The sequence below is a fragment of the Rhopalosiphum padi genome, chromosome 3 (assembly GCF_020882245.1).
Source record: "Rhopalosiphum padi isolate XX-2018 chromosome 3, ASM2088224v1, whole genome shotgun sequence".
NCBI classification, from domain to species: domain Eukaryota; kingdom Metazoa; phylum Arthropoda; class Insecta; order Hemiptera; family Aphididae; genus Rhopalosiphum; species Rhopalosiphum padi.
Window position 1 is genome coordinate 64,411,913 of NC_083599.1, and position 121,896 is coordinate 64,533,808.

The window sequence follows — 121,896 nt, forward strand, 5'->3', positions numbered from 1 at the left end:
TTATATAAACTATACATTAAGTATTTAAGTATAATTGTATGGATAGCTTATTAAAAGATTTTCGTTCGTAATGAAATTTTAGGATGTGAAAATAAATTAATGAATTTATTTCGCACTAATATAAATCAGTAAGTTTTCAAATGTCAATATGAATTTTATTGTTTTAGGTTTAAAACGATATCGAAAGCCTTACATAATTTTGTATTTTTTATTCATTAATTTATTTGTAGTGTTTAAATACTTTCAGGTGAAAAGAAATCCCTAAAAAGTTTCTCGTCGTTTCTCAATCGATTGGATATACGACACAAGAAACTCATCGCAATAGAAAGCAAAAAATGAACGCAATATCGATACGACTTTACAAAACGTCAAAGCATAATATTATATATTAAAACTTACGAACATAGTGGCTCCTAAATAAAAATGTGTTGGTTATATAATGTTTTTAAACAATGTTAAGGAAAACGTACACGAATTCGTTTAATTTCATAAAATTGGTAATATTATATGCAGTAAAAAGTAAAGGTAAGAATTACACCAATAATTGCAGGGTATAGCATTAAAAGGGAGAAAGGGGGAAGCTGCTCTGGTGTACCACATCATTGAGTGAATCACTAAATTTTATAATAATATGTATATATATATATATTACATCTGAATTCAGTGATTAATTGTATAATGTATGATAAAAAAAATCCTAGTCAAGACAGTCTTGTCAGCCTATATACTAAGTTTATTTTATGATATATTTACATAATTTATTTTACCATATTAGTAATTGATTATACGATAATTTGAATAATTTTTGGTAGAAAACAATACGTATGAAAATCTCATTAGTGTGTGTATAAAGCTATAAAATATAATAGGTAATTAACGTTAACTTTCGTGTAATATGTATTGTGTATCATTGTTATCAAAACATTACGAATAGTTAATTATTATATTAAATATTATTAATTATTTTATAACGTTATATCTTTAGGCTTTATTATACTTAATTAAATTTATTGGTGTAAAACTTTATTTTTTTTGTATACTAGCTACTGTAAGTTTTAACTGGTTTCAAAGGAATTTTATTATACAATGAGATAATGATGTACATAAAAAAAGTTTCACCATCAAAGAAAGTGATTGTTCCGTGTTCGTAAGCTATGTTCATTTTGAATGGTTTAATTATTACTATTAGACAGTTATTTAAATATATACTCAGTACCTAATACAAGATGTCAGACTGTCACACTACTATACAAGAATCATTTACATTATTGAATTTAAATTTAATAATAATAATAATAATAACATATGTTTATCATTAATATAAAAATATAAAAAGTCTTTTTATTCTTTGTTTATCTAATATATCGTCCAAAATGTAAATTGTCTATAAAAGAAATTGTGTAATATTTTTATATTTTTAGGTAAACTATTAATACGAAATCTTATACTAAATTTCCAATAATTAACTATTAACATTTTATTCATTTTAAATGTCAAATTTTCGTGATTTTGACAAATTTTGTCAAAGTTTGAACTTAAAATACTTATTCAACAAAATTGTGCTTTTTGCTTTTGTATCTTTTATATTCTTCATAGTAACAAATTCTTATGAAGAATCTTGAATTACATTTTCAAGCTTTTTGACTGAGCAAAAAAATTGTAATCAATATTTATTGAAAACAAAAAAATCAAAATTTGAAATGTCTATGAACCATCTGTCAAAATATTTTTAAAATAAAAAAATGTTTGTTTATAAATTGTTATCTTACGTATAAATATTGAATTGATCACTTTATTAGTCACTCATAAAAAATATTTGTGGAATTACGCTCATTTTTTTAAACTCCAACAATGAAAACTTACATACATTACAAACCTATAGCATTAAATTTCCAAACCCTTTATACATAAATTTCAAAAATGTTATGAAGTATGTATTAAATGATTTGAACATTTTTAAATCGTTTATTGGTGATTTCTGGGTAAAATATTTTCAGTAAATAACTTATTTTCTTATTACATATTGCCATATTGGCCGGTAGTAACAAATCGATTTTTCATTTATCTGTTCTAATTAATTTATCAATTTACATTGTTCACAGGTGTATTCTCTAAATCTCCCAGATTTTGTTTTTAATTAATTGAAAATCTGCTTTACATTCCGAATTAATAATATATTTACAATACTAGTATACTACGATATGTATACAAAAAAATACCAAATGAATCGTACTATATCCGTCTCCAGTAATCCATAATTTCCATTTTCAGTAACATATCAAATTTATTTGTTCTCTTCATTTTTCACAAAATTTTTCCATAAGAGAATAAGAATATTCATTTGTATTTTATTTTATGTAAATCTACTGAACATTACAGGTTTTAGATTTGAACAAAATGTCTTAAAAAATTATAAATAAATTAAGAACCTGTTATTTGCTTGTCAGTTGTCCCTTAGAAAGTTAGAACATAACTGTCAGTATAGTTGTTAGACAGTGAAAATTATTTTGATGAATGACATTCACCACTTCACCTCGATTACTTCTACTCAAATATAAACAATAAAAAATAAATGTAAGTTCACAATAACTATTATTTTATATATTTCACATAAAATTAAATATTAAGTATATAAATATATTAGAATATGATAAAAAAATATACGACCAAAAAAACCTTGAAAATGCAATACAAGGTTTTACATAAATTGTTTATATGTCAATCAAAAAATATCTAAAATACCTAGTCACATTTTTCATAAGCGTTTGCGATGTTAAAATTTTGTGAAAATGTACAAATTATTTTTTAGTTAAAAATTCATAAAAATTGTTCATTATGTAACTATAAGATTTTAACATTTTATTTACCTACCTACACAATAAAAAAATTTACCAAAAATTCATATTATTTATTTATAAGCGTTTTAAGTAAAAAAAAAACTATTATTCTTCAAATGTAATAGGTATATTTTTATAGTTCAGAAACGAATAATCATACAGGATACTTAAGGTTCTTTAATTTTGTACCAAATTTGTATTTTATCATTATTAAAAGATTATTAAAACTATTTTAAAATATTAAAAATTTATTTTTACAAGCATTTGATGTTCAGATTTTGACAAAACTCGTCAACATAATTTTCAAATTATTTTATAGTAGTTAACATTTATGAAATGTTGAATTTTTACAACTAGGACTTGTAAATGTAATAGAAAATTATTTATAAATAGTTTATATTGAAACCAAAAATTACAATTAGTGACGGCAAAAATTGGTCTTGGTCTTACGGTCTTGCAAGACTTGCTACAAGACCAAGACTAAGATTAGGTATGCAAATCCAAGACCAAAACAATACAGACGTTGCAAAAATCTTGCATTCCTCCCTTCCATCGAAAAATGCATTAGTGTATGTAGAGTTAATTAAATAATTTATAATGAAAATAAGAAGAAATGATCTAGGTTGTTATTTATTAAAGGTGATTGGTAATTCGAGGAAGTGGTGAATTATTGAAAAAAAAAAAGATTAGAAATAATTGGAATTAATATTACAAAATAATATAGATATTTCATACTGATTAGAAACTACTGGAAAATTATTTTATTTTCCCAAAATCGATATTAGACGACGAAAGTTGTTGTCTTGCCAATAGGATAATAATTCATGTCCATCATAATACACCTCTACTTTGAATCTAAATACCAATAATTACTGGAAGTCATTACTGTAGGTATAATTTTGATAATAAGAACGTTTTTATTTACGCTCGTTTATGTGATATTGCCATATTAGATATTGTGTACCTAAACTAGTGTATATACAGACAGACAGTTTACCCCATTTGGTAACACATTTTAATTATTGCAAGTACATAATATTTTTAATTACTGATATTGTATAATATTGAAAAAAAAATAAGTTTACATTAAAATGCCTAATAAAAAACTTTTTGTAAAAATAAAACGTTACACGATTTATAAACATTATTTTGGTCAATGATATTAGAATTATTGATGTTTTTATTAAACGTAATAGCAACTTACAAACTTAATTTTGTTGGTAAATCGATTCACACAAATATAGTATAGTATAATATAGAAAAGTAAAATTAAATAAATTATAAAAATATAGTTTAAAAAGTACAAATTTTTAAAATGAGTAAAATTAAAATTAAATGTTTGACTTGTTTTATATTTATGTTTAAATTATTAAAATAATATTATATTATGTATTGTCGTATTGACTTGTAAAGTTTTATTTTAGAGGTCGTAGCAAAAAACCTCTACACAGCTATTATAGCCCTATAACAAGTACTTCTTTATTTATTTTTTTTTTATATAAATTCTATGAAAATAACAAGTCATGCACTCTGTCTTGGTCTTAGTCTTGTTTTGATCATCACTTCACTAAAATTTACATATCTATTACAGTGACCAATTAGACAACTACTTTATAGCAAAGCGATATTCGCTTGCAACATACATTTTATATACTATTTTACTTTATTAAATATAAATTTTTAGTAGTATTTTAATAATGATTAATGAACTAATAAATACTAAATAATATTTTTCTATCGATATTTTTATAATTTTCAAATTATTTTATAAAATTTTATTCTTTAAACTCATCATTGTAATCGTCATGAAAATATTTTTCATTAAAGTACATATAGATATATTATGTCTTCTTTACATCTGTTGTTATTGAATTCCAAAATTTACATCCTCACAACAACACGTGTAAATATTAATATTCAAATTAAGATTTAACTAGTAAAAATTAATCACTGGAAGTTATCTGGTAATATTATCATATCATGAACATGGGAAAATCATTATTACATAATATTATGTATGGTGTACACATTTTTTTATTAGTTGTACAAAATTGTATAAAATGAAGTACATATAGTACTGAACGATGTTGGAATTTAAATTCATAAATGGCAGTAATAGACTTATGTCTTCTTTTATACCACTAACATTTTTTCCACAGTTAAGACTTAACTTGTCTTCATTTTCATTGTGTCAAATTATAATAATAAATTGTCAATTGTCAAAATTTTACACTTGTGAACATAATAGGTATCACTGAGTTATTGATTGGTGTAAAAATGTAAAATGTTAAATGTGTGTGTGCTTACTAAAATCGGTTCATTTCTTGAAACGCGTAAGTGAAGCTAGTGAAGGTAAAAGTTTAAGGATAAAAGTATAGATGTATCGTGACTCTTATAGCCTTATACGATTGGAAAATCCTCCTTTATTATTAGTTATTACTACAACCGAAATACACAACAATAATACGGCATAATGTTCTTTGCTGTGAAAATATCATATATATTAACTAAGTAAAACACACACACACACACATACTCGTATTATACAACACGGAAAAAAATATTACACGACGCTCGATGTAATGAACGTGACAGCGTACTGACAATTGTGTTGTTGGATTAATATACTATAATAGGAATAGCACAATAATGCTTTATTCATTAGACACTATAAGTCTGTAAGTCTATAAACAGTAAGTATCGGGTAGATATTGCTTGTAAACTAAAAATATATAATGCTACAACAGAATCAATATTAAAAATGATTATTTTATGTAAATAAACTTACATAATAATTACAAAGCAATCTGCAGACGATAAGAATATAATATTTTGATATAGGTTTTCTTCCGGTACCTATCGTGAATTCGTGATGGGCACAGCGCCGCGCCACAGCCAACACTTTGATGTCCCTTCAGGTACATTAGATTTATACTGGTAATTCCATAATATTTTTTTCATATTCTGATTTGAATGTATACCTATATATATATTTTTATCGCGTTAAATATTAAAACCAAAAATATAACAATTTTTGTCTTTTTTTTTTGAAAAGGCATTTGTGTACACACCTCCAATACGTAAAATGCATTACCTACTTCTTAGCTATATAAATATTATATACTATACTTCTACACGAAACCTGTTAAAAAAACACCAGTGATACTTCCTCGTAGATCTATTTGCAAGTAATTGTTTTCATGTGTAATATATGAAATAACATGTTGGATTTTCATACCAAAATAATATGAAGTGTAGGAATACGGTAAAAGCCAGAACATTAATGATATATTGTAATGTCGAAGGTTTTTAGTTGTTACCACTATTTTTTTTATCAACGTTTTGATACAATCATTGATCGACTCATGTTTTATTCGTATCATCACATTTAATGAGACGTCGACGTCCTTCGACCACCATAATAATACTGCCTACTGGTTACACATCACTAATATTATTATCGAAGTACGAATATAATTTTGCGCTGAGTTTGCGTTCAAAAAATATTACAATATATTAATTTAATCCGTATTAAATATTGTCCGTATTGTTTGCATTTATCAAAATGGATACTTCCATGCATAGGAAATACTTATACGAAAAATATAATTCATTAGATATTACATAGATTAAATATATCAAAGGCCAAAGAGCACCAAACATGAATATGTTTACGAGCCGGTCGATATGGATAAATACAACGATACTGTGGTCTGCGAGCCAAAATGTTGTTCATAAATGCATAAAAATAATAATATAATTGAATAATAATAATTAATAAGTAAATTTTGAATTTATAAAATAATAAGATGCGAGCCGCAACTGACGAGAACCACAAGATGTCCACCCCTGAAATACTATAGATAGGCTACACTAATCATTTACCGCTTATAGTTTATATTATTATAACCTTTGAAATAACAGATAATAATATAACTGTATGAGATCAATATGTAGTATGTACCTATAATAAGGCTTATATTATTTTAAATCCATTTCCTACATAACCTAGAAAGGAGAATAAGGAATTCAAATATGTTTTTAAAATTAAAATCGGACTTTTGGTACTGGGTGAATTTTTCTTTCGCTTTTTGGGATTTTCATGCAAAAACTTGTTTATCGCAAAATTTAGTGACGTCTGACTGCGCGTATGTACGTTACTGATTTCCAAGATACTTGGCCGTAGTTCATCTTTAATTACATAATATAGCGTTGGGGAACACACGCACGCTAATGATCAGTCACAACACACACATAGTTACACATAACTCACGATGGCAATCGAATATTGCCTAAATACGACCCCTTAAAAATGGTTAGCTTTCAACAGCCTTAATAATATATTACATACTACAACTACACAATGCGTCGCCGGTTGCTAACGATTAACGCGCGCTCGTCTGCATGGGACCCTGGTAGCTACGATACACAAATTGACTGATGGTCATGTCAAATGTGGTTAGTGTTGCACGAATATTATAAAAAAATTTAAATTAAAATTCTAAAAATATCAAACAAAATTTAAAAATCGGATGTTTAACAGGGCTCGTAAGTTCTAAAAATGCATAAATTAGCATGCATTCATGCTCTAAACATTGGCAAAATATGCACTAAGAAGTTCGGAAATATGTATTTATTTATGTATTCGCTAACATTTTTAAAATATGCACTATGTAAAAAAAATCATAGGCAAATTTTCAAATAATCAATAGATAATTTTAAAAGTATTTTATTCCTTTTAATTTTTAAACACTTTAAAATAGTCAAAATTAATAAAATAAGAAACAAAAAAAGAACCAAAATATTTAAATAAATAAATATAATATTTTTTATAATACGCGCTAATAACTTACTAAAAAAACTACTATATGAACAAATATATGCACCCAAAATATGCAAAAACATGCATTATTAAACTTTATATAATTATTACTATATTGTTATGAAATGGATTTGTATCTCAGTTAGCAAGTTTTCCTGTGTAACAAAAAATGCATGTAAATGCCTGAACTCACGAGCCCTGGTTAGTGCCAGTGGTTATAAAAATATGAGTGCTGTAAATATGAGTGACTTGTTTGTTAGTGTGTGACGTTGCCCGAAGTACATAATTTCAACAAAATTTAAAAATCTGATTTTTAATATTTGATAAAGAGTAAAGACTTAAGACGTTCATCATTACTAGGGCCGTGAATGTAATGCCCTATAAAACCCTAAAAAATGCCCTGAAAAAAAATAATTTAATGTCTTAAAAATTCTAATTAATGCACTAAAAAATGCAAGTAAATTGTTTTTATTTTTGATAAATTTATTATAAATCTTAAATAATATTTGATTAAAATAATTTATCTATATAGGCTATATATTTTCAACAAAATTTAAAAATCGGATGTTTAATATTTGATAAAGCGTAAAGATGATAAAGAAAACTTAAGACGTTCATCATTAATATTAAAAAAATAGAAAAACACTTTTTGTTATAATATTAACTTATTAAAAAAATATATTAACTTGGTAACATTTAAAGTTTATATAACAGTATATTCTGTATCTGTATCAATATTTTATTATTTTCTATTCAAATAGGTACTTGATGAAATAAGTAAAGAAAATTGAAAACAAGTAAATTTGTTAATAATTATTTATAGATTCAGTGGGCAGTGGCGTAACCATGGGATGACAAGGCACGGCAATGCCCGGGTAGGCAAGTGGGTATTGCTCTGCTGTATAGTGTATAGTAGAGATGGAGAGTAAATCACTTTAATCGATGTGTTAAATTTGAATGCAATGATGGGTATATCATTGTATACGAAAAACGATTCTGAACGGTGACGATTAAATTTGTCAGTCTAGGATAATTAGTAGGATAATATATTATATTATTACCTATATATTTAAATTGTAATATATCGTTCTTTTACGTGATTTCGTAAAAAATTAAATTTTATACGCTCACAAAATGTTTTCTATATTGATGCTGTAGTTCTTTTTTACAGTTATTTGAAGGAAAACTTATGGCAAACCTTGTATTGGGTTTTTTAACCTTATAGGTATAAATCACAAACATTTTATGAATTTTTAACTTCAAAATTCCTTGCTAATTTTTGTGATTTTGACATATTTCGTAAACATTTGAACTTTAAATGCTTATAAACAAAAATTGTGAAAACGATTTTTGATTTTTTTTTTCTACGATAAGTACAACTTATCATAAACCTTGTATTAAATTTTAAAGATTTTTGGTTTTTTTATCAGCATTTCAAGAAAAAAAATTTAGAAAAATCAAAAATTTCAATTGTCTGCAATAGTTTTAAAATAGTCAAAATATTTTGAAAATTTAATCGTAAATAGATAACGCTAATATAAAAATTTGGTGAAAATTTTTTAAGTATTTACAATGATTTGTTTTTGAGTTACGATTTCGATTTTGTCAAAAACTGATTATGCGTAAAAATTTCCGTTTTTCTGTTACTATTTTAAGGATTTTCCTGACACTTTTGAAAACTACTGGACATTTTTTATTTTTGACCCCCTCAAAATACAAATTAGATTCATTTTCCTTTCCAAAAAGAGGCTGAATTAAAAAATCAAAGCATTATTTCTACTCCAAAACGTGATGACAGACACAAAAATAAAAAATAAACTAAAAAAAACATACATCATTGTAAAATCAATACATTCCTCACTCTGTTCAAAATCTAAAATGATATACAAACATTTGAATTTTATTTTAAAATTCACGAGACAGGTACTGTTAAAAGAAAGTGCAAAACAGCCAAAACATACCTATCATATAATTAAAAACAGATAAATGGACTAATGGACACCAAAGAACTGATAAAAACATTTTCTGAGATGGAAGCTAGAAAAAAAACTTTGAAGTTTGAATAGCTACTTTGTAGTTTTGTACATATAACGTAAATAAACTATAATTATAATAAGTAATGACAGTTTTTTCTTAATTTTAGTAATATAAATATGTGGGGGCGTGGGGGCCAACATTTGATGCTGCCCCGAGAACCCAAATTTATAGTTACGCCACTGTATAGATTATAAGTAATATATAAAATGTTTTGTTGAAACAAACATATTTTTACTAAGTATGAAAATGATGTTATTTAATCTAATTAATCTATGCTATTAAGTCATAACATAGGTGCATATAGTACATTTTCCCCTTACGTTTGATGAATGAAAAAATAAGTTCGTAGCTTCAATATGGCTGCTCGCTGCTGATTTACTTGACTTGATCAAATGAGTAAAAAACAAAACGGTATTCCGTATACCTATACTAATATACTATAAAGCGTAAATATTGTATTGTGTTGTAAAAAATTCTGGTGCATATAAATATCTGTGATTTTTTTTTATCTTCGGGCATTTTTACCACTATTCAACTTCCATCAGTACGCCAAATAGAGTGGACCAAATTAAATTTATTATGAAAACAAATTTTAATTCTTAATAAAATCGTCTTTGTACCGTTCATTACTTTTTTCAATATTAAAATCATGATCACATATTCATATTTATCTGCACGTAAGAAAAAAAGTTATTTATTACAATAGTCTATTTTGCTTTAATTTATTGACGGGTAACGCCAGGTAATACAACTAGTAAAAATATAGTGATGAATGATGATAATAAAATAATAAATTACTTTTAGTAGCTAGTCACTAGTGAACAGTGGACTGTGATGAAGTTTAATTGGTAAAATATGGTTGGATCATAAGTTTTGAACTAATATAAAAAATACGGATAATATGAATTATGATTTATAAAATTTATACATTCTGAAGTCGATAAAAAAAACATTAGAAATAAATTTAATTATAATTTAACTACAATTAAATTATATACAATTTCCTAAATATAATTTGAATAATATTATTGTATAATACCAATTCATTCCGCTGTTTTATCTGAGACTTAAATTATAACATACATATTATAATAAATACGGTCAAAAGCCTGAAGATAAAAATACAAATGATAAACTTTCCCTATAAATTAGTATAAAATATCATACTCGGTAGTTACGACACTTTTAGACACTTTTACGACACTTTTTTTTGTATTGATTTTACATTGATACTGTGTACGACTTTTAATTTTATGGGTGGTTTTAGCTAGAAAATGTTGTTTAGTTTGTACCTACTTAAAAGAGCTCAAAATTATTAAAAAGTCCTATTATTTTTTTTTTATAATTAAAAAAAAATACTTAGTCAAGGAAAACGAGAATTTTTACACAAACCACTTAATATATTTACAAAATAAATAATAAATATAAATATGTAATAGTATTTATTAATTATTGATGTATCTATTTTATACATTTTTTTTCAAACTCCCCCGTCTTATTATGAAATCTTGTGCACGGGCCTGATGTACAACAGAGCAATATACACTTGCCAATACCTTTTTTTTGGTTTAAAAATGTTGGGTACGTAGGTTTAGTTTTATATACGTTCTGAATGTCGAATGGTGACGGTAAATAGGTCAAACCATACCCACACATTTATTAGCATTGCCGATTTCATAGCACTTTCACTACAAACATTAGGTACCCCATATACATATTTAACTGCAAGGATTAGATAATTAGTATACATGTTTATTATTTCCTATTAAATTTGTGCACTTGTATTATATTTAGGGTTGAATATGACACAGAGTCGAGATGGGATTTATTAGATTAACATACAAAGCTTGATAAATGTATAACAGTGAGTTATCCATTTATCATGTTAATATGTTATTATACTATAACCCTATGAATATTAAATTACGAAAATAATTAAATTTAGTCAAAAGACTAAAAGGTTTTACTATGTATCAATTGCATCTCTAATCTAACACAATATTTATATCATATATATTATTTATATATTTAGGTATTTGTTACAAAAAAAAAATGAAATACAAGTTATCGCAAGTATTTTTAAGGAGTATAATATAGGCAATTTTAATAATAATTTAAAAAATTTAAAATTTAAATGTTCTTATACAAATACTATTTCAATATCACGCGAGCACACAAATCGCGTATAAAGTGTGCCTAAAAGTCATATATTACCTTATAATTATTTCTGTGAGGCCGTGACATCAATTTATTTAAATGATTTTTTTTTACAATTAATTAATTTTAAGATAATAATTTTCTTAATATATACTACGCTGGCATCCTCTTAATTAGCCACAGAGTTGATTAGATTGACACGAAACACACCGTATAATAGATACTTACTTGATACTTGAATGTTTTCAATCGATGCCTACAATAATTCATGCAATATTTAATCCAATGTTAAGGGGCCGCCATACTAACATTTATTTTCTCTGTCTATCTCGTACATAATATAGGAACAATATATCCGTATTTCCACGATTACGACTCTCTGGTTCAGTTTAGGGCAAAAGCATCAATTATATATTTTATATAAAGAAAAATATTTCCTGTGTATTGACCGGATTGAATTTTAATATTTTCATTTTTGAATAATGTATTAATGGTTAAAAATAATCAAAATTAATATAAATTAAAACAGGCTTATATTTATAAAAATATTAAAAACTATCCAGGAAATGCACAGGAAATATTCTTCTTTATATATAATGTAATATAATATAATAGGTGTCTTTGCCCTAAACTGAATCGGAGAGTCGTATCGTGGAAATACGTAATATCTTTGTTCCTATATTATGCGTGATATAGACACAGCCACAGAGAAAACAAATATTTATTCGACGGCCCCTTACCCTCTTAACTTAAAAAATAACAATTAGCGCTCACGCGTAAATTCAAAAATAATTTATCCTGGCCATGATAAGTCTTGCTGGTATTATCTTGTCGAAATTGTACGTTTATATTAGTTATACTTATATATATATTGTAGTGCATGGCTTCCTCCTCTTCAGCATAAATTGGATTGTAATTTTGTTTAAACGATCAAAACCATAATTATTGTCAGTATTATAATTAGATTTGTATGCACTAGTACTTACCTACTAAATGGTATTATAACGTATAATGCGTTGCGTTAATGAAATATTAGAATATTATTATCTTTGTCGTAATTCATAGGTGGGTACTATAAGCTATAAGCTTATTTTTATAAGCATTTGAGTGTAGGCATCTATTTACTAAAACAAGGCATAAATAAACAACACAACTAATTATCTATTTAATTTTAACAGCATTGAGTATTTTTGTAATTATAATATTATATTATTATTTATTATATATTACGCGTGAATTATGTTATTATTACATCCATAAATTGTACTGTTATTTTTACTTGGTTATTATTCTACTGTTTTTTTGATACTTGTCTTTTAAGTTATTATTATAACACATGTTTATAATTATTTGTGTTGGATCAGCTTATTTGGATTAACCATAAATAAATGACACATACAATATAACAAAAAAAAAACAATTGTAATTATTGTTGTAAGTATATAACACAAAAAAAAGGTTATAAATAATAATATAAAATAAAGTATAAATAAGGGAAAATTAATACTTTTTAATAGACAATTTGATATCACTTAATTTGTTTGTAAGTGATACTTTGTTCCAAATGTTTGGCCATACTCCTTTTGTTTCGTTTAATTTTTGTTTTTGATAATATTGAGTGGTTTTGAGCCTTTGAGGATGTAGTTAGATTTATTTTTATAAGGAATGTCTAGATAAAATTATTGTATTTGTAACTGAGTCTGTTTTTTTGTTTTCGGATTTCCTACTATTGGATATGATTTATTTTTCCTAATATTAGTAAATAGTAATATTAATAAATAGGTAACAAAAATATAAATTATTGAAACATTTTACGAAATTATTTATCACTTTCAGTTTATTTGACTGAGACAAAAATATATTATATTCACTCTTCTATTTGGACTAATGCTGAACTCGGATTATATTATAAAAAAAAATGTGCCCACAAAAAGTTCAAACTTTTTGCTTCTTGTGCCAATTATTTAAAATTCTTGAATCTTAGAAAAAAATGAAAACGTTTGATTACCAATTACTATAATATGGCATATGCTATGTTAAACATATTTCTAATTTTGAAAATGGTATTCAAACAATTAACAAATCAAACCTATATTACTATATCGTATAATATGTTGAATGAAGAAGTATCTTAATAAATAATTAGATCTTTTGTAACACCATTGCACCAGTACACAAGTCAGGGGATAAACATAATGTCACTAATTATAGACCGATTCCCAAATTGCTATATATTCCACAAATGTTTGAAGCTCTTGTTACTAAAAAGCTGTCTTTAATTATGCCCCTCCCCCTCTTCATATAATCATATTATGTAAAAACTAACATGGTTTCAGACCAAAAATGACAATTTCGACTAATACTTTACTTTAACAGATTCTTTCGGGCTTTTGGTCCAAAATAAAAGTGTTTAATTGGATACTGTTTATAGTTTATACTGACTTTCAAAAAGCACAACATTCTTTTAGATAAAGATTAGATTTTTGTATCCACGGTCAAGTATTTATAATTAGTTAAAATGTAAAATCTTACTTAACATAATATGTTTTTAATTCTATAAGTTTTAAGGTATTTTTCTTGAATAAATGTTTAAAAAACATGTTTTAAACATTTATTCTTTATAAGATAGTTTATATTTTATTCATTTATGCAATAAATTAAGTTAATATGTCAATTTTGGTTGGAGATATATAGTTATATACTGTAATATGCTTTTTTGTATCAAATATTGTATAATTTTTTGAATCAAAAACATAATAAATGTTAAGTTATTAGTAATATTTGAAAAATTAAGAGAACTAAAAAAATTAGGTAGGTATTGTTAAATGTAATCTAGTTGCCAAAAATGCTTCCTACATTGTGTTTTTTATCTCTAAAAAACAATGTATTAATTATAAATTGCTGTTTTTTTTTTGTTATTATTTCTGGATAATTGGTCTTTAATTTAGAGTTTTTACAGTTTTGAATTGGGACCTTGTTATAGAACATAATTTTTTTTTAAACTAAATTGTAATAAATAAGGGATGTTCATTTATAACTTTAGAAACTAAATAACTGAATTTAATTACCATATTTAAGTCAATCATTGATCGTGATTACATAATCTTAAAAAAAAAAACATGTAGCTAACAGTAAATTAAATATTTATATTATATTATTATTTATGAATACAACTATCAATAATTCACAAATATACAAATAAAAATACAAGAGTAAGCTATAATACATTTATTTCATGTAACAACAATTTAAAATATAAAATTGTTGCTGCATATTAAAAACATTTTAAATTTTTAGTGCAATTTTCCAATGTTTGTCAATTTTGATAATTTGTGTTTAAAATCATATTTTCTAGGTATAGTTTAATATGAAATTGTATGCGGAAAAAGAAGTAAACAGATAATATAGTTACCTACCTGAATTTGTTTTTCAGCTAATTTTAATAGTATTGCTTTGAAGGTTCAAATTCAATTCAACTTCATCTATTTATTTATTAATTTCTTATCAAATTAAATATTAAATTTAATATACCTAATAAGTAGCAAATAATAATTAATATATATAACATTATTAATTATGTTATATTATAATTCAATACAAAGCAATTAAGTCTGAGGTTTAATAGATAAGTAAGTATTTGAATCGTACAACAATTTAAAGAAAATATTTGTAGGATGATTTATTTAGATATTACTGGAGGTAAACCTGTATGGCTATATTATGAAAGTGTAACACGATTAAATAAGTTTGAATCATAATGAATAATGAGAGTTAAGAGTATAAATTTATATTTGATTTAAAATATTTGTAATTACCAATGAGTTAATGAGTTAGATTAGAATAATTAAATAATAATTAAATCAATTTAATGAAAGTGAAAAAAGATGTATGATAATAAAATATATTGCCATATTGGTATAGTTTTACTTTAATAGGTACCATTTTTTTGGAATTTTATGCAGTTTTTACATTGAAACCAATAGTTCAATCAGAACTTGGTGATTGGACTTAGTTTAAAAGTTATAGCGATTCAAATTTTGTGGATTTTAAGCATCATCTTTAATCATCTATTTATGTCACTCCACAGTCCACACTTGATCGTTACTCGTTTCTAATTCTAATGTTTCTATACAATTTTCTCATTATCGAGTTAGAGAGATTACATTATCAGCAGTACCCAGTGAGTTATTATATCAGCAGCTGTTGCGGAGGTGAATGTGAAGTACCGTGATAAGCATTATCGTAATATTTTTCGTTACTGTCTTACTGAACAACACGTTGGGATATAGTTCAAAAATCATTCAATTCAGTCAAGATAGAAATTGTTTTAGCGTTCACTTACGTGGTTAAGGAACATTACAGATACTTGGTGGGTCATATATCATGTAAGTAATTCTAAACTGCGTTTGTTGGTTTGACAGTATCTCCGTCTTAACTATTTGTGTCATTTTTAATAATTGATTCCGTGTTTTAAGGTATAAGATTAACTTTACCGTCGACATGGGTGTCCAGAAAAAGTCGCATTTGTGCATAAATACAGGGAATTTATATGCTATAAGTAATTGCAATGCAGCACGTACGCCACGTTTGTATGGAGAGTTCAATCACATATTTGTGAGTATAATATAGTAAATATTTTGTTATTCGAATGACAATTGTGGGTTGTACCGTTGATTTTATAATATATACAAATAAAATAGGATAAGAAAACCTTATGTTTACTCATCTTGAATGCAATCGAACTCCTCGACATCCAACGGCTGAATGCAATTAGCTACTATTAACGATAGAATGGCTTATCTGTATATTATTAAATCAATGGTTATACTGACCCACTATTTCTAATTAATAGTAATATTTTGTCTCTTGTAAGAAGTCTTTTATAATATTTTCTCATAACAGGGAGACAACGAAAAAAAAACTCAATATGTGTGACCACACCATACATAAGGTATGTTTTCCATACCTTATGTAGACAACGGTAGACACATTGTTGGTTATGAGTTCAATTCAAAGGTGTAAAATCTGGATTATTGTTAATGACAAGAATTTTAGTACCTACGTGTATTCAACAATGTACGTTGTCTGATTTACGATTCTGAACGTAAGTGTAATATTATTAAAGTGATATATTGTAACATAATATTTATATTAATAGATTAAATTTACTCCAATATTATAGCTAACAACATAAAAAGTGTTTTACTAAACGCACATTTTCTACGATGTAAGTTAGTAAGAAGGAACAACACAGCTGGTATGACGTCTTCTTAGGGGTGATATTCAGTGTTTGAAAGAAAACTATGGACAGTTCCAGGGTAATTAATTTAGTAAAATAATATACTTTGCAATACAGGCTATCATCTCACAATATCTAAATCTCCAAAAAGAATATGTAAAAAATATAAAAATTATACAAAAGCTATTTTACAATATTAATTTTACTTTCTTATATCTTTTTGATTGATTAGTATGTACTCTTTATTGTGGTGATCAAATGAATTAACTTTTACCACAAACTGAAAAAGCTATAGTTGAAGCTGCTTTGTTAATGAGTGTTAGTAAAAAATGTATTTATTGTTAAGAAGACGTAGTACCGCATGTGTTGTCTCCGTCTTACACACGTGCGACATAGCAAATTTTCGTTCACTGGTTTCAATATTGTGCTATTATTTTTGTTATTAGAAAGAACTGACCTATTATAAAATGTAAAGGTAAGATTATTATCCAGGGCCCCATGTAGCCTTTTATTGATATTGTTATTTTTAAGTAAGTTATGATCTTTTTGAAACTGAACATTTTAAAATGATCATAACTTAATTAAAAATAACAATATCAATAAAAGGCTACATGAGACCCAGGATAATAATCTTACCTTTAAATTTTATAATAGGTCAATACACTCCAATATCAAAAATAATAGCTCAATATTGAAACTAGTAAACAAAAATTTGCTATCTCGTACGTGTGTAAGACGGAGACAACACAAGCGGGTACTAAGTCCTCTTAATTTATTTATGTCATTATTAATTCATATATTTTTTTTTTTATTGTAGAACGAAATCCAATCTAGTCATACCAAGAATTGGGGGCCTTATCATTGCTACCCAAGACTATCACATGAACATTTTTATTAACACATAAAAATTAATTTCAGAGCGATTCTAGTATAGTTTGATTGGTTAATTTATATCTGGTGATATCTGGTGACCAATATTGATTAAGATTACTGCATCCTGCTTTTAAAAAGGTTTATTACATATTTTATTCATTCAATATTAAAATAATAATTATTTATAAACTGTGTATTTTATAGCCTCAACTATTTTGGTCTGGAAAACATATGAATTATAACTATGAGATCAAGTCAAATTTCCAATGATGGCAAATTTGTGGCGTAAATGAAAATTGTATATATACTCATTATGAAATTGCTTTATGGATTCTCACAAGTCAAACAAATATAATTGAAAATGTGTAGATTTATTATTTTTTTTATTTATAGATGTTTGCTTAAGACATTTTAAGTTGTTGGCTATGGACAAGTAATGATTAAGTTTAGATGGTCAATCAAATATATTTTATGTGGTGTTGGCCAATTCTGGGTTCTAATGTTGCAAAGTAATGTAGCGAAAACACATTTTATATCCTACTTTTTAACATTATGATAATTTTAAATTACTATTAATAATAATACGCCTAACTATGATTTACTCCAATCTAGATATAAATTAGTTTAAAATAGAATAGGAATTATATAGGTAATTATTTGTTTTACTGTTAATCATTTTATTATTTTTCTAAATAATTATTTAATTAATAAACATATTATATCTAATTTGTAAAACAAAAATGCAATATGTAAAAATAATTTCTACTTAAGAAATGTAAAAGAATTGACTGTATCAACTTGATTGCAATATAAACAAAACATAAGAGTTGAATATTTTAAAACAATTACATTCAACATTTTGTTAGTAAAGCTTGTTAATTAAAGGATCATTTAAAAATAGTATGTAAATCATGGCATTATAAATCATCACACTGTAATGAGTTAAAAATATAGTACAGTAAAACCTCGATAAGACAGAATCGCTTGGGACTATGCAATTTTTCCGTGTTAACAGGGTTTCCGTTTTACCGAAGTTTCATCTTATCGAAGTTTCGTCTTATCGAGGTTTTACTGTATAATGTTCTAATTTAATATTAGTATATAAAAATTAATATATAGTATTTAGATTGATATTCTTAGCTCATTACTTTATATACATATTTATTAACGTGTAAACTTAATTCGGGGTGTGAATAAGAGAGTTTTCATGTAAAAAATGTGTATTTATGACTATACGTAGAGTATATGTTAAATATAGATATATTACTTTAACTCTAGCAAATCTTGTTGTTTAAACTGATCCTCTTGAGTTTTGAATGTATTAGGAATTGATGAAATACAAAAGTGAATTATGAACAATATTTTAATTTAACAAACTAAATATGATACACGGACAGTGACAGGATATTGACCGGGTGTGCGACTGAGCTGCTAGTCCCCTGAATGGCGAAGCGACTGAGCGACTTATTTCATAAATTTTGTGCTTTTATAAAAAGAGTTGTGGGATGCTGCCTATGCTATTAATCAGGGCATAAATTGCCTCATCTTACAAAGCATTTATGTATATAACATTTGATAATATATTATTTTTTCAATTTATTTACTTTATACTAAATGTTAAAATTAATATAAGAAAATGTTAAATTAAATTATATATAATTTGTACACTTAAATTGCTAAATGTTAAAATAAATTAAATATATATTTTATATATTATATATCATTACAACACTAAAAAATTTGTCCATAATTACTTTTAGCAAACACTCCAAAAGCTTAATACTTTGTTAAAATCTATTTTTCTTCTAAAAATTTTGTATACTATGTATGATTAGAACTTAGGACGTTCACTGGTCAGGCTAATGCTGTTGTAAAAACTGGATAAATGTAATGGTAGTTTGTTGAGGAAAAGTTGATAAATTTCAAATTTCTGATAGTTAATCATTAGTTATTACCAAGGCTGTGAATTTAATGCACTTGAAAACTATTAAAATATGCATGCATATATGCAGTAAAAACTGACAAAATATGCTTAAAAAATTATTAAAATTTAACTTTTATTCTTATTTTTTTATTAATTTTAGTTTAAATATTAGTAATATTACAAATTGGTTTGCTTGCATGAGTATATGACTTATTGGGCTTGACTAGTCTTGATCTTTGTCGTATACAAAATCGATAAAAAATATATGCTTAGAATAGAATTTATTTCTACTTAAAATTATATATTTTATACCTTTAAAGCATAAGTATAAGTATTGTACAATCAACAATTTTTGTCATCCGTTATGTACTTGTTGATATCAGTAAATTAATTTAATCTCAACTTCAAGAGTACAATAGTCAATAATACACATTAAATACCCGATTAAAAATAAGAATAGTACAAAAAAAAGCATTTATACAAAAATATCATTAGAACATGCATTTAACACAAATTTTGGCCGAATCCATTTTACTATACGGTGTAGCGAAGTAAACATACAAATGCATTAAAATCACAGCCTTGGTTATTACACATTATAAGTATAATTGATTATTAATCTTTCGGAGATTGATGTGTTCATTATAATATCACTGTGATGTTTATCATATAATTTGAATTTGGAGATCATAGCTTTTTATCACAAATATATATAATGAAATATACAACTTTGTTCATATAATTTTCCGAATTTAACTAATTCTTTTATTCTGTTCAATACTTTTTTAGTAGCGATTATCTGAATCCAATTAGTAAATTTATAGTTATTTATAATAGAATCACATTTAAAAGACTTCTAACTTTCCTTTTTATAACTTTTTCATGGTAACACTTCCTTATATTTCATATTAATAATCCTTTTTTCTATTATTTAATCATAGATTAATCATAACTATTTCATTGTTGTTGTTTTATTTTTCAATTTTTTTCTTATTTTATTCTATTTTGTCTAAATAAGACAATTTTGCTATCTTACTTGTCATCATAAAGATAAGAATTTGATTTATTTTACTTGGCTAATTTTGGTTTTTATTATAATCAGTACTTGTAATACAGATTATTATATCATCAAACCTTAATGTAACAATTATTCTTATTAGACAAGTATTTTTTTAAGTTTATTTTGATAGTCATATAGTCCACAATTAAATAGATTATATAATTTTAAAAACAATATTATATTTTTAAGTGAATTTGTCCTGGTTGATTTCATCCAAATCAAATAATTTTTGATGCTGAGAAGAATATACATACTACATGGTCTGATATTACATAAAATATAGAATAAATATAACTTTGATACATGCTTATTTTTTATATTGTAACAATTATATAAACAAACCTATATAAAGGAATGTGAAAGTCTTGAGTTGTTACATATTACATTATTATTACAAGAGTATGTAATCTTAATAATAATAGAAGGAGATGCATTGTACAATACTATACAATTTATTATACTTTATACTACATACCTAGTCACAATAATGACGTACTAACATGAAAAAGGACACAAATCCTGATGTGGTGTTTCTATCTCACAAACTTATAGCAAATATTATGTTCTCAATAATTCATTTTATTCTTATATTTAAAATTAGAATAAATTAATTTTTTTTAAATTTAAAGCTATTATTGTATCTATGGCATCTTAGACTTAGAGGCTTTTATTAATATTTGAATTTTGATGCAAGTTATGATTATTTTAAAATTGAATGTTAAATTTGATTCATTATTAGTTTCTAAGACGAAAACAACACATGCTGGTGTGACGTTCTTTTAATTAGATAACCTAGCTGTCTACAATTCTGGTTTACACATTTTATGTATAGCACAATAAAATATTCAATTTTACGTATTATGAGAGCGATCTGTTTTTATAATCAGTTTTTAATTAACTATTATAGTACATATTTTTTTAACTCTACGAATCAAAGTAATTTAAGTAAACATTTAAAATGGTGAGTTGCATTAACCAATTTATTTTATTTTTGCATGGTGGTTATGAATTTTTTCTTTTTTACGGATAGTGGTTAGTGATAAATACCACTTCAAGTGTTTAGTAAATATACTAACATTTTGTGTTATAGATAATTGTATTTGCCTAACTATTTACTTTTTTTTGTCGTAGCATACAATACTGATTCTTATGTTTATCATCACCATTGTATAAATTAAAAATGCAATTTTTGTATTAAATATTGTTGGGATCACAGAACACATAACAAGTATGGTAAAAATAACTTCAACCTTTATATATTTAAAACTCTTTCCTGAGTCTTTTTTGGAACACATTTAATTTCAAACTAATCTATAGGCAACTCAAACAGGCATATTGTATGCACTATTACATCAAATGAATTCAACATTTTTTTTTTTAACTAATTTATTTTATATCTTTAAGAAAGCTTCCTAGCTACAACAACTATTGGTTGAATGCCACCGATTTCCACGATGATTTTATTTCTAAAATAATGCCAAAGAATAGATTTGAATAAATTCTTTCACATTTACATTCCAATGATAACTCTCTCAAACCAAAAAGAGGAGAAACAGACTATGATAAATTGTATAAAATTAGGCCACTTTTAAATAGTTTGAGTAAAACATTTAAAAAAAATCATATCATATCAACCATATTAGAAATTAGCTTTAGATGAAAGTATAGTAAGTTAAGGGTTTAAGTGAGGGATGACTCAAAGGGAGCTCTAATGGTGGTTAAAAAGCATCCCCTTTAACAAATTATTCGTAAGGTATGCCGTAACGCTTCAATTATATTCAAACATTAGTGACTATGACTCAGAATTCCGTTAAGATTAAATCTTATTAGTTTTTATTATTTATAAATTTGTGTTATTTAATGTTAAATTAAACATTTATCAAAGAAAATACAATTTATGTTCCTATTTAAATATTTATGATTTTTTTTTTTTTTAATAGCTCTTTATTAAATAATGTAAAGTGTGAATGTATCATTTTTTAAGTTCGCTAACTCCCTATATGTAGAATTTGAAATTTTTCTGTTACAGTTTTTGTCTGATTTATTTCTTTAGTTTTTTTAAAAGACAACCAATATTTACAACTTTATATTATGAGAAAAAATATTCATTATTCTTAAAAAAGTAGTATTATTTGTGGTTTAAATTTTTCATGAAATAAATTATAAATATGAATATTATTTAGAGATAAAAGTGGGATGAGTATATTACACAATCACTGTTTATATATTACACATTACACATAATACATTAAATGATACATAGAACGTTTAAAACTTTATGGAGACAAGTCCCTCCTAGAATTCTTTTCCACTTTAAGCCCAGAGTAAAGTCAAATTTAAAAGTAGATCATCCAAGGAACAGTATATGAAAAATAAACCAATAAAACGTGGTTATAAAGTTTGGATGTTTTTCAATCAAGCAGGTTATAACCTGAATTTTTAAATTTATACTAAAACTGTAGTAACAATGTAGTGGATACAGATCTTGGAACTAAAGAAATTATGAATTTAATGAATGAATTTGATAGTAAAAATAGTATAATATACATGGATAATTATTTTAGTATTTATAATTTATATGAAATCACTATAACAAAATAAAATGTATGCGACGGGTACATTAAGTTCTAAAATGAAAAAAATTACCAAAACCATCGGATGATAGAAAAATTGATGAAATATGACTGATTGGAATATTGGTAGTACAAATATCTGCAATATCACAATGTGTAAATGAAAATATGAAAGAAGTGTTTATTTCCTTTTCATCGCCTTAAGAACCTATTTCAGTAAAAATAAAATAAAAAGAAGGAACAATTATTAACATACCATATTTTAATAGTTGCTATACACAACTGCTATATAGTATATCTATATTATTACCATGAGCTATATATTAATATTTTCAAAATATTGAATTTATTAATATGTAAATGTTATATAATTGTATTGAAACGTTTAGAAAATAATAATTAACTCTGTTAATATTACATTACTGAATAATGTATTTAAATCCAAATTGTTAGTAATACTTATCGTTCTATTCAGAAGCGTAGCCAGGATTTTTTTATAGGGGGGGGGGGGCTAAATACTTTTAACTTGAGTTATTGAAAATCAATAACGACAAAATAAAAATATTAACATATTAACGTTGTATTTACTATTTTAAATAATTAAAATTTGTAAGACAATTTCCATATTTAAATTTAAATATTTCAAAACAATATAAAAAATACTGCCGATGGGGGGCTATATCCCCTTTAGCCCCCCCCCTGGAAACGCCACTGATTCTATTAATATTTATTTGTTAGTATTTCTCGTTGGAAATAGATTTTGTAATATGTATACTAGTATACAAGCTACTAGCTAGTAGTTATTAGTAAACCGGTCTTAAGATTCATGATTATTAATCAAAGTTCCAGATTTTTGATTTTGTAACAGTGGTCTGTGTGGCTGTGTTCATCATTGAACAGAATACTGAATAATGATTAATAACTAATTAAAATGTATTCTATGACAGCTGGTAATTATTAGTATTGCTTATATAACTTCTTGTAAACGGAATGCGTAGACGTGCAGTACTGTATCCCGATTACTAACTGTAAAATTAGTTTCTAATTATGAATTTAAATTTAATATTTTTAATTTATAATTGTTTGTGCGCTCTTAAAAAAGTAAATAATAAATTTATTAAATTATTTAAATGTTGGTACATCCTACTTTTATATTTATCCTTTTATGTAATTTATTTTGTTGAATTAATAAACAGATTGTGTGTTGAGTTGCCTATCGATCAAAACACAGGTGCTCGCATACAGTTTATAATAATTACAAATTTATATTTATTATGTATAATTTTTTGTATGCTCTTAAGATAAAGCCATCGTAATATTTGTTATCTCTCTCTAACCCACGCAGATTATAGAAAATTGTACGTTCTTAATAACATTGTAACCATATTAATTTCTCAAATTAGAATGCAATGACCTTTTATAAAATTTAAAGTTACGAACATTATCTGGGGCATCTCATAAGCGTTTTATTATATTTTAATTTTAAAGCGAGTTATGAGTTTCTTAAAATGTATAAATAATTTACAGTTTTAAAATACTCATAACTTGTTTTAAAATTAAAATATAATAAAACGCTTATGAGATACCCTAGATAATGTTTTAAACTTTAAATTTTATAAAAGGTCATTGCTTTCAAATTTGAGAAATTAATATGTTTATAGTCATTATTGTGAAAGTAAGATTTGCCATGTTATGCGTGGGTTAGAGAGAGATAACAAATATTACGATGACATCCTCTTAATTAAATAAGTAAATAATAACTTGATTAAATTATTTAAATGTTGGTACATCCTACCTTTATATTTTATCCATTTATGTAATTTATTTTTTTGAATTAATAAACAGATTGTGTGTTGAGTTGCCTATCGACCAAAACCTGCTCGCATACAGCTATACAGGCGTTGCTTGAAGGCTTGAACCCACTCGGTGGTGCGTGTATAACATTTAAAAAAAATGTAGATTTTCCGTCGGACGCAATTGCATGTACGTGGTTTTGAACACAGGCTGTAACTAACAGAATTTTAAAACACAGGCAGTAACGTAGTTACACGATATTCCTTGAAATGCGTGGCAGGTTTTTTACGTTATATTTATTAAAATAAATTACCATTGGTGATGATGACATTGTTCGTGTAATATATTTGTGTATAGCGATATTACTGATATTAGAATTATAGAATATAAATGGATATTTTTCCAACTACGCCACAATAATTTCGATGATAATATCCAACTAACGAATTCGAAGATTTTCTGCAGTTTTTCTCATACGCTTCGATAATCCGCCTATCTGGCGTTGACGGTAACTAATATTATTATTAATTATTACCATCTGATGACCGTTGTGGTTGTACTATGTTGTATGTTGTATGTACTATAACGCTTATTGTTACAAAACTTTCAAATAAAATTAAATAATAATAAAATTGGTATATCGTTTAAAATTAATAGTATTATTAACAGTTATTCAGCATAATTAATAACTAATAGTTCATAATTGCTTGCGAATAAACACAAAAAATAAGTTTATCTCCTAAAAATCATTAAGTACTGCATATTTTATTTCTCTAAACGACATGGTACATTTTATGGTTGTAAAAATGCAATTTCATTATAAAATATTGCTGAAAATAACTCATTTCTTATTTATTCACAATATCTATTTACCAACTATTTTTAAAATGACCCATAATATTATAGTAGGTTAACCTAAGGGCTATTAAGTGTCAATAAACAATTCAAATGGCGTTGTATTCATTAAAGCACATACACAATTAATAGCTTATTATTATATATAAGATATAACCTTTTAAAAACTCTATAATTCATTTAAACATAATACTAATATATATGAATGTACACGAATGTACACTGATATATATCAGTATATATCGGTATATACCGTTCACTCCTGCAGTCTTAACCGTGAAGTGTTCAATTTTTATACCAATATCGCCGTATTAAACCCAAATCAACGGCCGCTAACCGGTTTAGTTAAAACGTGACTACGGCACCTGTATTATAGACGGCTATTCAGGGAATTTGTAAACATACGTACAATATATTCGTATTTATGATGCGCTCACATTAGTGATGGCGTAAATACGGGGGTGCACGACGGTGCACTTACATCCCCTGGCAATATATAGCAGGTGCGACTGCATCCCCTCACGATATATAGCAGGTGCAAAGATATTCGTTTGCACCTGCTGAAATAAACTGAACTCGAAATTCGATAAAAATATAATTCTAAATTATTGTCTGATAAAAATGAACTGAACAAATTATAAGAATATAAAATACATCACGTTATGTAATAATTATGTTATTAATCAATTATAGCCGTAGCTAATATTATAGATAATTGTAAGTAAATAATTTATAATAGGTATAAATAATATGTTCGTGTTGCCAACATTTTGTTTAACAATTTCTACGAATACTGCGTCGTGAGAAAGAAGTTTTTCGTGTTTACGGCGTTTAAAAACATATCTGCAGATAACAATGGGTTCAAGAACGTCTCAGTACTTTATCTTTGTTACAAATTGAGAAAAATCAACTCATTTATGTAAAACGAGTTATTGACGAGTTCAATAGCAGTGTGTCAGTTTTTGGGCGCTGCTTAGCTTTAGCATACCTAATTAATATTTTTTTTAAATAAGATGTTGTGCATTAACTGTAATAAACTAATTTAAGGCAAACAGTATTAAGTTATTTTATATTAATGTGATGTTATGTTACAAAAAATGTTAATACCAAAACGGGTAAAAATTTAAAAGACATAGATTTTACAATTTTACAAAGTTTGAAGCACGAATAGTAAACGTAGATGCACCTTATGTCCATATTCTTCGATTTAACGATGTGCGTCGTAATTCCTTTTGAAATAATATTTTGAATCCCGAATTAAAAAAAAATATATATAACCATAGAAATCGACAACAGCGAAATGTCATTAATCATTGTGGGGGTGTGACCAATGTGTAAGAACGTGTTCGGCGGATGCCCTGCAGAGTTATAAAATCCATTGTAATAGGTATAGGGACAACTTTATTTTTGTGTGAATCGCATTCAGAGATGGGTCGAATGATATCCGCTGTTGTGGATTAGTTCCACGTTATTTTAGACATTTTTCTTGATGGCCATATACCGTACCTTCAATGAAATAATAATAAGGCACGTAGTGTAGTGTGTTTTCGACAATAGACACGTATTATATAATTTATAATATCATCCCAAAAAACATTTTCGAAAATAAAAATCATTTATTGTATAAAACCAATAAATCATTCGCCCCGGGAAAAAAATTGAGAATGTGTGAAAATGAACATTCCTGTAGCTGCTCTCAGTTCACAATTTAAAAAGATCGAAATCCTGTTTTATGTATACGTATTACTATAACAATAACAATATTTCCACAAAAAAAAAATAATATATTTGCAAAATAATTCTTTACAATTCTGAAATGTTGAAGCAGAAACCCTCAGGTTTTTATATTAATTGTATTTACTTTAGAGAAAATAATCGGCAACACGTTACTCGTAAGTTTTATTCGTTGGTTGGTTGGTTGTTTCGAAACTCAACGATCTTTATTATATACCAACACATTATAATAACAAATTATAACCGTAGGTGAGTTTTTGTATCGATTTTTTAAATCGCATACCGTACAAAAACATACAAACTTACGAAATGACAACGCAATTATTATACTGTGTGTGACAATTGTATGCAGTTGTCTGGCAAACGGCCACACTGTACGGTCTTTTGTTTAAACTGCATAATGCGGATACTATGTACGGTTGGGTAAAAATGTTCATTTCAGAACGCGAACACTATTTGTACTATTATATACATAAAGTATAAATTGTAAATAAAAGTTACATACCTAAGTATATACAGTATAATATCAATTATTAAAATTTAAAATTTAAATAAAATGTCAATATTACAAACGTCAAAAAATATAGTATATTAACAAATCAAAATAATCAGTTTTTTAATTTATTACTACTATATTATCAAAAGTTATGTTAAAAAGTAAATTAAAAATGTGTACAATATAAATATAAATAAATAATAATATTTAAAAAACCGCTAAAAACTACATGTTATGTTTATGTATAATATAACCAATTTAAGGAAATTGTTATTTGATTCCTCTTTTTGATGCTAGTTACATACGGTGTTTGTCGTTAGCGCGTCATTAGTACCTCAGGTAAGAAATTTGGTTGGTCGTTTGTACATCGTGCGTTTTAACAATACTGAGGTATTACCTACCTACTAGTGACATAACTGGATAATATACCGATGACATTATATAGGTGACGATAATATTATAATCCATAACTTATGATTAAGCACAGTTCTTAATTTTAAGTTTTTTTCTTTAGTCTTTTTCAATTCTAAATTTTTTTTGATATCTATTCGAATATTTTATATTATTTTATTATAAAGATTTTTTTTAATGAATATTTTTGTTCATAATTTTGTATAATGTTATTAGAAATAAATACAATAACAACATATACGACAAATAACAAATTTTTTTATAATTTTTTTAATAATAATTATTATTTTAAATTTTAATAATAAGTTGGCAACGTCGCATCCAATTTCACGCGCAATCGTACGCTTTTGAATAGTCAAAAGCATGTTCTTTGTTATTCCGGCACCGCGCGCAATCGTATGCCCAAAAAGGTAAAACGCGCGCAATCGTACTCCACCGGTAGATTTATACAAAATTTTCAAACATATTTAGATAATGATTATATTTTTATAATTTTGTATTTTTTATAAATGTAAATAATGAGCATTAAGCATTGACACGCAATTTCTAGTGAATCTAGTCATGATTGGATGATTAAATAATAGGGGGTTGTACACATTCAAAAATATTGATAAATTTAATAGTTTATTAATGTCACAAGCATTGGATTATTTGGATTTGTGTACATGTTTTGTATATTATAAGCTGTGTATAATATGTTATGTAACTATAAAATAGTTTTCATTTCAGAGTTTAAATGCCAAAATGCATTCGACTTCAACACGACTGTTAAATAAACTTTACCGTAAAAATATAGAATAAATGTTTATTCATAGATACAGTAAATGTTGTAATAAAATGATTGAATACAATGGTATTATATTATATTAAATATTTTATTATTTTCTGTCCAAATTATAGTTCATCGACGTGTGTGTCGTGTAGAATAGATGTTCGCTTTATTATTTTATGTGGCTGATAATAACGCATTAGGTAGTATAGATCATACTTGTTCAAACTGCGCAATAGACGGACAGGACATAAACATTTTATATATATGGGCACCCACTGGCGTCGAAAAGATTAACGATAAAAGGTATATTGGCGCCGAAAAGATTATGTTTAAGACTCGTATAATTACAGTACCTATCTACAACAAAACATCTTCAGCGCGGCAAGACGACGCCGGTCTGGTGCCACACAGGTATGGGGCGCATCCGACCATCCATACGCCATTTGTATTTATTTACACCTGCATGGACGTTTCAATGAAACATAAACACAATACACGAAAAAATATTATGAGAATTTCGGTATTTCTTATTTTTTTTTATTTTAAGTTAGTGATTTATATACGAACTGAACCCGACTTATTGTATAATTTATATTATAAAATCGAATTCTATATAATTTCTATATATTTTCTTATTTACTAAAGTGTATTGTTGCTGAGCGGATTTTTATAGTTGCTATATATATTCAGTTCATTCATCTTCATCGATATTAACAATATAATAATGATTTACGATTATATAAATAATGTTTTAGCATATTGATAGGTATTTTTTTTTATTATACCTATTGGAGCAGTAAAAATTCTTCGATTTTAATATATTTTCTGGTAGAAAAGTGAAACTGTAATAAAGTTGTTGTAAAGAAATTAAAAAATACTTTTATTGAAAAAGTTTAGAACATTTAATTCACCCTTATTCTCAATTTAATTGTACACTTTTTGTACCTATACAATATATTTGTGTTCTATAGGTGCCGAATAAAATTATACGGTGATACGTTAGAGTAGAAATTAAATAATATACATTTGAAAAATATATAATTTCATTTCAGCAGTAGAAGGGAAATATAGGTGGAACCTTCCATTCTTATAAGGTCTCTCAGTAAACCTGATTTTAGATCTAACCAATCCCTGCCACTTCATCTTCTCAACCTATAACCATTATACAACCAGGCAGTGGCGAACCTAGGGGGGTGGACCCCGGGTCCGGACCCCCCCATTGGCTTATGCCATAGTATAATAATATTAAAACTGATCTTCATCAACTTGTACATTTTTATCAAAATGATATCGAATGCTATGATAAAGTAGTAATAGAAATTAATTTATGGCATAGGTTTTTAAGAGAAAATAATATTAAACCCACGAGTGCATTAGATGCACTATCAAAATGTAATCCTGATTTTTATAAAAATGTATATACCTTATTGCACATCCTCGTTGTTCTACCTGTTACATCGTTTGAAGCGGAATGAACATTCTCATCACTCAAGAGAATTAAAAATTATTTAAGGAACACTACTTCTGAAAATAGGTTGAATGATTTGGCTAATCTTAATATTCACCGAGAAGTCCTAGCAACAGTGGAAGAAGTTATAAATATATTATCTGATGAAAACCGGCGCTTAGATTTTACACTATAGATAATAATAATAAATAATGACTACCATAATTAAATTAGCATAATAATAATAATTAATTGAAATACTTTCGTTGTAAATATAAATTTAAAAATGTAAATAATATGTGTATTAAATAATATAATTGTATTTATCAAGCAATGAAATATATTTATAATGTATATAGTATATACTCAGGAAGAGAACAGAAAAACAATATATGTATAATAAATAAAAAAATTTCCTGGACCCCCCCCCTTGAATAAATCCTGGTTGCGCCACTGCAACCAGATAGGCATCGCCGGCTGTACCATACCTCAAACGATTACAATTCAGTATAGCTTCAGTCTTAGTAACAGGCATTGACTCTTCTGTCTCTTCTACCAACTAAACCGTGCCATCGTCATCCTTTATGGAAAACCTTCTCTGCACAAGTATGTTATATTTATCAGCATATTACTTAATGTTAAGTTATTTTATCGGTCGATTATTATTTTTATAATTGTTTTAATAAAATATTTATTTATTTCTTGTACCTACATTACACACGTGTTGTGTCTATATGATATAAATTTGCTTTTATTCGAGATTTGTTTACAGTCAATTTAATTTTAAAACAATCAATAGTAGAATAGATATATTATTTTTACACTCAAAACTTGGCAATAAAAAAATTCTTATAATTTATCAATTATTCTTTATTTACAAATGAATGCATTAACAAATTAGAGCAAAACGCCAAAACGTATAAATTTTTTTTTTTTTTACATAATGAATTAATTCATTTTAATTAAACCTACCTATTTATAATCCATATAATGTTTTGTATGTTTCAGTTAAAAATGAAGTTATATAATAGCATTTTAACTTTACTCGGAGTGTGTTTAAGTGTAGTTCTAGGCGCACCATCCTTATGGGACAATGCATATATGAATAAGTTGGACCAATTTTGTGGCTCACGTTTATCGAACGAGCTTGCCATTTTATGCAGTGGTAAATACAACGATGCCAAAGGTTAATATAATTTCTCTATAATCTAATTACAAATTATATTGATATGAAGTATAGAGTAACTAGAATTTTAAAGTTGTATTTAATATAGGTTTATTTGATTTAATTACTTTATAATAAACTGTAATTTAAAGAATTATAATGCATGTATTAGATACCTGGCAATCCATTAGTCAAATGCATTTAAAATATATTATATCATTCAGATAGGTTTATCAAATAATTATATTTATCGTGACTAATGATTTACGTGCATTTTTAGGTCCAAAAAAGCTAAAAAGGGGAATTGTCGACGAATGTTGTAGAACACCATGTTCTCGAAACTTTATGAAAATAAATTATTGTGCTCCTGATGTGTAAGTACCGAATTGCTAATTAAGCTTAACATTTTAGTGATCGTGTGATTAATGATAATCATTAGATATCTTTAATTTAGAACTTTAATCAACTACTCAATAAAATTAACATATAGTTGAAATTATCATAACTTTTGAAAGAAATTTGTTTAAAAAAAAAATTATTATCTATTTTTTAAAATTTTAAGTTGATAATAATAATTGGTACAATAATTCATGGATAATAATGTACTTATTTTAAATGACCAAATTAGTAGGGTTTTTTTAGTAGGTTATTTTATAATAATAGGTACCTACAGTTCAATCATAACTAGGTGTATAATGAAAAATTCCTAGATAACATTGTACTACTTTTCAAATCATCGATATGATTTTTTTAGCAATTTATTAACGTACCTATTTTATAAATTACAGACCGACAATTACTGATTCACCAATAATAAGTAGTCAATTATTCAGAGTTGATTATTTGCGTTACTATTATCAACTAGGTAAGTAAGAATCTACTAAATACATCATTGGTAGAACATAAGGGTGTTACTGTGTTAGAGTGCATTATTTAAATCCCGTAGATAATTTTTTGTTGAAAACGATAGATGTTATTCTAATTCTTATACAATATATATTAACGGTTTAAAGGTTTTTTTTTTTAATAATAAAAATAATAGTATTTTGTAAATCTCTGAGACGACAACCTTTTAATTATTAGTTATTGTAAACAATACATTTTAATATAAGCTTCTAATTTTTGACTCAAGTATTATTAAGAATTAAATATTAAGTATAAATAACTTAAAAAATAATAAATAAGAATATATAACTTGGATTTAACTTCTAACTCGCGGAATTGAAATATTTAAATTATTGCTTTAGTGGTGCCAACTACATATTATAGTGGTGGGATTTATGTAATTTATCACCCAATTAAAATTTAAGGTGTGATAGTATTGATGTCATCTAACTTTTTCATACTCAGTCGATTGAAATAAATTGACCAATAATTTTCGAAAATCTTTATTAATCATCCTTTTTAACTATAACAATGAATACACTTAAATCTTCACTCAAATTCGCGAAGAAAAAGATTTTTTATAATTTTTATCGTTATTACAGTTATCCATGTGTTGGACCCGAAAGCGGAGGATGGAGATCAATATATTGACGATAAAAACGCTGACAATGAATACATTTACGATTAATAACTTTAAATAACATACAAATATTTTTTATTTTATCGGTATAATATTTTTTTTATCAATATTATGTATTAGCAGTACCAATAGTTTAGTATATTTTTATTTTTAATAAATTAATTTTGTATCATTTTTATCAATAATAAAACAAACTATAATTAATATTTCGATGTAATTTAATAGTTTAAGCTTTGAACTAGTGATTACCTAATACAAGCATTATTTAAACATTTTAAGAAAAAGTTTTATTATTTCTTTTTTTCAATTGGTAACATTACTGATATTCACTACAACCATGATTGTGGGTTATCTCAATACAGAAGAATCAAAGAGTGTCTCTAAAAAGATTTTTTTTTATACTTCTACTTATAAATTATTATGAAATATTATTATTTAATATAATAATATACATTTTTAAGTTGGACTTAAAATTGTTACAATCATATAATGTTTACAAGTATAATTTCTTCAGCAAGAAAAAAGTCACATCACAAGTATTGGTGAGTTGTATGCATATCAATGGTATTTATTTTCTTATAAATTTAATAATGTTCACAATATTACCTATAAAATAGTGATTGATGTTTTATATCATGAAAGCATTAATACAACCGTATAAAAGTAAAGTATGAATATATTAAAATGATTTTGTTCCCATCTATAACACAATTACTTTATGTTTCATTCACTAGAACTCAACTTAACAAGAGTTAATAATACATTTATTCCATGTAACAAAAGTTTCAAAACAAAATTGTTGCTGCATATTAAAAACATTTAAAATTTGTAGTGCTATTTTCTAATGTTTGTCCAATTTTAATAATTTGAGTTTAAAATCATATATGCTAGGTATATGTTTTTTATAAATTAAAGTTTAATATGAAATGTTTGGTGGAAAAATAAGTAAACAGATAACACAATTAACTGAATTTGTTTTTCAGCTTATTTTTAATAGTATTGCTTTGAAGGTTCAAATTCAATTAAACTGCATCTATTTATTTGTTATTTTTTTAACAATTTCAATTTTAAATTTAATATACCTAATAAGAAGAAAATAATAATTAATATAAATAACATTACTATGTTATATTATAATTTATTTTAGAGCAATTAAGTCTGAGATTTGATAGATAGGTAATCATACAACAACAATTTAAAGAAAATATTTGTACTAAATTAAACATAGGACGATCATTAAAAAGGATGATTTATTTAGATATTATTTAAGGTTAAGGTAAACCTGTGTGACTTTTGTTATTATCAAAGTGTAACATGATTATTGATTAAACATATTTGAATCACAATGAACAGTGAGAATTAAAAGTAAAAATTCATATTGGTTATTAGGTATCATTTATTTATATTTTATAGGTAAATTGGATTATATTATAAACGATTAATCAAATTAATTTAATAAAAATGAAAAAAGTTGTATGATAATAAAATATATTGGTATAGTCTTACTTTACTGGACACCATTTTTTTTTTTTTGGAATTTTTATTTCAGATTTTAAGCAGTTTTTACATTGAAACCAATAAATAAAACAGAATTTGGCTATCGGACATAGTTTAAAAGTTATAAATTTATAACGATTCAAAGTTTGTGGATTTCAATGATTTCGTCTTTGCAGTTTTGCACTGCGCACCGCAGCAAAATATAATATTATACATATCCACCTAATCTACGTAATCGCGCTTCGTGCCACTACTCACTCAATGTGATCATCGAATTATTAAGAAAGATAACCATAACCAGTGTATTTTGGCGGTACCTACTCGGTAATTGTGTATTTTTATATCTCATCTATTTATACATACACACGTCTATAGGTACTAATATAATATATATATTATTATAATATTATATACCAATCTGCGACTGTGAGTGTGTAGTAAATACTACGATAATCATTATCAAATATATTATTCGTTGTACTACCGTTCGACAAGCGCTCGTAAGTCGTAACACGTCGGTACTTGGATTACTGAGATCTGGACTTGACAAAAGAATTGTAAAAAAGTTCAAAAATCTTTCAATTCGGTTTGGACAGACAGTTTTTTTAGCATTCACGTGTAACGTGTGTGTGGTTAAGCAACAATACAGATACATTGGTGGGTCGCGCGAATCGTGTGAGTAATTTCAAACTGTATGACGTGTTGGTTTAACAGTATCTTCGACTTGACGATTTGTGCCTTTTTTAATTATCGATTCCGTGTTTTAAGGTAAGAGATCAACTTTACCGTCGACATATCCAGAAAAATTCGCATTTGTGTCCAAACACCACAGTGTTTAATCACAAATTGGTGGGTTTACAGTTCATATTTGATATTTGAATAACAATTATTGTGAGATTCTTAATAAATAGTAATATTTTTTCCCTATAAAAAGTTTCTTGTATTTTCTTATAGGTAACATTGAGAAATTTTCGAATTTATGAGATCTTTAATTTTCAAGAAATACCGCGTTTATTTTTTTCATTTCTTACACATTGTTGAATATGAATTTAAAGGTAAAAACTAGGATTTTTGTTTGAACCTCCATATATTGAACCATCTATATTGTCTGATATATAATCTGGAACGGAAGTGTGCATAAGCGGAAATTTGGTGAAATTACGGGGAGGGCTAAGCAATGTATCCTCATTACACCTATATAATGCTAAGACCTGAACTTTAAACTTCTACCTACCCCCCCCCCCCCATTTCCGCCTATAAAAGGGTGATATTATTAAAGTGAAAAATTGTAATATAATATTTATACTTAAAACTGACACTTATGTAAATCTTATTTAATGTTTAGAAATGTAAACAATTTAATATTTAAGTTTATTTGAATTTTATTTGTCAATTATATATTTATATGGTTGTAAAACATAAACAGCCTGGAAAAAACCACATTAATTGTACAAGGACTGAGGATACTTGCAGTAACATTGTGCCCCATTTGTAAATAGTAATTTATCTTGTGTTTCACTATTTAGTTATTGTGAATTATAAAGAAAAAAATATTATAATTATTAATAATTTACACAATATCGATTATATCATATTTTTATACAAAAAAAAAAAATTGTTAAGGGTAATGTTCAGTATTCGAAAAATAAACTATAGACAGTTCCTGGGTAATTTATCTCTTTATTATGGTGATCAAATGAATTTACTTTTGCCCCAAACTGAAAAAGCTATAGTTGAAGCTGCTTTGTTAATGATTGTTAGTAAAAAATGTATTTATATTATTGTTAGTTTATTTATGTCGTTATTAATTCATATATTTTTTTATTGTAAAACAAATTCAAGTCTAGTCACACCAAGAATTGGAGACATTCTCATTGCTACTATCCAAGACTTTCACATGACAATTTTTATTAACACATAAAAAATAATTTCAAATAGATTCTAGTATAATTTTATTAGTTAATATATATTTGGTGATGATATTATGGTTGATTTTATTCATGTATATTTCAATGTAATTGCTAATTATCTATGCTGAGAGAAATGTGCTATATGGTCTGATATTTCATAAAATATAGAATATAATATAACTTTGATATACTTTCGATATAACTTTTAATTTTGATACAAGTCATGATCATTTTAATATTAAATGTAAAAGTTGCTTTATTATAAGTTTCTAAGACAATAAATTTTGGTGTGGCATTCTCTGAGTGCATATCTTATACCTAACTCCATGAATCACTTTGGTTCAAGTTAAAATTTAAAATGAATCATGTGTTAATATATAATATTATCTTTGTTATATTGGGCACCTAATCATTAAATAATTAGATAAATATATATATATATATATATATACCTACACAAAATTGGTTATTAAAAAAAAAGTTACACACAATAGATACATAAAAATACCTATACCTACAAATTTATCTAATCATTATTATATTCTTAAAATTATTTATTAAATAAACCTATTTAACTAAATGTTTGAATAAAAAAATTATATTATATTATTATTATATTTAATTTAATTTATTATATATAAAAAAATACCAAGAATAATGAAAATAAATACAATACATAGATCAGTGTATTGAAAAACGCAGCAATCTAGTATTATAGATTAGACATATCGGACAACAGTTAACAATAATAATATTTTGAAATTGATCATAAATATAAAGTAATTATGTATAATCTAATCATTGATACTTCTAATATTATAAATACATTTTATACAGACCTTCTAAAGTTGCTTGATATCATTTTTTTTATGATTGGATATTTGCTTATACTAGCCTTATTTTAATTAAATACATTAAAAATTTAAAATATTTAAATTTTTAAATTTTACACAAACTAATAAATATGAAATAATATATGAAACATTTTTGGTTTTAAAATAACATATTTAAATATTTTGGACTCCAATTTTGCAGGTATGTAGTCATTGTGTCAACTACAGAATATCTGTATAAACTAAAAAATAATAATTGAAAATATAAATAAACAATATTTTTTTTTATATGTTCAAGTACTACAGAATTCAAAAAAGAAGTGCTTCATAGGCTATTTTTCATAGGCACATTCTTAAAATTTGAATTAAAGAGTACTATTAATAATCAAAGGGAAATTGTCCAAAGATTGGAAATCGTAGAAGGTAGACTTGAAAACATTCCATCCACTTAATAATAACATTAATGATGGTCAATCATCTTTAATTGATAAAGATTTCAATATTCCTCTTGACGACATAATTGATCTTGAAATATTTGAAGACAAAATTTCTAGCAATAAAGAATTCCGTACTAAATTGGTAATTATATATATATTAAATAATAATTGTTGGGTATTGTGGTTTTATATATTATATAATTCTTTTTATAAAAATTAAAATCTATAGAAATTATAATAAAAATAATGAAATAATATATTTTATTCTGTTTACTTTTATAGATAATATTTATGCTTAACGTTTATTGTTATAATGTTTTTAAACTAATTTTGATTTATAGTGATAAAATAATACACCCAAATATCATAAATATATTTTTGCTATCCATAATTATTATGAACTTAATATATAATTGTAAATATTTTCTAGGTGCTGTCAAAGAGCAAAATAAATTTAAACATTCATCTCAAAATGGAATGGAGGATATCATTAAATATGTTCTTGCTCAAGCCCCATTTAATTTAAAAAGAATTTTGGACAAGAATTTCTCTACTTAATTTATTATACGTCAATATAATTTTCACAAGCCTTAATAACATATTGTATTATTATTATTATTATATAATTTTTTTAAATTTATAATATATAATCCATGTAATTTTCACAAGCAGTAATGACATTTAAAATTTGTTTATATTATTACATTATATAATTTTATTTTAATAATATTAAATATAATGTATTTAATTATATAATATATCATTTAATATTCATAATAATATAGTTAATTAATATAGTATATATTATTAAAAATTATTTTATTACTTGATGTTTGTAGTAAATAATTGTAATTTTAAAATAAAGAGTATAATGCAGTAACATGCGCTGTAATTCACGAATTACATTATAAAGATGAAATATGTTTACAAATTAATTGTATCATTGTTGATAACTTACAAAAAATAATGAAAACACAGAAGTGATAGAAAAACTAAGTTTCAACAATAATACAATATGTTAGAAACAATTATTGTATATTTGTTTAATTAGTTATGTTTATGTATACATCATACACTATATTGTTTTACTGAATTTAGTAATTAAATTATAATTTACTGGTAATAAAAACAAGCAACAATCATAACTACTGAAATTTAATTTTAAAAACCTTTTATTAAACATAATAAATATTCTATTGAATATGTTTTTAAATTCCGTGGAGTTCCTGCAATGTCATAATATCTAATTCTTAAAATTAACCAATCATAGTTACTTTATAGTTTCCATTTTCTATAGAGTTGTAACAAGCTTATATTCATTACTTAATAGATCAAATGTTTTATTAAATTATTTATTTATTTTTTTTTTTTGAACTAGTAGTAATATTAAAGTTTACCAAAATTTTGTAAAAAAGTTAGTAAGTAGATAATAAAATGAATAGATAGTAAATTATAATCTGTTCATTCAATCAATGATTTTTTTAGGTTTATTTTTAAATGTGTGACCCACATATTATTTACTATTATCATTAAGTATTTATTTCATTTACAGATAGCTGCTAGTTATTTATAGCTGTGTAATTTGAATAGTTTCTTTAGCATCTATAAAATTATTTTATAAGTATTTTAAAAAGTTGATTACATTTCTAATCTACAAATATACATACTAGTCAAAACTAATAACTATAATTACTTATAACTCACTATAGGTATAAGTATACCATAAGTTAAGGTCCATAAGCAACACTTAAATTGTTATTACCTATAATAGAATTTGTTTTATAATGTTAATATTGGCACTTACAATGCTACATGTACAATACATGTAATCATACATGTTTTTTTATTACAAACAGTCGATTGATTATAAAAATCCGACCAAGAAATAACGTTTTCCATTTTTAGCCTCTTTCGCAAAACCCGATCTTAGCAGTCATCTCCTATCTCTATACTACTTACCTACCAAATGTGTGGTGTATAAGTAGATTAAAATTTACGATCATCTTCATTTGATTCTTCGCATCAGTAATATTATTAGAAATATATTATTACAGTAATACTATTTGTCAGAGTAAGCCTAATTTTCTATTATTTTACTCAGATTTAATATTATACCGAAAATGCTGACTTAACGCTATATTTATGATTTGTCTTGAATACTTATTCTTGCTATATAGCAATAGCATAAACTAGGTACCTATAATATTAACTAGGTATATAAACTTAGTACCTATATAAATACTATATGTCTATATATAATTTTACGGCATAGATACTGTAGACTCTACAGTAGGTACGTAATGTAATAGGTAGTGATCAATATTATAGAAAACTCAAGTCTAAAAGTTGTCACTTAAAATTCTAAAAAGCTTTGGAAAAATTGTTCATGAAAAAATAGATAATGTCGAAATCATAGAATGCTTTGAATTTTATTACACATCACTCGGTCGAATATTGCTTATATGACGCTAAAAGCAGCCGCATAGCATATAATGCCTTCTGGTGGAAATAGTTGTTGTTCATAAAACTTTTTGTCCTGTAGAAATCGACTATTGGGATTTGGCATTTTATGAGCATATAATTTTTTCCTTAAACAAGGCTCAGGTTGGTCTTTCAATAGATCGGCGTAAACAGTTGGCGGTAAAACAAGTTGCAAAGGTTTTACGTTTTTTGGGGGCATAGACGTGAATGGTTCTACCAATCCTAACGTTCCACTCAGTGTGGACACCAGGTACCTGATGTAGTGCACACGTTCCAATATACCTTCGTCGTCGTTCATCCCGTCTAGTTTTCTTATCCACGTTAACACCTTTTGGCGATCTCTACTGTCTGAAAAAAATACAATACTACACTAAATGTCTACGCAATTAAATGATAATGAAATAAACTCAATAGCATCCATAAAAAAATCAAGAAGGATGGAGAGATGAAAGGTATCACCCAAGATTTTCACCTGGATACGATATGCGACGTTGTTATATATCATACGATTTAAAGTTAATTTTTATAATTTAATAACTGAAATCAAACTTCATGAAAGACTTACTGATACTCCTAGAATGACATAATAATATTTCGAATCTATAAATTATTATGAATTGGGTGGAACTGAACTTAGATCCACTAAATATATATATATATTATTATTATATGTTCATGTGAAATATATAAAATCTTCAAAATAGTCTCAAGTAAAGACAATGTTGTGGATTTGTAGAGCACTATGAAGTATAGGTACTAAGTACCTAATCAAATATTTTAAACATTTAATAATATAAATTATCTGTAAGAAGCGTTTACCTTTGTAATCTAATTCATTATGGCTTCAACTGGTAGTTATTATTACTCACTAGTAACTATTAATGATTAAAAATACTGTATTGTCAATATATTAAAGTATTTTAAAACATATTAATATTAATAACTTTAAAAGTGTTAATATAAATGTAAGTTATAATTTTAAATGTTTATAGGTTGCTTTACATTTTTAATATCAATTAAATTTACACGTAAAACTGAAAACAAAATGTGGCTATCCTACAAATATATATGTATACTCATTTTTTCATAATTAACTTTGAAATTATCAATTACATCTGCAACGAAATCCTGAGCATGCATATGGTAATTATTATTATTATTAATGGAAAAAATAATTTTTAATTTACCTATTAAGTACATCAAAGTTTTGGCCGTTTCTCGATCATAACAATATAGTTCATTGTTATTTTTCAACGGACATTCATCGGGTACTTCATCTTCACCAAGATATTTTATCACTGACGACGCATTTTCAAAATCATTGTTGGACAAATTAGCTGGTGTATTATTAATTGATTGTGCTCCTGACACTCTAGGATCGTTCTCATTGATTGTTGCTGTTCAGATTTTATTTTAATTTTATTTTCTGTATTTATTGTTGATATGTTTACTTTACCTGGAATTGGGTCTTCATTATTTTTGGACTCAAAAGTTTTTTTTTCGACATCGTTCAATTGAGGAGTTGCCATATTCAGTTAGTGTTTTTAAAATAACTATTTTTAAGATTTGAAATAATTTAGTCACTTTCGAATGTTTACATTGTAAACAACAAAATAATTTGTTTCAGCTTTTTAGCATAACATTCTGGCTAAAATCCAAATTGTTCACATATGATTAACAGTAATTATCTTATTGCAGAAATGTATTAAAATTAACTCTTCTATCGAAAAGCCATGAAGAAATGTGACTGAATAAAATGTAATAATCTACACGTTATAAAACACTTTTTAATCCACAAGCTTATTACACTGTTAAAGTGTTTAGTACACTTTATCACGCATATTTATTATGGTTATTTAATAAAATATTATTAAGTAACGGTAGATGATAGATTGTACACCAATACACCATATATGTGAAAATAAATACTAATAGTAATCAAAATATTTGATTTTTAATGAATTAGCACAAATTTTTTAAACAGCAATAATTTATTATTATAATATCTAGTACTTACCTCAAACTTGTCAACTCCTACAGGTACAGTATAATCGTGTCTGTTAATTTTTAACTTTTTTCTCGCAGGGATTTTGTATGCAATCGGTATGCAAATAATGTTTAATAAGATATTAACATGTGTTTGATTTTATGATTAGATTCAATTTTATGTATATTTATAAATATCTATTTATTAAAGTTTTTATACGAGTACATTTATTTCAGTTCTTACATTATACATTTACCATAATAATGCATTAATTTAAAATTTAAATCATAGTGTACCTCGTATCTTTCCTCGTAATCTTTTATTATTATTTTTTCAATCATTTCTATAAGCTACTATGGAGATACGGCAGGTTTTGAAAATCTCATGGGAGGCTCACTATTTTCTATAACCACACGTACAGTTTTACCTGAATCTTAACATATATTTCCTATTTTTATTTTTTTTCTTAAATTGTTGGTTAAACAATAAAATTACTAAAATATAGTTATTTGTTGCTTTGAATATTATAGCATTTGAAGATTAAAAATCTCTAGATAAAAAAATGCCAGTTTATTTTTGAAAATTATGTTTTATATAGAAAATGTACTTTTCCACACTTTGGAATTGTTAATGAACTCGTTCGCAACAATTTCTAAATTTATTTCTTCATACGATGAACTTGAAAAATGGCAATATTGAATTATTCAACCGTATTTGATTTATTGTACCTACACCAGTTATGTACCTATAGAAAATATATAGTATGTCAAAAGGTTCACACGCCGTTAAAGTGTATCGATATCAAACCCTTATAATATTATAATAACGTTCATGTACTGACTTACCGTCAATCATACACCAGTTAACCAAGCACCTGATTGATTATCAAAATCTACACTTTTTCTCTACTATCAATATCAGAAAAAACGTTTATCTTTCTCATTTAATTTGTTATAAATAAAATAAGTTTTTTTAGAATGTATATATTATGCCAAAAAAAAAAAATGATTTTTTTTTATAACATGAGAACCATGGGAGCCCTCTGACCTGGGTTCAGTCTTATCAAGATTATGATGCTCAAGCTGCAGCCCCAGAGCCCTCTACTACCATGAAACAATTTTCGATGGCTTACTCGTACAGACGCTTTTGAGTAATCAAGAAAAAAATCATTTAAATAAGAGTGAAAAAAGATGCCCGCATCCGTAAGTTTAGTATCATATCTATGCATGTAGTAATGGTATACACTCCCAACTTCCGGTTTTAAATAATTATTATTAAAAAATAAATCGAGCTTGTTACATTCAACCCGTTTAGCGATTTTCTCAAGTATTTCAAACGAATAAGTTATTAAAAAATTATTTTATATTTGTTGACCATCGTTGGTTTATTTTTCATGTAGATAGTTTTTATAATTAATTGTCTGGAATTTTATTGTCCAAATGGGCATTATGAGCCGTGCTTCTTTTTATTCTTCTCTGTGAAGATCCTGAGATGTTTGTACATATACTATTGGTACAGACGGTACAGTGGCGTATAAAGGAATTAATTTTTTTTGGAAGGGAGGATGATAGTATAGTACTATAGTAGTGTATACTATATTATATTCAATTGTATCGATAAAGCGTCAAACTAGGTATCATAAGAATTTAATGAAATATAGATATTTTATGAAAATGTTCTTGTATCACTTTCAAGAAATATTTATTTTTTGTGAATAATATAAAATTAAAATATCTACATAATTCTAATTTAAACTTCGTCGAAGTCATATTATTATTCAAGTAGTCAAGTAATCAATTCAAAATACTATTTTATAATATTTATCATAATATGTATGTATATTTATTGTATAAATTAATAATTTCTTTAACCATTAATCATTATAATATAATATATTATACATTATACCATATTTATATCAATAGGTATATTGTATTTTAGTATAAAATATATTTTGGCCATAAATACATTTTTATAGCGTCCAATATCATTGAAGTTGGATTACGCACAAATTTGAGTTAAAATATATTTTTTTTGTACGTTTCAATTGGTGCGACTTGGTATAAAAATAATAATAAACAGTTAAAACGTAAATATTAATAATAGTTTGTTTTATATTTACTATTAATTGCTATTACTACATTTGTGAATGCGATTATAAGATTAATAATAGTTATAATAATTATAATATTGATAAAATTGTTAGTATTTTTTTTTTTTTTTGCTAATTTTAATTTATATTGATCTAATAAAAAATAAAATAAAATAAATGTGTATACATAAATGGCTAAACTATAATGATTTTAAATATAAAGAGAGTGTAAACTATACGAGGTAAAAATTGGTTTCATAAGTGCATGCTACATACAATTTAACAAGATACAATGTTGTCACTACTCGTTCACAGGATGATTTATAGATGAAGTAGGTACTAATTAAACAGTATCTACTATCTGGGTATGGCGGGACTGTTGCGTATCGTAATTGAACGCAAAGTATCGTTGAAGTTCTTAGTAAGTGAAGTCAAACTGTATAGGTGTACCTATATTTGTTATACAATTAAAAATATTTTAAAACAAGAACAATTGTTGTATTATGATTGAGCTACCATCAACGGTCCATGCATTAAAAGTATAAACTATGTTTCATTATTTGTTGTATAATTTTGGGATATTCCTGTTTAAAATACCAACCTCCTCCTAAGCCTAAAGTAGTAACTAGTAAAGGATCACTATGTATTCCTTTGCCATAATTTGTACTAATGGCTATGGAAACAATGTACGTAGTATAAGGCTTAAGATTCGTTAATAATGTAAAACCTCCTTCTTTTTGTGCCGCTTCTCTGCTCATTGTTTTGGACAGCATAGATCCTAAAACATAAAATAGATTCATATTAATTATAAATTACAATAAGTGGGTATAAAAAATTCATATTAAATGAAACAACTTGATTGGTAGGTGCCTAAATAAATACCTAATGCATAAAAAAAAATCACATATTAATATATTATTATCAATTAACTCACTATGGCAACTATTATATAATTATCACGTGTTTACACTTATTATGAATACTAATATCGTACATTGGTCGATATTTTACAATAAAGTTTGTTTTGATTGTAAAATGAACACGCATTAAAATATTTCATTCATTATTGCACCCAAATTTCGGTATTAGTGTTTGTATTTCTCCTTTTATTCGTATGAACGTTTTATATACAAAAAACGAGTATTTCATCGAAAGCAACTTCAATTTTAACATAGGTAATGTCCAATTTCAACTTTAAGTAAATTTCATTGTCAACCCCAAATCAACCTCAATAAATATTATTGTGTGGTTTTTATTTGATTATATTTTAGTATATTATATAAGCGTTGATGGATTTGTTTTGAACAGTTCTGCTAAAATTTTAATGTCAATTTTACGCTCGTATTTCGTTTTTTTGTAATGGTTACAAGCTTACAAACATACTGGTATTTCATTTTTTATTTGCATTTGAATAATAAACAATAATAAGCTATTTATTCAGTTATTATGTATAAGTTGGTTAAGTAACTCTACTTTTTATATTTAGTATAAGCCGACTTCACCTTGCAAAATGCTTGGTGTTTTAATTTTTTTTTTTAATTTAATTTTACTGGACAGGTGACCACATTGGTGTATTCCTATTTCCGTATTTTAAGTGTCATAGCGTAATCATAATATTATGTGTATAATTTCACTTAAGAAATTACTCATACGAGTACGTACGTATACAATCATTAGAATAGATCATCTATGTACTAAGACAATAAGCACAATAAGTTAATTAATGTAATATTTCCCATCCAATCTTTTCAGTGATAGAAAATTAAATTATCTTAATCTAATTATTATATTGTTATGCTTACATTAAATAATTAATACGAATTCTTACCATTGCAGATGTTACTGGTTATGGAAACAACGGCACAATAAAATATTTGATATTCGCCAACCAAACCGATTCTGTCAGTGCAGTCAATATTCCACTTCAAACCAATAAACGTCGAGCCGATTACATTAACCCAAACGTTTTCAACTTTTCTAGCAGCTACACAACCATAAACGAATAGATAGGTACAAAATGAACATCAATAAACTATAAAATTTATTACAAACTACAAAAATAATAAATCTTCTTACTTATATTATTTTGTATTGTGCACGATTCCCACACCATTCCACTACTATTAAAATTGTTTTGAGGATTGGATTCATTACTTAATAAACGTCGGCTGTTAGCACTTATTGCAAATTGGTAGTGATTTTTAGCATTATAATTCAATATAGTGACATTGTAACGAAATTCTGAACCAGGGACGTGCGTCCAGTTCACGTAACCCTGTAAAATACATAATTCGCAAAGGTCATGTATCTCATACGTGCAATTCATAAACATGATGATTATTTTAGATAAATTTATGGAAGAAATAGTAATTATACCCTAGGAATCGTGAAACACCTTTCATTATTATAATCAGTACATATTTATTGGAAATATCTGTATAAGTTTAAAATCCAATTTTCGTTACAACGAATATACTAATTGTAATTGGAAAATTGTTCTTTTTATTAATTTACGTACATTACACTGGTAAGGAAGACCCTTAACATTTTCACACCAGAATACTGTATAATAATTCAGTTCATCGGAAGTGAACGATTTCGTAGTGCCATTGTTTTTCCAGGATAGTTCAAAAACTCCTTGTTGATCAAATATCATTTTTGTTAGAAATATTGGTTTTTCAAGTACTAGTAACAATCAAAAGTTTAAAATACACGTAACGACAAGCTGTATATATCTCTAATTCTTACTCTCTGATTCACTGGGTACGTAGATTGTTGAATATTCTGTTGACAAACCTTCGTTGTTGGATGAATAAACTGTAAAGTTGTAACCAACCGAAGTATTAAGTCCTTGAAACTTGGCATAATTGTCATATATTTCATTGCTATAGTGAATGCTATAGTTTTAAATAAAATAATAGTATGGATTTAAAAGTTATAATAATAATAATAATTAATAATAAAAAAAAAATTAGAAAACTATCAATGGCACTTACGTGGTTTCATTTTGTGTTGTGTTTGAAGTATAGTAAGCTCGGTACTCAAAAGAGTCACCACATTTCTCACTATCATCAATTTTTTGCCAATAAATGAACACGTCTCTTTTTGTTTGGTCGATTCTTGATGTAATAGACTCAAAGCTTCCAATATCAGTTCTTGGAGGTCTTCTTGGTACTATGGACCATAATATATGATGAAATAGCCAATTATAATAATTGCATACAAAATAATACCTAACTTATATTTTTATACTATATTAATGTTGTATTGATTTAGTTTATAAGATACATCTTACGGACGCAATTGAGAAACCGAATATCAGTGTTTATAGAATAAAGTCAATAAAATAGATTACTTAAGTATTAGCTTACTTGAAGGTTTTGTTTTCAGAGTTATACTGCCAGGAGGAGACCACTTATCCTCTCCTCGGGCAAGCGAAGAACGTACGTATATGCGAAAATCGTAATGTGTAAACGGATATTTTAGATCAGTGACATTAAAATAATAAAAGTCATTATCACGTTCTTGGCAATTCATATCATACAAAAATGTATTTGTTTTATTGGACAATATTGGTGCACTACACGTATCGCTTATATTTATAGACTGAAAAAAAAATATAATATAATGTAATGCAATGTAGATGTGTCTGATAGATCATCTGATCGATGACTGAATAGCAATCTGAACTTACTTGCCAGTATTCAGGATTGGAATCCCATTGTGACTTATATTCGATCTTATGAATTAGTTCCCGTGGAAAGTCTGTCATTGTTCCTACTGACCATTTTAACATAACACTGGACTCTGTTTTATCGATGACAGTGATATTTATAGGACTCGCAGGAATAACTAAATATTAAAAAAGAAAGATTAAATAACGTTTCATAACACTTTCTCCATAAAGTAAAATATTATTTTTAATATTTTTTAATATACTGTTGGCATAATGATGAAAGTTGATGAACGTAGATACATTTCCTAAAGCATTTTGGCCGTTTAATCTGAAATCGTAAAACTCGTAAGGTTGTCTATACATGGGCGTAGTTTTGAAATCCCAATAACATGAATTCTCTTTGATATCTGAATCTGTTGGACAGTTTATGAAGATTCTATAAATAAAAAAAAGATACATTTGATTAATAAAAAATATTGTTATTAATATCTGTAATACACTAATACATTACCTGCCTCCAGCACGACCGGGTAATCGGAATAATAATTTATAAGTGGTTCTGATTGGGTTCTCTGATGTAGTCCAGTTGCACTTCAAACTGACCCAATTGTTAGAGATACATGTAAAATTTCTTATGATTTCAGGTTTATCTAAGCAAATATTATTTTAAATGGCTTTTTACATGTTTATATAATTTTAGTCTTGCATAGAAGATGACTATTGTATATTGTGGTAATGTTAATTGATTATTTCCTCAAACTCATTTAGTGTGACAGCGTAAACAATTAATACTTAAAATTAATCATTTTTAGTAAAAAAAAAATGTATTACTTGTTTTAACTTATAAATGTATAATGAAATAATTCATTATTTATCCCAAAGTTGTTTGAATAATCTATACGTATGTATTTATGATAAGCATAATATTCATCATACTTTAACTAGATAGGAGCACGCAGTAATTTTTAAAATATTTTTAACATGGTAAGATACTTATTATTTTTTCTTACCCTTATAAAATAAGACTATACGTAGGAAAAACATACTACGAAAAAATAATGTAGGAATATAGAACACATTGTTCAAGTCATTATTCATAAACGATACAAAAGTCGTTAAGTTATTGAAGTTTTTGTTACAGTTATTATTTAACGTACAATTAAAATAAAATAGGTTTGAAGTTTGTGGTTAACTTACATCCAACATAGACCGTATTCAAACACACCCCAAGTTGTGACCCCGGTTGATGAGATCCATTTGTGTCCGAGCTTGTAGGTGCAGGTTGTACGGGGGGCAACGTGGATGGACCACTAGATAACGTAGTAGACGAGTGATCGCCGTCGGAATTAACATAACTGTCGTTTTGTCGCCGTTCATAATCAAGTAATACTGTGCAATAATAGGTATTTCGACCAACCGGGGGGTTTGGGATGCGCAGCTGAGCCGCCGTGGCGTTAACGATCGTCACGTATTGTTTGGGTACGATTTCAGCGTTCTTATAAAACATGATCCTGTGGCTTGGAAGTTTGGTTTTATTACTACTGTCCGTTCGGTCACGAAACAAATTCTGCACTATTATGGTATCGGATTGCAAGATGCATGTGATTTCCAAGGGAACGCCGCTGCCATATTCTAGTACGATATCACCGCTTGGGACCGTACCTATAATTTTACAACAATATACACAAAATTATTATTTTTTACATATCACAAGACAAGGCTTCATATTAGCTACATATAAATATAAAAGAATACAATTATTTGTTAATACTCTGCGGGCAAACGTTTTAAGTTGATGAATAAATAAAAAGAAAAAAATGTTTCGATTGAAAATCATACAAAAACCATACAATAATATTATAAGATATAAATTTATGATTAGATAGTTTTATTCATGACAATAAACACAATTTTTATTTTTAAAATTTACTAGAAGTCTAGAACTGCTAGAATTGGATAATAATAAATTACGTTTTCAGATACTAAGCATGACATATAATACTTAGCGAATTAATAATTATATTATAATATATTATTTAATAATATAACTTATTTAGAATTTAAATAAATATCGATTAAAGAAATTGGATAGCATATTACTGATAGAATTTCCATAAGCACTTAAAGATGTATAACAAATTAATAAACATTTAAAGAGACTGCAGTTTCTTACCTCCGATTGATTTTATACCGGGGCCACACGTTACAGAAGAATATGCTAAATCGACTAGCAATGTTAACGTAGCGCATAGCATTGAAAGTGACGACAAACTGCGTCGGTTTATTTTTGTAGAAAATTGTCGAACCATGATTATATCAGCAATCACCATTCACGGTCGATTACTTTAAGTATTTATCGATAACTGTCAATAAACCTGTTATAAGTGACAATAAAAAAATATTGAAAATCATAAAAAAATTAATGTAAAATGTGTAATGTGAATATACCACAAACGTTTTTAATTTGTGACACATAAGGACAAACATAGAAAATAAGCAAATTATACTTCATTTCTATAGAAACACACTTATCGGGTAAGATTAATGTAAAAATCAAAAGACAACTATTATCTCTTACTTCCTTAATATACGCGTTTTGAGGAAATCCAATACCGACTGTTTCTATTTTTGTGTAAATGCGTAATACACGTGGAATAAAAAAATTTAGACGTGTTTTTTTTTTTATCAAATTTACCAATTGGTCTAATGAAGAAACAATAAATCTGAATACAGATTTTAATTTGTTATTAAGTCTACTTGACATTGACTTTCCTACATTTTTAATTTTATCACTAAATTTACCGTATTTATGTTACCAAAACAGATGATAATTTATAGGAATTGTGATTTCCTAAAGTCATTGTTGACTATGACTGGAAAGGATAGGTAATGTTGGATATTTAGTAGTTTTATCAACATTTTCTTATTATATTATAGGCAGTTATAAATCCGTACCAAAACAAATACAAACACCTTTATCGGTGATCGATCTGATTATGAAACATAATTACCTATAGTATAATATGGTCAATCCGGTTTCATATTATCGTTTTTATTGCTTATATTAACTTATAATAAAATTGACAAAAGTAAAATTATCGTATAATTATAGGTATTGTTATGGACACATCTCGTAAGTGACACAATAGTGTTTGTGTACTGAAATAAATAGCAAAGTGTTAATAATCTCCGTTTTAAAATAAATTTGAATGAAATACGTTTAAAATTTGACAGTAAGTTTTTTTTCGATAATGAAGAATATTGTGAACGAATCGAAGAAATAAAACAATAACAAATTATGCTATTCATGGAAAAAAGTGTACGAAAAATCAAAGAAACATAAATATGATATTCTTGTTATCAATGGTAAACATCGTCTTATTAAAACCATAACCAATGCGACAGAGGATGTGCGTTATTATGTAAAAAAAAGAGAGTTGTTTGATATCATTTATTCTACTGTTTATAGCGTGACCGTAAGGTTCCGTATTTCAACTTTGTGTCTCGTTGTTCCGATAAAATTATACGGGCCGCATTTTGTCCCGTTTTTTTAAGTCTGTTCCGTTTCCCCTTATTGGTAATTTATAACTTTTTGAAATTTATTTTATAAAAAAATCGTCTTTTTCGACGGTATTTTTTATGACAATATTCAGTAGAATATTCGAATCTATACCTTTTAGTGGTATTTTTGGTTTCTTGTTCTGACTATAATATTACTGCGGGTAGAAAGTATAATACTGTTCAATATTAGACCAAATCATTAATGGAATGAATATTAGATTCAATAAAGAACCATAAAATATGATTTGTAGTGTTGGAAATGTTTAAGTCTTGGGTAAGTATAATCAGAAATTAAATCTCAGTCGTATCCTCAGTATTTATTCTAAATGTTGATATGTTAAAAACAGAAATGAACTTTCAAAAACAAACATCTAATATACCAAAAGGCACAAATTTCAAATGCAGGCATTTGGTAAACCAGCTCAACGAATTCAACTCTGGAAAGAAAACTAAATTGTATAATATCGTCAAAGCAATTGAAAACGTTTATGGTTAAACCAAAAGGTAAGTGAAAACGAGCTGTTCGTGTGAACAAATATTTTTCATATTTTTCAAGTTCAGTATTGTGAAAATCTGCAAGTTACGCAGTACCTACTCAGTAGAGCCAGTAGGTAGATACCATAATACACAACAGTATCGCTTGAATGATCTTGATCTGCTTACTTGAAGTATTAGTTGAGTAAGAAATTACGTAATATAATATTATAAAGTACGTATTTTAATGAAGTAATTTTTACAAAACACTTTGATTCCGTTGACTGTGATTAAAAGGATGGAGTTTTAAATAGAAGTTATACACAAATAAACATTTTTTTTTTTTAATACCTATAATATTGTTTTCGTAATTTTAAATAATATATCGTTGATTATACACTAGCATTAAAATCAATAATAATATATTATTAACTTTAAATTATTTTTTTTTAACTCAACTAGATTGAATTAATGTGATTCATTAAGTCGATCAGCAGCCTCGGGAAATCATTTTTTATTTGGTGGTAGTACAATATAAATAGATTGTCATTAAATTAATATTTTATATTAAATGTAATATCCTTCCACCTCTCGATTCTCTTCATACGGGTATCTACATCATCCATTCTTATTATTGAATTATGCCATAAATGAGGGGAATAAAACCGAATACAATAATAATTTTAAGTACATGTACACCTTTTGTTAACCAATATTATACTCAGAATTATATTTAAACATCTAAATTGGTCAAATTAAAGCGTTTAATATTAATTCTATTAAATCAACTAGGTAATTGGAATTGAGATGAAAAATCATCACTTAGATAACATACACTTCTAAAAATGTCGTTATTTATTAGTTGTTGTAACTAAATTGACTAGTATCGTTAAACAAGTTACACTCGAAATGCCGTTCAGTTTAAACATAATTATCTGATAATTTTATCTATAATAATAATATTATATAGAAAAAATACTGTTAGTTCTAAATCTACCTATAACAAACCTACAACTAACTACGAATAGTTCATATAAGTTTTAATTACAGGAGTAAACTAAATTAATTTTCCTAGCGATCCGTATTAAATTATACGTAGTATAGAACATTGTTATCAACAAACAACATAGTTTTATTGTTTATTATTCAAAACTACTTATTAAATTATTTTAGATAAGTTCTTTGCATGTAACTTCTCATGTAAACTTTAAAGAATTCTTGTAGGTAACATAGTTATTTACAGTAAATGAAACACTTTATTTTTATTTTTGGAGAAATTAGAATTTTAAGCTTATTGCTCAGGTTAAAACTTAAGGATACATGATATTATGTTGTTTAAACGAATTGTTTAATATGATTATAAACATTATAAACAAATAATATTTATTATCTATACATTTAACTCAGTGCCGTACCCAAGATTTATTTTCGGGGGAGGCTTAAACATTCATACTTAATTCTATAGGAAAATAGGAATAAATTTAAAAACATATAAATACACATACTATTTAAAATAAAAGATTAAGCCCAAAAGCCCCCCCCCCTGGATACGACACTGATTTAACTGAGCATGTCTATTTTATGAATTTTAATATTGTAAAATTAATAAAAAATAAAATAAAAAGATATTTTATCAAATTTCAATAAATATAGATAAACTAATGATCAGTATGGGTAGAAATATAAAGATCTATATTTAAATGAATGATATTATATTTTTTTATAATATAATTTAATAAATCTATAAATAAACTTATACTTATTACTTATTAGATATATATATAATTTTAAATTAAAATTGTTAAAAAAGTAAATAAATAATAATGAATGATCTTAAACTTAATTGATCTTTAAAGCAATAGGTACTATTCTGCTTTATAAAACATAGGTAAAATATACTTTACTGTTTTTTGCGAAACGATACTTAAGAAACTTTAATTTATGAAAAACATCTAACAAATATGATTTTAAACACAAATAAGCAGAAATAAGATTAAAAATATATAATGCGCATTTTTGTGTAAAATTTTATATTTTGTAACTGTTAGGAAGTAAATATAAAATATACCATAGAAAACGAATTGCGTCCCAAGATCTCTTTTTCATACGAATTAGGTACGTCCCGATAATATTTAACAACTACACTAATATTGCGTCTGATGTAAACACATTATTTTCCTACTCATTTAATATCAATTTTGGACTGTTAATATCAATATTAAAAATATTATGCTGCTAAATATAGGTTAAAAATATTGTTTTTCGTCGTTTCGTAATTATGTACATCAAACACATTGTCATTAAATTAATTAAAATAATATGAAATATATAAATATAAAGTTAGGTTATTGTATTATTATATTAAAATGTTATTATAATATTATTTATAGATTGTTAAAAATTTTAATGATACAGTTTTGATATAATCAAAACGTGTTATTTCGTCTACGTCATTGATATTATTTTTTATATATTATTCTGAATTCATGGACGCAAATAATCAGGACACAATTAGTATGTCAATGATATATTAAAAATAACCAAAATGTTCTACATACCAAATGTCCAAATACCTAAACTGTAATTCAATAGATAATATAAGAATAAATTTATTAACTACTCTATCTAACCACTGCGGCAAATAATAAATTAGACATTTTAAACGAACATCGGTTATGGGCGTTATGGCAGTCAACAATTATTAACACGAACAAATTTATAACGAAACAATTTTTATACTCTAAGTTTTAAATTGATAATTAATTAATAATCAAAGATTCATTTTTGATCTGTATCTCACTCGATATAATTTAATTTATGATTATACTCGTGAAAAAAAAATCATTTAAAAAATTTAGAATTTATTAACGTTCATGCGAATATTTTATACAATAATACAAGGTACGCATCTTCTTCATTTGTGCTAACTGATTCGTCGTGTTTAATGTTGACATAATAAGTTACAATTGATTTATGTTTTATACATTCACACTATTGTCAGCGTACAACTAACAAGTAAGCGTTGGTCGATAAATTTAGTTGAATCGAAGTCTAAGTATAAACGGGCAAATTTACCAAGTCCCCAACGTTTATATAGGTTAAATTCAAAGCCCAGGGCGTTATATTTAATGGACACGCTAAACATAATAATATACAATATACCATAAACGTAATAAAAATGATTTATATTACTACTAAAATAATTGAAACACATAAATTATGTAGATGATATTCACCTGATAGTTGTGCGCTAATCCTCGGGCGAAGGAAGGAGTCGTTGCTAAAGGCTAGAACATACTAAACTATGAATTATTAGCGTTTAAACGAATGACATAGAGACCCATCGTATTTAATATAAAAATTGGCTCTGGTGGTGGCACAATATAAAATGGTCTTAATTTAATTAAATATACTATGTCTATCCCTCCCGACTCCCACCATTTTTTGTTGGATATTAATTTATTTTTTATGACAACAATATTTTGATACGACGTATGTATGCGAAAACTGCAGACGTCAGCAATATCAATAGACCTAAAAGCGCTTAAATACAGACATAATAATATAGTTGTAAGGTTATGGGTGTCTTAAATATTGCCAGACGTGAAAATCGTGCATGTCCATTTTGCTTTTCTATAGCTAGACAGTGTAACGATTGTAGTGATCGCTGTGCAGGACACTGTGACCACGTATCAATTATTATTTAAACGACGTAGCACGTTCGTTGGTTGAACTTGAGTTGGTGGTGAGAAAGGTAGATAGTTATAAATTAAAACACTTGATGTTTTAATTGAAATAAAACAGTTACTTTAATACGTTAAACAACAAAATCATAAATCAATGAAATAAAACAAAGTTAAAATAGCTTACTGCTATATGTATAAGTATAAGCATTGGGGAATGACCGTAAACTCGCGGCGATGTGGCTCTGACAAAGTCCACGACGAGCAATAGTCTTACACTGGAGTTAACTACCTTCTAGAACTACGATTACCTTTCTGTTTAATACTAGGTCCTCTACTCGTATTTATATGAGTTCTCAATGACGTACCGAAGACTAGTATTATTAATAATTATAATCAGGCTTGATTTGGAGTGGCGTGATGCTATTATAATAATCTACATATTTATGAAAATATAACATATTAACATATTGTTTCCGCTGAATGTGATAAAAATCCCTATTCACGGAAATAACATGTTTTTCTGGCCTTTGGCCTATTGCTTAAAATGTAGGAATAACAAGTAAATAAAAATGTTAAATTAATGTGTTTTCTACACTAAATAATAATTTAACACAATAGAAGTGTATTAGATTTACTACACGATGAATATTGTGTCCACTGTGTATCGGTATACCTATATCATTGTGGCTGGATGAGTGAATGACAACATTATTACGTAGGCACTATATACTACTGTCTATCTAAATCGACACTCATTTATGGTATTATCCTACGATGTAAAAATCGTTATTATACCTATAAAATGTATTATGAGCAATTGGGAAAAATTAACTTATATAAAAATAGCAAGATTTATTCGAGTGACTAATTAGGTAAAATCGATGTATTATATCAGATCGATCAAATCATTCCAAATTGTTATTGCGTGTGCAACACCGTTCACTATAGTCGAAAAGTTCTTAAGTAATGCTAGAAATAAGTTATTTTGTTGTTTATCAACAACACTTCTAATCGAATAATTAATATGATAGATAGATAGATGAAAAACTATGTCGTTAAAATGCTATGATGTCGTAGATTATGCTTCTATAACTATTGGTTGCATCATCCAATTTCATTTGAAAATATTAAAACATTTTTTAAATTAATCGTAAGTTTGCGAGACCTGATGCAATGGGGTGATTGAAACGCCAACGTTAATACGAAAACAGTATAGTTTTATACAGCGTCGAATATATACAAACTTCTTTTTTTGGGGGGGGGGGGGGTCATAATAGTGAAATAATTTTATCGTTGGCATTCATCAAAACTCGAGGATGGCTTAATACACAAGTAAAATTGGATACTCAAGAACAGTCGATAAAATAAATATTAATAATAATAGTCCAAAGATCCAAAATGGTGAACGCCGGACGGACTCAAAAATTAGTAGTAAATAGATTTTTCTCCGAATTCATTAATTGCTTGTATTTCGACTTTCTATCGATCGATCCAACTCATCATACCCTACATCAGATTATTCATACATAATGTAGGTGTGAGTGCTGTACGGAATTTTCAAAATAAACAAATTATTATACATATTATTAAATATTGACTCGTTTAAAACTTGAGGTCTTTACATTATTATTTTTAGAGTGGAGGGGGGTTAATCTCCACCCCATAAATATGCCACTGGTTTTATATATTTATAAATAAAGTAGTTATATTTTAATATACTAGTTTTATACTAAAAAATAATTTTTAATTGACATTTTGACTTGTTACATTATTCATTGATACATTTATTGACAGTAAAATATATCAATCATATTGGTTACCAAGTGAAAGTAAAATTGTGTATGAAATAGTGCCCGTCGGTTGATCGCGGAGCGGGGATCTGCATTTTGATATATTGTGTTCGTGGCCACGACCGACATCGTTCATACAAAAAAAACAGGTTTATTAATACATAATTGAATACATAATAATATGTAACTTGTTTTAGCGCGGCGCCGGGTTGTGCTACTATTTATACTATTTATAAATTTTTCATTCAAATATTTTACATAGGTCCGCAATAGTAGTAAAAATGTATTTTACAACTTACAAGCAGTATAAATTGACTTACATCTTTCTTCCCATAGTCACTATGGGACACAAAAATTGAACGGCCGACTCCCCACCACGTCCATCTACGGAACAAGTGGGGACCCTCGTCCGTGTCACGCGCAACGCACTATCGACGACAAAGGCATCTCTGATTCGGGTATAACACGATTGAGAACGGTCCTTGTCGACCGTACATTTTTTAATGACTGAGAACATTTATACCTGCTAACTTTTTATTGTTAACTTGCCGCATTGGTTAAAAATACAAAATAGTATAACTGATATTAAATTTTAATATGTATCATATTAACAAATTAACATATATAATACAGTTTTTCTTTTTCGTTTAAAAAAATTTACAGTTATAAAAATGTCTGTCCCATTGGTAGTTCTTAAAACTACAATTGTTATTGGAATATTTTCATTTCATTAACCCGTATTTGCGGTGTCTTACAAATGTTTATTTATATAATTATTTAATAATATAAGTTCTGTTCCGCGTTAGGTTAGGTTAATTTTAAAATGCTCCATTATAAACACTAGGCACATAACGCTGTTACTGCTATCCACCAAACATCTGAATTTGGCTTATCCAAAAAATACCTATTGACACCTATTTACAGTAGAATATCTAATACGTAAACCGCGATATCGCATTTATCATCTTTATACTTAATTGCTAAAATTAAAATAAACGACAACATCGAACGAAAAATCGTTCTCAATCGTTTGTATATAAGGTACAAAATATTATTTCTTTGATTTTCTGACAATTGGTCTTGATCGTGTTGTAACACCGCCTGATGCGCACCAACATACGAAATATACCTGTTCTATTGTCCTATTGTTACGGCCGACGACGAACACACGAACGCGTCACCCCCGACGGCCGACACACCGTTTTTACTACAACAATTTGTTCGATATTCGTTATTTGTTATAACAAGATTATTGTTACAACCAACATCATGATTATTTCTTAGCCTTATATAGTTCTTTTAAAATCAGGAGAAATAAATAAAACATATTATACATTTATAACCCTTTCCTCTTGAAATGTAGTCCCTATATTTTATTATTCATGTATATATTACAATTTAATAAAATGTTCACTTCCATTTCATTTTCTTACTATACTATAAAAAATATTAGATCATTAGTTAAATAATCTTTATGTTTGTATATTTATCAGCATTAATTAAGAATACGAAATTAAAAATATGGCCACCGTTTAAGAAGTCAGATTAGCTCTAAAGAAATCATTTTATGTTATAATATTTGAAAATGTAGTATTAAGGTATTTCAAACAATATAAAATCATATATCCCCGTCAAAAATATAATCATTAAAAAAGGCCAGTCTATATAAAAGTAGTAATATCTACCTATACATTGTTACTAAATCTATTCTATAATGTTTAGTCCAATATCTCACTTCATTCCTACTTCAACGGACAACAATGCTTTTTATTTCATTTTTTTTTTTTTTTGCTTAATACTTGGTCAGTAGTATCTAAATTGGCTTCTTGTGCATTGTCAATAACTGATACAGATACCGAAGTATGATTTTCGTATTTCGCTGTCAAAATTTTTTTTAATGAGGCATAAACAGACATTACCGCAATATAGATATATGTACTTTGATAGACAAACTTTTTTGGGAAGGAGTCTAAATATTTTTTTTCTAAGTTTTATCTTTTCCATCAACCATTACTCGTTAGGTGTCTAGTAAATTTTATGAAACAATAAAAATAAAAAAGTACTATTGTTACTTATTAAAATAGGAGTGGAGTGAGGTGTTTGACTAAATTTGGTCACAATGTAGATATTACTACTACTACTTACTACTACTACTTTTTGTTAAGCGTTTTTTAATTGGTCCTTTGTTTAACAATTAGGTTTTTTTATGATAATAAGTAATAACATTACATATTTTGGTGAATTTGCCATTATGAACATTTTATGGATGTTTGAACATTTAATTTAACATTAATATAATACAAAAATAATATCCTAGATGACGTTTAAAATTAATTTCCTCTCCCTGTTTTCGTGATACAATGAGTGATTCACAATAATATAATAACCGTAGTTGGGAACGGACACAATAAATTAGTTACTGTGGGTGCAGTATAAATCTCACTCTACTATTATCTTCTTATTGTTGTAATTAACTTTTTAAACGAAAATTATGGTTAAAACTCAGTAGTCTTGCTCTCATGGATGTCCTTATTGACTGTATTAAATATATGTTATAAATTATAATATAGACAGTCCCAAAATTACTCATGACATATTAATATCCATATTAGAATATATTTTATTATATATATATAATATATATGTATATATTTAACTTAATATTTAGATGAACATAATTTGAAAGCTAAATTTATTTTCTATGTCCCAAAGAGTTTTATCTAGAAAAACATAATATAAATTCACATTTTCCTGAATACAAGATTAATACAGTGAGATTAAGTTTTAAATTTAAACTATATAATAAGATCAAACATATATTGGTGCATAAATTAATTATATGTATCAATATTAAAACATAAATTATTGATCACTATATAAGTATGAATAAAATATAAATTGAGCAATAATTTCCAATTATTGTGAAACACAAAAAATGTATAACTCTCTATTTATTATGATTTGTGCAGATTTATACATATTATTTAAATGCGTTAATTTATAATAATAATGAAGATGATAGTTGAAACAACATATTTACTAAATAATACTAGAATAAGCGAGAATTTAGGTAACTTCACTGCTGTATCTATAGTATAGGTGTCGAGGAGGCCTCGTTGTTGAGGAGTAAGACATTGTAATGTATATATTAAATTTGAATTCAATGATAAATCATTGAGCGAAAACGGTCTATCAACCTCTATAATATTACTAAATTTATAAGCACGAAATTGAAAATATCCAAAAGACCATTTTGATGTCAATCATACCAATAATAAAAAGCTACTACAATTTATTGGGTAAGCAATTCAATTTACACGCTTTAATGTTTGACGATAGGCAACTTTTTATACGCAATAGCATTAATAAGGATATAGGGAACTTACTTTACACACTTTAATTCGTTAACGATACTTAAGAGAGACCTTGTTTTAAATGTTCAACTATACAATTATTTACAAATTTAACAGCAATGGAAAAAAAAATCTATTGGTATATTAGACTTTTACAGTTATTTTATATGTATAAAATATATATTAAAACTATAATTTTAAAGTGAAAATAGAACATGAATTTGTGTGAAAAGTGCGTAAATGAAAATGGTAATGTTGTTATATTGTTATTTACTACAATATTGTTTATTTAACACTTTTCAACTAATCTTGAGGGTTATGACAAATAAATAACTTAAAACCAAACGCCTATTAGCGATATTACTGTATTATATAGTGCAGTGGTCGGCAACCTGCGGACCGCGTCTATTATATACGGCCCGCTTTAATTTTTTTTTTTTATATAAATAATTTGGAATATAACATTTTTATTTTTGTCTGTCCCGCGAACTCTTATTAATTCATGAATGTGGCCCGGGAGTCCAAAAAGGTTGTCGACCACTGATATAGTGTATTATTAGTAAGCAATCGCCAATTAGTGCATAATTTTATGCGTACCATATTATAATACGATTTTTAAGAGCATTTAATTTAATTTTTAATGCAAACGTTATCTAAATTTTTACTCAAGTATAAATTATTAATATAATATAAAAATACACCGTTTAATGAATCTTATAATATTAATATAATTGTAGGTTATACATTTTTAAACAATGAAAATAGTTATATTATTAAATTGCCTTAAATGAAATTTATTCTCTTCAGGTACAAACATTATAATATTATAACAATATATAAATAATAATAGTAAATATGGTTGCATACTAGTTGCAGTTATGGGAGATGGTATTTTGCTCCACCAATAGGTAAATTTAAGTACGTATGTAATTTGCGCCAAAATATAAAAATATAACATGTATTTCCACATCTAAAAAATAATTTCAGTAATTTGCGCAACGACAGAGAACTAAATAGAATATGTAATCTGCGCCACATTTTTAACTTCAATTGTGGGAATTTAAGTATACTTATATAAATTTATTTATAAGTTTATAACTATAATATGGCTGAATTTTATACATTAGAATTATGCTTATTTAATACTTTTTTTTAATTACTTTTAATAATTTTCTAAAAATGTATAACTATTAAAATGAACTTGATTGATCAATTATTAAAAATACAATATGTTAATCTGTAAAAATAATTTTTTTTAGTTATTTTATACTTATATACATTTATTTATAGTTATGATATGACTGATTTTTGTATGTTTTTTTTAATTACAGGAATTGTAGATACTTGTATATTTTAATACTTTTTAAAATAATTTTCAAGAAATGTAGAACTATAAAAATTAACTTGAGATTGATCAATGATTAAAAATACAATATGTTAATTTGTAAAAAAAATTGTTTAGTTATTTAAAAGTGGCGCAAATTACATTTTGAACACAAAATGGTGCAGATTATATAATGTAATTTTATTTAGTTTTATGTGGCGCAAATTACATAAATATTTTTTCTCTAGGTGGTTTTTGGCATAAATTACATACGCTCCCAGTTGTGGGTCATATAACAGTTGCGGTCACTGTTATCAATGGCGTAGCCAAAGGGGGGGGGGCTAAAGGGGCTAAAGCCCCCCCATTAGCTGTATTTTTTTATATTGTTTTGAAATATTTAAATTTAAGTTAATTAAATAGTAAATAATATGTTAACGGCAAATCAACGTTAATATGTTATTATCAGTATTTTTGTTTTGTTGTTGATTTTATTTTTAATAACTCAAGTTAAAAGTATTTAGCTCCCCCCCCCTATACAAAATGCTGGCTACGTCTCTGGGTAATATCTAAGTTGTGGCCACAGTAAATACTGAGCTTTTAGAGTGATAATAAAATGAGTTAAACTATTTTGTATTAAAATTATATATTATTAGTAGTAATAAGTATGATATTATAATGAGTACCCAAAAAATTAAATTTGAAGCCCACAGTTTTTAAGTAGTCCAATCTGGAAATGTTTTTTTCTATGTATAATTTTCATGTTTGAAATATGCATTTATCTAACATGCTATTGGAGTTACGTTAGAGTTATCAAATACCCCTTGTTATAAGTTTATACTGTATATAGTATATATCAACGGTTCCCAACCTTTTTAGTTATGTGAATCACCAATTTTGTAAAAAATCTTTGAAGCCCACTAAATGAATAATAACATATAATATATATATATATATATACGTATTTATATAATATTATTCGGTATATAACACAAATATATAATTATATTATTTTAAATGTATACTAATATTGTCAATATTATAATATGATCCACGGCCCATAGGTTGGGAACCGCCGGTACATATACTATAAATGTAGTTATCTTAAATGACTATCGCCGTAGTTTGTTACGATAAAATACAGTACGATAATTATAATACTAAACTTCAACTGAAGTCTATCAATATTGTTTTTTAAATATAAAAATATTAAAAATATTTAAGAGACATTTATTTATTTTTGCGCTTTTATCCAACTATTGAAGTACAAAAGCGCAAAAAGAATTTCACTAAGACCAACAATTGAATGACCGCAATCAGTAAGTAACGTTTTTATTGAGTGACTATACAATTAATAGGTAACCTTTTGTTGGTTAACCGCAACTATAGTATACATAATTTTTTATTTTTACCGCAACTAGTAAACACCGGTAAATAATAATAATAATAATACTAATAATAGGATTCTGACAAACAGTAGATGTAATAGTGAAAAAAATTATAATAATATATTTGTACTTCATTACTTTTGTAATATTTTCATTTTAATATTGATCCACGTAATGTTTTGATGGTTATATCAAAATTTAAAGTTTGGTCGTTATCCGTAACAATCGCAATGACTACTAAATATTCCGTGTAGGGTTTTAAATTTGAAACTAATATAGAACCTTTGCAATCATCGGGATGAAATTCATTCACTGTTTTCATTACCATGGGTTCTGAAACGAATAAGAAAAATTTCAATTACAATAGTCACAAGGAAAATAAAATAACACATGACAAAAAAAATAAATATATTACTCTCGATAGAAATTTTAAGGTTTATAAACACGTATTATATACAATTTATTATGTTGAGTGTTTATATTATTATGTATTAGTATGTTTTAAACTGAAAAGTTTTCTTAAAAAAATACTAATGCTTTCGCAGAGTGCAGAAACCCTTGTCAAGTTTTAATTTATTGATTGACTTAAATTTGTTTTTTAATTTATACCTATACTCATATACAGTCGTATATATATATAATTATGAGTATTATATATTTTGACTATTTTTCTAATAAATAATATTCAGTACTGTGATTTTTCTCGTTGTTGTATTTTTCAAACTAAGACTGAATATTAATTATAATACTTTTTTATACACATATTCCCGTATTAATCATAATAATAATTTTTTTTTTTTTGTTAATTTAAACGGACTAAAAGCCCAATGTTAAAATAATATGTGTAATAATAATAAAATTAAATTAAGAAACAGTAGAATAGAATAACAAGTAAAAAAGAAAATATCTAAGATGATATGATATATCTAATAATATAATTATAAAATAAGTTAAAATTCGGGAATCATTAGCTAATCTAGCGGATCTATTTAGTGGAACATTTATGGTATAGTTAGTTTTAAGCAAATTAGTATAAATAGTATAAGTAGAACAAGTTTGTCATCGGGGGAAATTCTTTTATAAAATTAAGCAATTCCAGACAGTATATGTAGTCATTGACCAATCTGAATAAGAATTTCAAATCACATATGTTTCTTTGAACAACAAGGCTGTTCGTATTTAGTGAGTAATAACGGCTTATATTGTGAATGCGGTTGGCGCAGGTCGCAGAGTACTAAATTTGTAGGATAATGAAAGGAAACGATTTTGGATAGCTTCAAGGCATTATATATTATGAAGATTAGTAGAAGGCTACCAGACTATAGAATTATATTCAAGAGTAGAGCGTATTAATGAGAAACATAAAATTTTTTAGTTAAGGGGCCTCGCTACGGTTATTATTAAAGGGACATAATTTAGGCAATTCATAATCTCGTCTTAGCCGCCCGAGATCTATGTTAGTTGTAAATGATTATTAGTGTAAGTGAAATGTAAGCGGGTATCGGCTGGAGTCTCCGACGGTTGCCACTCTCGTACGCGCATGCACATGTCAATAACTCGATAATAATAAAAATGCACTATACGAATTTTACGACAACTTACTTATTGATTTGACAAAATTAAAGTTAGTTAACGTTGTCTGATCTTAATTCTGAAAAAATATTTAAATTCAGCAGAAAAATGTCTGTAGATCGTACGAAACATACTTGTTTTAATTTTAATTTTAAATTTAATATTATGATTTGAAAAAATTCATAATTTCAAGTTTTTATAACCATTTCGTTAGAATATAAGATTTAATTTTTACAAAGTATTCCGTACGATCTATAGACAATTTTTTTCAGAATCAAAATCGGACATCTTAAACTAACTTTAATTTTGTCAAAACTTTACGTCTTTTGAGCTCAAATTGACGGCAGTAGCGAGGCCCCTTAATAACGTTTGAAAAATCCTTATCCTAGTAATAATAAAAGAATAACTTCCAACTTATAATTAGTTTATTTCAATTATATTACCAATGATCGTTTAGATTATTTAGGTATTAATACGTACGCACTACTGTATTAAAATTTATCTTATATATAAAATTATTCAGCCACAGTGTTTGTTATCGAATCCTTCCGTAACGGCTTGACCTATTTTCATGAAATTTTGGTGTATATTTGGTAGGTCTGAAAATAAGTCATAGGCTATGTTTTAAACCCCTAGGTGTTAAGGGTGGCTCTCCCCAAATATTTTTAATACTTAACTTGTAAATTGGCGGTGGCCTGTAGGTTTCCAGCTACATGCAACCTGACTTTTTTGTCCGTCAAATTATGCGTTGTAGCTCATAACCGCACACTTTTATACCTTAATCCCGCATACTTTCCCCAGATCAACCCGTTCAATACCGCACACATTGATTTATATTAATAACGTATACATTTATCTAAAATAACATTATCGTATAGTACCGCACACAAGTTAATCATATTTAATCAAGATCGAAAAATTATAAAATAAAACTTTCGGGATTGTACAGAAAAATCAGTTCTATTCCATAATATTAAAAAAAAATTACAATGATAAAAATTCACAATCTGGATTGTGGTTAAAACTTTTTTGGGGTTGCCTTATTTACCATCACATTTGATTCCTAAGGTGTTTGTCGTGATTATGGCTACTTGTCCAGATGAAAAACTATTTTATGATTTTGTTGTTTAATTTTTGACTGGCAATCAAATGCGTGCGGTTTTGAACTATCGAACTTTTAAATTTCCCTTTTTAACAATAGAATAAATGTGTGCAGTATTGAACGGTGTAAAATGTGCGGTTATAACGACCGCCGATGTGTTTGATATCGGCTCGGCGCGCGGCGTGTAGATATGAATAATTGTCCCGAGAAGTTTATCGATAAAAATAATCTTACGCACGCGCGTACACCAACACTAAGTATACCGAATTTTCGTATCAATAACTTTTAAATAAAATACATGCCATTGACATAATACAACAGAACAGTGCAATAATATTGTGTCTGTGTCATTACGTTCGTTTTTTTTTTGTATCGTTTATTTGTGTTTTTTATTTGTATACGGTTTTTTAGTTAATCTCATAAAAAAACTCAATACGTGTCACGACCTCCCTCCAACGGACGGAAATTGTATCAAAATAATATTATAAACAAATGGATGTTAATAGAAAAATTATAATAATATGAAAAAGAAGTCAAGGATACAAAATAAGCTAAATACAATTCAAAATATGACATGAAAAACATTTGAGTACCTGCATTCACCATTTATTAGTTATCAACTATGTTGTCAATATATATTGTATTCAAATTTGAAATCTTCTCTAAGTTCTAGCACTAATGACTAATCGTAATTTATGAATTAATATTATATATTCATAACATATTTAGCAAAATACGTTTTTTAATTTTAATCATAAAATAACATAAAATAAAATAAGTATAGATACGGTTTATTTCAGCGATATAATATGAACACTGAACAGTAACAGTATTTTACACAAATGCGTTTTGTACGGGCAACGAAGTGCACGGGTACAGCTAGTATGCATACACATAATATATTGTATTATTATAAATGTTACAAGAAAACATGAAATTTATGTAGGTAGGTAGTAAGTGTAAGAAAATCAACATATTTTATTAAATATTCTTGGGATGTAAAACAAAGTAGGTATATTAATTCATGCTATAGCTATTTTATAAAATGGTATCTAAGTCCGATGTTGTAAAAGATATTAAAGTAAAGTAATCTATCATTTTTTAATAAAAGTATCTATACTGGCTAAGCATGATACCAATTTTTCGTTTGATGTACTTACTGAATCTGGTTCATATCGTATAGTTCGTTGCCTAGCGTGTACAAACTTTTCTAATTTTATTTATAAGTTATAACATTTTTTATCCTAATATCGTAACACGTAGATTGTATAGAAACTAAAGTTATTCCAAAAATTTTAATGTTTATTTAATGACTATCAATTTGACACGACAAAAATGCTGTTTGTGATTTTTTATTGAAAAACGTTGTCATTAAAAATAAATTATTATTTTCATTTGCTAACCAGGTTACCCTCATTATTGTTTTCTCGCGTTATAATATTACTTTTGGGTGTGGAATAATATCAATATATTCTCATTGCATATATACAAATATCGGTAAATAGTAGACATTTTATAGGATAGATTTTAATTAACACAGCAATTAAATAAACGAATTTACTAGGTCTGATATGTTTGCCCGACAATACTTTTACCCGACATAACTTTTACCTTACACTACATTAGCCCGACACTACATTTGTCATATACAATAATTTAAAAAAAACCAAAATCAGACGAATATTTTATCATGGATAATATCGTTTTATGTGAAAAAGTAACATGAATAAAACGTATTAGTGCAATTATAAATGACAGGGGAAATCGATCAAATTTCTAATTTCTAAGGGGAATCGCTCATAACATCAAATTGTAATTTGTAAGTAGTATTATTCCACGTATGTAATATTTTCTCACGAAATAAAAAAAATTATTGGCTCTTGCTTTTGTACCTATTAATAACGTTATTCTACATTTTAAGATATGGATGAGCAAATAAATAGTAGATACTACGAATAACAATAAATACTTAAAAGCAATAGCACATAACTTAGTTTAAATAATATAGTTAATAATTATAATAAGTATGTATAATACTTCTTGACGAAAAACATAACCTTTTAATTTTTTTTAATTAATTTTTTTGTATTTTATAAACATTAATAATAATTATATTGTATTAATATCTATGTAACTTTTATAAAAAGGTTTAAATTTTGAATTAATATTTATACGGGATATTTTTACCGGAATATTTTGACGTGTCACTATAATATATATTTACAACACAACTTTATATGTCATAGAAATGTATTATTATAAGTTGTATAATTTTGAATGTAAAATTAATTTGTAAATAACATAGTATAATATAATATTTTGTTAAAATTTTGAATAATTTTTGACACAAATTTATTCATAATTTAATTTGATATTGTCGAGCAAGTGTAGTATCGGGCAAATGTATTGTCGGGCAATTGAATGTCGGGAAAATATACTGATCCCGAATTTACTTTGTAGTGATTAGGTACTTAAAGATATGAGGATTAACAACTCGGTATAATATTTTGAGAACACGACGACTGCGTTAACTGACGACTGTCTATACTCTATACCAGGGGCGGCAAAACGTTCGATCGCAAACGATTTCAAAGTCGATCGTGTTAGAATTTATTTTTAGGCTACGTACACGAAAATTAATCATTGTGGTTAGGTTTTTTATGGAAGTCGATCCTCTTCGAGAAGTATATTTTTAGTAGATCGCGGCCAAAAAAAGTTTGGCCACCCCTGCTCTATACAGTAATAATTCGTAAACACGTTTTATACTCTAAGCCTTAGAGAATAAGGCTTGGATTTACAATGGTGTTATTTTACTTTTAAAAACATTAATTTTAGGAGTAAAATTCAATTTTGAGGGATAATATAGTATATTATATTTGTAATTTTACAGCATGCGTTTATCGGGGTAATTGTGGGTGATGGTCTGCACAAAAACCGTTATTTTACCGTATTCACATTACTTACAACTAAATCACTCGGTCTTTGTTCGGAAATTAGTTGATCATACAAATATATTTATCGCGTAGGTACACAACATTATCACACATTTATACAAGCATTTGCTTGTTGCACAATTAATATTGACCACTTTATTTAAACTGTTCATACTTTTTAGCCATTTCGCATAAGAACTAACATGTTTAATTCAAGTTAGGTATATGAAATAACGCGATTTGGTAAAATATTACTTTTTTTTTTTATTTATATCTATTATTTTTATTTGACGGGAAAATGTGTGGTAATGCAATTAATATATATGTATAATATATATATATGTATAATATATATATATGAGCGATAAATTTCCGGACAGAATTTGATTTTCCCATACGGTAGAATAAAAAACGAAGCAATAAATTGAACGAAGCGTTTCCCGTTAACCGTAGTGAAAATGAAAACATGCTGTAAAGGAACGATAGGTAATAATAAGTGCATACATTATATACTAGAGAATTTACTTTCTTGCACAAATGTATTATTTGTTCATGTATTTATTTCGTGACCCTCCATACATTATGGGTACAACGAAAAGACGCGTACAATATAACAAGATTTTTGTTTAAAAATCTTTCTGAAAAAGTATAACTTACTGCGCTTTTCAATTTTTAATTGCTTTACTTACCACTGAATTTTTTAAATTATAATGCTTATTAATATAAATTAGTTACTTATTTAAATTAAGCAATATTTTTTAACGTGTAATATTAATAAGTTAATTTTTTTATAATAACATTAGAAAGCTCATGCATTATTAACGGAACTCTGATTGGAGTTAATAGCATTCCTTGTAGCTCAATGTATACCACCAATTATGTAAACCTCCATTCCATTTTCCCAATTACAAAATTGACTTGTAACTAAGGTTTGGAAATGGTATTTGCATGTTTTCTTTTTTTTGTAATGGTCGTCGAATATTCTAGGTAAGGTGTAAATCAATTTCGTTAGTCAATAATTAAAGTAGAACGTAGATAAGTACAATATTTATTTTTGTATAGGTATTATTGTATTTTTAATTATAATTTAGTAAAAAAATATTTGAAACAAATATTACGTTCGTAATATTTCAAAATTGTTAGCATACTAATTAATTTCTATTTCTTTACATTTTAATGTTTTTATGAACAAACAATTGGCGGTCATCATGTTTTCTAAACTATTATCGGCAAAGACGAATAATTTTGCATGGGAGTAGGTACTTAAAGATATAATGACGCATTAACGACTTAATATATCTTAAGTACACGCCGGTGGCCGGTTACATTAATGAGCGTATTTCTATGCATAAAAACAAGTAAATAGTAATTGCCATGCGCTAAAAAAAAATTCTTACCAGTACATTCAGTGCAATAATACATTTCAATGGTAAAATAAATTATGAAAAAATTATTGAAAGTAAAAGGAAAAAAATTTGAATTACTATTTTTTTTTTTAATACCGATTAGTGATTAATCAAAATACTATTTTGGACAATTATATTTATTGAATTGCTTCAATGATTCAACAATCATCAATTATTGTTCAATTTTAATTATATACGAATAAGTACTTATAACGTTTCCAAATTTATATTATTTCAACTAATACTTAATAATTTATATATGTGTGTAGTGTGTACTTGCAATTCTTTGCTCTAGTATTTTTATATGTGTTATGCATTTTTTCCAGAAAGAACATGTATATTAATAATACATTAATAAATAAGCATATTTGCATGCATATTTTTTTTTAAGGATTTTTAATAAACTCTACAATAATAACTAATAAAGGTCGGTTGTTCCATTTTTCTTTCCATATTTATTTTAATTTTAAACTATATTTGTATACATCACTAATTTATACCGAATTAATATTAGACAGGTACGTATATTAAGTACCTAATTTAAATAAAATAAATAAACATGTCATAAATACTAAGTATACAATATTAAATTATAGTTTATGAAATAAAAAATTACAATTATTATCATAGAGAAATACATACATTAAGATACGATGATATACTCGTAATAATCGTTCGCAAAAAATATTGACATTTGATATATAAAATTAAAAATTAAGACAATTATCACGTAGTGAAAACACATTTAAAAATGCGTTTAAATTATTTATAAAAAATATGAATGCCATTCATGCTTAATAGTAATAACCAATAGGTAAATATCTCAAACTGTATATTTTTTAATACAAAGGTATTAAAGGTAATATTATGATACTATAATATTAAATTAAATCTGATTAAAATGTAATGAACGTTTATTAATATTATTGTAAAACATAATATCTTTCCCAAAAAAATCTAATAGACTCCGCCCGATTGTGATACCACTGATATATTAAAATAAATTTCATAGCCAGAGCAGAAAAATGTATCGTAAAAAAAAAAGTATTATTGATGAGGTTAGGTTAGGGATTATTTAATTTAATTGTGAAGGATTTAATAAGTAGACCCCATTTCATGCACAGTGCGGTATTAATATTCGAAGTGAATAAAATTAAGTGCCATAACCGAATGCTTTAGGGTTAGGTTAATATTATGTCCCCATTACAATTTTTAAAAAATGTCTTACCTTTGCAAAGGGGATTTTTTATGGAAATTATGGGACAGTGAAATACGTGATATCCAATAATTAAACCAGTCTTGTCGTCACAGTAGACTTTCCAGCTCAAGCCCGCAAATGTCGGACCAATCACACTAACCCAAACGTTCTTTACATTGTCATCGACTAATCAATCATAAATCGATTTACACAATAAAATAAATGTCGATAATATAAAAAAAAAAGTATACAAAAAAATTGTTGTTATTGGATTATGACGGGAAGGCTCTTTTGTTAAAACATATCATGCAGTTAAATAGTTACGTACATGATTCCCACACCATTCCGCTACTACTAGCTTTAAGGTTATCTAAACCATTTCTCGAAGGATTTTCACTGTTTGCGCTAATTGAAAAAATATATTTTTCCATGTTGTCGAACACAGTAGTATTGTAGCGAGATACTGAAATCGGTACGTGCATCCAATTCATATAACCCTGATAGAAACAAACATTTTTAAAAAATCAGTCAGTATCAAAAATTTTGAATAGTAATAATAATTATTATTGTCAGTGTTGCTGACAATGATATTGATAATCGATTTAATACATAAGGTACTGCTTATATCGTAGTATAATATGTAGGTATTATATTTTATTAAAACAAATTAATTAATTACCTACATTATTATATTTCATATTTCTACTTTCAGTAATTATCATAATTATTAAATTTGTATTAATAAATATTAACGAATATAAAATTAATAATTACACATTTAGCAAATTGTATAATAAAATAAAAAGTTCTAAAGTTTTTTTTCCAATTTATCACGTGTGTCGATATTAATTCTGTAACAGGTAGCGCCTTCGATATTCGATAGGTACGATGCCATTAAAGCAAAAACGACATCGGTATTAATACTACTGCGCAACACTGTAATTTTTTATGTATTTCATACAATAGATAAATTCACTTACATTACACTGTTGTGGATGGACAATGTCTTTTTCGCACCAAAATAGAGTATAATAATCTAGTGGATTAGGAGTGGACGATTTCTGAACATCGGCACCTTTCCAGGATAGTTCGAAAATCCCTTGTTTGTCAAATACACTTTTCTTTAACGATGTTGGTTTATCGAGTGCTATAGATAGTAAAGTTAAGAGAAAAAAAGTATAGGTAAAATATACAAACTAATTTAAAATAAACCATATATATATATATACTTACTGTCTGATTCGCTAGGTACATAAACCTTTGAACATTCTGTAGAAAAACCTTCTTTATTGTATGATACTACTATAAACTCGTATCCGATGCTGGTGCTGAGGCAATTGAACTTGGCGTAATTCTTGTACGTTTCGTCGCTACGACGAGTGCTGTGTTGATAAATATAAAAGTACAAATAAGTGAGAATGATTTAAAGCCAGTGATTAATTAAGATAATATTTTATTAAATTAGTTTAAATATGTATAATAGTAAGCAACTGGTTAAAAGTCGAAAACATAATAATTATGCTTTGGCTTTTAGTTTTGACTAAAAATATTTTGTACAATCTAAGATTTACAAATACCTAAAAGATAGTAAAAACTGATTGATCCATTACAGAAAACTAATATGATTTTTACTAATAATATAAATTTAAAACTAAGTTGTATATTAAAAAACATATACATACATATTATATAATAATAATATATGTATTTTGTGTTTTTGTTTGAAAATTACCTATACATCATTCATCAAATTGTTGATATTCATATTCATAATTTAGCTCTAAAATCACATTACAAAAGCCGTAATATAGCTTATGTTCTTAAAAATGCTTTTAACGAATTTTTTAATGAACATTTTAATTAATTATTTAAATTGCCTATACATAACCCCTTAACAAAGTCGATGTGAAATGTACAAACGGTACTTACATGGTTTGTTCATCTTCCGTCTTGTAAACATAATAAGCAATATACTCAAACGATTCGCCACATTTTTCATTATCTTCTATAGTTTGCCAATAAACTAACACGTCCCTTTTGGATTTGTCTGATGGCGAAGGAACACATTGAAAGCTTCCTATGTCAGTTTGCGGTGGTCTTTTGGGAACTATAAAATACATTTCTATCGTTAAACAACGCAATCGAAGAAAAATATTATCTAATTATTTATACGCGATTGTGTACAATAGATTACTCGATGTTCGATTAATTGATTTCAGATTATTAGTTGTCGATATTGGAGACTATACAGTATAATATCACAAAAGTCCCGTATCACCCTTAATATCTCCATAGAAAATCAATATATTTAAACGCGTTTTTTTTATAGTACTATTTCTGATTGAATAACATAAAATTCATTTTTTTTTTTAAATTCAAAAATTGTCAAAAAAATTTTTTATGCATTTAAGAATTTTAAGTTTTTAAGATACTTAGCCATTTTGTTGAACACATTTTTTAAAACAGTTCAAAAAAAAATATATATATTAAAATTCAATAAAAATTGACCAAGTTAGTAACTTGATAGGTTCACTTCAATATAATTAAAATACTTAAAAATAGGTAACCAGTTTCGCTGTTCAGCAAACGATAAGACACGGCTATTTTTATTTCTATTCAAATCAAAACTTTAATTAGGTATGTAAAAGTGTTGTCATGCTGAAATAAATATTTTTTTTTATTATAAAATTATTCAAAAACATAACTTGCTTTAACTTGGTCAATTTTTATTGAATTTTAATATTTTTTTTTCGAACTGTTTTAAAAAATGTGTTCAAAAAAATGGCTAAGTATCTTAAAAACTTAAAGTTCTTAAATGCATAAAAAATTTTTTTGACAATTTTTGAATTTTTAAAAAAAAAAATTGAATTTTATGCCATTCAATCAGAATTTCCATACTTAGTACAGGTTAGGTTAGGTTATAGGTCATCGTAAACGCAAAAATAAATTGTTATTATAAACTTACTCGTGGGCTTGGTGTTGACGGTGATGTAACCGGGAGCAGACCACTTATCGTCGCCGCCAGCGAGCGCCGTCCGAAGGGATATGCGAAAATCGTAACGCGCAAACGGATATTTCAAGCCGGTGACGTCGTAGTAATGATGGTCTCCGTCGTGTTCCACACAGTCCGTGTTTTGCGCCGAATCGGTTTCGTGAGATGTCGATTGTGGGTTGCATTTGTCATTGACGATTATAGTCTATGCGGGGAAAAATGTACGTCAAACCACAATGTCAATTTTATCCGCGTGTACCTACGTTTGATCACTTACGTGCCACTGTTCGGGATTGGAATCCCATTGCGATTTGTATTGAATCTTGTAAACTATTCCGTGCGAATAAAACGACATTGTACCGATCGACCACGTAAGCTTGACACTCGATTCCGTTTGGTCAATCGCTGCGATTTTTGTGGGTCTCGCGGGAATAACTGAATATTAAAAAAAAAAAAAAAAACAATAATAATTATAAGAAAAATAATAAATAGTAGTAGAATTGTTACGCGTGTGCTTGTAATATATAATACATTTTTTTTAAAAATTCAAACAGATATAAAATATAATATGTGATTACTGTTGGCGTAGTGGTGAAAACGAATTGGCATTGACGATTTTCCCAGCGCATTTTCGCCAGTTATCGTGAAATAATAATATTCGTACGATTGCCTGTATAGCGGTGTAGTAGAAAAATCCCAATAGCAAGAATTATCTCGGACATCCGAATCCGCAGGACAAGCTGTGAAACTTCTGGAAATAAAAATAAATGTTTATAATATGTTATAAATAAAAACACGTACAATGAAAAAAAGTATAAATAATAAATAATAAATATTATGTTATCGTAAATAACGCATATGAATCACCTGCTAAAAGCACGGCCGGCCAATCTGAAGTACACCTTATAAGCGGTTTTTATCGGATTCTCCGGTTTGGTCCAATTACACGATAAACTTTCCCAGTTGTTAGAGGTGCAAGCGAAATTTGTAACGTTGAGTGGTTTATCTAAACAAAGACGATTTATTTAAAAACAGTAATCACTAATACAACTAAATACTTTACACAATTTATTAATATAATCTATCGGTATCTTATAAAAACGTATGCCATACATTTGTATAAATTATAGATAACGATCATGAAATACTGTATTTTTCTTTTAATAACGTAATAATTATTAATATTATTATTAGGTATATTATTTAATATAACTGTATGCGTATTAGTCACTAACGTTGAAAATATTTTTTTATAAATTAATAAAAAATGTTTAAAAATATCTTATTATTTTTTAAATAATTGACTTGAAATAATTTAATACTGCACGGTTTAAAGTTGTCTCCTATTTGATAAATCATCTGAAATCATTTCGACAACATTTCAATTATCACGTAGATAATTTCATAATAATTTATTTATTTTAAGTTATCGTGTGTTTTTTTTTATGTTTCGATCGAGAATCAAAATTAATAATTTAAATCCAAACGCAAACTGTATGATATTCTTATATTATTATATCAAAATAAATAATTAATGAAAAATACTGCGATTGAACGACTTAGAAAATCTTTGAGATTTAAACAATTGGGCACGATACGATTGCACGTGGTACTTATTGGTGGTATCTTTTTAGGCGTACGATTGCGTGCGCTATATTATTTTTACTTTTAAACAACGTTGCCAAATATTTAGATTTATGGTAAATCCGTTTACCATTTCCAAAATAAAAATAAAACTAAAATCGAAGGAAGAATTACAAAAAAATTTAAAATTTGAACATTGAACACAAACATTATTTAAATAATAAAACACCAAAAAATGTACTTAAGTATTTGGCCACAGTTAGAAATAGGCATCGGGGTTTTAAAATTTAATTTAACTATTATATTAAATGTAATTTTTCCACTTTTTTGAATTATTAACTTTTTTTATTTCGTGTTACTTACGTAAATTCAACGAAATATTTTTAACGATATTTTTTTTTAAATAATAATTTATATTTTCTTTTATGGCGGCATGATAACATTCTTTTAATATTATATCATTCTTAGTTTCTGAATAAATATATTTGTATCTGTATTTAAATATTAAAAATAATTATGACATAACTTAATTTTTGTTTAATAAAAAATTTGACAACGTCGCACCCAAGTTCACGCGCAATCGTACGCCTTTGAACAGTTAAAATCATGTTCTTTGTTATTCTGGCACTGCGCGCAATCGTATTATTATACCTAAAAAGGTGAAACGCGCGCAATTGTACTCCGCCGGAACAATTACACAGATTACCTAACACTAGTGCATGCGATATTTTATATTTTATAATCATATTTTGTTTTAATAAAATTTCAAAATCCCGCGACGAACGGGCGGGTTTTTTTTTTATAATGGTTCTAAGCTACCATTATTATCGCTATCATGCCCTGTACATCAACTGTTCAAAAACGAATAGTGATTCAAGTATTATCCGCAAAGAAAATAATATTATTTACATCTATATAGGTTATAGAATTGGATAGTTGTACTTACATCCGACATTAACATTGTTAAGGCACACCCCGATGTCTGTGTCGACTGATTCGTTTGGACGGTATCCGACCGTGTTCATAATGCTATTCCGTAGAGCCATATTGATTGATGAAATATCAGCCGCCTTAGATAGTTTAATGCCGTGGTTGTTTTTATCCAAACATACCATGCATGTATAGACATCGGAACTCGCCGAGAGATTTGACACGCGCAATTGGGCCGCCGTCGAGTTGATGATCGATACATATTGTTTGGCGACGCGTTCGTCGTTCTTATAGAACATGATTTTCTGGCTTAGTAGTTTTGATTTGCTATCGTCGGCAGTTTCATCACTAAGTATTTTCTGCAGTAGTTCGTGATTAGGATTTAAATTGCATGTGATTTCCAACGGAGTACCACTGTTGTATTCGATATTAACGTCACCACTCGGAGTAGTTCCTACAGTTACAAACAAATAATAATAATAATAATAATGTTTGATTTGTATCGCGTCCCGTTTCAAGATTCTACAGATTGTGAAACAGAAATTTGGACGTAAAACAAATTCATTTTTAGAAACCAATGTACAAGACATTAATTACTGAAACGGGAGGAAATATTCTTATTTTTTGAATTATATACAAAAAATAATTAACTATACTTAAACTATTTTCGAAATCAATAGTTTAATCAATTAACAACTAATTTAAATTGAGGTATTAAAATTATATTTAAAAATAGTTTTTGGTCTACCTACAATTTTTGGGTTTCATCTATGATTTATTATATATTTTATAATAATAAATTGCAAGCCGACGCGTTAATAAATTGCTATTTTTATTGTTGTTTATATCTTCGAAAAGATAATGAACTCATCTGAACAGGTCCACGTGAGTCCCATCACAATAGATATTTTAATTTTTCGTCAACTTACTTATTAAGTACACGTATTTGATATATAATTAGTTAATTTTTGAAAGATTTCAATTTACCATACGACTAGTTTAATGTTTAGTTGTTAAGAGCGATCAGTACTACTTACCTCCTGGTGAATATATGCCAGGTCCACAGGTTATCGATGAATTTGAAAAATCAAGTGATATTAGTATTATCGATAACAATATCAACCATTTCTGTCCCGCTATCAACAAATTGTTTGGGAAAGTTCCAACTTTATACTGTCGACGTATCATGGTTATGCCTTCTCTGCTGATAACCTGTAACAAAATATAAAAACTATTGAGTTTCTGAAATAAATTATATAAGATGTTTTCATGATTTAAGAATTAAATAGTGAAAATATTCTGAATTAACTATTTTACTAATCATACATACTGTCTAGTTAAATGTACGACGAAAGCTAATAAGCTAGACATAGAAAAACGTTCGATAAGTGTAATTCCAAACGACTTAATAATTATTTACACTTTGTAATTACATTATTTACACAAAATGTATCGAAATAAAAAAAATAAACCAGGGAACTCGCTTTGCTGTATTAAAGGTTTCAAATGTTTCTTGTTATTCTGTATTAACTGTAGTGCTGTAAATTGTATAATGGACGTGTCAAACTTGAATTCAAATAATTCAATGACAAATTGTTGTAGCTACACGAAAAATGATTCTAAGCAGAGGCGGTGTGACTATTAATAAAGATATTATTTAATAATCAATTTATAAAAAAAAAAAATAATTTAAGCATATAGTTCCAATAGCCATTCATAATTATTGATCCCGAAAATTTGTCGATGTCGTGTCTCAAAAATCAAGAAAATTGATATTAATTGATTATTATTTTAAATTGACATACATTTATAAATTACAATTTAAAACAATTAAAATTTAATCATTTTTAAAATTTGAGACATAATAAAAATAATATTTATAAAAAGATTTTAATTTATATTTTATTGTTGTTGTAGTGTGGGGAGGGGGTTACGACACCCAAAATAAATTTAACAATCATTTGTTTATCTATTTGATTAAAAAATTCTATTCGTATTAACTATAAATTATAATATCGTCTATTGATTCCACCCAGTTTTAAAATTAATATAATGTGTTAATATTCTATGTTTAAAATTATAAACTTTATTAGTGTTGGTTGTTGGTTATTATTGCATAATGTAAATAAACACACTAATTATATTCTTAGTTTTTTTGTATAAATAAAATTGGTATTCGGCCAAAAAAACAAATTCAAAATATCGAATATTTAACGAAGATGAATTACGGTGAAAGAATAAGTTTATGAATATATCGAATGTTTGGGCCTTGGAAAAAAAACTATAAATGATAATATTACTAAAATTATATATTTTCTTGTATAATCAGATATCAGTTAATCACAGTAATGAGTAATAAACGTCTAGACTCGTGACAAATAATGTTCATTATTGCTTTTATCGTAAATAGTGAATACGTTACACACTAGTACACCACACTATAAAATATCATGTAAACACTAAATAGTTATGTACGACGTTCGATGATGTGACAATCGAGTGTATTGTGTACTATCCTATTTATATTATTTTTATTTTAAATTTGATTTTTGTGTAAAAAACATAAAAACTGTACAAAAAGTGTATATAATATCACTAAATCTTACAATGCTAATAACAACCTAAATCAAGGGTTTCCAGTCTATTGCCTGTGAAAATATTTCGCGTGAATATTTTTCTAAACATTGTTTAGTACTATAAACAGTATAAACACACTATAACTGAATATTACAAAGTAAAAATACATCAAGTCTATAAATCCTAATAAAAACCACGAATGCGATACAAAAAAAAAATGATATTTTATAAAAGGACAATCAAAAAACAATATTGCTTTGAATTTGAGTGCTTTACATTTTATATTTTAATTAAATAGTAGGTAATAATATCATACGTTAATACATTTAGTAAAGTATCAGTGTAAAACGTATGATTGTATAAATTTAAGATTTGGTGCAATGACTGCGAGTCCATATAATTTTGTTGCTAACCTTTTTTTCGTTCATTTTAATTAAGTACTATATAAAATATATAATATTATATCTTATTATCTATTTTTATAGTATTAAGATAATGCAGACTATTGTGCTTTTATAGTCTTTTAATAAAATATCAGTAGTTTATAGCATTTTAATAATTATGACCCTTATTAGAATTTGTATTTTGTATTATTCAATGTTTGTGTATTAAAGAACTACAGGTCTATAGAGTGGTATCTTGAGGAAGTTCACAGTTCAACTTTGAAATTCTACGATGTGTATATTTTTCGTACAAGACAAATTAAATGTATTTAATACGAATATTTACATTATTTGTTTACGAACAAACATTTTTCCACATAAATTATGTATGCAAAAGGTTTAGAAAAATCTGGCTTATAACTAATGGATATTAACAGTCCTCCCTAAGAATTTAAGTTATACATGTAAGTTACACATTTTATACCGAATATTGTTAAAACAAAAAAAACACACTCATTTATTTCTATCAAAATTAAATATTATAAAATTCTTAAGTATTATCATTGTTGTAATTCTCAATAGATTATTAAAAATAAGAAATAAATTAAAAATTATAATTGTTTTTCTGCATAAAATTTTTATTTTTAACGTGGTAGGTACATCCCTGTATCAAAGATTAGGCACGACTAAAATAGTAGTAGGTAACTATGAACAATAATATATGTGATAGTGTCAACCACCAGCCTATAATCATAAATGTTATTGTTTATTATTTAATGTAATTCAAATTGTTACTCCGGTTTTAAAATCTGGACGTTTCGGTAAATTACTCCGAATGTATTGATTTGGTTGATTTTGGTTGAAAATGTTTTGAATGTCATAATATTTCTAAGTAGTGAGACAATTTTCAACTTTGAGAGTGGTTTTTGGTAGGAGTTAGTATTTTGGGAAATAAAAATAAAAGTTATTTTTAAAATAATTAGAAATAACTAACAAACACAGCGGAAAAGTAGGAATATTTACCAAAAAATAATATACAGTTTTCGACAGATTCATTTTTTTTATTGTAGCTTATTCAAAAATGAATAACACTTTAAAATTTAAATACTTGAACTTTTTAATAAATATTAATATTATTTTAAAGATATAATTTTCAAAATATGTTGATTCTTATTGAGCTATTTTACTATTTATAAACATTTATAATGTTCAACGTTTTTTTTTAGTTTTTACTCGATTTATATTGTAAAATGTTTGTCAAAAAGCGTTTGAAAAAGAGTCACCCGCCCAAGTATTAGATACTAGCCCCATTTTGTTTATCTTTTTTCGAAGTGGATTCTTACTACAGGCGTTGGTAACAATTTATCGTTAGCGCGGCATTATTATTAAGTATGTATTGTATACTGTTACTATATAATCGAACATTGTATTCCTTTACAATATATACTCAATGGTACCAAACAAAAAGATCAGAATCCGTTTACTGAATACATCCCAAAAAGAGATGCATATATAGTTTAAAATAATTGATGAATAGATTGTAATACGTATTTTATAGTTTTTAAATAACAATGAAAGACCTATCGATTCAATAACAATTTACACATTTTTCAATTTTTGATTAATTGTCGTTACATAAACATTAAATATCGCCTATATTTGATTATTAAAATTTGAAAGTAATTATTATTTTTTATTATTTATATCACTTGCATATTGCAGAGATGTAGAGTGTGTGGCTGTAGTTGTTTGACTATTCAAGCTTTATTTAAAAAATAATTCACATCCCCTAAAATTTACCAATTCACGATGTCGTTATGTATATGTTTGTAAATACCCACGTAAAATGTTTAAACATCATAATATTATGTATTAAATTTTAAAATAATTATTATAATCGGTATAACATGATAATTAAAAATTAAATTAAATTAAATGTGTATTGAGTATTTTGATTTAAATTTACAGAAAGTCGTTATTTTTCTATAACAATGTCGTGATGTCGAAAATCTTCAATATAAATTATCGTGATTAGTGTTAAATACTGTTTAAAAAATGCATACATATATATATTCATAATACGTATAATATGTATATTATATAGTTGCGAAATGACAAAATATAATTTCATATTGTATAATTATTAGTATACCACCTTAATAGGTACAACTGAATATTTCCAACACATAACATACATTAGTAACCTATAATTTATTAAAAAAAAAAAAAAAAAAATTAAATAGGTACCTATGTAATAAGTAATAGTATATATTAAGTAGATTCCGAATTGACTTAAGATTTAATTGATGTATATTTATTTAAAATTTAAAAACCAATCCTTAAGAGAACTTCACACCCATTCGTCTATGTCTTATTAAGGCCGTTCTTAAATGTCCGGTTAAGTGTCCGTTAACGTTAACCGGTGGAATTCCGCCGGTTAATGGGCATTGCAAGAACAGCACTAAATCATAAAATCCCAAAATCTACATCCATTCGAACTATGTTCGCTTAAATATTGTATTGAATCGATCTATTGACAAAAAAATAAATTGTATTTGAATAGTTTTTGACATTTCTAATTCTAAAGTGACCTTTACAGTTTACACCATGCGATTATCACCACGTTCCATGTAAAGTGTAAACTGTGTGTACATGTTAACAATAAGTCCATAATATACCAATTAATAATTAGTTTAAAATATTCAACTACTTCGCGGTGTTATGTGGTTATTATAATACTGAAAATATTTTACATAAACAATTTATTTAAATTACGCGAAAGAAAACTAAAGAAAAACTACTCGGTGGTTTCATTCTGCATCCACCACTACCAGGATTGCATGAAATGGTCAAGTTAGATATCGCGCCGGTGAAAACATTAATCGCGGGTGTCAAAAAAATATTATCGTTTTTCTAAGTTGGTTACTTACTATAATAATATTAATAATTAATAATAATTATCATCGCAATAGTAGCTAGTATTTATAATCGTTGAGTATGCATTTTGTTTACCAAAATATGTAAAAATATGCAAAACAATTTTTTTTTTAATATTAGTTAATATTATTACACGCTATTATAAAATTATATATTTTTTTTAATTTTAAAATGTGAACTACCGGCGATTTGATCGAAGATTCATATTGGCTGAAATTCCTTTCCATATCACACGATGTTGTTGGACCATAATATTTAAATGACGAGATTCGTTCGAGATTTAAAGTAATATTAACATTTTTTCTTTCGTTTTATATTCACTGTTTATAATGCTACACATTTTTAGAAGTGTTTTGAATCCCTTATTCTTCGTATGTATTAAGTCCATTTTAGTTTATTTAGGTAGTATATTTATGATAATTCCACAAATAACCCAATAATTATAGACGTTCATTAAATAAATACCATTTAAAACTAACAAGATTTACAAAAATGTATACACATACAATAAATATGTTCAAAATGTGCAAAAATATGAAAAAAAATTGTTCTATTAAATTAAGAATAAGCCAAATCGTGGAAAAATCTGACAACTAATCAATTTGGACTTAAGGAAAAAAACACGGAAATGCATAGAAATCCTAGCTCTAGTAATAATCATGTTTTTTAAGAAAAAATTATTACTTTGATTTTAAATTAACATGAATCAGAGAATATAATATTGAGAAAAATATATCTGTAAGTGAATTAAAATTAAACAAGTTCTGGAAAACGAATTGAGTTCAAAACAAAAATATTATACCTATATACTATTACTAGACTCAAATAACCGCTGTTATGCAAATTAAAAACCAAAAGCTATTCTTTTTTTGAGAAAATTATAGTAATTATAGAAATTATAGTAGGTAGTGGACTTAGGTACAATATTATTTAAGATAATAAAATATTACTTTTAATACTTATTTACAAATGTAATATTAATTTAAATTATTTTCATAGTTTTTCTGAAACTTTTAGTAAATGATTTCATGTTGAATACAAAACAACACAAAATTAAATACTTCTATAATATATTATATACGCGTTTGTTACTTTACATGACCTTTATCTGTGGAAAATATTTTAATATTCGTCAGTTGAATTTTATATTGATGTATAAATAAAAAAACAAAGCAATATTTGGTTTTGGGTGTTATCTTTTCCATGTAAAAAGTTCAAAAACATTACCTATTTTTCAAATTAAATTCTGTAATCAAGAATATTTAAAATAAGTTATTGTAGTATTATTGTTTAATTTATTTTGAATTATTATTATTTAAATAGGCTATTTAATTAATGTCATAATGATAATATTGTATGAATTAATTTACAGTTAATTTAAATTATGAAATTATAAAATAGGTAAATAACAAATAAATAAATTGGTATTATTAATTAATAATAAAACAAAAATGCACTTAACTGTAATAATGTCCTAAAAAAAATGACCAATTATTTTTAAATTTTTCATTTTATTTATTTAAAAAAATGTAATGGATATGCCGGCGATAGTTTTGAGAGTTGACTGGTGAAAAACATCACTTTTGAGGGTGAATTACTTATTTTAAGCTTACCAAAACTTTTAGTTAAATTTTTGTTGAATTATACGTTTGTTTGAGTATCAGATGCATAAAGCAGATCATAATCACACTATTGATATTGACGCTATCGACGTATAAAAATCATAAATAAAAAAATCGATACATTTGTCATCATTATAAATGGTCGGAAAAAAAGTTTCTCATTATCGATAACTGGTAATTTAATTATAAAATTTTGATTAAAAAAATGCATGTTATTGTGTACAAATAATGTGCACTAAAAATTAATAAAATTACCTGAAAAAAAAATGCAGAATAAAAGTTAAAGTTTTCAGTTTTCTGATGACGTATGAAACTGATTTTGTACTTCAAACTTTGTGAAACTTCTTTGAACTACTCAAAAATCCTAATCATGATACTGACTTACTCTATTACAAAATACGTCCTAAGTAGACAACACCTACTAAGCAGCAGCAGGATGACTTTTTTATATTACTTAGTTAATTTTTGAATAAATATGAATAATATGATAATACATAACGATAACATATTAATATATATCTTAATAAGACATAATTAATATTAACTCGATTATTTTTAGTATAGATTTAAAATTTTAATAACTCTAAGTGGTGTAAACAATCGTTATTAAATATTACTAAGATATTAAATTGTTATTTCACAGCTTCAAACAGTTCAAACACTATTCGTATATTTAATTCAAAGTCACTAACGGCTCGTGTTATAAATCATAATATGTTTAGTAAGAAAACGAATGACTCAGTTGGTGAGTTAAATTATGAACTTTACGGGGACCATCCTGTTAACGAACCTATTACATTTGAATAAAAATATTTACATCTTGAAATGTAAGTATTTTTAATTTGTTTTGTACTATAAATATACGATAAGGAATTTGTAAGTGAATAACAAAAATATGTTTTCTTAAAGTATATTAAAGTTTCCTAGGAGTGATTGTCAGGCGAAACAAAAACATACATATTTTTACTAGTTTATTGTATTGTTAGTTATATTAATTAAAACAATATCAGAACAGTGAATTGTTATTTTTACAAGTTATGACGTAGGTACCAACTATGTATATTGTTTACAGCACAAAAAGCTAACAGGATACAGTGACCGACTATATTATGAACTCTCGTCTCGTTTCACTAACCCCGGTACGGGGTACTGATGTATAATTATTATTTTAACTAAATTAAAATAATAATATCAAATGTTTATTATAATTATAAACCATGCATGGAATTTGGAAGAATGATTCTGCGTTGATTTTGATTTACCGTAAGAATTTAAGAACAATTTAAACGTTTGATTTAACGTTTTTAATCTACCAATACAAGTGAAAAGAATAATTAGCGATTATATAGATATTGAAAATTTATTCAATTTAATTGTAAATATAAATAGTACCTAAGTACATTATATTATGTAATATTTCAATATCCATATCCATATGTGATATGCACAGGCCAAGAGGTTACTCAAGAAGGTCTCTACGCCCTACGGTTATTCATTTTTGAATTACAACACAACACCGAACCCGCAGAGTCTTGCACGAATATTTTCAAAAGCAGGGGCGAAATGTATTCCTCTCTAATCCTCTCTAATCCCCAAATTCCAACAATATACGATTTATTAGCAAAAAACTACACTAAAAGTTGATGATTGATGAACTCGTACTGTTCAAAAAGGCGATGGCTAGCGTGCAAAAAAAAAAAAAACACCAACCATTGTAAAACCAATAATACATTCATCGTCTCGGTCTGCAGAATCTAAAATAATCCTGTTAAAAAATCTCCAAAAGACGTATTATAATACAGTGAAATGTTATCGGAGCTATTAAAAAGGTATATGAGGTAGGTATTAGTGATTTGTTAAGCATACGTGAACGTTACGCGTATAGTAATAGAAGTCCGCAAGCATAACAATAAAAAAATCTCTTTGGATATAAGGAACCTGCAATATATATATATGGCAGGTACCCCGCGGAGACGTGAGCACAAAACGTTAATGTGTGTGGATTGTAAACTTTAAACACACATACACGCATATATATATAATATACGTATACATTATATTATATAGACATCGGTAACGTATTATACAGGAATTCGGAAATAAGTCGCATAAATACGTTATTATTTTCGAAATTCTATTGCCGGGATAAAAAAAAAAAAAGGTTCATTCGGTGTTGCAACAATAAGCAGTGTGTTAGCATATGTATATAAACATTTGTCCAGCCGATTTTTTTTTTATACGAGTGTACAAAAGCAAATAGTAAACGAATAATAAAACAAATTATAAATTTATACAAATATAACACTATATGTTAGACTGCTGTAGGTCATATAAATCTCTCTGTCATCTGACTTCTCGGCCGACACAAAGCAGGCATAATGCAACGCCGAAATAACAATACATTTTGACAAAAACCGATATCGAATGCAACGCTGACGTAAAACATTTTTTTAGTAAAATAAACGAAATTAACAGTTTAACCAGTACCGTATACCAATTTTGTTAAACGCCACACAGTCCAATAAGCGTTTTTGAAAAAAAAAGTGTATTTACAATACACGAACTGTGGAACGGTCAAATTGATTATAGTTTTTCTGCCATTGTTTCGGGACAATTTATTTTCCGGAATAAGTGATAAACTAATGACCACATAATATAATTATTATTACAGTGCTAAAACCGTACAAAATAAATTCTTGTTTATCTTATACATATATATATATATACGTTGTTGATTATAAAATTAATGTAATTAAATACTTTTGGACCAAAAGTGTTGTTAAAATGTTAATAAAAACAAAATATTTAAAAATAATTTTAGCTAGCTACTACAATATTAATATGTACGTATTCTATAGTTTAATTTATTATAAACAATATTAATAGTCATAAAATAATATGTACGTGCCTATATTTTACACGAGCTAAATAAAAATAAATAAAATAATAAAGGCAATTTAATTGCTATTATTTATATTTATATTAAAGGCATTTACTTTACTATAAGTAATACAATAGGTTGAAGACATTTTTGCCAAAAACTATGCTTTAAAAATGTCATTATGTGTTATTTAAAAATAATGTACGTTAAAAATTACCTACGAGTAATAATTTAAATACAACAAAATAATTAAAATCATTATTTTTCACTTAAATATCTAATTCCGTACAAGTTTGAACTTTTTTTCACCCTTCCCCTAAGTTGAATATCAAAGCATTTTTATTGCCCCAAAAGATTATAACAGAAACAAAAATAGAAAAATATAAATATCGTAAAATCAATATATTCTCGCTCCGCCCTCAGAATCGAATGTAAAACGGGAAATGAATAGTTGATATATACACAACCGAAATTTAATAGAAATTATAATAATTTGAATTGCAATTACACTTACGTACCTCGATAGTTATGTTTTGTCACAGGCCGTCTCGTACAGTGGTTGTCGACTGATATTTTTTTCGCAGTACAATTTTTTACTGCAAAAGCCAATACCTCGCGACCGTGGTGGTCGTGTGGTTAGAACTGCGATTTAAATCACAAATATTAATAAACGTACAATAACATTCGCCGACGAAATAAAATAATTATAATATACTATATTACTGTTACACTTATAGAATTAAAATTAAATTAAACAACCGAAAAAAAACGAAAATTCTGACTACAATGTAGGCTCGAGACGCGTTAAAACCATAAGACTAACCACGAGAACCAAACAACGGTCTGGAAAGACTGAACAAACGCAACTGTCCGGATGGTGGACCGAAGGTAGCCGTTGGGCGCACCAAAAAAAAAAAAAAAACTGCCGTGCTAAGGGAAGTGGAAGGGGATCGTTGTTATTGGTCGATCCTTTAAAATCTCTAAACAATATATATATTGTAAACACACGATTTCGGGATATCTTTTCGATTCGACATGGGTATAATATTACATGTTGCGCCCTTGAAAGAAACTTTTGTGTTTACAAATCGAATATCATCGTAATTCTTTTAGAGGTATGCAATGCATTTTCACTTAATTTTTTGTTATGTTACACATATTTTCGTAACTTTAATACGATTATACCGGATTACTTGCTCAGTTGTTCCATAACGTAATTTTTCCTCCTGCTGATTTCCTCCTATCCTATACATATATATAATCACTATTCTTTAGTGTTTGTTATTGTTCAATATAATACCTACTTGCTGACGTTGGTTGGTACATCCATATTTGTTTTCTCCGTCTTACATACTCGTAAGCCATCGCCGGGGTTCAAGACTTGTTGGCATTAAAATCCCTTAGAAATCTATAGTAAATTATGTATTATATTTATTCGTACAAGCGTAAAATAAAAATAATCAAAAAAAAAATGTACAAAAATAATAAAGAATTATTTAATAAAAACGTTAAAATAATGCTAGATGTTTACATTATAATTAAAATTAAATGTTTTCGTACATTTTCAAACATATAAGCGAGTTTTAAACTAAGATCGACTTATATATATTATACGGACATAATCACCCCTTACACAGAATGCTTCGTAATCTGAATAATCTTAATTTTGATTTTAATAAGTAATTATATAATATAATTGTTATAAATATGTTGTATCATAGTTTTATATTACTAAATTACGGTATTACCATTTAGTTTATATTATGTTGTGTTTTTTCCATATGTTCTAATTTTGTGTGTATTTGTATTATTATATTACTGTTATATCTATTAATTTTAAACTTTATCTGTTAATTTAAAATTGCCGTTTGGCGTTTATATATTATAAATAAATATATACTATAGCCAAAAATGATATTTACACAAATTGATCAATAACGGTATACTTACATAAAATGTATTAAATAATAATTACCAGTAATATAAAGTATTTACTAATAATATACTAAGGACTGTGGATCCTTTTAAACAGTGATCATTTTTAATATATATTTTTTAAAATATTTAAACATTGGATTTTGATTACGATTTCTGGATTTTATTTTAACATTGTTTGACATTTTTAATTTGAAAATTTTAAGTGATTGTCCTAACGGAATAAATTGTTTTTGTAACTGTTCAATAGTTAATACTTCGAAATTGGCTGGTTTAATATAAATCAAGTTACATTTTCATTTCGACCATGATAATATAGTTTGTTCTGTATTGATTTATAATAATTTTAAAATTTGAAGAAGAAAAATACATATATTTAAACATTCATGAATAACATATAATTTTATAACGTGTATCTACACCTGTTTTTTAGCAAAAGTTTAAATCAAATACTGTTCATCGGTAGGTAATAACAACTATTAATTAATAATTTATAGCCAAGATTTCATTTTTTAGGCACATTTGATAACCTCACGTAACGACGTGTATAAAACGCACAAGTGAAGGTTAGTTTCTCATAAGTAGAAAATGAAATAAAATCATAAAAATATTTAAGAGTGGTAATTTAAATTTAAAAAATAAAATAAATAAATATGTTTAAAAGCAAATAACAAATCAGAAAAAATTAAATTGATATTTGATAGTGCGTAAGAATATAAAATTCATTATCATTATTATATAACATTTTATATTGAAATCAAAATAAAACTGTACAGCTCTACTGTAGATTATAGTTGTCGAGCCGGTCACTATTATGTGTCTGTTAAATATAAGTTCACATATCACATGAAAAAAGATTCTGAGCGGAAGCGGTCTAGTAGAGTGCGTAAGTCTATACTCTATAATATATCAGTATATCACTAAGTATATTTCATGATATGTTTTTTTTAAATAGCTATTTAAGTAATTAATTTTTATTTGTGTATTACGGTATGTTGATTTAATTTTTTTTCAAAAATATTGCATTATTAAATTGTTTGTATCGTTTTGAATTATTACAATAATTCAAATACAATCAAATTATGTAAATCAAAATAATATCTTTCTGTAAATACCGTAAAACAGTAAAAATAGGTGTATTGTATAAAGAGATAATATCTTAAAAGAAATCAGAAATTGCATTGCTTACAGCAAAATTCATAATAATATGATATAAGTACGTTAAAAGTTTTAAGTTCCCGTAAATGATGTTTATAAATTATAAAAAAAAATAATCAATAACATTGTTATTTATTGTTTAAATAAGTAATTTCGTCCAAATTTGAACTTTAAATTACGGTTATGAGCCCGTGGCTATAAAGCATAAAAACTCTTATATTAATATTATATTATTTGGTGACACATATTCCGTTTTATAAATTAATAACACAAGCATGTGAAAGCCAGGATGGATATCGATAAAAAAATATAATATACTATTTAATTCGAACATTTAAGGATGGTCACACGTCGCTCATTTCTCAGAAAAGTCGAAACTCGCGAAGACGGATATCGATACAAACGACGAGAATATTAAATATTGATACGAGGCGTCGAGGGCCCCTTATTGTGTCAACGGAGTCACCACCACCATAACCATAGCACTCTATTGCAAATCGACCGTATGTAAGGGTGACCGAGACGAGAGCTCTACAGGCGGTAGGGATATCCAAGACATTCAGAGGCAAGTCGTAAACGTAAAATAAATATTTTACTAACACTTATACATCAAGTCTTCATTCCTACGTTGATGTATGAATCGTCCTAAGTCGGGACGTAACATGACTATAAAAAATAATTTAATTTATATATTTATTTGATTTTATAGTTTCAGAATGAAATACTTATGAGGAATCTTGTATTCAATTTTCAAACCTTAAAATATAAAAAGAAAAGTTTTTATGAATATCTTACTACAAAATAATTATCAACTTTTTTGTGATTTTTACGAATTTCGTCAAAATTCTAACTTCAAATGTACATAGACAAGAATAATACTTTTATATTTTTAATACTTTTATATAGATATAAAAAAAACGCGTGTGAAATCTTGCTATGAATTACACCAAAAACACAAAAACGATTTTGTCAAAAATATGATTTGTATAAAAACTCCAGTTTTTCCTTATTTTTTTTTTTTATATTTCCAAATTCTTAGTAACCTAAGTACCAACTAGATACAATTTGCTACCAGAAACCATCTTGTCCCATTTTTAAAAGTATTTTTATTTCAACAAAAAGTGTTTCCAGACACAAAAAAACTTATCATGTTAAAATCAATATATTCATCGCTCCATTCAGCATATAATATATATTATATAAGTATATTGATGAGTGAAATTGAAATCAATATTATATAATAATATATTCAAATGTATGAGTTTAAAAAAGGAAGATACTTATACATTTCAATCAATATTTAAATTTTATTTTTGTTATTGTGGGTAACTATAAGTAAAAATAATAGAGACTACGATTTCCTTAACATTAAAATCCCAGTACAACAATAACTAATAAGAAATTTCAGTTTATTTCTCTATCATACTACCTATTAAATGTATTGTAAAATAAAATTATCGTCAACATCGCGCGTATATACTACGCATGTATGTCCCAACTCACTATTAATAATATTGTGTTTTCAATTAAGCCGCTAGACCGCTAATATAGATATTATTGAAAACAAAATTCTTGATACTAATTGTTGTCTGAAAAAGATAATATTTGATTCAAGTTATAAGAAACCTAAATACCTTATATTAAAATAATTTATATAATAATATTAAAAAAAAACGAATTTCAACGGTTTAATAAAATGCTCATTTTGATACATTTTTAATCAATAATAACAAATAATTATTTACTAATCTCCAGCATTAGTGTATAGTGACTAAAATTAATCTAAACTGAGCAAATAGGTATCAAAAACAAATAAATAATAATTTTTTTTAATAGTATTGTACATTGTTGTACTGCATCATTTATATTTTAAAATAAAACCATTTAAAATCCAGAGGCCCAGAGAAGTCGCTCTGCTGTGTAGAGGTTGTGAGTGTATATCATAATGAATAGGTTAGTATAATAGATAATATTAGTTATATGTATTTGATTTCAATGATAATTTATCATTGATAAATAATTGTACACGAAAAAAAAATTCCGTGCAGAAGCGGATTCGTCAATTTTTATGTATACAATTTTTTAATACAATTTAGTTAAACATAATAATAACATTATTACTTATTAGAAATTTTTTTTATTTTTTTATTATATAATAATAAATCTTGTATCGATAATATCGATCTTCGCCAAAGATCTTGAATATTTTATATTTTTAATTATTATTAATTAATTAAATATTGGTTATTATTAACTTTTAAATTAATACCGGCGTATCGTTGAATGGTGTATAAATAGGTTTTATTATTATAAAGATAATAGTTATTATTTATTACTTGGTTATATTAATAATATATCAAGTATCTCGGTAATATAATACATCTTAGGTCCAGTTTAAAAATATTTACAGACTAAGCACCACTTTAATAAACTAAATACCATAATTAGCTACATATAATCAACAAAAATATATGTAGATATAAAAATGTTAGAAATATTTTAAATGTTAAGTTCGAATTCTAAAACCGTCAAATTTAATTGTAAAAACATTGCTTTAATATTATATATTTTTAATTTTTTTCGTGTCTTCTGATTAAAACAACAATAATTAATTTTATAATTCAATCGTCACTTATTTATTAACAGGGAAACAATAAATAAATTTTTTTTTGAGCTACGAGAGTTTCTCCTATATGATAACTATGAACCAAGGATAAACGGTATACAGTAGGAAAAAATGTTTCTAACGAACAAAATTCTCATGTACCTTATCTGCTACCATTACGTATATATATATATATAGGAACCTATACATTTTACTACGTATATTTACGGATGTTTCACTATAGCGAACTTTTAGTTATAATTTATACGTAATTATATCCTAAACACTTATTTTTTCCATAAAATAAGGCACATTATACTTAGATTTCTTAGTAGTATAAACATTTTGATTTTATTGTCATATTCGACGAATAAATAAAATCAAGCGAGAAAAAAATCGAAATCCTCATAATACACACATCATAATATTATTGTATCATATTAAAGCGATAAACTTACAGAACACGCTGAACACAGTTAGTCGTGCCATGGCCGGATGACGTCACGTGGCTATTACTATTGTAAGTAGATGTTCTCATATCTCGTCATGTTTATGTAATTAATGTACCTATGTATATATATATATATATTGTATAATGTAAATGTAATGTATATAATATGTTCAAAAGGGTTTATCCCGTATATTTAATAAAGATAAAATAAAACAAAAATAAGGGTATAATGCCTTTTACATTACACATTAACTAAATACTATTTCAACATAGTCTTGTGTTTTGTGCGCTCAATACTCTGTGAACTTTAAAAACAAGTTGTAACAGTCATATAGTGATGGAGGAACTAGTCATGTAACGAATATAATATTACTATATAAATCCATTAAGTTTTTTTCCAAAACCCCATGTAAAAGTCCGATGATATGAATTATAAATTTAATGTGTTTACAATACAATCTGACTTATCGACAAGCCAGTAATATTATCGAAAACCAACTGGCAACTAGTCACCATGCATCGTTTTTATTTTTGTTAATACTTGTCTTAGGTAATACTTTTAATCATTTAGAGAACAGTTGTAGACTTTTATATATATATATTGTTGTATTTAAGTTAAGTTGATAGTTTGAAGTTTTGATATAGTCTATATTAATATTATATCTTCTCACGGTTAAATTTAACGATTTATTTTCAAGTGAGCCAAATCTATAAATACGATACTATCATCAATCTATCATAGTTATCTCGTAGGTAATAGCATTGAGTATAGATAATATAATATAATATACTATCTATACTCAATGGTAATAGTTAATGTGAGTATTATTACATTTACGTAGATTTACGATATATATTTTAGAGTGCTTCAAAATCGTTTTGGTTAAATACATTTTCAAATGAATAGCTACCAATTAATTAAAATACCATACAATTTAATTGATAACTAATTGCATATGTAAGAAAAAGTATTTTCATTTGAAAATTAGAAGTTGATAGATATTTATGAGTTTTAAACTAAAATAGTATAATATATTTCCAAATATATTTTTAATGACATTTTATAGTCTGAAATAAGAGATTGTTATTCGTTATTCATACATTTGTATGTTAAATATAGTTAAATCTATTTTTACGAACGTTTTACTTTAAAAAACATTAAAAAATGTATTCAATAATATATTATAGACATTTTTATATCTACAGAGTACAGACTATTCTTTACTTTTTTTTTTTTTTAATTTACATAACAACATCTTATAATGTTAGGTAGGTAAATATATATATTGTTAATATTCAATTATACATTATTTTTTAATTTTAAAAATAATTTCTTGTGTATCTTACACTTTGTATTATTTATCTCATTATCTGTACTTATTATTTACAGTAATTTTCTTGGAGCAATAATTTATTATTTTCTTCAAGTTTACTTTATCTGTAAGAATATTAATCTAATCTAATCTATATAATCTGGAAAGGGGCAATGATGAACATTTTAAAAATATTCGTATTGTATATTTGTATAATTGATATGCAAGTACCATTTTTTATCATTTATCTTGTAAATAAATATTTTTAAGCAAAAGTCTATACAATTTTAGACTAAATGACCTATAGTTTTTACAGGATTTAAGTAGGTAAGTTAATGCGATACAATTTTAATTCTAAAAAGATAAATTAGATTTATTAGAAGTAGTATTATTAATATGAAACATTTTGTCAAAATCCATTTGTTTTCGATTCTGCACGGAGCGATGAATATATGGATTTTTCACGTTTTTATACACAATAGGTAAAAAAAAATGCTTCAATCTTCAAATTTGAGGATGGTTTCTGTTAGCAATTGGATCGTTTTTACTTTTGGGAGGTAAAAATTAAAAATTTTAGTTATTAGTTAAGTAAAAATAATTTAGGAAACAATTTAAAATCGTGCACTTTTACGTAAAATCAGTTTTAAACAAAATAATTTGTGCATTAAAAAAGCAAAAGAAAGCCAACGGCACGTAGTGTTCCCAAGCGGTCACCCATCCAAGTACTAACTACGCCCGACGTTGCTTAACTTCAGTGATCGGACGAGAACTGGTGTATTCAACGTGGTATGGTCGTTGGCGAAGGGTATTTGTCACTAAGGTACTGATAATATTATTATATATTACATTAAATTTGTATGTTTATTTATTCGGTAATATGCAGTGTCAGCCTGGGCCTAGAGGCGGCTAGAAGGCGATCGCCTCCGAGGCCCCGACCCGTATTTTTCAAGAAATGAATTAAATTATTTACTAAAATTTTTATTCTGTGCCCAATAGTATGCGCGCGATCAGATCCATTATATCTTTTTATAATACACGAGTACATTTTATTACTTTAAAATTATATTAAAATAATTTGTAATAATAAAATGATAAACAATTTATAAGACCTATTTTTAGAACTGAAAATGTATCATAATATTAGGTATATTCAGGGCCATATTTATGCAAGGACAAATGGGACATTTGCACTGGGCCCACTCGTAAGAGGGGCCCACCGACTTCAGTCATATAAAATTAATTATGTACCGTTTTATCACAATATTTTGAGAAAACACAATTTTACTTGGATATTTTGGTGGGTCAGTATGTAAAAAGTATAATGGGGATTTCTCGAAAACGACGGTTTTAGTCAGCATTGACGATAACAAAATTTCATTGTCGTTATTATCGTCGTAATATTATATAATAATAATATAATAATATATAACTAATAATCGTAATATAATACTATTGACGTTGTCTTGCGTAGTTGCGTGGTGCATTCAGTCCTGCGATTTATACGTCAATCATATTTATTGTATATTTATTAGTCATTTGTGAATTATTTTTAATTATTTAAAATATCAAAATAATATTTAAGTGGTTTAAATGAAGAGAAAATTAAAATATAAACGAGATCAAGAAACAAAAAAATTCACGGTAGTTTAGATAAATTTACATTTAGAACTGATTTATCTACTAGCGCACAATCGCCAGGTAATACATTTTTAATAACAATATGAAGTCATACTCTTCTATGATCCAACTACTCATATACTAATTAGATACTTACAGCATTAGTTTAAAAATATATTATGCGTACATTTTTATTTTAGCGTTGAAGAAAATAAAGATGGACAATTTGGGGCCCAAAATTGTAAATTGTACAGGGATATTACCCACGAATTGGTAAATCAGGCCCTGGGTATATTGTGAGGCAAGATTGACAATGTGGCTAACTCATCAAATCTATTAAAAGGATTACTAATATAAATTGTACTATACAATAATCTAGTTCTGTTCAGTTACATAGTTTTTAACGTTTTATACATATTACATTTTGTGGATACATAAATATTGTTTAAATAAAGATATTGTTAACCTTAACATTTGAACTTTTTTTACTACAATGAAAGTTGTAAAAAAAAAAGTTAAAGGGGTATTTTTGAGAGGTCTCTTGAAAAATTTGCCTCCTAGGCCCTATAGATCCCGGGCCGACATTGCAGGTAATATGTATATACCTAATTTAAACAAGGAAATCAAAATCTATTTATGGAAATCATTCCAAAAAAAGGAGTGCACAATCAAAAATAATTCATAGATATATTGTAATATAAAATAATTTTTAAATAAAAATAAAAGCAACCTAGTATCTCCTACCTACAAAATACAGTTCTCATATTTTTGATATCTTGCTGTTACAGAAATATTTTATTTGATTATCAAAATTTGTAAGCGGGTAATTAAAGTATCGTTTGCATATTGTAGTGTTTTGTGGGATGTTTGAATTTGTTTGAATATTTTTCTTTTTTATTTCCTTTATTTAATCGTCCTCCCTTAAAATTGAAAATATCCATCTACATCCCTGAGGACCGACGTTTTATTTGTGGTCAAAAACAATAAAAAATGTAATAATGTACCCTAATTATTTTTTCATCGTTGAATAGTTGTGTATTCTTCTCAGTTTTACGTCATCGACTAGATAAAAAAAATATACACATGACGGTATAATTATTATTATTTATTAATTGTAAATTGTTAGCTATGTAGCCATGTATATATATCAGTTTGTGTATACCTGCGTAAATTATATAAGTAGATACTGTTTTAAAAAAAAATTATAATTACGTAATAACAAAATATAATTCCATGTACCTACCTATGTATACTATTTATTAATTATAGATACGAGTGGTATACGCCCATATTAGTAAACGACAGAATGTTTTAAATACATAACATAAATAAATACTTGAAACATATTTAATAATAATAATAATAACAATTTTTATAAAATAAGTTATACAATAGGATAAAAATAGGCACTAAACTGATTTTAAATTTTAAATTAAATTAAATTTTTATTTAAACAATTATTTGAGCATACTATTTCTTCAGAGGATATCTTACTCGTATTTCGACTTTGAAAGAAATTTCTGGTTGATCAGTTTGTACTTTTAAGAGGTACCTACAAATTAAATATTCCTAAAATTTTTCAAAATATTAAGGGGCTTTGCTACTGCCGTCAATTTGAGCTCAAAAGACGTAAAGTTTTGACAAAATTAAAGTTAATTTAAGATGTCCGATTTTGATTCTGAAAAAAATTCTGAACTCGGCAGAAAATTATCTATAGATTGTACAGAATACTTTGTAACATTTCAAATCGAAACAAACAATTAATTATGTCAGACTGAATTAGAATGAATTGACTTATATTATGAATAAACATAATGCTAAGAATTGTATTCGTGGTCATGTGTCGGTTTTTTATTTTATATGATAATAATTAATATAATAATACTTGTAGCGTGTTTCGTGAATATAACTAGAATTTTTACACAGAACAAGGTTTCAACAAAATCTAGTTTTTTTTTTGTATATCTCAAAAGATATTAATTAATAACAAATAACTATAGGTAATTGAAATTTTATCCACATGATTATATCAACATTTTATACATATGATAAAATTTTCAAAATATTATAACTCTGTTTAAGCTAATTATAAACATAAGTTCTCTTATTCTCTTATTTTTAATTTTTTTTTTTAAACAATATTGCTACTAAAAAAAATTTGGTTAGTTTATTCAATTACCATCTATTATTCCGTTCTGATAAAATATAGAGCTTGAAATTATTTTATTCAATGATTTTTAAAATATACAACTATTATGCAATAATTTAAAAATTATGCAACTTATTTTAATTTTTACTCAAAAATGTGAACAAATTTAAATAAACTGGAATCGACGCATAATGAAACACCAATATATTTAATCCGCAGTTAACGATTTGTGTCCCGAAAAAATTATTGGTACCTACATCAGTTGTGTCCTGATGAAAAAAGAGTAAATACACGAATAGTATTCCGAATTCCCGATAAAAAAAATTCAAGTACACAAGTTTTGTACTCTTAAACATTTTAACGTTATGTACTAATATATAGATTTTAGTATCTATAAAATATTTTATTATCGTGAGGAGATATTAATGTGCGCGCGCAGAACTACAACGATTGTACTCGTCTATCTTGGTTATTTACTATTATGATAATGAATAATATATGCAAATACATAACGTAACCATTCCAATACAACACTTAAATTTCCCATTAGAATAAAAATAAAAGGCTGCCGCTTTCATCTCGGTCAAAGTTTGTGGTGAAAAATCTAGAAATCGGTTTTTTTGTTTAAGTTGAAGTTTTGAAGCATTTCACTTCAAATGTAATTCAATGTTTTATTCAAGACATCTCAATATTTTGCAATTTATTGAAGTCACATACTATTTGCATGTAATATTTTCATTAGAATCAGAAATACTAGAACATGGCGACGCGCGACGCATGAATAAAATTTATTTCTTACTATATGCAATATAATGCATATAAAAATGGAAACATTTCTATACTTAAATTTATATAAATAGTTTCAAATAGATTTTTCGTCCAATACATTTAATTATTTAAAGTTTTGATTACTATCAATTTTAAATATGGCAATATGACGTTTTATCAAAGAATAAAATAATAATTTCTATGGTTTTATTTCAATATTTTATTTTATATTTATTTTTGTATATATATCCATAACATGTATTACTCGTATTATTTGAAAGTACATACTTTTAAATTATTGTTAGTATTATTAATTAAAACAAAATTTATTATTTTTATTAATATTTTTTTGTTTTGTTTTAGTTTAAGTTAAGTTTAAATTAAATATATGTATATTTATGTCTTTTGTGATATTCATTATTATTCGAAAATTAATACCTATGAATATATGGTACATTCAATTTAATATTTAATTAACAAGATTAAAAAAATATTCAATTTTAGGCTCAATTTTCATTATTTTTGTTTTTGTGTAAAATATTTATAAGACTTGCAACTAGTAGTTTTATAAATAAAGTGTATGGGGGCTTTTTACGATTAATTCTGACGAAGAATTTTAATCCAAAACACACCAATGAAAGCATTAAAACACTAATGGTATATAAAGTTAATCGTACTAATCATGAGTCATGATTGATAATCAACATTCCATTGGTATTTTTTATATACTAAGACGTTGATATATTTGAAATATTATAAATATAAATCAACTAAGAAATTATTTCGTTGAATTTCGAGTGGCCAAAACATTAATGAAATAAAGAAGCAAACGGTGTCTAAATGGATTTATATTTAATTAACAGATGTAATGAGACTGAGCGTAATATTAGCATTATACATTTTAAGATACAATTAAATTTCCTCTATAAAAAAAAACCTAGATATTTTTGGAAATTTTAATTTCAATCATTAATATGATCGATAAAAAACCATGTTTATTTTTAAATCTATCGCGGTTATGTTAGAAATTTCATTTTTTTTTCGAGATGTTATATTGTCGTAAACTTTTATCAGAATTAAAAACGGTACAGTCGAATCTTCAAAATTTTGTTATTGCAAAAGCATTTTTCAAAACAATAAATAATATGAATATATAAAACCAATAAATAATATGTTGTCACGCTCGTGCCTCATGTTATTATTACGTTCATTTAGTTTTCACGCCTAAATGGCATGACAATATAATGAGTTGCCTACACGTTGCTCCTTGGGAATATGACCGGCAGGAGCAACCTCGATAATATTGTAGGTACGTAGTAAAACATTACTGTACAACATGATAAATGGTAACATTGTAATTTGTAGGGACATTAAAGTGGCAGTCCGTCGGAATTGGCGGGCGTGGATGACGCGAGGACACGAAAGGAAAGAAGTTCATACACAAATGTGTATCATCCGAACGTTTATTCATATACGAAAACAATAGTTATGTAATATAAAAACGAAAGATACGTCGCGACAACAACTACTGCGGTCGCGGCTAAATTCTAGTGAACCGAAATACATCAGTTATAAAAAGTAAGATAAAAAAAAAATAATAAAATAATAATAATAAACTTAAGCCATATGAACGACGATTATGGATTGGGGGACGGGGACGGAGTGAGACGCGACAAGACGCGCGAGTCGTATGCGACCGAGTAGGTATTCAGAACGGAATGGAATTCTATGACGTTTTCAAATACGTCCTGCGTGGACGGAGACTTGAACGACTCGAGAAGTCGAGACACGACTACTATATAATATTATTATTATTATATTACCGAGAACGTTCTGTGCGGACGACGTATGTGTACCACGACTGTTGTTTTGAGGGGGCCCCGGAGAAACGTGAATCGCGTGATACGATTTGTAAAATTTGCTACAAGTCTACGACGGTATAGTATGGGTACTATGACGGGTAGAAAGAAATGAAAAACTAGAATTACACGACCGTACCGCCGCGGACCGATGACGTGGTATGCGAATCCTGAATATTTGTCATGGACGATAGATGTCGCTGCCAATTATTATTGACAGTGATTTACCGAGTGGCCGACGACGCACGCGCGGCATTTTAAAATATTATACCGTAATAACGTGGGAGGAACCGTCACCGGCGCCTTCTACATCGCACGGATATCCGATTTGAATTCGCGGTCGACGAGTATGATATATTATCATTAGTGTTATTGTTACCGGGGTACACGGCGGAAATATAATATTTTGGATTGCACTGTGACTGGCGGCTGTCGCTTATCCCGTATATAGGGTGGGGGGGATGACTCGAGGAGGGGGGGGGTGATTTTTTTTTTTTTATGGTATCGACTGTGTGGGCAATCAGAGTTGGAGTCCCGGGTTGGTGGCCGCCACGTAGTTGAGCAGCTCGTCGCTGTCCTCGCACACGAACGGCTTCTCGTGATAGCAACCGATGTCGTGCCACGCGATGCCGTCGCCGTACACGTTGTTCAGCACGCTCAGGCACGACTCGACGGTACCGTTGATGTCGAACTCGGCGTTGTCCGGTTGCGGTGTCTTCTTGTGGCCGCTCTTGCTCCACGGGCTGTACGTCCAACCGGTCGACGTCTGGTTGGTGGCCGGTATTTTGCCCCGGGTGGCCGACCAGAACCATCCATTCACGCTCTTCGGCTCAAGGTCCGACCTGTTCTCGCAGCCCTTGAAGTCGCACAGCCGTCCGCTGGTCCAGATGTACGGCGCGTCGTCTGCGAAACACCGATAATATCGCCATTAATACAACGTAAACACCATCAGAATATATAATATTATAATATTTATATAATACGTATATCACAGTATTAAATTATATATATATAATTTGTATAATATTAATTTAAAAAATATTGCCCCCCCCCCAGGCAAAGAACTAAAGCCGCCCCTGACACGAGTCGCGACAGTGCCCCTCGAACGCGATTCGGTGACACCCGTTTGCGTTTTGTTAAATTTTTTTGAATCATTAAATTAATCGATTTTTGACGCCATGACCCCGTGATACACATTATATTGGTATTACAGGTATCATAACTCGCATACCGCACTACTGTTGCAATGTTATGCAAACATCGACATCAACATCGATTATTGCTATTAACATTGTTGTCGTGTAGACGGGGTTGGAGGCAGTACAAACTGTGTAGTCTACGAGTCGACAACAATTATCGACTGTTAGGGGGATCGTTCACAACCATCGGATTTGTTTTGAAAGTATAACGGCCGGCTCCGGTCGCGATTTTGTTATTATAATAGTATAATACTGTCGCGAGTTTTAAGCCGAGTCGTGGGTATAGTATATACAGATTTGTGATCAGTCAGTATGATTATTTTTTTATGAGTTGGACTCATACACATTATACGTTTTAATCGTTAGTGATGAATTTACTAACAGCTAGTGCTTAAGAAGATCAATTTAATCACACTATTTGATATCGTAAACTTTAAGAAAAACTAAAGCATCCTCTTGCAAACGGTAATGGTCTATGATACAACGCCCAATATTCGATTGCGCATGAGGTAAATTATTACCATAGAGACGACTTATGATTTTCCTCTCCGTTAGATTTCTTGTTTTAGATAGATTTCAATATTTCGTTCGTAAACCTTAGAAAGGCCACGCTAGATTTACTTCACTCGTTTTATTTTTAGTAACTGTTTAGGCCATTGCTCAATATTTGTGAATAATCATGTAAAACACATTATTAAAATGTAAATGAATTACAATACTTATTAATATTTTTTTTTATATTAAATTTAAATTTGATACTATCAAACTAATGTTTTCGAGAAAAGATTTTATGAAATTCAATTATATTATCAAAATACTAGCTATTTAATTTGAATGAATAAAATCATAAAAGCTTTTCATTTATATTATCTATGATCTTTATTTTTTTTTTTTAATGAAAACTTATTAGGTAAAATGTTGAGAAATAACAAGAATATGCAAATCGAATTGTGTTTGTCACAACAAACACAATTATTTCAATCGATAATGACGCGAATCCCATGAATTGTTCAGCTCAATATTACAATATATTATTGCAATTTGAAAAATTATACACACTTTATTTATATCTATATTCTATATTATGAATAGTATTAAAAATGTATATTATATTATGTATAGTATTTGAAGAATATTATCAAAAAATGTAATTAATGATATAAGGTATAAAATATCACGTCGTCGGTTTAGTGTTAACTAAATTAAATTTTCGATTAAATTAAGTTTTTTGATGTATCTATTACCTGTTAGATAAAATGACAAGGAGAAACCGATTGAATTTAGTGAGCTAAAATGTTTCTAAAACTGTTTTGGCGTGTAATACAAAACGTAATTAGGACTGTTAGTTGAACACAAAAAAAAAGTTTCACATTAGATAGTTCATAAAGGAAGCACGTGCCGTGAAATACGATATTATATTTTATATGAGTGAAACTGTTTGGACAATAATAGTGTCAATAGGTATACGTTTGATAATAACACTTCTTTATAATGATGGTAAAATTAAATAATAATTGTGTTTTCTTTTCAACTGGGCGGCAGAACACTAATGGTTCTACGAACTACGAATCGAATTACATAAACAAACTAAATTATATTTAATATATTTATACATTAAGCCACTATTATACAACATCGGCACCTCGCTCTTCTTTTTTCCGTCAGTCACAAATTTATTAATATACATATACGTATAGGCGTATCTAACTATAAAATCATTATTACTTATTAGTTATTACAAATAGAAACGTATTATTACTTTTTTATTGAGTCCTTTATTCAATTTATTTACTTTCAGTTACCTATAGTGAAGCTGCGAAGGTCATCGGAAAACTTTAAAATACACAACGATTTTTAATACGTGTTACACACCCACCTACTAAACACATAACTGAAAACACAATTTTTCTTCTATTTAAAATGGTTGGTGAATTATATTATATTACACTAATCAGCGGTAACGGGCCGAATCCTTCTCACGAAATTGCAACAAGTAGTTAATGAGATGGACAAGTATTATAGGTACGCTCGTATACTTGTATATAATGTATAATGTTAATAATTATTTTTAAATCATTTTGAGCCAGATCGGGCTGGATTTGTTTAAAACAAAATTCTGATCTAGTCAAAGTATCAATGGTAGAGCAGCCTTGAAAAATAAAACAATGATCATAATATAGGTTAAGTTTTTGCAATAGACATAGATAAAGGCATGATACGAAACAATAACTTCAAATATACAGTTGGATTGTTGGATTCGGCCAGTGAGAATATGTTATGAAAGTAATGCCCTTGTCTTAAATTTTGATATTCATTAATCAACTCTCGTAAAATAACGCTTCACAGTCATTATAATTAATATTATTATGTATTTTTTTTTTGAAATTTTGATAGAGCTTACTTACTATAGCTTAAGTAAGTACTAACTACTAACTACCAAGTGTATTATAGAAAAAACAGTAATTACCCAACATGATCATAAAAATATAAAAATTAGGAATCCATACTCCGAGTTGATAAAAAGTATACCTACGCAATAAATAAGTAAATCCCTAATGTCTAATAGTATAAATATTATATTATAATCGACCCGTGTTATTTTATCAAATGTATCTATAATCCATGCTAAATATAAAATTATAATTATGAATTATAAAGTTGTAGCGTATTATCACAAACCACGTCGAGATGATAATAATAATTAAAAAATGAATAAACATCGTTTTACTTGTAGCAGGTAATAATATTTGAAACACTCACTTTGTTGGATCAATCGGAAAATGAGATTGTTTTCTTCTTGAGTTTCCAATCGATACGAGGTCCATGCAGTTATTCTCGGCAGATATTTCTTGCTTCTAACCAATCTACTTTGGATGTTTTGTACTGTTGAGTGTGTCCACTGTAGAAGTAATTGCGTCCTTTGTACGTGAACTTCTTTCGGTCCTAGAAACAAAAAATAGCAATGTCAAGTGATTGCAAAAAATATGATTATTTTTTTTTTATAAAAAAAACAAATTCACGTATGATAAACTTTTCTTATTTTATAGTTCAGATGCTTACTACAAGTGTGATAATATTTGATCATATCCAGTCAAATCTAAGTTTGATTTAAATAAGGTTTGCTTATAAAAAAAAATCCATATTAATAAGTCATAATTCTTATTATGATACTACGCGGTAATACCTAATTATTATTTATTAAATCATTGTACACTACAATATTACAATTTACAGTACACATTCATAATCCACAAACACTCGTAGTGTTCTTAGTCATAAATCACGTATTACATGCATTGTATTATATTTATATGTGTAATGCATATTGCATAAGAGATATAAAAAAAAAAAAAAATGAAATTATTTCGATTTAAAAAAAATAAAAACTGCTGATATTTTTCAAAATATTTTAATTAAAATTTTCAATTGCAATGGTAATTTGTTTATTTTAACCTGACTTAATCTATCATAATGTAATAACGCGTAAGTACAATAAAACATTGAGAAAAGTATAATAAATTCTAAAAAAACAATTTTTTATCCTAAATGATTACGCACCACTGAACTTGTACACTGTACGTATGTCGTTCTCATTTATTATCAAATAATAAGAATATGGTACCTATCACCTAGAGTTCGCCTAATATATATATATACTATATATATATATATATATATATACACTGACGACGTTCTTTTAGCCGCTAACTATAAAATATAACAACGCTATTTCCGGACCGACATTTTTCGATCGTCGTATATAGTTTCCAGTTTGACAATTTTTCCGTTTTTATTTTTTTTATATATTTATTGATTGACGGAAACAAATCCCACACGAACGTTGTTCATGTTTTTTATCATTTTTTTTTTCGGCCGCGTAGAAGTCCTCGCTCTACACAGCCACAACTATTACGTATACGAATACACACCGCCGGTCGCCGTTGGTAACGCAGAAAATATTTCTGCAAAACTTTTGTGATTACAGTGCCCGCACCGTTCCCAAGAAATGGGCAACATTGAGGTAACGCCTACAGATCCGTCGTTGTCGGATAACGACAGCAACGCGGACAACGATTCGACCCGCGTCCGCCTCGTCGTCCACCACCGAAGTCGCACCGCCGTCTGCGCCCGTGAACGACGACGACCGAATGACCACGACGGCGGCGGCGGCGGCGACCGACGACCCACGACCAAGACCACGACGACGACCGACCCGGACGGCGAAAATCGGATGACGAATCGTACGAACCGGACGAATCGACGACAGCGGACGACGGCGGCCGGTCGGCGAAGGGCCGTCGCTAAGCGGAATCGCACGGCCGCGAACGGAGTCGGCCGCGACGACACGGAACAGCCACCGTGGGACCGGTCGTGGTGGACGACGACGACGACGACCGCCGCGGAACCGTCACTCACGGCGGCGGCCCGCGGGACGTCGGGCGCGGCCCAGCCGACCACCGCGGACCCGGAACCGATCGCGGTCGGCTTGTTCGCGGATACGCCAAGGGCAACCACCAAAGCGGAACGGACCATCGCCCGTCTGTCGGAGAGCCCGGAAGAGCCGGTCGTCGTGACTGCGGCCCGCGGGACGGGCCGCATCACGAGCCACCAACTCTCGGGTCGCGCAACGAGCCTCCCCACGAGCAGTGCATACGAGCCTCGCCACAGGCCGTGGAACGAGTCGTGCCACGCGCCGCGGTACGGACAGTGGTCGTCGTGGCCAGCAGAACGATCCGTAGCGGCGAAACCCCAGCCCCTACCCTCCGCAGGTCCACACGAACAACCGCCGGCCAGAGGAGGAGGAGGAGTTGAAACGGATATACCGTTAAAAAGTTGATTTTTTTTTCAAAACCACTAAGCTAAAGTTCTAACCGATTGTGAAATGGCTCGCGACGGGTCTGTAGAAAAAAAAAAAGGGGGTATAAAACAAGTCCGAACAAACACCGACTTTGAGTGAAGTATTCAAACGTTTTCCATAGTCGCGGGACTAAATATTAAATATACATATATAAATTATAATACGTTTTAAATTGCTTTCATTCTTTGCCGCAACTGTCTTTTGAGAAACGAATAAAATAAAAATCAACTTTTTCGGACGCCATCGATACATGCGATGTTATTTATAGATACGTACGTATGATATTTGAGATTTGTGTAACAGTAATACGTACCTATACGATTTTTAAGGAGAATTTTAATATAATCGTATCTCAATCTATTGCTAGCGACCGGTGGTTCAGAGGTCAGTCGCTAACTTATCTAACGATGCGTGTTTATGTTCTCTTGTAATATCACTGTATACACTGTGTAATGTTACTATTTCTTAAGCGCGGCTGACTTACTTTGACTACATTTCTGAGCGACGGGCAAGCTGAGGAAACGACCAGGTTTCTGCGTAACGGGGGTTGTTGGTTTTTCACTTCGTTGATGGCCGCCAAACAGCATGTCACCGTCAGCGCAAAGGCGAAAAGTCCAAAAGATACAGTTCCAGTCATCTGTGACAGAAAAAAAATAATATGGTTAAGAACTGGAATAATTAACGTAACAATAACAAAAGTATATGAAAATGTATGTGGGCGTAATTTTAACCACCCACCTCAAAAAGTCTAATGAAAAAAAACCACAAAACTATTATTATTTTTTATAGATTTATTATACGTGTTCAACAATTAATTTTAATACAATATAATTATTATATTTCTTATTCGAATCCTAAATTTCAGTACTACTTGATGCTATACATGTGTTCTTCTTATTATTAAAATGCATGGTTTAAAGTTTAACATATACAACAGTTAATTTAATTTCAATTTTACTTATGATTTCATAAGTATAATAAAAATCTAGTATCTATTTAAACTTTAAATAAACATATCAAAGTTGTTTTTTTTGTGTTTTGAAATATACCATATAACACTGCTCTTTCGACTTGGCTTAAATATAAATATAATGTATTTTTTATGTTTGAAACCGTATAAAATATTATGTGTTTAAATATTAATTTTCAAAACGATTTGATTTACCCAAAAGCATTTATTAAAAAAAAAAAATATTCGGTAAGATGAATTGCGGTACAATGTCATCTTACACAATTTCATCATCATAAAACGTTGATTTCATATGATGTGTAAATACTTAATATTACTTTTTTTTTAATATGAAAAGTCAAATAATTATACAGTCAAATATTGCAATCATCGCAGTCTGAAATTATGCGTAATAATGTAGAAAAATTATAACATAATAAGTATGTTTCAGATAAAAATAAACATTTAGTTTTTTTTTTTAAGTAATTTGAAAATGAAATAGTAACCTATACACGTTTCTTTATTCATAAAATAATTCTCGTCGTAATCGTATGAGACGTATTACAATATTATCGTAGTACCAGACCCGAGCAAAGGACGCGATATAAAATTATTCTTAAAACGCACTACGCAGTCGCAGCGCGCGAGTTTAGTTTTCAAATTTAAAAAACCCATCTAAATATTACTAGAGCTACGCATTTATATGATAATATTATATCTTCGACCGATATCGGACATCCGCATAGGCCGTACAACTACGGTATACGACGACGGCGTGCATAAGTACCGTATACACTATTCGCGGTGCAAACCAACGACCGACGTAATAACTAATAATAACGCATAATAATAATATTACGCGGAGGTGGTGTGTCCGGTGACAATTATACGACTTTATAGCAGTTTGTTATCGATATTATTATTATAATACCGACCCGAACAAATGGATTTTACTGCAAATGCGTAATGGATTTCGAAACGATTCGGCTCGCTGTAATCATCGGCGTTTTTTTTTATATTATTGCCGTTGTCGACACCGCCACCGCTGCAGCAGTACTTTATATACACAGAACGATCTGCAGTTATTTTATTGTATATATTTTTATGCAAGCCGAGCGAGCAACACGGAGGTCAGGTCGGGTCGGGCGCCTAGGCCACCCACTAACCGGCAGGTATTCCGCCCGTATAGTATATAACAACAGTCGTACAGAGTAGGTATATGACGACGACACGCAACGAGTAGATAAGTAATGTTACACGACAATCGGACACAGCAGCGGTGCAAACAACACGCGTCGCGCCGGCCCCGTGTCGTCCCGCGTCGGATTCGTTGTCGAGTCGAAAGGCAAAGGTTTTTTTTTTTCGCAGCGCAGCGCAGTCCCACCGCAACGCGTTATAATAATATTGTGCCTACACATTATTATAATCACACCGCGTACCTCTAACCATATAACCTCTCTAACGGCTCTAACGCACGACGACGGGCAACGAAAGCGTATCTCATTACAGCCGCGCACACACACACCGCACACGCTGTACGCACGAGGTTGCGCAACGCCGCGCCGCCGTACATTTTATATTATAATTTATATTATTATTATTATTATTATTATATGTGTATTTATACGGGTAAGGAATAATACGTATAATAGTGATGTCGTTGTCTTCTCGGTTCCCGGTTTGTATGTAAACGTGTCGACCACTCGTTACAAACGTTTGTAAGCCGCGTGTAACCGTTGCAATTATTGTCGCCGGCGGAATGTGTGGATACGTCGTCGGCCGAGACGACGAGAAATCTGTCCGATCGGATTTGTCGTCGCCGATGAAACCGTTTGGTTTTTATTTTATTTCAACGGAACCACACCGTTACACAATACGCGTAAGTCGCGTAGTGAGTAGGTAGGTACGCGGTGTTACGTGCGGCGGAGTGGTCCTTTTGCCGCGAAATAGACGTTTTATCGGCGAATTCGTGTGTTTTTGCAAACATCTGCAGTTTGACATTTCAAATGTCGTACACAACAATCGTATAAATCTGCGTGCAAAAACCTAATGTCGAACCAGGAAATCAATTAGCTATAAGTATTTAAAGTGCCGGTGTGCGCAAACATTTCGCGAGTTATCCCTTGTGCTCGTTTGTCACTCCACTAGTCCAATCAATACCGGTCTAACATGTAAACGACTCAGTTACGTATAACACAATATGGGATATGAGTTTATGACTAATTAATCACTGGTTAGGTCTTTAGTTTTTATTATTTATACATAGAAAATCTTAAGAAGAAAATTCCGTTAAGCGATATGAAATTAAAAAATGTCTGCTGATTTAGAAAAGTTAAAATCTTTGTAAAAGGTAACGATCAAAATGGTAAAAAAAAAAAAAAATATAATTTACGACGTAGGTCGTTTGTTTTTTGGCTACGACGGAAACTGTTTGATTTCTTCGTGATTCGTGAAATATATCGTTTTATGGCGTATATTGTATAATTTTTTTCGGTTTTTTAAGCCTAATAAACAAATTTAGGAGCTATCATAACTGTTACTAATGCTATATTATTTTTATACTTTGTTATTATACTATTACAAACATCACCAAACGAAACGTCATACGATGTATTTTTTTCCGTATGTTACAACTTTGAATTTTATTCTGAAAACCATTAACCGAGGACCTCAAATTATCAATATATTTTAACGTGGATACTTCGATGTATTATTACTTATTCACTTTTAGTTTAAATTAATTTGAAACAATCTAAATAAAAATCACCAATACTGTTTTATAGCATCCTGCAGAGAAGATGTCAATAACGAGATATTCAATGTATTTATCTAGCAATTAATGTTTTCATAGCTGGTTAACGATTTTATTCAAATATCTTTTACTCTTAATAGGTATACACATTTTATAATACAATATGAAAGGCGTGATATTTAATTTCTCTACGCATTATACAATACGTCGGCTGTCGGACTAATACGGTCGTTGTAGGTAATTTGATTAATATTTTATATTTTGTGGTAACTGGTAACTATCAACTGCGAAATGACAATTATTATTAAAAGTTTCTATAAACGGAAAGTCTTTCGTCATTATACATACTGTATACATAACGCGTGCATAGTACTATTATAATTTGTAATATACTTATTATATTGTCAGTTTTATGTACCTAGGTATATATTCTTGTTTTGTTACGAATACAATTAATCATAATGTCCTATTATTTATGTAACTTGTGTAATAATAACTTAACATAGTGAATAATTCATAGATCTTTTTCATGTATATACCTATCTATTAAGAATTTCTATACTGTATTCAAATAAATAGCTCAAATAATATTCAGAATATTAAAAATCAAAGTGTTCGAGTACCCATAATTGTGTATACTTTATGTTCATTAACATAAATTTTAATTTATAGATATTTTTTAAAATAGCGTTTCAAATTTCGAAGTTTATTAAATTACATAATATGTAGGTAATAAGATGTAAAATTAAAAACTAAATTTTAAGTGATGGATTGTTTTCTCGGATACAAACTTTATTTTACAACAAACAAGAATTATTGTTCGTTTAAAATTGATTAGAAATGTGTTTTTCGTGTTTTTAAAAATGCAAAAAAAAATATTCCGAACACGTTTTATTTGAATAATTTGTGTTAAATACATACATGTAATATTCACAACGATAATCGAATTCAATAAAAGTATTAAATACACGTAACACTACAAACACCGCGGATTTATATAACATCAAAATCAACTATTCAAATATACTCTTCCAACTTGCAGTGCATGTGGGTCACTTTAAGTCGTGTAAATGATATACCTACTTAACATTTTTCGTATTTTACCCAAATTTTAATAATTATTATAATATAGGTATAAGTAGCTATATATATATATAACTATAACGCGTGTAATTAAAAATGAATACGCCTGATGGGGAGAAATCTGATTTTAAATTAAAAATGATAAAATAAAGTAGAATAGGTACATAATTTAAATATCTTTGCATCATCATTATCTACTGGGTAATACACCTTCTACCAGTATCTAATTAGTAATTAAATCCAAGCATGTCAGATTGAAACCGTGCATTATTATTAATTACACATCAAATAAATAACATTTACATTTTTAACATAAATTTTATGTTTACTCGCCTAACAATACAATTTTATATTTTTATAATAGCATAATATTACATCATTGTACGCCTTTATGACTTATATAATATTATATTTCAATTTACATGTTATAGGTCCCCTTTTTCATCGAACATTTAATATTATAATTAATAACACTTATTAATACTAGTTAATTTTTTTTTTAGGTATTACGTTGTATGACTGTATATATTATGACCTATTATTAAAAATCGTTGTTAAATAAATTTTATTTTAAATATTGAATCACATCACAAAAGTTAATTTAAAAATTAACTTTTTAATCTTAAAATAACGATATTTTGTATTTAATATTTAACATTTTTAAAAATACGATTTGGTTTTTACCTATTGCTATTGCCTATTTATTAGCAAAGATAGCGGCAATAATTTGTATTCATCTAAGATTCTCGTCATATCATTAAAAGTATTTTTTTTTTTTTTTTTGTTAATAATTTTATGGTAAATTTAATACATACACATTATAATTTATAGGTGTTGAAAAAAATGAGAAAAAAATCATAACTACAGGTATTATTATATTTTATTTTCTTTTCTTAGAAGATAAACTTATTGGAAACTAATATAATTTTTAGTTTCAGTAAAATAAAATATTACAAACATAATTCTAAACATGTAAATTTGTTATGTTAAAACCATTAATTTCAACGAACATATGATATTATACACAGTAAAATTATAAATAAAATAATCAGTATCTATTACTCTGAAGTTAGACGTGCTAACCTATTTAAAACGATTTAAATTTTTATTTAAGTTTAAAAACAAATTGCAAAATAATAGAAAAATCATTATTATGAAACATGGTATGAATATATTTACCTTGATAATTGGATGATTTGGAAGACGAAACTACTTGCACTGGCAAGAACACTATGGAGACGAAACAGGACCAGGGAATGTCCAAGCGATAGTCAACGTCTCCGCGGAGTTGCAAGTACTATTTATAGAAGTGGCCGCGGTGGTGACCATTTACTTGCGAGTCCTTCGGCAGTGGGAGTCGGGTAAGTTCACGCATTGTCTGACCTTAAAGCAGATCAAAGTGGTGTATTCTTCGCGACGACCTTGATAACAACACAACGCCGTGTCCGAAACTCAATCCTAATCACTTTCACTGTGTACATGATCTATTCAAAAGAAAAAAATTAAATCAGTCGGATCATCGTTGTCCGAATTGTTTTCGCTGTGTGTCCTGCAACTGTATTATTGTAATTCGTAATATATTTATTATATATACGTTATACGCCGTATAATTAATTATTATTATCGTCCTTATAGGTAACAAAAATATTATATTGGTACATATATTAATACCATCAAAATGTAAAGAATAAATAAACTGTCAAACTAAATCATATACATATATATATATACGATGCACATTATTCGGTGTAAACAAATATTTGTGAACACTTAGTAATCTTGAGAGCATTCGTAGTATCGATCAACAAAACATTTCAGTGTGAAAATTACAAGTTTTTTTTTTTTAACTTTTCGAAGAAATTTTTGTTTTAAATTTGTTTTCGTGACGACGTAAAAAGTCCGGTTTCCAATAATAACATGATTTTTATTTTATACTTCGATCAAAGATGTCTGATACACCAACTACATTTGAATATATAATCATTAATCACTTAGTGCTTTATCTAATGTCATAAGTTTCTAGAATAATCATTTGGTAATAGCAACAACAATATTTCATTCCACAGTGATTAATAACTATAATACTATTAAACCATAATTTTATTTGAATATTGATTTTTTAATTTTAATTTAATGTTTTATTGCTGTGGCTATCACCGGGAAAATATTGAAAGTATTAGCTTTCAATTTCTTAATAACACTGTCGAATTAATTTTATGTCATTGTTTCCTATTGTAGACGGTAAAATACAATAATATTGTATTAGTTTCTCTTTTTTTGTCGTTCACACTCATCAGTGGATCAGCCTATAAACATTTAACACTGTCCAATAAAAAGACACTGATATCATGCACGTGGACTACCAAAAATATAATATACACGGAAGAGAAATCACGTATTCGATCGTTTATTCTGGCAGATAACTACTCGTTTATTCTGGCAGATAACTACCTATCTAATAAATATAATGTCACATTATATAGCCATAACACATTTTATTATACTTTATTTTCAGAAAAATAACGAACAGTCCTCAAAAATCAAAAACAAAATGAAATAATGAAAATGAAATTTTAACGTTTTAAGTAAAAATGCATAAATGTATTTATACTATAAGTAATAATAATTAACCAAGAATAGTATTTTTTTATGAAATAAAATAATAATATCATTTTTGCTTAAACTTTTCTACATTAAATCTAATAAAATAATAAATAATAATTATATAATACTCCTGGTGATTGTTTTATTGTTGATTGGTTTCAATAGCTCCAATTTTAGATTGTTTACAATTATGAAATAATACGCTCCGAATTAGCATTTAAATTCATAAATATATTATAATACTTAAATAATTAATAGCACATCTCGTTGCATCATACATGTATGAGCTTATAACATATATAATATTATATGCATAAGTAAGTAAGTAAGTAAGTAAGTCATAGGCATGCAAATGCAAGAATAAACAAAGTTGTTTGTATAATTAAAATAAACCGTTCATATAATAATTATTAACCGTATTATAATTGTAAACATTAATTTCGAATCATATTCATATATGCATAAGATGTTGTTATATTAAATATATTATTTATACTAATATAAATTATTTTATGGTATAATTTATAGCGATATATTATGCAGTTCGTATACAAAATTAAATATCGATAAATGCTATCATTATGTACCAAGGTATAAACATGTTTGTAGGTAGTCTATGTAAACTTAGACTTCGATGGAAAGAAAAAAGCTCAACAATCAAACTATGAATTTGAAGATAATTAGAAAAAAATTACATCACACACAGTGTTTATGAAATTAAAAATTATGGGGAATAATATGTATATACATATATACATAAAGGATTATATAAAAAAAGACCTAATACGTTTTTATTTTTATTGAACGGCAAAAAAAGGAAAACGTTTACACAACATATCGCAGTAACCAGTATGCATAAAAATTGATTGCATTGATCATATTTTTGATGTTAAAATGCATTATATAATACATAAACAGTATTACATACAATTATATACCTATATACCATATTATGTATATAATATATATGATGATGATGAAGCGTTAAGGGTTCGATGATGGAACGGGTCGAGAAACATATTTTTTAGGTGGGTACTTAACATTAAACAAAATAACATGTTCCGTTGAGGACTATATAGTGACTACCACTAAAGATATTTTATTAAAAAAAAAAAATAATATAAAAAAAATATTATTTTTCTCGAGGTCATTTACTTCAATAGACTTGACTTATGGGCCGTATTGCTTAACAAAAACACTAACCGTAAGTCCCGGTTCATCTGCTCGATGGATCGACAATCTCTATTCCACTATACGTATAATATGATGGCTGAAGGTTAAAACGAAAAAAAATAGAAGTCATGAACGTTGGGAAGTCGAACTATTAAATTCTATGCAAAAAAAAGTTGTATTCTTCTTCGCGAAACTCCCAGTTATAGTATATATTTTTACTAGACTTCAAATCTAAGTTCAAAAATATTATGCGTTTTATTCTAGAATATAAGTTTTTATGCTACACGACTAGACAAGTACATAATATACGTCGTGATTTTTATACATATACTCATATCATCGCATGTCTTTAATTTTTATAACTTTCAACCATTCTATGTATTTATACTATCTGAATTTTCCGGATACGCTCGTGCGTAGTTTTTAAATAAAATACAATTATTTATGTAATATAATATAATATAACTGTTATAATTTAACAACTTTGTGAAAAAAAAAATCGTAAAATTATTCAAATGCCTCGACGAAAAACTATAACATTTAAATACAATATTTCGTTTCCCCTCGTCATCTCAAAAAAAAAAAAAAAAAATGAAAAAATGGTTGACGTGGCGACACTCAGCCGGACTTAGGGAAGTATTTGGAACAACTCTGAGAAAAAAATGATAAAGGCTTATATAGAATCATCAGAGACTTGTTACATGAACAAAGCCTGTTCTTTTATATATATTTAAGGTATATAAGGATAAGGATTTTAAGGATTCTAGATTCGCTCAGACTCGTACCTATACTGTGTGTATCATTCTTTCGGATATTTTAAAACAGTATTGTATTAACATTTAAAATTAATATCAGTGATTAAATTGAATATAATAAAAAAATAAAAATGGTTAATTATTTGTATCTAATTGGTTTAAGCTTAGATTGACCGAATATATTAAAATGTGTGTATATTTTTTCATAGTATCAGCAATTTTAATTTTAATTTTATATATTTACAAATATTTAGTAGAATATTAGAGACTTAGCTCGACCTATGTGTTTTTCAAAAATTTTAAACAATTATTTTAATTTAAAAATCATTACACCTTACGCCTTACGCCATCTATATATGTTGTATTTGATAATTTTTAAACAGAAAGTTAAACTATAAAATAGGCACGCTATATGAAGAGAAATTAAATTAAAATTATCATCGAAAACATAATAATATATAATGTTTACAAAACACCAGAAAAAAATTTGACTCTTAGTGCTAAACATTGAAAAAAGACGCAAAGCTTAAAATTTAGTTACAAAATTATATCCATACTGCAGGTATTGTAATACCAAAAGATATAATATTATATATATAACACAAGTTGTATGCTTTTTTTTAAACTTATTTAGAGTATTTATATTTTATTGTTGTATCTCCAGTCGTTTATACTACATTTATAAAAATAAAATAAAGAAATAAAAGAATCATAAAAATGTAGTATTCCACATATATTTTTGCGTAAAGCAAATATAGGTACCTTTTTATATGAAAATAGTCAAATATTTTAAGTCAGTAATAATTAATAAATAATAAAAATGTAATTAATATAATTAGTTTAAAATTACCCTATGACCTATAATTATAATACAGGTAGCTCAGACTTCTCACTGGAAGTCGTGTAATGCAACGTGTATGCGTCAAATACCTACGTTCATTTGTAATTTTTAATATTAATCATATTTATATTTTGTTTTGGTATCGAAACTTGAGAGCGTAGAATATATACGAATACGAGTACCTACTGAAAACGTTTAATAATAATTGCAAATTTAACATTTATACAGAATATCTATATTATCAGGTGAATGCATACCTACATAAATTATCCATCATGTATATACATATATAACCTAAAGACTAAAGTATATGATCGAGTAAACACCAAAATAAAATTATAATGTCAATATCGACGCATTATTTGCAAATCGTAAACATGTTTACCGAGTTTGAAGAAATATTCAAGTTTTACGCACCTTGGCATAGTTAACTGGGCATGATGTATAATATATACTTGCGACGTATGGGATACCTATCGTATTACACGCGAACTTGACACTATAGGGCACATGTTAACCATCCTGAAATTGTCGTGAACTTCTTTTCATTATTTCCGGAGGTATTACATTAAAAACGTGAACGCACAGTTGAAATTACGCGCATTACATGAACTTTTTCTTTGATTGTAGAATTCGATAATACCTGTAATTACGCTTATACCTACAACTATGTTTTATAATGAATACAAAAAAGTCCTTTTTTAAAACTTCTTTATGTGTTGAGGCCATTTAACTTGTAAACTAGTGTCCGTTTAAAATAAAAACATAATTTCTCTTAATACATATTATTAGCTATAATATATACATTGATCTTGCCTTATATTATTTTAGTTCGAACATTATGTTGCAGGTAATAACTAATAAACTTATGTAGGTAAGTAATAGGTAGTACAATAATAATATGCACAGCGCACGAATAGATACAGACGGAGTACTCACTTAATATATATATATAAATTAAGTATTGCTATTATGATAAATATAATGATTCATTAATTTGTATTTCGTACATATTATAACTATAGGGCCGGTAAGTTCTTACATTTGCATTTGATGCACATCAATGTTAAGTCGTATTTAATGCAAGATATTGTACAATTCTTTTAAAAAATAAATGGATTTAACACAACGTGTATTTATTTACAATGTTTTTATTTCTCATATTTTTATACTATCTAATTGACATACTCGTTCATTTTTTTTTCTTATTTTGTAGTATTGGTAATTATTTTAATATACCATTAGACTTTTTTATAAGTACATAATTTTTTTAACAAGAAGATTAGAAAAATATATATTTTTATGAAAAAAGGTCATTTATGGAAATATCTTCGTAGTATGACGGCATAAAATAACTAAAAATATTTTTATTCGTAAACCCGCATTCACATTAATATAATTTTAGAAAATGTTATTTGCAAATAATTTATACAAGCGCGGTGTTTAGGGTAAGGGGCATAGGAGCATGGACTTTAGGCGTAAAAAACTATCAATAAAATAATCTTTCAGAAATCTGTATAGAAGTTCAAAGTGTTTACTGCTTATAAATTATAATCACAGCCTCTGTAAATAGATATGTATTGTATCACCTATTAGTGGTCAGTGGTCACAATGACTGACTTACGTCGGTACATGTTGTTGATAATACAATATTTAAATAAAGTAAGACTGGCGTTACTTAATGTTCACGAAGATTTGGTACAATATATATTATTTGAAAATATAATAATAATTGTAAGTAGAATTGTAGTTGAAAGTAGAATTTTTGGATCAAAAGAATAATGAAGTACGAAAACAAACATGATTTTAAAACATAATTAAGTAAATATTTAAATGATTGTTAATGTATGAATCTGCACACTCTAATAACCATATTAATATATTATATCGTTCAAATTTTAAATTTGTATATTACATATTGTGGTAAAAATTGACTCCACAATTTTAACTCGAACAATTTGACTCCAGTTACATGAATTATTATTTATTAGCAGTAAGGGTTCAAATCAATTTAAGCACCACACTATAATTTAAAATGTATGCTATATCTATTACATTCAAACGCGATTTTATTATATTAAAAATGTAATATTTTTGCGTACATAATCATTATACTCATTATATCCAACGATATTCTAGCGGTAGTATACTATTATTGATGTTCGCAACTCTTAGCAGACATAATAAACTCGCTAAGTAGTATAATTATTTCATATTGTGAATAATAAGTGGGCTTTTAATTGTTTATGTTAGCCCTTCCGGGCTTTGATTAAGTCCCCATTCTCAGCTAAAACTGGATGTGTATATGCACCTTCTTAATTTACTTTTAAATCGAGTGTAGGTACACATCGCATGCACCTATAATAGTGATTACTGATTAGTGATTACAGATAGTGATGTAGTGTGTAGTATTCATATCATGTAAATTAAGAGTAGAAATAATTTTATCGTCATAAGGGCTAAAATTATGCATTAAAAACCTGAGGTAAATGCACTAAAAAGATACAAAAAAAAAAAATGCTTTATAAACACAAAAATTCTACTAAAAAATCTAAAATTTAGCTGTAAATAATTTATTAAAAAAAAAAAAATAATACGAATAAAAATATTTGGTATCAAAATTTTATAAACTACACTAAAAATGACGAATATGCATATAAATTATAATTAACAATGTAAATTAAAGCTATTAAACTGACATTTCACTATCATATAATTTATAATTATTGCATTAATTCACAAAAATCATAAGAAACTGCAATAAAAAAATTATAGTTGAACTCTGCGATGCATGAATAAAATTTGGTTTTTGGTAAGCGTGTGCTGGAGTAGGTACCGTGAAAAGAAATGCAAATGCTAAAAATACCAAACTCAAGTCATTTACCATTTACATATAAATACCTACGTGTCAATGATGTGCCGATATGATACTCATATATCACGTTTAGATGTGTGTACTTAATACTTATCTTTATTTGTGAACTATGACGTTGACCAAACCATTGCATTGTATAGTTGAATAACATACAATAGTAAACATTTAATTTTGTAATACCCTTGACTTTAAAAATCTCAATGTTAATAACCTTATTGTTATATGTAGCTATAATTATCAGTGTGCAATTATATCTGCATTATGCGATGTACCTGGACTATTAATCCAAAATAATATTGACGTGATAAAATAATTATTCCATTTTCAATGTTTGAAAGTTAAAACAAATAATAGAGCTACGCGTTACTGCACTAGTCTACAGTTTTCAATATTTCGAGTTGATATAAAATGTAAAAACGAACAATTTATTGATACATTTTACTGATAATACTGATAATCAAGTCATTGTATTAGGTTAGGTTTGTAATGATATTATAAGGTATTTTCTGTTATGGTATAATTAATGTTCAAATATCAAAAACTAAAATAATGTATCTACTTTTATTTTCAGTTGGTATTATTTAATTAAACCTTTTACTTTTTACTGAATCGTCGAAGTATAATTTAA

At 27.1% G+C, this 121,896-nt stretch overlaps 6 protein-coding genes, 1 long non-coding RNA gene and 1 other non-coding gene across 11 annotated transcripts; 3 read left to right on the forward strand and 5 right to left on the reverse strand.

The window, feature by feature from the left end:
- Positions 1-16,116: 16,116 nt before the first annotated feature.
- Positions 16,117-19,326, forward strand: LOC132927731 (uncharacterized). Of its 3 annotated transcripts, none has more exons than XR_009661824.1 (7): positions 16,117-16,238; positions 16,329-16,467; positions 16,756-16,957; positions 17,036-17,171; positions 17,325-17,410; positions 17,910-18,103; positions 18,170-19,326. It is a non-coding gene; the product is annotated as an uncharacterized LOC132927731 (long non-coding RNA). The 3 variants fall into 3 exon arrangements; XR_009661825.1 differs by lacking the exon at positions 17,325-17,410 and having other exon boundaries at positions 18,170-18,263; positions 18,359-19,326; XR_009661823.1 differs by lacking the exon at positions 17,325-17,410.
- A 12,214-nt stretch (positions 19,327-31,540) lies between these two features.
- On the forward strand, positions 31,541-33,769 carry LOC132925335 (bombyxin F-1-like). The gene is made up of 5 exons (XM_060989741.1): positions 31,541-31,637; positions 32,040-32,217; positions 32,477-32,570; positions 32,985-33,061; positions 33,684-33,769. The coding sequence occupies exons 2-5, from the start codon at positions 32,046-32,048 to the stop codon at positions 33,767-33,769; spliced, it is 429 nt and encodes a 142-aa protein (XP_060845724.1). The 5' UTR covers positions 31,541-31,637; positions 32,040-32,045.
- A 3,076-nt stretch (positions 33,770-36,845) lies between these two features.
- LOC132925336 (uncharacterized) lies at positions 36,846-38,956 on the forward strand. The gene is given in 4 exon segments (XM_060989742.1): positions 36,846-36,974; positions 38,333-38,406; positions 38,408-38,568; positions 38,829-38,956. Coding segments are annotated over 4 exon segments (492 nt in total).
- A 1,900-nt stretch (positions 38,957-40,856) lies between these two features.
- LOC132925337 (uncharacterized) lies at positions 40,857-42,408 on the reverse strand. Its single transcript, XM_060989744.1, has 3 exons — positions 42,336-42,408; positions 42,067-42,276; positions 40,857-41,227 (listed from the first exon to the last, which is right to left on the reverse strand). The coding sequence occupies exons 1-3, from the start codon at positions 42,406-42,408 to the stop codon at positions 40,857-40,859; spliced, it is 654 nt and encodes a 217-aa protein (XP_060845727.1).
- Positions 42,409-45,089: 2,681 nt separating this feature from the next.
- On the reverse strand, positions 45,090-55,987 carry LOC132924673 (cytokine receptor-like). Of its 2 annotated transcripts, XM_060989102.1 has the most exons (14): positions 55,906-55,987; positions 50,808-51,009; positions 49,832-50,296; positions 49,146-49,284; positions 48,898-49,070; positions 48,653-48,810; positions 48,330-48,564; positions 47,955-48,132; positions 47,707-47,855; positions 47,477-47,643; positions 47,035-47,233; positions 46,787-46,942; positions 45,560-45,736; positions 45,090-45,408 (listed from the first exon to the last, which is right to left on the reverse strand). In XM_060989102.1, exons 2-14 carry the CDS (start codon positions 50,962-50,964, stop codon positions 45,377-45,379), a joined length of 2,385 nt encoding a protein of 794 aa, XP_060845085.1. In that variant the 5' UTR covers positions 50,965-51,009; positions 55,906-55,987; the 3' UTR covers positions 45,090-45,376. The 2 variants fall into 2 exon arrangements, with proteins under 2 accessions (XP_060845085.1, XP_060845083.1); XM_060989100.1 differs by having other exon boundaries at positions 45,090-45,736.
- A 6,839-nt stretch (positions 55,988-62,826) lies between these two features.
- Positions 62,827-89,176, reverse strand: LOC132927521 (cytokine receptor-like). Its single transcript, XM_060992064.1, has 13 exons — positions 88,843-89,176; positions 78,962-79,136; positions 77,941-78,378; positions 76,278-76,416; positions 75,989-76,161; positions 75,688-75,845; positions 75,384-75,615; positions 74,348-74,525; positions 73,652-73,800; positions 73,399-73,565; positions 72,747-72,915; positions 72,449-72,604; positions 62,827-64,540 (listed from the first exon to the last, which is right to left on the reverse strand). The coding sequence occupies exons 2-13, from the start codon at positions 79,110-79,112 to the stop codon at positions 64,359-64,361; spliced, it is 2,292 nt and encodes a 763-aa protein (XP_060848047.1). The 5' UTR covers positions 79,113-79,136; positions 88,843-89,176; the 3' UTR covers positions 62,827-64,358.
- A 7,291-nt stretch (positions 89,177-96,467) lies between these two features.
- Positions 96,468-96,586, reverse strand: LOC132928093 (5S ribosomal RNA). Its single transcript, XR_009661970.1, has one exon. It is a non-coding gene; the product is annotated as a 5S ribosomal RNA (ribosomal RNA).
- A 5,662-nt stretch (positions 96,587-102,248) lies between these two features.
- On the reverse strand, positions 102,249-114,358 carry LOC132924011 (uncharacterized). Its single transcript, XM_060988066.1, has 4 exons — positions 114,200-114,358; positions 108,721-108,873; positions 106,139-106,321; positions 102,249-103,082 (listed from the first exon to the last, which is right to left on the reverse strand). Exons 2-4 carry the CDS (start codon positions 108,821-108,823, stop codon positions 102,700-102,702), a joined length of 669 nt encoding a protein of 222 aa, XP_060844049.1. The 5' UTR covers positions 108,824-108,873; positions 114,200-114,358; the 3' UTR covers positions 102,249-102,699.
- Positions 114,359-121,896: the final 7,538 nt, after the last annotated feature.

What these genes read in the sequence shown, in the direction of transcription:
- LOC132925335 (XM_060989741.1), top strand. Translation starts at nt 32,046, where the DNA reads ATGAAGTTATATAATAGCATTTTAACTTTACTCGGAGTGTGTTTAAGT. An exon ending in AATTATTGTGCTCCTGATGT is followed by an intron (nt 32,571 to 32,984) that starts GTAAGTACCGAA and finishes TATAAATTACAG; the next exon opens with ACCGACAATTACTGATTCAC. An exon ending in GCGTTACTATTATCAACTAG is followed by an intron (nt 33,062 to 33,683) that starts GTAAGTAAGAAT and finishes TCGTTATTACAG; the next exon opens with TTATCCATGTGTTGGACCCG.
- LOC132925337 (XM_060989744.1), bottom strand. Translation starts at nt 42,408, where the DNA reads ATGGCAACTCCTCAATTGAACGATGTCGAAAAAAAAACTTTTGAGTCC. An exon ending in TAATGAAGACCCAATTCCAG is followed by an intron (nt 42,277 to 42,335) that starts GTAAAGTAAACA and finishes AAATCTGAACAG; the next exon opens with CAACAATCAATGAGAACGAT. An exon ending in AACTTTGATGTACTTAATAG is followed by an intron (nt 41,228 to 42,066) that starts GTAAATTAAAAA and finishes TATTTTTTTCAG; the next exon opens with ACAGTAGAGATCGCCAAAAG.
- LOC132924673 (XM_060989100.1), bottom strand. Translation starts at nt 50,964, where the DNA reads ATGGTGATTGCTGATATAATCATGGTTCGACAATTTTCTACAAAAATA. An exon ending in CGTACCCAGTGAATCAGAGA is followed by an intron (nt 47,644 to 47,706) that starts GTAAGAATTAGA and finishes GATTGTTACTAG; the next exon opens with TACTTGAAAAACCAATATTT. An exon ending in AACCAGTAACATCTGCAATG is followed by an intron (nt 45,737 to 46,786) that starts GTAAGAATTCGT and finishes TTTATGTTTTAG; the next exon opens with GATCTATGCTGTCCAAAACA.
- LOC132927521 (XM_060992064.1), bottom strand. Translation starts at nt 79,112, where the DNA reads ATGATACGTCGACAGTATAAAGTTGGAACTTTCCCAAACAATTTGTTG. An exon ending in TAACAATGTTAATGTCGGAT is followed by an intron (nt 76,417 to 77,940) that starts GTAAGTACAACT and finishes GTCTTTGTTTAG; the next exon opens with ATAAACCACTCAACGTTACA. An exon ending in TGTACCTAGCGAATCAGACA is followed by an intron (nt 73,566 to 73,651) that starts GTAAGTATATAT and finishes TACTATCTATAG; the next exon opens with CACTCGATAAACCAACATCG.
- LOC132924011 (XM_060988066.1), bottom strand. Translation starts at nt 108,823, where the DNA reads ATGCTGTTTGGCGGCCATCAACGAAGTGAAAAACCAACAACCCCCGTT. An exon ending in CGCTCAGAAATGTAGTCAAA is followed by an intron (nt 106,322 to 108,720) that starts GTAAGTCAGCCG and finishes TTTTGTTTCTAG; the next exon opens with GACCGAAAGAAGTTCACGTA. An exon ending in TTTCCGATTGATCCAACAAA is followed by an intron (nt 103,083 to 106,138) that starts GTGAGTGTTTCA and finishes GGTGTTTCGCAG; the next exon opens with ACGACGCGCCGTACATCTGG.